Genomic DNA, 115,047 nt, shown 5'->3' with positions numbered 1-115,047 from the left:
AGAAGGAAATCAGAAGAGTTAACCACCATTTAGAAAGAAAAAGGAAGTGGAAAGGAAAGGCAAATAAAATGATTTTTGCTTCCGTCTAAAAGAAGCTGAAGTAGGTGATTAGGAGATGGTTAGCTGAAATAGGGGATTAGGATGCCTGGACAGAAGGCCTAAGGTTTGAGGAGCTTCCACACCCCAAAACTCTGGTCCTGCCTACATCTGTCCTAGGTCTCTCGTGAAACTGTTCTCTCCTGGCAGAACAGGTGATTCCCATGTAAGCGGGGCTCCTTCTCCATTCCTGCTTCTATTCTGAGCTTCATAGGAGCAAGCCTTGGTGCTTCAAGGCAGCAAACGTATTTTGAGTTTGGAGCTCAATGCCATGGATAGCTCCTATGAAGCTCAGAACAGAAGCAGCAGAAAGTTAAGGAGTCCCACTGATGCAGGAGGCAGAAACTTTCTAGTCTTTTCCACAGTGTCCTGATGAACACTAGGCATGTTTTCTGGAAGCTGTCATTTCAGTACCCCACCTTGGACCTTAGCTTGGCTAAGATGAAATTCCAGAAGAGGGGCTATCTCCAAGGCAGACTTATATTTTTAAATATACGTAATGACATATAATCAGATGGTGGTGGTGGTGGAGGTCCTTTAGATATTATGGATTGTATCCAAGGTTAGGCTTACTCTCAGTGGCCCCATTAAAATGAGTAGTATGTAAGGCAGACCACTCCCAGATCATGCTGAGATTGATCCAGACATTGTCTCTATATTCAGTGGTATTGCTGGGAAATAAAACAAGCTTTGAAAAGGAAATTGCTTCTCCAGAGTGCTCCTGTGCAAATGGAATAGAACTGTTGCAAAATCCCACAAAATTTGGTGCACACATCCCAGAAAATAAAGGATAAATTTTTAAAGTGGAGGGCATCGTTCAATATATTGGATCCATCTGCCATCATGCCTTGTCATTGACTGGATTAGTCAAGTCAGATGAGGACTGTAGGTCAACAATCTGGAGAATCAAAGGATGTTCATATCTTCTGGGAAGAACATGCAGAGTGTGCCAGTCGCTGCCCTGAAATCATTGCCTGCACAAGCGCTCAGCCCACCTGTCCGCGATCAGGCAGCCGGTGCCTGTAAGCTGCCCCTAAGACTGCTGCGCTTTCCTCTCCACTGCAGCCTTTTTCTCTCATCCCTAGTAGCTTCTTCTCGGGAGTTCCGGGAGTTGCTGTGCAGGCAGCCTCTCCAAGCACACACAGCCTGCACTGAGAGTGCACACCAGGACACACTCTGGGAGAGGAGCTGCCAGGTGACACGCCTCGGGGATTATTAATGCGGACACCGGGGCATGATTTATTCTGCTGCAGCAAGCCTGGGGACCACCGCATCATCTGCTCTGCCGATGCCACTTCCGCGGAACCCACCCCCCGTGAGCGAGAGAATGAGAGAGAGAGAGAGAGAGAGAGAGAGAGAGAGAGAGAGAGAGAGAGAGAGAGAGAGAGAGAGAGAGAGAGAGAGAGAGAGAATAAGAAATGCTCCGACAAATAATGAGTGCATCTAGCGGAAATGGACACCTACAGATGGCTTGCAACAGTCTGAAGATGCTTTGCTCTGTCACTGAGAGAACAAGGCTCACAGTCTGGTGTCCACATCCAAGTTCTGTACCCAAACCACGGGGGTGGGAAGGACAGAGGAGGATCAGAAGACGAGCACCATGACCTTGCGATGACAGAATTTTAATATGTGGCTGGTGCGACTGGAGCGATGCCATGGCCTGCCAGTCCCACTCCCCCCCCCCCCCGGCCCCCAGTGTGTGCCTTGGAGTGTTTCTACGTACATCAGACATTTATATAACTCTGCTTCTCAGCATTCATGCTTGTCCTTACCTGGGGTCAAGAAGCAACTAACCCAAGATTAATTTCCCAGACTGTCAGATCTGCTTACATCCGGGGCACGTGGCCTCTGTTTTAGATCGCTGGCGGCAAAGGAGTTAAAATGGCAGTGACTTTCAGGAGCAAAACAAGGCAGATGCTCAAAATGGGCATGGGGACTTGCTGACAGCAATATTGTCTTCCACATCCATGGTCCCTCCCCAGTTGAGCCAGCAGGGCATGGGGATGCAGATGATGCATCCTGGCGCTCATTTGGTCCCCATTAAACTGGATGGATGCCTCTCATCCAGATGGATATGAAGAACTTTAGGTGGAACCAGTGGTGCCCTAGAAGAAAGTAGAGCTGGAGGTGGATCAGGAATAGCAGATATTCAGATATGATTTATTGATACCTCTTTCTGCTCTTGCCTGTTTGGAGTTAGTATCTCTCACTAGGAATGTATATTTTAATCTGTGCTGCACTTTTATCTGTTGTAATCCATGTTTTTCCATCTTCTTCTGTCTTTAAATCTGCTATTTAGAACTGTTATTCAATATTCCTAGAATTAAGACTGTGATATCAATTCTGACATGGATAATTCAGAATATTATTGTGTATTATTAGGTATATTGGTGAATAATTCATCAATAATACACATGCTGATGAATCTGTTTAATTCTTTAAAAGAATGACAAAAAAGACCATGCTTCTGGTCCTCATGGTTCCAGAGAATAGTATACATTTATTTGGATATCAAATGCAGAAACTATCTTGGAGCTGAAACTTTAATATTCATTTGTTATCTTTCTTCACTTCCTGTCTTCCTAGCTGTACATGTCAAATGCCACATTTTTGATTAAGATAAATCCTGCAGCACAAATAAATGCATGGAAATGTTTAGAATTTTTATACTCTGGGGGATTTTTGGCAGACAGTTCAAGTTGCCATGCAGTGTGCACAGCTAGAAAAACCAGTGTCCATCCAGCTGACCCCCATTCATGTGAAGAAATCATCCTTCCTCATAGATGGGTGCTTTCTTGGTTAGTTGGTGATTTTATGGACTCTCTGGGTAGGTCCCTGGACCCCTCCTTTCACAGATCATGTAACCCCCCAGACCTGGCCGTCACCATCTGTGACCCAGCAAGCTGAGAAGGTGCAACGCGGGGGGGGGGGGGTCCTGGGCCTCCAGGGCTCAAACGAGCTGAAAGCTGCAACAAGAGAATGTCCATGTGTTGACACTTGTTATTTTGTGGGCTACTTTCAGTTACGGAGAGGCATGCAATGTGTGGGTTTCCTCTTTGTCTGCTTGTTTCTCTCTATTTGGAATACTAGCAAGTGGACTTGGCTTTGCACAAACACTTGTCTGATACACTGAAGCTTCAAGCAAATGGTGGGCATGTCGTGAGCGGAGTCGGCTGGAGTCGGGGGTCAGACTAGATGGCCTGGGAGACCCCTTCTGACTCACGCTATTTCTATGTTTCTAAATGCTCGATGCTGTCAGAATTAGACACACTGTGCTATGTGTCCATGTAAGTGATGCCATGTCCATTGGCAACCCTAGGTTTGGCCCCCGTCATGATGTGCCCCTATGGGGTCACTGGCTCACAGCCTCACCTGGCATGGAGAAATGCATCCGTGGCGTATTGCCATCATATCAGCAAAAGTCGCCTGGTGCCTTCAGCCGGCAGCTGAAGGTTAGTGAGCATGGAGATAAGATGGAGATCTGGAAGCACAACTGGCAGGGGCTGAAGCAGAAATCCCCCAGTGGTGTTGCTGGTAAGAGAGGAACTGTGGTATGACCACGGCCCCTATACCCAACCCACTACACCAGTCTGGCCTGAAGCCATAATAAAGGTAAAGGTGAAGGTTTCCCCTTGACGTTAAGTCCAGGCATGCCTGACTCTAGGGGGCGCTGCTCATCTCCGTTTCCTAGCCGAGGGAGCCAGCATTTGTTCGCAGACAGTCTCCGTGGTCATGTGGCCGGCATGACTAAACACCGAAGTGCACGGAACGCTGTTACCTGCCCACCGAAGTGGTACCTTTTTATCTACTTGCATTTGCATGCTTTCGAACTGCAAGGTTGGCAGGAGCTGGGATGGAGTAACGGGAACTCACCCCATCGTGTGGATTCGAACCTGCGACCTTTCGATCTACCAGCCCAGCAGCACAGCGGTTTAAACCACTGCACCACCTGCAGTCCTGATGCCATAACACATGGCACCAAAAGCCACGCAAAGGTCAACAGGACCACCACCACCCATCTTTCTCCCAACAGAGGCCAACCATCATGGCAGCCAAAGTCCTTTCAGTGCCAAACTCAGGGCTGAAGCCAGGCCAAGCTGGGTGTGGAGCCTGGCCTGTCCAGATGGAATTCCCCACAGCTGGCTTGGGAAGCGACTGGGCTGGCTGTCCAACTTCCTCCACCTCCTCTGAGGAAAATGATAGTGTGAGGCCTGCAGAAGCAGTCAAGGTGAAATTCCTCCCTTTCAGGGTTTGCCACTCTGAGAAGGGAGGGAAGCAGAGGAAAATGAGGAGGCAGGAGCAGAATGTCCCTCCCCTTTTTTGCCCCTCCACCAGGCTCCTTGCTCAACTGTTGCCACCAATAACCACTCCAGCAGGTGGCAGCAGAGACAAGGAAACAAGATGGGACACAGGGCAATTCCACCAGCTCTTGAACATCCTCAATCTTTATTCACTTCTCTTCCTTCCTCATTTCCATTCCTGTCATGTCTTTTAGATGTTGGGCAGAGGCAGGCTTCTTTTTATGGATTGTATGTCAACTGCTCTGGGAACCTTTTTCTTTTCCTGAGAAGCAGGATCAAAATGGCGTTTGTTTTTTAAAGGCCTGTTCCTTGTCCTTTAGGAACTGCAGGGCCAGGGGAAAGCAGGGCAGAACAAGGGACAGGTGCAGAACAGAACTGTCCGGGCTGAAACTACTCAAGCCAGGAACTCTCCACCCAAATCATTGACTACCATGTTCAAAGAGCATCCTTCTTCCACTGTATTTATAGCCCCTTTTCTGAATCAGATATCCAACATGGTTGATATAACCCTCTCTTCCTCTCCACTTTATCCTCACAACAACCCTGCGAGGTAGGTTAGGCTGAGTGTCGGTGCCTGGCCAAAGTCACCTAGCAGGCTTCATGGCCAAGCGGGGACTAGAAGCCAGATTTCCCAGGCCCCAGTCCAACACTCTCTCCGCCACACCATACTGGCTCTCTAACCTTTGCATTTCTGACAGAAGTACACTTGCTAAATCAGGAGAAACCCCGTCCTTCTGTTTCAACTTCAATAGATCCGTAAATATTTAACATCTTCCCCTACGTGTCTGATGTCTCTGAGTTCTTTTGTGTCTCCCTTGGCCATTTGATGAATTTGTTATGACATTATTTACTTGAAGCTCTAAGACCTTTCGGCAGCTTCTCTCCCCTGCAGGAATAATCCTAATCACCAGGCAAAAGGTGTAGATTTAAGGCTTGAGACGGGCAGTTTTGTGACAGCAGGGGAACGAGAATATGATTATACTTGCTTTTTTTCCTTTCCTTTCCCCATTGCTGAACTCTATGACTTTTTTAACTGTTCTTGTTCTGAGCGCTCCCTGCCTATTGCCTCACTGGCTCAGCTGGTCTTCTCATCATGATATCACATTGTACATCTCCAGCAATTCTGTCTCCATGCTGCAAAATAAAATGAGCTAATGGTGACAGGGAGGGTTCAGGGGTGTAGAACCCTCCCCAAAGGTTGCTGTTTAAAAGTCATTTAAACTCCTGTGCTTCCATCCAGCCAGATAAGAATTAGAAGAGATTGGATGACAGGGCCAAACCTTTGTCCTGGAAAACCTGAAGCTGGGGCCTGGGGAGGTTACCCCACTCTTCATCAAAATAACATTTAAAAAGATAAAAGGTGGTTTATGTAACAGAGCTCCATTTGGGCTCACTTTTGGCTGTGCCCCAGCTGCAGTGGAGCATCCTTTGCAATTGCATCCCCTGCTAGCCAAGGGGCAGGTTGGAAACTCACTGCCTGCAGCTTCCATATGGCTGTCCAGGTCCCTTGGCGCACTTCTCCTGTACCTGCCGCCGCTAGTGCAGAGACCGCGGTTGCCATCAGAGGCAGTGCCTAAGCCAAGGGACATTTTCCATGGATTGCACCATGTGTAACTGAGATGTGCTCCTGTTGTTTGGCCATGGCAGAATTGTGGCCGTCAGCTGCCTCCTGCACATGCTTGCAACAGCCTCGAGTTGTGTGGCCATAACACGGTGGCCCTATTCGATGGAAGACTTGCCTCTCCTGACTCTGGGTGAGGGTATGACTGTGGGGTAGGAGGCCCAGGGTGCATTGGGATGGAAGGCCATGACTTTCTGTCTGGCAGGAATGAGCTGCGGCACCTGCCCCTCCATGCACTGTGTTTAGCTATGATCCTCATGATAGTTGGGGAGGAATGGATTTCCTCAGGGGCAGTGCACTTGGGAGCCATTCCCTGTTGTAATGGAAAGCATTTTGAGGTGGGTTGTTTGAACAAGGAATGACCTCCCTACTAGCTGGGCACCATCTGATAAATTCCTCAGCATCCTCTGCTCCCTGTGAATTTAACCGCCCTGCTCATGGTTTGCTATTGTTACATGCCATCGTGCCCAATTCAGGGCGACCTTATGAATGAACACCCTCAAAAATGCCCTGTCCTTGGCTGTCCTGCTCTGCTCTTGCAAACCCTTTTGGAGTCAATTCAGCCCATAGCTGATCTTCCCCTTCTTCGGCGCTGGACTTTCCCTAGTATGACCACCTTCTCCAATGACTCTTGTCTTCCCATGAAGTACCCATAGTAGAACAGCCTCAGGTTTGTCATTTTAGCTTCCATCTTCCCACAGTAATGGAGGCAAAATGAATTCCCAATATACTGTTTCCTGTTGTGACATAAAGTACTTAGGCGCAACTTGGTCTTGAATGAGCAATTGAAACCCATCCATTGTATTTTTAAAGAAAGACCTGATCCCTGGAAGAAGGTTTGAACTGCTTTGTTGATATGGATCAACACAGTGGCTTCAGCATTTGTAAGACCAACCTTAACCAGCACACCACTGGGCACAGCCCATTCCCCCCCCCCCCCCCCCCCGCTTGGGCATGTAGAAACAAATGGCGCAAGGTAATCCCCCAAAGATACAGCAAAAGCTTTCTCCACTAGTATTAATTTTGCAACAGTTTTCTTCAAAGCCTCTCCATTTCAAAGCTTCCTCCTTTATTTTATTTTATTTTTTTGGTGGGGGGGAAGCGCAACACTTGACTTCCAATGTATTTTCCCCTTTTGACTCCCATCAATCAACCTAATCTCGATTCAGCCAGTGATGCCATTTTCTGGGTCTGATGCCCTTAGGTGGAGATCATTCAAGCATTCCATGGATTGATCATAAACTTACGCATATAACAAACTCTATACATTTCTGCTAATTCACGCACTGCAAAGACAAAGAGGAGGCCCATAAGATATTTTGGCTTTTCTGTCTATTCAGCTAGAGTGCATTTCACTTTATTTCTCTGCTTCCTAAAGTTTTAAATATTTATAAATTATGAGAGAGAGAGGGAGAGAGAGGGAAGGAGGGAGGGAGAGAGGGGTGGGGGAGAGACAGACAGAGACTTTGCTATTCTTTGGTAAAAGCTGTTGAGCGAATGCAGCTGATGCTGAAGTCTTTTTAATTGCACACAGGTGGTCTTCCAAACAGTCCTTTCAACATCCCAGAGGCTTTTAGCTGAAGGATTCCTTATTGTATTCAAACCTGGTCCCATAGGGATTGCTGCTGTTGCTCAGCTTATGAAGGGCTTTGGAGATTTCATTGGGCCCACAGCAAAAAACACCAACAGTCTTCCTGTGGAGAAAGAAAGCAGTGTGGCATAGTGATTAGAGCGTCAGCCTGGGACTTGAAGGACTGAGATTCTAGTTCCCACTTAGCCATGAGGTTTCGGCAATGTTATAATAATAATGATGATGATGATGATGATGATGATGATGCTCACTAGACTTTGGCCCAAGTCACGGACTCTCAGGCTAACCTACATCATAGCATTGTTATGATAAGGAAATGGAGAAAGTGAGAAGGATGATATAAATTGCTTTTTCCTTGCTTGCAGACAAAACGTGGATATAAATAGAATACATATATAAGACAATAGACAGTTTGCTGCCTAAAGCAGAGCTCGTGTGGCGACTTCTCCTCATATCTTGCTAGGCCCAACATACCTGACTGAGGACGATAGGAACTTTGGTCCAACATATCTGGCAGGTACCAGGTTCGGAAGACTGTTTTGGGAAGTCTTGCTGGACTGTTCAGACACCCAAAGGGCTGCCTTCAGATATCTCCCTGCTCAGCTCCTGCCACTGCCTGAAGTTGCTTTCCTCACCCAGAACCTCATGAGCAAACCTCATGGGCCAAAATTTACCAATATTTAGCTGGCCTAGGAAGCTCCTTATTTTGTGTCACTGAGAGCAACTTTCAAGAATCCCCTTGGCATCATCATGAAGAACATGTCATTCAGCGCTGTGAAAATGGACAGCATCTTCCCTGGCTTTTCCCATGCTGACAAGGTATGAACTGGAGGGAACTCAGGTTGGGGATCGCCAAGGTAGAGGGGGGTGAGGCAGACGCTCCACTTGCAACCTCCATGGAAACTTATTTGTACAGCATCTTTAACTATCCAGATTTTTATATCATTTTATTATTTTATTTTATTTTATTAAAACATTTTTATGCCGCCCCATTCGCCGAAGCCTCGGGGCGGCTTACAACAAAAAATTTAAAATAACATTTTAAAATATATACAATAAAATACAAATATACACTATAAAACAAGCCGCCCTGGCCAAATAAAATTCAATAATATTAACATTTAAAATACTGCTTAAATAAAAAGGTCTTCGCCTGGCGCCGAAAAACAAATAACGACGGCGCCAGGCGGACCTCTCTGGGGAGCGCATTCCATAACTTAGGCGCCACCGCTGAGAAAGCCCTCCTCCGAGTAACCACCCTCCTAACTTCTTCCATGGAGGGCTCCCGGAGAAGGGCCTCTCCCGCCGATCTCAGGGGGCGGCTGGGCATATAAGGATCATGTGTATATATATAAAATTTATTTTATATTATTAATTTTAATTTTATATTGTTATTTTTGTATTGTATTGTATTTATTGTGTTGTAAGCCGCCCCGAGGCTTCGGCAAGGGGCAGCATAGAAATGTTCTAATAATAATAATAATAATAATAATAATAATAATAATAATAATAATAATAAAAAGATAACATGGTCAAGGCAGGAGGCTGGCTGGACAAGCAGTGGTATATTTACTGCAAGTAAGATATAGGGATATCCGAGAGTGTCATTTTTGCCTGCAAAATGAGTGAGCATGCTCAATTCAAAGCTCTGAAGTGAACACATGACGACCACAACGATGCACAAATTGTCAAATATGAGCTCATGTTCCTCTCATTCCAGATTCCTACTTTGATTTGTGCAAATTTTCTTAGTGGACTCAACCACTTGACTCTATGGGGGGAAATTGCACAAATGGGGGAAGTTAGGAAGATTCCCCTTTGTTTGATGCCCAAGTTGCTTAAATTTCCTGTTCACACAAGCCATGAAGAAGTCACACAGGCAAAGAGGAATCAGGCAGGAGACAACTGGCCTGAACACAGATCATCCCCAGCATAGCTTATTTGCCCATCCCTAAGGAAACACAGAAGTAGTCTAGGCAGGATGTGGGTTTTGGTAACAAAGACTAAGAATTCACTCTCCCCCCATCCCCATGCCCTCCTGCCAAAACTTGTCCAGCTGTGACCATACGGCATGCTGCTAGTAACCTTGTAAATGATTAATGGGATTATTAGTTTTGTATGCTTGTGTTTTAAAGCCATTGCAGGAAAGGTTTTTCGGAACAATAATCCTGCCAATTTATTATGCTTAAAACTTATGCTCAGTGGTAAGTCTAAGAACAGAATGCCTGTTAAATATATAAAAGTGGGCATTTTCTTCCTAACAAGATAGGACCCAGGTTCTCTGAGAGAGTGATTGCTGGGATATTAGATATGGCGGGAAAGGAACCACTGGGCCAGATAACCAATTAGGTGCTCTCAACTCTGTGGGAGTGAGGTACATCCCACTGCTGGTCTTTAGACTGCTTTATAGAATTGGAAAGGAGATGTATATGACTATAAGAGCGGCAGAAGAAGAGTTCTGATGTTAAGATGAGGCGCCTATCTAGGCCAACATCCTGTTTCTCACACTAGACAACCAGGTGGCTCTGGGAAGCCTATGTGGATCCAGAGGACCACTGATTCTTAACAAGTGGTATTCAGACGACTCTGATGCAGAAACACAATAAGTAGCCAATGACTGTCTTCCCCTACACAAGTTTGCCTAACCCCCTTTTAAAGTATCAACATTTCGGAACATCACTGCATATTCTGATAGTGAATTCCAGGTCAGTCAACACTTCCCCCATCCCTCCTTCCTCACCAGCTTAAAGACTCCAGCTTTTATGAAGAACTAGATGGCTGCACACTTCATAAAACTGGTCCAGAGAGACCGCTTTTCAACCAAAGGCATGATGCAGGAATTAGATGGCATCTGCCCATCTTTATAAGCTACTAGGTTCCTTTGGGTGACTGTGATTAATGTAGTTGGTTGGTGATGATCCTGGACTGACAGGGCCCACTACCAGGTCTCACACTCATAATCTCTTGTGGGAAAGTCACAATTAACACACCTTTCAATGTGTCAGCACTGTTTCACGGGTGACGGCCCAGATGTCTATGATGCCAGATGTTCTCATCACTACCCAATCTTGACTGTCATTTTGAAAGACTTTTTCAGAACACAGACAGACACCAGCTATTTTGTAAATTATCTCTAAGCAGAGGTGGTACTTGGTACTGAGAAGATCTGAGGCTTAGATCCACAGGACCAAAAAGAAAGGGAGAGAGAAAGCAAGAGCACAAATATGCATGGGGTAATTGCAATGCTGTAAAGTCTTTCTGTGTCTTTGAAGGATGCTGTCTCCTAAAGGCATTCGTATTTGCAAACAGAATATATGGACAAGGGAGAAGAGGCAAGAACAAAAACAATGAGATGCAAAGAGAGCCACGCCCTTTATTTCAGCAAGTGCCCATGGAGCGCAGGGTGGTGGGGCAGACGACCTTCCAGAGACGTGGAGTCCCAAATAAAAGTTTTGGGATTCCAGGCCCAGTGGCCCACCCCCAGGACCACCTCTGGTTCTAACCAAGGCAGGCCCATTCTGAATCAGCACCAGAACCTGCAATACATAGAAAGCCAGGCTCAGGCAGGGCTGCTCATTTTGGTGACCTTCAGTAAAAGTTTGGTCTGTACCGTTTGGCAGGTGATAATGTGAAACTGTGAGGCTTGTTAGAGAAGCAAGGCAGAAGAGGAGATGCAGCATCAGGGGGCCAAAATCAAGTCTCCACTCATCCATGAAATGAAAAGGGTGATCACAAGCCAATCCACATTTATCAACCCAACCTACCGCACAGGGCTGTTGCAAAGTGGGCGAAGAGCAGAACGACTCATACTTTTCCGGGAACGGCAGGATGAACCACTCATCAAACAACTAGAAGTCCCATTCACTCATTTTTATAGTTTAAATCTGCAAAAGTGAGAAGGCTGGGCCAGCATTTGCTCCCGTGGCCAATTTGCCAATCCTAAGGCAGGAGAATCCTATATCTAAGAGTGAGGGATGGCCCCACTTCTTGAGTGATTTGTTTTGAAACAGAGGGGCAGAACTGCAGAACTGGAGGCTTAATGGGCCTCCCACATTCCTCATATGGCCATGCCTCATTGCTACGGATCTGCCCGCTTTTGTTTGGTGGAGTTCTGGCTTTCTTGCACTCCCTTCCCCCTCCATATTTTCAAAGGCTGAAACTCCCCTCCAATGACAGTAGACGTTTTAAGCTAAAGTATGTGGCTTTCAGCTCTGCCTCTTTTGCCTTCAGTCATGTTCATCACTGGAATGTTGCTAGCTTCTGGGCTGGACCTGCCTAATTTGTATATGCTTCCATTTTCCATTTTAAATTTTAAATTCCTTGTTTTATATGTCCCAATATAGTATGTTTTATAACACACCACATTTAAATGCGATGCTTCTGACACGAATAAAGAAAGAAAGACTGCTGGAATGCCCATTTCCTGCAAAGTTTCTCCAAAATGGAAGTCAGCCTTTGGACAGAAAGAGGCTCAAGATCCCAGTGCTGCTGTGGGCACCCAAGCACTGCAGCTGCTTGTTCCTTGAAACTTGGCCCATGCAATGCAGCTGCTGCAGAGGAGCACGGCTCTGTACTTGGCATAGTTCTTAGGAAAGAAGATTCCCTGGGAGAATTGTGCATATTAGGCAATGCATGCAAATCGAACTGGGGACTAGGAATAAGACAAGCATGAGCACATGCTCAATAATTTGCTAACAGTTTTGGCAGAGCTATGCTTGTAACTTCAAGCAAGGCAGGTTTGCATGTTTTGCAAGGTCAAATGAAATCCTCATGCATGCCTAGCTGGCAGGGCAGACCTCTGGGTGATGGTGCCTTGGTCATTCCTTCCCCCAGGAAACAATGCTCTCCTTCACCCCCAGTGTGTTCAATTTTCTAACAGAGTCAGCAAAAAGACTTGACAATGGGATGCAAAGCCAAAGAGGGATTACCACCACCATTACCACCTTGAATGGAAGGTGCACATGACCTTCTTGCCAGTAGATCGCACACTTCTGCTCGGCATAGATCAAGTGAAAGAATAGGAAAGGGAAGCTGGGTGAAAGGAGCAAAGCTGGGATGAAATGGGCTTTGTTTGGAAAAGTTCATTAACATCTGCAGACCTTGGAGAATCCATGGACTCCATGAAGTTAGACTCCATGAAGTTCTGGAATCTAACTGCTCTAGAACAGGCAGGTGGTGGTGGTGGTTGTTTTAGCTCTGGCCTAATAGATACCTGTTCATCTGTTCACAAGGGAGTTAAACCATGTGACTTGGAGAGGAGACAACTAGTTTCCATCAACTTCCAAGGCACAGGAGATACATAAAGCTACTTCACAACAAGGCAGGGGATGGGAATGAGGGTGGCAGTTCTTCTTGGTGAATACTCATGGGTCAAGCTGATCTGGACTCCAAGTCAGAGGATGAAGCAGGGAAGGTGGCGGGAGCTTGGGAAGGTGGGGCTCCAGACTTTGGGGGTGAAAGAAGCTTACCTCAAGCTTACCTCAAGGCCACTCTGCCCAAGTGTGCCTTTGGGAATACCCAAAATTCAAAGGTGTTCGGTGGGGTCAAGGGAAAGGAGTCAGAGGAACCTGGTATGAACCTGGAGCCATGGTGTCAGGAAGGAGGGCCAGCCAAATAAAGGACAGGCATTTAGAAAGGAGGCAGACTCACTTCCAAACAGCTCCTTTGGAAGGGATCAGGCCCAGACATATTCAGAAGGAGGGCTTACAGAAGTACTTGTTTTGACTTGATTCAACAAACTGTTCTGTGCATGTTCAGAGATATATTCTGTGGAAATTGCATTTAAAGGATATCTTTGGTGAATAAAGAGCTTGTTTTGCAAAGAGAAAGTCTGTTGCCTTGAATGTGCAAAGGTGCATGACAATGGGTTCACCTAAAGCCATGAGTCAGCTGTTTGAACTGGACAACTAGCTGGATTTTTAAAGGTATTTTGAGGGCCCCACTGTTGCTTGCCTGAACAGTGTCAGCAGGGAAGCTAACACAAATAAAAATCCTTGTGTTCTAATGGATCTAGAGCTGGAATGGGTGGATCTGACAAGCTCACTGTCCTTGAGATTCACAGTTCTGCATTACAAAGATTGTTCCATCTCAAGTCCAAACAACCCTTTTTTCCTCCCTTTTTCCTGTGCAGAAATCTGCATATCCTTTTTGTGCAGATTTCAGATGTACGCACAAACCACTGATGAAAGCATGCATGGGTTCATGCATGGGTTCAAGGATAGGCTGGATGTGCACACGGTGGGCATGTCGTGAGCGGAGCCGGCTGGTGCCGGAGGTCAGACTAGATGGCCCGGGAGGCCCCTTCTGACTCGCTCTGTTTCTATGTTTCATATTGCCGTTGTACGTCATTTTCTTTGAGCATTTTAAAAACATGCATGCATTGTGGAATGCATGATTCTTTCTTTGGGGAATGTATCACAAGCTGAGAATTGTATGGTTTTCAGAAGACAAATTGAATTTGATTCTCTGTTCAGTCCTGGGAGGTATAGGTTTGGTAAATCCAAAGTTGTGGGTTTAAAGCTGTCAGAGGCCATCAGCCAAATGGTTCAGAGGAAGAATAGCCTTGAATACTGGTTGGCAGGTGGCAACAACAAGAAATGGCTATCATCTTCTTATGTCCTACTTGTGGGAGTGCTTCTCAGAGACTTCTGCTTGGCCTCTGCTGGGAAGAGGATGGTGAACCTACCATCACCTACCACCTTCAGTAAACACAGAAACAGAGTGAGTCAGAATGGGTCTCCCAGGCCATCTAGTCTGGCCCCCGGCTCCAGCCGGCTCCGCTCACGACATGCCCACCATGTGCACGTCCAGCTATCTTTAAGCATCCACACCGATGGGGACTCAACGACCTCTCGTGGAAGCCCATGCCACACCCTCGGGATCCTGACTGTCAGGAAGTGCTTCCTGGCATCCAAATGGAGCCTTGGCTCCCTGAGCTTTGCTCCGTTGGAGCGTGTCCTGCCTTCCTCTACAGGGGGGAACAGGTCTCTACCCATCTCCGTGTGACATCCCCTCACATACCTGTATGTCGCCAACAGGCTGAAGAGACCCAGTTGAAGTCCAGGTCCAATTCGAGGTCTTAAGACATCCATTTAAAGCCCTAAATGGCTTTGGACCAGCTATTTAAAGGAGCTCCTCTTCCCATATGAACCTACCCAGTCCCATCAGGGGCCCTTCTGAAGAATCTGCCTCCTCAGGAAATAAGGAGGGGGGCTACAAGGAGGGCTTTCTTGGGAGTGGCACCCTGACTTTGGAAATCAGCTCCCCACAGAGATTTGCCTGGTGCCCTCATTATATTCCTTTAGGCACCAGGCAAAGACTTTTTTTATTTTCCTGGTATTTAAACTGTTTGTATAATAGTTTCACTTTTTATATCTGACTATAGACTGTGGTTATGCCTTTTATGTCAACATGGTTTCTGTAAAGTGTAACATTTTGGTTTGGTTTTAATTGTTTGGCTACTAGTTTTTAATTACTGTTATAGTGATGTTTTATTATATATTGCTATTTTATTTCACTTTATACTTTTACCTGTAACCCACCCAAGGAGCTTAATGGCTAATGGGGAGTGATAAAAGTCAAACAAATCTATCAATAATGAATATATGTGCACTTGCGGCCAATGTCTCTAGAATCCTTAATGTTGTTTCATATTGCAAAAATCTTGCTTTAAAACCAGTGGATGACCACTGTCGGATTATGGAAGCTGACAGTGGCCAGGAGTAACTGCTGGCCACCCTCCAATACATTTCTATGGGATGTGTACAAGGTTGCACCCAGAAAGTTTTGCTCACTCTTCTAGCTTTCCTACATTGCCTTTTTCCAACCATTTAGGAATGATGCATATAGATGAAACATCCCTTGGCACAAAACCAACAGATATTGCAAGCAGAAGAAGGAATGGAAGAAGGTACCATTTTTCTATCCTTATTAGGAAAACCTACAATACTCCACCTTTCTCTCTGCCCACCCCATCCCTAGCAGCTGAGTTGTCTGGAAGATGAAATGTCCTGATTATGGAATCTGACAGTTCTTTGGTTAAAGCCCCATTTCTCAGATGCAACTTATCAGTTAACACCCAACCATCAGGTGCGTTTGGCATTAAATGACAGCATTAAGCCCTAAGTCATTTATATACAAATGCAGTTTATTAAATTCACCCCGTTCCCATTTCTCCAGCTGCTGCCCAAGCTGGGCTGGGCATCTTACTTACTGCCTGTTACACTTGGCGATTTCATTAAATAGAAGTTTCCAGCGAGGCCGTCCAATGAAAAGCCGGCGGTTCAGTACTTGGTACTTCTCTCCAATGATTTTCTGCAAGAAAGCAAGGCGTTCCCTTTGGTGCAGCTGGCACACTGTGGCTGAGTGATCACTGGCCACTTGCATGTCAGTCTCAGGTAGGTCTTACGGGCAGCTTGATCTGCTGCACAGAGGGATTCACCTGGGTGTGCCTGAGACTGTCAGGGGGGTGGTAGGGAAGGTCCCTGTAGGGGCACCACCTTCCGGCATGCCTGGGCATTGGCCAAGGCTCCAATGATCTGGTTGGGCCATTGCAGATATTTGGCCTGGGCCCCTGTGAGAATAAACAAACCCTGGCCTTGTATTCCCAGCAGTGCCAGGGCATGGGTCTCATGTTGCGCCACTGCAACTTTCCAGGACAGGTACATTTGGAATTCCATATCCATAAAGGAATAAGCTATGTGGTCCAAAAGCGACAAAGAATGACCCAGAGCTAGCAGTATGCTGAAAAGTTGCAAAACCCCCTAGATATTCCATGGCTACACAGCAGTGGCTGTGGAATGGAGTTTCCAACATTTTTCACGGAGCTGGGCAATGCTGGAAAATCCATTTTCCAGGCTCCCCTGTGAAAGCAGAGTATCAACACTGTTTTAAAGCTGCTGCATTGTACAGACAGCTCTAGGTCAGAATTCCCTTCCCTTGTGTTTATGCCACAGTCATTTCCTGTAGACTGCAGCTACAGTCTGCATTTCATCACATACCTGTATCCCATCCGTTTGACTGAGGTATAGCTGGATATTTACAAAGTCTGGCCGGTTTTCTTGCCAGAGCTGATCCAATGGAGCATGAAAGAGAGAGAGAGAGAGAATGAATTAGCACATTCTAAGTCTGAAGCAAAAAACAACAACTCTCTCAACAGATTAAAACAATTAAACCTTCATATCTCTGTGCCAGATATTATATGCAAATATGTGTACTAAAACCCTGATGACTATCTTCTAAGCCAAGGAATTTGATTTGCAATAGGGAAAAGGTGGGGTAGAGGTGCCCAGTCCTTCCCTTTGGCTTCTTATATTTCTTATACTTCTTACATTTCAATTCATCTCCCCCTTTGTCTTTGGAAAGACTGCACCATAGGCACCAGTCAGACTGGAGCTAGAAGTCAGGTGCCAGGAATAGTGTCAGAGGGTTAGAACTGAGCAACCAAGCCAAAAACGAAAGCCAAAGAGCACACCAAAACTCACCATAGCAAAGAAGACATCTTTATGTTATGAAGTCTTTCTTAATTAGCAGCCACTTTTTATTGGCACTTTGTTTTTAAAAATTCTTCATATACTAATTTATTCTTTATTTTAATATGGGAGTTTTATTCTTTTGGGGGGGGTCACTGCTCTGGAATCTGCTTAGATGCAGAGTGAATGTAAATATTGCTATTCTAAATAAATAATAATGAAGCTGCTGCTTTTTTCTTCTTCTTGCAAATAGGTTAGGCTGAAAGTTGATGTCTGGCCCAAAGCTAGCCAGTAAGTTTCATGGGCAAGTGGAAACCGCAACCCCAGTCTCCCAAGTCCCCACCAGACACTCCAACCACTCTACCACCCTACCTCCAGGATATGCATATGTAAAACACATTCTTCTGTATAAGCAGGATTGAATGAATGAATACAATGAGATGGGTAAATAAATAGTCAAAAAGGGATTAGCAGAAATGGAACAATGACATGAAACAAGCAAATTTCGCGGGGTCACAAGAGATTGCAACATCACCACAAGTAGACTTGCTCAGTGGCTATCTTGGGGTCCGGCCAGAAATTAGGCTCCCGGTTAAATGAAATTAGAAGTAATATTCTTCAGTGATGGAGTAGCATCACCATTCAGCAGCTTTCTTGTGATCTGGATCTGAGCCTATGCATGCAGTGGTGGCTGCAACTGAGACAGGTGGCTTATTAAAGACAGGTATGTGGGTGGAGATGTAATCAGCACTGCCCAAGAATTTGCTTGGAGAAATAGTGCATCTTCTTAGGAAGAGAAGGGATAGACGGTTACTAAGGAAAATCGTTCATTGATCTGCACTTACTAAATACACGGAGTATGCATTTTATCAGGCCAGCGGTTTGTAAACTGAGTACTGATAGTGTGCTGTCTGTCTTAGAGTCTGGTGGTGAGAATCTAACAGGTATCAGAAATGTTCAAGACACCTGCAATCAGTCTGCTGCTAGCATCCAGGTTGGGACAATTAGTTAGATCACCTGGTGATCTTGTTCTTTGTGAAGACCCTGCACTGAAAGGAAGATGAACAAAATGGTCCTATATCAAATTGATCCAGAACTTGCCCTGGAAGCTGCTGGACATTGGACACTTTTTGAGAAAGCAGGACTCACTGGAGAAGACAATTATGTTGGGAAAGTTGAAGGCTGAAGAAAAAGAGGAAGACAAGCTATAAAATAGATCACTTCCAATAATGAAGCCACAGTTGTGTGTTTACAAGAGCTGAGCTGTGGTGTCAAGGACACTACATCTTGGAGGGTATTTGTATAGGGTTTCCATAAGCTGGATATGATATTTGGAAGATAAAGACTGGAAAAGAGTAGATGGGTCAAGTTGCTTCTATGTCTAGGCAAGAAAGATATTTTTCCTTGGGAACTCCAGACAAGTGGGATGCTATTTTCATTCCCACTTGAAGATCAATGTTGGTGAAGGAATAGCAAGTGATTCAGAAATTCCTGAGTCGTTATTGATTGTATGAAGCCTTTTTCTATCCCTACCATGCAAGATGTGCTAATGTAATGCAGCACACAAATGTTCCAAAGGCAGTATCCTAACCTTAACCTTTTAATGTCAATGTAGTGGTAAATTAATGTTAAAAAGCAGATATGCATTTATTTATTTATTTAGTCAGTTATTTGTTTTGCCTTTTCTCCTGCATGGAAGTCAAAGCAGCTTATATAATGCTCCCCGTTTTCTTTCTCTACTCTATTTTATCCTCCCAACAGCCTTGCCAAGTAGATTTGGCTGAGAGGGAATGACTGGCTCAGAATCACCCAGTGCACTTGATGAGTGGATTGGGACTTGAAGCAAGGTACTCTGAGTCCAGCACTCCTGTGCTCAGGTGTACAGTTCATGAACTACCTGCTTTTCTTTCTGTTAATGAATTACCACAAGGGTGAACAAGCAACATTAGAAAATGACAGTGTCAGCGCACATAGGCATTACCTGTCTGTTTCTTTTTTCCTTTGATTCAACTGAAATATGAAGGGGGAAAAAACACTGATGGGCAAAATCCAATGTCCCATCAACAGAATTCCATTGCCATGATGGGACTTTCTGTGTCGTCCCCCTGTACCTCTCTGGCTATTCACAATAAATTTGTTTCGGATAGTTTGCCAGTTCTCCTGAGCAGATTTTGAGGGCATGGGTGTTCCCAGTTACAATGCATGGCTGTGAAAGTTGGACCTTAAGGAAGACTGAGCGCCGAAGGACTGAGGCCTTTGAATTGTGGTGCTGGAGGAGACTCCAGAGAGTCCCTTAGACTGCAAGGTGATTAAACTGGTCAGTCCTAGAGGAGATCAACCCTGACTGCTCTTCAGAAGGCCAGATCCTGAAGATGAAACTCAAATACTTTGGCCACCTAATGAGAAGGAAGGACTCCCTGGAGAAGAGCCTAATGCTGGGAACAATAGATGGCAAAAGAAGAAGGGGACAGCAGAGAATGAGGTGGCTGGATGGAGTCACTGAAGCAGTTGGTGTGAGCTTAAGTGTACTCCGGGGGATGGTGGAGGACAGGAAGGCCTGGAGGAATGTTGTCCATGGGGTCGCTATGGGTCGGACACAACTTCACAACTAGCAACAACAAAGAGAGCTGCAGAGGAAGGACTTCAATAGACAGAATTCCTTTGTCAGGGCTCCCTTTGCTGCTTCCATGGTTAGCATTGTTTCTGTAGCAGAATGACAGCATTAGATCCAGGCCAGTGGGTGTGAAATGGAGTGTAATCACCAGCCCAAAATTATGCCCCAGGCTGAACTTGCATATTCTTCACTAAATGCAGGGTGGGCTGTCCAAACAAGGACTCTATTACGTAGGGTGCAGTTGAGAGTTGCGGGGCATTTTCCTTGCCTAAGCATGCATAGGATTGCACCTTTAAGTGCTTGGAATGTTTCAGGCACAGCCTGTAATATTTAAAGCCTTTGAAAACCATGATCTGATAACAGGAGATGTTCCTCTGCCTGTGGGTAAATGCAGCCTCCGCTTAACAAATTGTTTATGGCAGCAGTTATTGCAACAGGAATAACATGGGCAGCTCCACTTCCCTCGGAATTGCCCCATGGGATGCTGTCATGATGGGACAATGGCAGTGTAACAACTGCTTTCTTCCCAGGGGATTCCTGAAGTATATTAGCTAAACCAACTGTGTATCTGTGTGCATTTTATAAGTCTTGTATGCACAGAAGTGCATTTCTATGTGCAAACGGCAGTGCAAACACACACAGAACAACTGCAGATCTCCAAGATCCATGTCAGTTTGTTAGAGGAGCTCAAATTCCTCCCTCTTGCTTCATTCCAATTGTCAGTCGCATTTTATACTGAGCCAAGCGAAGCTTCCTTCTAAATAGACATGGATGGCCTTGTAATACCTCTCGCTCGAGAGAGATATTACTGCCACTCCATACGACTCTGGTGTGCCCACAACTGGAGTATTGTGCTCAGTTCTGGGCCCCTCATTACAGGAAGGATGTAGCCAGGTTGGAGTCAGTGCAGCGTAGGGCCACAAGGTTGGTGGCCAGTTTGCAGGGGATGGGGGATGGGGCGAGACTGAGGGAACTGGGTCTCTTCAGCCTGGAGAAGAGGAGACTCTGAGGGGATCTGTTGGCGACAGGTATGTGAGGGGGAGTCACACAGAGGTGGGTAGAGACCTGTTCTCCCCTGCAGAGGAGGGCAGGACGTGCTCCAACGGAGCAAAGCTCAGGGAGCCAAGGTTCCATTTGGATGCCAGGAAGCATTTCCTGACAGTCAGGACCCTGAGGGTGTGGAATGGGCTTCCACGAGAGGTCGTTGAGGCCCCATCGGTGCGGGTGTTCAAGGATAGGCTGGACGTCCACATGGTGGGCATGTCATGAGCGGAGCCGGCTGGAGCCGGAGGTCATACTAGATGGCCCGGGAGGCCCCTTCTGACTTGCTCTGATTCTATGTTTCTATGTAATATGAGCGTGCTTTTAAAGGGGGGGGGGCTGATTAGTCTTCCACAAGACAACATCTCTCCCGCTTACCTTGTTATGCAATCTGCAGATCAGATCAGCGAACCAGCAGAATGACTGGATGTCTCGGCACACCCAAATTAGGTAAAGTCTCCTGAGTTTATAGCATTCCCAGTCATCGCTTTACACCAAAGCCACAGAGGGGTGGGTGGATGGGGAGGAAGAAGTGAAAAAACAAAACAATTTGATTATGTTGCCCTCACAAGTTGAGGGTCACTGGTTCCCCCCAGCTCCCATTCTGTTGTATATTTTTTCTTTTGATTTTTATACACATTTTTTATTTTTTATTTTGCATAAAACAAGTAGGCCTACCTAGGACTACCATTGTTAAAGTCAGGGTAGTAAAAAATACCTTCAAATTTCAACCTCCTGTGTTTAATAGTTTCCTTTTGATATACCAAATCGTACCTGAGGTAGCAAAATGTCCCTTAATTGCATTACTTTTATACCTCAAGCAAAAGTGCAAAAAAAGAGGTTAGCTAAGGTCATTTCCATCTCTTTTCAAAACCAAGAGTGCAAGCTAAGCCCTTCAGGAAACAGAATGAAAATCCATTGTGAGAATGGATTGCTAGTTTTAGGTTTGAAGGTCAATCCATGATTTTGGAAGGTGAAGGTCAACAGGCAAAACACTGTTATGCAGATTTTATTTCTATTAATAGTCTCCAGAAAGAGTAAATCTTAAATTACCTGTATTTGCTGAAAGCTGAAATTCATTCTTGTGTTGACTGAAACCTCCTGGAGGAAACATTCAGCCAATAAAATGCATTTCATATGCAAAACTTGCCTTTGTCTAAGGTCAAAGATTAGTCCATTTGTGACCTGTCCTAGGTTTCATACTGATGATTATGGCACAGGAGTATACCCAGGTAATTTTGTTGTCCAGGTGAAGTTTGGGCAACCACATTTTGGGGATTACAAAAGATTGGACAACCACATGTTAGGGATTACATGAGCAAAGCCAGCTGGAGCTGGGGGTCAGACTAGATGGCTCGGGAGGCCCCTTCTGACTCACTTTGTTTCTATGCTTCTATATAACGCTTAAGCATCCTAGACTGTGGATCATTCCAGAATGGGTCCTCTTCACATGGTGCACTCAAGAGATGCTGGACTGCAACTCTCATCATTCTGAGCTGCCATGCTCCACATCCTAAAAATGATCAAGCTTCCTACAGTGTAAAGAAGCAAGTCTTATCTAGACATGGGGAAGGAACCCATGGAGGCCAATTTTGCTGCCAAGAAAGGGAAGGCATGGGAGCGTTATGCAAGCCAGTCTTCTGCAGAGGCAAGGCTGGCCCTATCATTACCCAGAGTGAGGCAGGGCCTCAGCCAGCAGGTGCTGGAAGGTGGCTCAAGGATCTGAAGAAGAAAGCACAACCTGCCCTGTATCCTCAAAGCTAGCCCCCCATCTTATGAGGGGAAGGGTGCTTTGCCATTGGCAGAGTTGGAGAAAGATTCAACTGCTGGTCCACTGCTGGAAAGGAAGAGGGGCTATTTTATCTCTTGCCTCAGGCCAGTCCTGTTTACAAGTCCAAGTGCAAGTACCAAGAAGGCAGCTCTCTAGCATGTTCTACGAGGTGCAGATGAGATCACAGAGGAAGGACAAGAAAGATGCTGATGGCATTGTCACCTCCTCCCCTCCACTCTCAGCCCACAAGCCAAGGGGCACAGGTCCCTTCCAGAATGCCAAACGCAGTTCATATCCACCCATTCCATTTCCCAGGGGCCTGTCACATGATAGCCCCACACGAAACATGAAATAAGGGTGGAGCTGTGCAGATACCCATGGCAGAGCTGGGCAAACAGGCCTGGCGCTCTGCTTTCAGGCGAAAGAGAGCCCACGGATATCCAACTGCATCTCTGCATGGTTGTTGCTGTTAAATGCCCATACCGATCAATGGCCAAAGCTCTCTGGGCAGTTCCCACATGTCCACCCTCTTCTCCCCTTGCCTCCACTTCTTTCCTTTTATTTCCCTCATGTGGCCTGTTGACGTTTAGACTCTAAACCACTTGGAACAAAGGGCTGTTCTTTATTGCAGAGGTCCATGTTAACCTGTTTTTTGTTTAGTTGCTAAGTTGTGTCCAACCCTTCACAACCCCATGGACAACATTCCTCCAGGCTCTCCCATCCTCCACCATCCTTCAGAGTCCACCCAAGCCCACAGCAAGCACCCCAGTGATCCCACCTAACCACCTCAACCCCTGCCGTCCCCTTCTCTTTTTGCCTTCAATCGTTCCCGGCATTAGGCTCTTCTCCAATGAGTCCTTCCTTCTCAATAGCTGGCAGAGTATTGAGTTTCATCATCACTATCTGACTTTCTAAAGAACAGTCAGGATGGATTTCCTTTAAGATATCTGTTTTGATTTCTTTACAGTCCAAGGGACTCGCAGGAGTCTTCTCCAGCACCACAATTCAAAGGCATCAATTTTTTGATGCTCATTTTTCCGTACGGTCCAACTCTTCCAGCCATACATTAGCGGTCACCATCTGCGGTGATCTTGTTGCTCAGGAAAATAAAATCTGTCATTACCTCCATTTCTTCCCCATCTATTTGCCAGGAAGTGATAGAACTGGATGCCATGATCTTAGTTTTCTTAATATTGAGTTTCAAGGCAACTTTTGCACTCTCCTCTTTTATCCTCATCAAGAGGCTGTTTAGTTCCTCTTCACTTTCTGCCATTAGAGTGGTATTGTCTGCATATCTGAGGTTGTTGATATTTCTTCTGGCAATCTTAATTCGTATTTGTGATTCATCTAGCACAGCCTTTTGCATGATGTACTCTGCGTATAAGTTAAATAGGCAGAGTAACAATATGCAGCCTTGCCATACTGCTTTCAAAATTTTGAACTAATCAGTAGTTTCATGTCCAGTTCTCACTGTTGCTTCTTGGCCCACATAGAGGTTTCTCAAGAGACAAATAAGATGGTCTTGTACTCCCATCTCTTTAAGAACTTTCTGCAATTGGGTCCTTTTAACTAGGGATTATAGGCCCTGAACCAGGAACCTGCTGCCCTGAGCTAAAGTACTCCTCCAAAAGCTGCGTTTTATAAAAGTACGGCATTGCATTTCTAGAACCAATCACATTCCAGCAGGGACACTTTGGTACAAGGACATCAGTAAATCCCCAGGCAGTGGTGGGGCAGGAAAGCTTGGCCGTGCTGACGGTTACTTACAGCAAGGTGTTGAGGATGGATGCAAACGGAGTCACGCCGATGCCTCCGGCCACACAGAGACTGATTTCATAGTTGAAGGATTCTTCAAAGGGGCTCCCGAAGGGACCATCTACATACACCCTATAGGAAAACAAGGAGCAAACGCTTTTGCAAAGATAACATAGGTTTTAAAAAATTGGGATGATGTCAAAACAATATGGTGCATTCGAATTAAAATGCCTTTAGATGAAATGGGTGAAATGGTCTCATCTGTGAGGAATGGCAGGGGTGGAGAACAACCATTCTGGTAGCCCTGAGTATACCTGGGCCTGCAGATTTACCACCAGTGGTGTTTCCACCAGCTACAAGCTGCAAAAGAGAGCATTCCTAGGGCAGGCCTGGAAAAGTCAGAGACGGTCTTAGATCAGCCAGACACCAGTGTTGCCACTCTTTCTTTTGATAGGAGTGCAAGAGACTTCTGCCCCTCAAGTGGCCAAATAGTGACCTGCTGAAACTCATGGAATCTCCAGAATCCACTATCAGAATATAGTAGCTCTCCTCCTTCTCTCCCTCAGAATGGCCACTGCCTCACCTGGATTAGATGAGAAAAAGAGGAGGAACTAAGTGCTGTCTGCATGTTGTTGGCACTTACATGCATGCTGGAGCCCGTACCTCCAGATAACCTGCCCCCGTGGTTTCGTGGATATTCAATAGCATGGGAGATAAAATAAAACCCTGCAGTAAGTACCATATGGCTTAACTGCTATTGCTCAGAGCAATAATCCCCCAGCACCACCTTCTGGAGTTGGCCAGTCCGGTAGCAGCAGAGCCACTGCAAAGCAGTGCAACCAGCTCCCAGCCCAGCCATCCCCTCTAGAAGGATAACATGGGCAATGGTACTGAAAACTCTGAGAGGTCCAGAAGAACCAATATTGCATTTTTCAAAAATACACAGTAGTCGAACATGACTGCTAGTTCAGGGATTTGTAAATATTTCTGTAGCATGTGCTGGTACATTTGGCATTTCCAAGTGATTTGCAAAGTGAAATGAAACTGTCTTACACTGCTAGCTGAATTACATTGCTTCAGCTCTGGGGGCAAGACAGCACCCTTCACATCACCTGTGGGCAGCCTGCTAGTGGAGGGGGTGCATGGCAGCTCTGCAGAGCAAACTAGACTGGAATGACCGTGCGGGCGCCGTGTCAGCGCCCTCCAAACCATGGAGCATCTGCTGTGGAGGGTGGGTCAGTCTCTTGCTCACAGCAAGCTGTGCAGCAGACGTCCCTGTCAGGTGCCGCAGTGGAGGAGAAGGATGACTGGAAGGGCAGGAGCAAGTGGGGGCTGCAGCTTCGGCGCTCCTCCAGGGGCGCCTAGTGCAGTTTCTCCCACTGAGCACGAGAGTTTTCAGGAGGGGAGGGGGAGCAGATCCAGAAGCCAGTCCTTGATCCCAAAGGAGGTGTCGGGGGAGGTGAGCCTCTCAGCTGGAGGGGCTCCATGGCCCTCAACATCTAGCCTTTCAGGGACAAGAGCCCCCCAAGGGCTGAGACAGCCTTGGTCTTTCCTGAAAGGGAAAGACCTGGGACCAGTTTGGGTTCAGCTCCTTCCAGGTGTAGAGGCCTCTCCTTCCAGCTTTCGTGGAAGGGTATTTAGAGTTTACATTAACTGTACAGTTTCATGAAAAGAACTGCGTTTTTATTTTATTCGTTGGCCAGGGCGACTTATTTTATACTGTTAACTTGTTTTATATTGTTAATTTATAGTATTTTAATTGATTTATTTGTAAGCCACCCCGAGGCTTCGGCGAATGGGGCGGCATAGAAATTTTCCAAATAAAATAAAAATAAATAAAATTTGGAACTGGAGGGGAGGGACTGGCTTATGACATTTACTGCCTGAGCCAAGTTCCTCTTCTTTCTAAAGGAAGGACTAGCCATGCCTGAGCAGGCAACATACTGGCAGACTCTCGCCACCCCTCTCCGAAGCAGAGTGGGAGACCAAATATGCCGTTGGCCTAACTTCCTTGTGCTGCTGAAGATTACAGTCTGAGTTCAAGGCCCCATTAGACCGGGCAAGCCTTGGTCCCATACATCTCCTTCTCTAACAAACAGAGGTCAGTCCACAGGCGAGCTTGTAATGATTACCGCCGGTGAACAATGCCTCCTCTGTCTTTCTATTACTTTGGCTTGGAAGTATTATAGGGCATGACCTAAGGTTCAGGTCAGCTGCTCCCCCGCAACAAGACAAGCCCTGCTCTCTGCTTGGAGGCAAAAGTTTGTGCCACTGAAAGCCATTTGATTTATCTCTTTGCAGAATAAGGAACTTGGGTCAGCAAACCAATGTAGCATTTAGGCCAGCCTGTCTCAGAAAAATGTAGCAAGAGCTGGGCAAGGCATTGAGAAAGCCAACATTAAGCAATTCCAATTAGAAAATGCCTACCCAAGGGCCAAACTAGACCTCCTGCTTACATTTTCTGGCTTGATTAGAGGAAGGGGACTCTACTTCAGTGAGCAGGGAGGGGAGGCCCTTTCCTCCACAGCTGTCATTACGGTGTCCTCTATGTCTCCTGAGCTGGCTACATGGCTCAGTAAAAGAAAAGTTCCCCTCGCTGCGACATGGCCCCTTCTGCAGACCTGACTTAAAAGCAGGCTTTGCATGTTACAGGATGAATTACACAAGCGGTGGCTGGCTGAGGATGTCCCCTTGCAATGCTTCCACGTAAGATGTGTTGGGGGAGGGACCATAGCTTGGTGCTGAACACATGCTTGGCATGCAAGACGTCTCAAAGTCAGTGCTGCGCATCTCCCAGGAGGACTGAAAAAACTGCCTGGAAGCCTGAAGAGCCATGGCCAGTCTGTGTTGACAGCACTCGATCAGACCAGTGCTCCAACTCAGCCTCCATTGGAAACACAGTTCATTTATTTGTTACTTGTCTATACCACACAATAGCTGCTTAGTGGCTGGAGCTTTCTTTGTTTCTAACGTTGCAAAAGGGTTGTGGATTCCCTGGAAAGATACCTGTGATGGTCATATGGGCCAGAGGTCCTCAAGCTTTATGGGCCCATTTGGGATTTTGAGAGACCACATCATGTGCTCTCACAAAATGTCTGCCATGGGGGGACTTACCCAGTCAGAAAATGACACCCATGCTGGACATGGTTGCCCATATCCCAGGGCAAACTGGTGAGATTAAAAGAAAAGTCAAAAACTTGAGCACACAGTAGAGAGGAGGCCTGAATTCCAAAACACAAAATCTCTTTTAGTACCCCATTTTCAGCGACAGCTAACTTGGCCAGGGCTGCCACATAGGACCTAGAGGCATTCATGGAGACAAAGTTTGCTGAAGGGCGACAATCTATTCTACAAGATTAATAGCCCGACCTGTTGTCAGACACCCAGGGGGACTGGGAGCCTCATGCCAGCGGGGACTCCTCATCCACTGCAGCTTTTCTTTTGAACTTTGTAGGAGCTTGTCAGGGCATGCTATGGTGGTGAACCTAATTAGGGGGTGGAGATCAGCACCATGGATAGCTCAAACACTGCCATGGAGGAGGACTGACACAGGAGTCACCATCCTCTCCTGCTGATACCTCACCCTGCTTACCGGTACTTGCTCAACTAAAAACCTCTCACTCTGCCAGCGTGTGCATCTCCAGTCTATTTACGCTGGTCTGGACACAAGGCAGCCCCAGCTCGTTAGCTAGTCCGCTTGGAATAGCCTTGGCACCTAATTTCCTTGGCTGCTGTTGCTCTTCTGCAGCTGCAAACTGCATTCCCCAGCTGTTCGCTCTCCAGCAATTTTACAGTGCCTTCGATGTGCATGCGAGTGAAGTTGTGTTTCAGGACGGCACAGTCAGAGGACTGGTCCATGCAATCCATGCAAAAGCTCCAGGGTGACTGGAAAAGGGGGAGGGCAAAGGACCTGTCTTGCTTTTTCACAGGTGTGCAAGTTCACCTGACGCACGCCTTATTGGCTTCGGCTTGCCTTCCATACCGATTCATTTCCTACTGTGGCACTTCACTGACAGAAATCTCTCAGCCTAAATATCCACACAGCTTCATCTTTATTGCTTTGAAACCATAATTGCCTTAAAATGAAAAAATATTTCTCTCCAGCCTTTTATAACTGAAGCATTTCCTTCACCACTTCTTGGGTCAGCTCTTTTTTTGATTCTCGTTTTCCCTCTCAAAACTAATTGAGATTACAAGCCTGCAGGGCAGATGAGGCTGACTTGCTTATCCTGTGTACGGTGCCTAGCTGTTGTAGGTTTCTAAAATCCTTCAAAACTCCCTAATGGCCTGTCGGGCCTGACGGATGGTGTGGAAGACGGGATCAGCTCCATTCCCTTTTCCCAGCCCTTCCCCATCCATATCTCTTCCACAGCTGGGAAGGCCCAAACTTTGCTCAATCCATTGTCAGAAATCTTTCATTCTATCATCTGCTCACTGATGGAATTGGATTTTTTGCAGGAGAATCTCATTCTGCTTGTGTTAATTTGCATGTGCATTAATGTGCACTAGAGAAAATCTGTATTTAAAGAATGTGCTAGAACTAATCTGCATTAACAGTGAATGAGTTCTAAATGTACATTAACTAATGTACATTAGATATTGGGAGTTCATGTGTATCTTCCCCCAAACCGGAAAACTTATGGAAAATGTACAGATCTTCATTTTCACATGCAGTCTTTGTGACCTGGAAAACTGGTCTGGTGTGGAACTGGAATTGGTCTGCTGTGGTGTCAGATTAATAGAAATCAGAATCATTTTCTCCTTTGCAGGTTTCTCCCTAATCACATCCCTAATCACAGCCATAAGTTCACCAAAGGGCAGGCACTATCTCAGATAGTGGTGAGCCAAGTCTTTATCACCCTGCCCTTCAACCTCCCCTCACCCCAATGCTCATAGAATCCATGAGGAACCCGTGAGAAAACTGGGAATATTGGGCTGGAAAGGTTAAGGGTAGAAGCTGCTGGTGGAGCAAGCGATGGGTTTCTTTCCGCAACCTCCTTCTCAGGGCATGGCAAAGAAACGCAGTGAACCTGCAATTCAGCCTCAGTTCTCTGTTTTTGCTCCCTTCCCTTGGCCTAGGCAAAAGCCAGTGTCAGAAACAGCATTAAGACAGTCTCGCTATGGAGTTCTGCAGAACCTTGTAAATAAATTGATTATGTTACTAGCACTGTTATTCATTTTTACTTTTATATATTGGCCGATTCCATAGGCTCAGGGTGGAAATTGACTAAAAAACAACATATGAAATGAAACGGATATGCAAACTAATCTGGAAAGACCTGTTGGAAGGGCTACATATTTAACTCCCTCTTAAAGGTTGCAATCTGGGCTATCAGACACATCTCTCCTGGCAGGCCATTCCACAGTGAAGGGGAGAGCAGAGAGAAAGTCGTCCGGGTAGCTGGCATTAACCTTACAGAAGATTGTCCCCAGAGGACCTTAGTGGGTGAAGCGGAATGTAAGGGCACAGGTACCCTTGAAGGTATTATGGATCCAAGCCATGAAAGGTTTTAAGGGTAATTGAAAACACCTTGTACTGTTTCTGGAAACATTTGGCAACCAGTGCAAAGACTCTAAAATAGGTGATCTGTGGTCTGTTCATGAAGTCCAGGAGACCAGACCAGCTGCCACATTTTGTACTGGTTACAGTTGCTACAATAGGCACAAGGATAGGCCTAAGTAGAGCGCATTGCAGAAACTGAGCCTAGAGGTTACCAATGCCTGTTTTCAGGTCATTCTCTTCCAGTAAGGGATGCTGTTGGCTAATCAGCTGAAGAAGGAGCAGACATTCCTGATCACAGCTTCAGTCTAAGCTGACATCTGAAGGGCTGGGTCAAGCAGAACCTCCAAACTGCAAACACAGTCCTTCAAGGGAAGCGTGGCCCCATCTGAACCAGTTGACACTCCTCTGATCCTGGGTTTGGACTCTTACCAGAAAGTACCACTGTTTTGTCTGGATTCAAGTCCAGTTTGTTTTTCTCATCCATCCCATTACAGTTTCAAGCAAACATTCAGAGAGGAGACACTGTCTCTAGAAACAGCAGCAGATGATGGTAAGAGAGAAGTAGAACTGAGTGTCATCAGCATAGTGAAAAGATCTATTCTCACTTCTCCAGATGATCTCTCCCAGTGACTTCATTGGAGATGTTAAACACCACTGGAGTCAGAATAGAGCTCCGTGGGACTCTGCAAGTCAGCTCCTTCTAAGAATCTCAAAACATCACCATCTGGAACCACCCAAGCGGTAGGAATGAAACCACTGCAAAGCAGAATGCCTCCAATTCCCAGCTCCCTTGGATGATCCAGAAGGATATTACAGTCCATAGTATCAAAAGGCACTCAGAGTTCCAACAGAACCAACAGGGATACATTTCCCTTGTCTATTCCAAGTCACAGATAATTCAGCAGACCAAAGCAGTCTCCACTCCATGTCCTGCTTGAAGCCAGCTTGAAATGGATCCAGAAAATCAGAATCACTCAGGACTTCATGGAAATAGGCAGGTTGTCAAGATGCAGGGGAATGCCAGCTTTGCTGAAGATACCCAGTGCTCCTCTCCTCTATTACTGCAATGTCACTGCCACCTTCACTCCATGTGAAAAGGGTGGCAAAACTGGGAGAAGGCATCTTGGCTCAGCCCTGTCTAAGGTCTTCTTCATAGCCTGAAATGGTCCCACACTTGGGAAATCCCCCCTTCTTCTCCTTGGGAACCATTTCATGCTTCTACTTTCCACATTCCTTTCCATTCCAATTTTAGAGAAACATTATTGCAAAGCTTCAGCCTCGAAAGTGCAACATGGCCCGCTTAATTTCAGATCAGCCTACCGGGCAATCCCTTTTCAACAGAGGCACAAATGAAATTGAGCACTGAGGAAGTCAATATCCTGTTGGCTCCAGGCACAGATCAGATCCAGGGTGTGGGGAACGGAATAGGGAGGAATCTTTCTGATGCAAAGTGATGAATGAAATGGCAAAATGTCAGAGAATACCAAATGAGCCTCCCAGGGACAGGAACTTTGGGGACCAGCGTGAAAGTCATTTATTTAAAGGCTCCTTGGAGAGGCAGTAACAGATTCTCGTCTCTTACCAACTCTGCAGCATTGTTTGGAAAAGGATGAAACAGAGCATGAAAAATAAGTCAGCAGTGATGCGCCATGTGGAGAAAGGTGCAGGGGGGGGGGATGATTCCTCATGCCCTCCTACCCCACAGCACTAATCAGATGGAGCTGAAGCCATCCAAGACATGTTTTACAAATCTCATCTCCTGACCCTTGCTGAAGCAGGATCCCCGGTTTGTGCTAGCAGCTCCCCTGCCGTGGAAATTGCTGGAGTGCATCACTTGTGCAGTTCTATTATTCCCCCATTTTCATCTCCACAACAGCCTGGCAAGAAAGAACTTTCGAAAGATGCTTGGACAGTCACAGAAGGAAGGCTACTGCCTGGTCACATAGGAGGCCCCAAGGTTCAGTTCAGTTCCAGGGGCACAGGGACATTCCAAGTTGGATGGATGGCTCATCTAACTCAGAACTGTCTTGAGATGCTGGGGATTTGAACCCTGGACCTTCTGCAAGCAAAGCATCCACTTGCTGCCAATTAGTTCACTGCGTGCAATTAACTCACAGAACTTACAAGACATGGTGTGGCTCCCGGAGCATGCTCGGCACCAGCAATTGGCACAGGCCAGGCCCCGCGGGCCCCTGCGACTGTTGCCGGCTACTGGCATTCCAATCCTTATTCCTTGCCTTCCTTTCTCTTAAGAAACAGTGATTATGGGGAGGCATGCAGGCTAGGAAGTGGCCAAGGCACCCAGCATTTCTTCTTCCAAGAATGCCCCAGGGTCCCAATGCAGGGGGCATTCTGGGAAAAGAAGAGGGCAGGTGGTTCAGCCTCAGCTGCAGTGTGTGTTGTCCGAATCATCATTAGAAAGAAAACGGGCACAAAAACTGTCCCCTGCCCAAAGTCATTTGGTAAGCATACCATGGTGTACATCAGGGAGTCAGGAGAGGCATACGGGAAGCATAGGCAGGCAGCCCAGAAAGCACCTTGCCTGGGTCCCCGTCAAACTTCATCTCAGCCCTACCCTAACCCTAACCCTAAACCTACCCGAGAGCTTAGAAGAGCCTGTAAATCTTGAACCCTTGACGGAAGGCACAACACAGTAGAGGCCTCTTTGCACCCTGCATACGGGCTTCTCGGACGCAGCTTGCGGTTGAGGCCCCATGGCAAGTGGCCCTCCGTGAACTGCCGAACAGCTCTGCTCACTTTCTACAAGCAAACCTGGGTCAGGAGTCACAGCACACTTCAAGCTGGCATGCTGCCTAATTATGTACAACCCACAGACTGGTTTTCTGTCTGGGAGTCTCTCTCCACGGCTCAGTTCTGCTCAACACAAGCTGCGGCACCGACACTGTGCACAACCTGCTGGAATCAGGCTGCAGAGTGAGCAGCAAAGGAAAATCCATTTTGCCAGAGCATCTTCTGCGGTTGTTCATGGACCAACAGTGGATGTGTAAGAAATCTGTTTCACTACATAATTTTAACAGATTTAGAAACATAGAAAATAAGCAAGTCAGAAAGGGTCTCCTGGGCCATCTAGTCTGACTCCTGGCTCCAGCTTGCGGGGGTCCCAGATTTTCCTGATTGGCATCTCCCAGACCCAAATGCAATTTGTTGCTGTAAAAACACGCATTTCAGAGGCCACGATGCATCACACACACATGCTCAGCAGCACAGCCACATTTGAAAAACGCACAAAACACAGGGCCCCACCTCCATTTGTGCCGCCCGGAGTCCGCCGCTGCTGCCTGCTGCTGCCGCTGCTGCACCAAGCCCAGGAGCACCAGCCCAGGCCCCTGCTCTGGCCTGCTTCCCCGGGTGTGTGTGAGAGACGCGCCAGGGCAGGGTGGGGCACGGGGAGGGGCCCTGCGGCCTACAAAGTGCTGGCAGCGTCCGGGGGCCGGTGGTCTTGGGCCGGCAGCTGAAGGGCGATGGCCTAAGGGCGGTGACGCCGCCGTTTGGGGGGCATTTGGGGGCCGGGGGGGCTGGGCTGGCCGGGGGCTTTGGTGGATTATTATTATTATTATTATTATTATTATTATTATTATTATTATTATTATAACATTTCTATGCCGCCCCTTGCCAAAACCTCGGGGCGGCTTACAACATGATAAAATACATTGAAATACAATAGTACATAATAAATTACCATGGCCTTGGTTTTGTTCATCTGTGGGCTAGCGGTGGTTTTAAGTAGGATATTTTCAGTAATTTTAACTTTCGGTTTTAGGTTGCTTTTAATTGGTGCATCTCGTGCTTTACTATGATGTTGCCTGGGGAGCGCGTGGGCACCACCATTGGGGTGGTGATGGGCAATGGGTGTTATGGCATTGGGGGTCTAACGGGTCTGCATAGAAGAAGGAGGGACAGATGGTTAACACCTGTCCCTCTTTCTGGTTATTCCCCCAACCAGCGGGTTTCAGAAAGATTTGTCAGCTGCCCCCCGGGCCTGTCAGTGCTGTTGCTTAATGCCAGGTCGGTCCAAACTAAGGCAACACTCATCCATGATTTGATCATGGATGAGAGGTCCGACCTGGCTTGTATCACAGAGACCTGGGCAGGTGAGGGGGTGGGATGTTGCCCTCTCACAATTGTGCCCGCCCGGGTACCTGGTCCAGCACCGACCACGCCCGGAGGTGAGGGGGGGGGGGTCGCTCTGGTTTATTGAGCTTCTATCTCCCTTGTGGGGCTTCCTGTCCTCTCGAGGCTGAGGCTGAAGTGCCTCCACTTGGTGTTGGGCAACCGAGACAGATTGGGGATTCTGTTGGTGTACCGTGCACCCTTCTGCCCAACAGAATCCCTGCCTGAGCTGATGGAGATCGTCTCGGACCTGGTGTTGAGGACTCCCAGGATGTTGGTCCTAGGGGACTTCAATCTCCATGCCGAGACGGTTCTAATCGGGGCGGCTCAGGACTTCATGGCCTCCATGGCGGCCATGGGGCTGTCTCAACATGTCAGTGGCCTGACCCATGAACGTGGACACACTCTGGACCTGGTTTTCTCGACGGGGCAGGAAGAGGGTGATCTGAGGGTGAGGAATTTAAGTTTGATGCCCTTGTCATGGTCAGATCATTTCCTCATAAGGTTTGAACTCGAGAGCGGCCTTTCCCTCTGTAAGGGTGCGGACCAGATTGTATTGGCCCGCCCCCAGAGCCAGATGGATCCTGATGGATTCCTGAAAGCTCTGGGAGATTTTCCGGTTGACAAGGCTGGTGATCCTGTCGATGCCCTGGCTGAACTGTGGAACGGGGAGATGACCAGGGCTATTGACATGATCGCTCCCAAGCGTCCTCTCCCACCTGACAGAGCCCATTCATCTCCCTGGTATACACCTGAATTACGGGCAATGAAGCAGGTTGGGAGACATCTAGAGCATAGGTGGAGGAGATCACGGGGTGAATCTGACTGAACACAAGAGCCCATTATCGGGCCTATGCTGTGGCAGTGACGATGGCGAAGAAGAAATTCTTCTTCGCTTCCATTGCCTCCTCACAATGCCGTCCAGCGGAGCTCTTTCGGGTGGTGCAAGGGCTGATACATCCAGGCCCAAAGAAAGATCTCATACCACCCTCAAAGGCCCGCTGTGACGACTTTGCCAGGCATTTCAGGGAGAAAATCGCTCAGATTCGTCACGAGCTGGACTCTACTATTGAACCAGATTCTACTGAGGAGATGCCAATGACGCCATCGAGTCCACAATTAATGGATGAATTTCAGTTGTTGTGGCCTGATGATGTGGACAAGGTGCTTGGACAAGTACACCCTACCACCTGCTTACTAGACCCATGCCCATCCTGGCTACTTAAGAAAGCCAAGGATGGGATTGGCACCTGGATCCTGGAGGTGGTCAATGCCTCTTTAAGAGACGGTCGGGTACCATCCTCTTTAAAAGAGGCGGTAGTCCGACCAGTCCTAAAGAAGGCAGCCCTGGATCCAGAGGTGGCTGCCAATTATAGACTGGTGGCCAACATCCCATTCCTGGGCAAGGTACTAGAGCAGGTGGTGGCGGGACAACTCCAAGCATTCTTGGATGAAACTGATTATCTGGACCCATTTCAGTCCGGCTTCATACTTGGGTATGGTACTGAATCTGCTTTGGTCGCCCTGTATGATGACCTGTGCAGGGAGAGAGATGGGGGAGTGTGTCCCTGTTAGTTCTCCTGGACCTCTCAGCAGCTTTCGATACCATCAACCATGGTATCCTTCTGAATAGGCCGGCGGGATTGGGAGTTGGAGGCACCATGTGGCGGTGGTTCTGCTCCTATCTCAACGGCCGATTTCAGAAGGTGGTGCTGGGGGACTATGGCTCTGCGCCATGGCAGTTATGCCATGGAGTTCCACAGGGGTCCACTTTGTCCCCCTTGCTATTCAACACCTACATGAAACCGCTGGGAGAGGTCATCCAGAGGTGTGGGCTGCGGAATCATCAGTATGCTGATGATACCCAGCTCTACCTCTCATTTTCCACCAATCCAGGTGAGGCAGTGGCTGTGCTGAACCGGTGCCTGGCCGAGGTAATGGGCTGGATGAGGGCCAATAAACTGAAGCTCAATCCAGACAAGACAGAGGTCCTGTTGGTGGGTGGTTTGGGACTCGGGATAAGGGACTTGGGCCTTGGCCTAAATGGGGTTGCACTCCCTCTGAGGGACAGGGTTCGCAGCTTAGGAGTGCTCCTCGACCCTGAGCTGTCTTTAGAAGCCCAGGTGATGGTGGTGGCGAGGAGCGCTTTCCTTCAGCTTCGGCTGATCCATCAGCTGTGTCCCCTCCTGGAGAACGATTGCCTGGCGACAGTGACACACACATTGGTAACTTCTCGATTAGATTTCTGCAACGCGCTCTACGTGGGGCTACCCTTGAAGACAGTCCGGATACTTCAATTGGTGAAGAATAGAGCTGCCAGGCTGCTGACGGGGACTGGGTGTTGTTCTCATATAACCCCAGTTCTCCGTCAGCTCCACTGGCTCCCGATTGAAGTCCGGGCCCAATTCAAGGTGTTGGTTATGACCTATAAAGCCCTTAACAGCTTGGGATCTGGTTACCTTAAGGAGTGCCTACGTCCATACATGCCCACCTGCCCCTTGAGATCAGCAACAGATGCCCTTCTCCAGAAACCCTCTGTGAATGATATTAGGAGGGTGAGTACCCGGAGGAGGGCTTTCTCTGTGGTGGCACCCCATCTATGGAATGTGCTCCCCAGAGCAGTCCGCCTGGTGCCGTCGTTATTTGTTTTTCGGCGCCAGGCTAAGACCTTTTTATTTAAAACTTATTTTAATTGTTAATTTATTATGTAGGTTTTTTAACAAAAAAAATTAAGCCGAGATGCACCAGGTTTTAATATTTTTATTGTATAATTTTTATATGCGTTTGTTTGTCTTTGTTGTGAGCCACCCCGAGGGTTTGTTGCGATGGGGGTGGCATAGAAATGTTTTAAATAAATAACTGTACACACTCCCCATATGGGAACAGAAGCATGCACGTAAACAAACAAAAAGGGTATGGAGTTTGTGAAGATTTTTTTTCTAAACCACAAGCCAATATTGGACGTCAGACAAAAGGAGTCTGACCTCCAAAACCCCCCTGACCATCTTGAAAAGTCTGAGGTGGACAGAGCTCTCCATGCCTAACTCTGCTCTGATTTTTGCAGGTGTGAGTCACTGGGGGCAGATGCCACCCCTGGGTCCTTTTACCCACTCCTCCATATGGAAGAACGGCTCTATTACAAATGAATTGTCAACCAGACTAGCCCTTGCTTATTTGGAAATAGTGGTGTTGAACTTGGATCAGACCATGGGGAATCAGAATGTATAACTGCTTGGATATAATCACTCACAGGGAGGGTACACAGCACCCTCCGGTTCAAACCAAAACTGGTTCCTCTGCACAAATTGCCGCACATCACAGTCCGACAGCTTGATGAATGGTCCCCTTCATTTCTTTCTAGAAACTTTAAAGTACTCAGTTGTTTGGGGAGGGGATTGTATACTTGCTTAAAGGAAGTTGTCTTGTATATGAGAAATGATACTGAATTATGTCAGATCTGATTTGCAGTCTCTGTTCTTAGTTTTGCTTGTCAATGAAGAATTAGACAAGGTAAAATGTAAGTCTTTTTCGGACTGAAGGCCCATGAAACTTTTGAAAGGTGTGATGGAAGTGGTCTTCACTACACATCCACTTTGTATCAACACTTTGCCTTCAGAATAGCTAAAGCAGGTCGAAATAACTTCCAGTGACCTTAAAGTGCTCTGCTGCAGGTTCACGCTATTTTTACATTTTTGGTTGGGTTGCACCATTGTGTAGATAAAGCTTTGAGGGCTGAATGTAATTCTAAGAAATTTCAGGGCTTGTAGTATATGCACACAGAGAAAGACTCTTCCAAGCAGTCCAGCAATGGGAAGTGGGTGGTTTTGAAGGGGAGAGTCAAATAAAAATGTTAAACCCTCATCTGCCTCAAATGCAATCCAGGACCACCATCTCTTAGAATATCACCCATTCCCTTTCAGTTCTCAAATATCCCACCCACAACTTTTATAGGAGATTGGACCCATGGAAATGGGGAGACAGTATAATCATCCTGGCTTTAATTCGAATAGATAAACAAACCTATTTATGAAGCTGCTGTTTTGCATGAATTGCATATCCTGCCTTCTGGAAACTCAGATGAGCTGGGTGTCCACTCTGTAGTGCAATTGCCGTGATTGGCTGTGAATGCAACACAGAACCTGAATCTATTGGGTCCTCACCCAGCACTCCAGCCACTACTCCACAATGGCTTTCCCCACCTGGGAGAATTCTATTCCTACTCTCCTCCTTTCCAGAAATATTATTGGACCAACCCTGCATTCATCTCTCAAACCCTCTCTCCTATCCCTCCTGCCTTATTTATAGAGATGGGAAAGCAAGGGATGGGAGATACTGTGAAAGATGGGAGGTCCACACTGGGTAAATCTGGGGGAAAGGAAAGGAAAGGAAAGGAAAGGAAAGGAAAGGAAAGGAAAGGACAGGAAGCCTTGTGATGGAGTGAGATCCTAGGGAGTTGAGGAGATAGCAGTTCAGTTGTCACTCATTTCTGTGCCAACAAACGACTATGGATGTTACATCTGAAGCTGTCTGAAGGTCACTCTCAAAGAACAGTCAATGCCTCCCCCAATATGAACCACCTATTTAAGAATTTCTCTGAGGTTTTCCTTCCAGGAAAGTTTGGGGAGCATGAGCGTGGCCCCTGATTGTGGAATGCTCTCCCCAGTCTTATCTGCCTTGCATCAACATTGCCATCTTTTGGGGAGCAGGTGAAACTTGCTTTTCTGTATTCTCACCCACTTGATGGCACGGGATGGCCTGTTTAATACATCACTTGTGTTGTTTACAGTCATCATAACTCTTTATATGTTTTATAGGCTGGATGCATTTTAATGGATAATTGTTCTAGTGATTTTAAACAGTGCACATTTTTGTTAACAACAAATTAATTAGAAGAAGATGAGGGGGGGGGAGGAGGAGATTATGATTTGGAACACTGATGGGGGAAATAATGGTGCCTCCAGATGGTATTATGATCAATATCACTGCTAGAATTGTTAAATACCATTTCATTCTTTTGTATAATTTTATACTGTTTTTAATTTGTTCATTGAAATATTATATTGTGGTTGAATTGTTTATGTATCTGTATTGTGTTGTATTGTACTTTTTTTGCATTTTGAGAATGTTTTGTTAGTTGCCCAGAGGGCTTTGGCTACTGGGGAATATAGAAACATCACCATCATCATCTTCATCATCATCATCATCATTATTGAAAAGGCAACGACAGTTAATAGAGGTAAGCTGGGAGATAGATCACAAAACATTTGCTCCCAATTTTAAATCTAAACATTTCTGAGGAGGACATTCAGCTCAGCTCTCCTTCAGAATCCAGAATTCCATGTTCCTGCACTAGCATCATACATGCCCAACTGTAGCAGAATTTCCTAGGAGAAATCAAGACATAACAATAGTTCTCAGCTTGTTGTTAATGAGCTGTGGGCCAATGACTCATTTCTTGTAATGAGCAAACATATTCTTTTTTCTTTACAAAAGATTAATTATGTTATAAACGGCAGTCAACGGCTCAGAAAACATACGTAATGATTTCTCTTTTAATTAGCTGCCAAAGTGTGGCTGATTTCCCCTGCATGGCGCAAGTCTATAAGCATGTCTGCACATGCACACAACAGTCAGTCCGTCGCTCTCCTCACGGATGGGACAGCTTCAGCTTTTTGCTGCACTGTAAATAGGGACCGTTATCATTTCAAGTTCTGCTACAGCTCCATCATCCAAGCAGCATGAGATTGAGGTTCAAAGAGTTCGTGGTTTGCAGCAAGGGAGAGCGACCACTAATTCTGCAGCACTGTAGAAGGAGCTGAAAATGTTTTTCAGATCTAGCCATTAAAAGCCAGGAGACACCAAAGGCCAAGCAGCAACTGCAGAAAAACTGTTCTCTGCATGTAATTATATTGTAGAAAATCTGGGGGGGGGGTGTTTTTTAAACACAACAAGTGCAACAGGATCGATTGGGAGGCTTGATTTGCCATTGCAAGTCACCGCTAAATGAGACACCTGCCTTCAAATCCTTCCACAGTGACATTTTGCAAAGTGAGCCAAGAAATGTCTGTGTTTGTACAAGAAAAGTACATTTCCCTGCTTTTTTTTTTTAATCTCTGTTCCATAGACAAGTCGATGTCTATTGGCTTTTTAATGAGTTTTGAGAGAGAGAGAGAGAGAGAGAGAGAGAGAGAGAGAGAGAGAGAGAGGGATCCCAATGAATTGGAATGAAATTCTCTTCTGCCTTCACCAGCGAAATTCAATAGGTGTAGCAATTCACAGCACAGGAAAGACCATGGACCTGCCTGCTATACAACTGGTGAAGATGAGGAACCACTCAGAAGAAAAAAAAGCGTAACCCTAATTCAGCAATAACATGGTTGAGGATTAAAAGCTAAGCACTCAAAGTTCTAGGTCTCATCTCTCTGTCTGGATTTCCTCCACATTAGATTTTTTTTTTAAATCTCAAGTTATTATTTGTGCCAAAAATTGAAAGCTTTAAGAATTTTGGTAAATCTGTTCTAAAAATCCAGCTGAAAGAAAATTCTCACCCATCTCTAGTTTGAACATATTGAACTGGTCTGGTGCTTACATAAATATATGTCTGAACTTTGGAGCAATACGTAAGAGTTTTGGGATTTTAATTTTCTTTTTCTTTTGGAGATCCTCCTGTCCCGAGACCAGAAAGCCATTGTCTGCATTGCATCTGAACCATCAACTAAATTACCAAAATTGATCAACATGAGCAAATCCAATGCTGTTGACTTTCATCAAAGAAATGCCACTTATTCAGGATCAGGTACACAGCTACGAATACTGTTGTGTCTAGTGTTCTTCCTGTTGGCAGGAAAAGTTCATCTGCTCCGCTTCAGAGAGGCCTCCAACCACGTATCTCCCTGAGGAAGGAGGATATGGCCACACCTTATTCGTCTTGCATTTGTATTCCTGCAGTGTACTCTGTTTTCGCTCTCCTTGAAAAGGATCTGGAAATGACAGCTACTGCAAAACACAGTGGCCAGAGAGTTGTCTTCCATGTGCGTTTTAGACCACATCATTCTCAGATCAGCTCCACTGGCTTCCTATTTGTCTCCAAGCCCAACTGGAGATCCCAGTTCTTACCTATGAAGCTTTGCATGAGGCCAGGATATCTGAGAGACCACCTTCTCATGCACGAGCCTACTCAGGGCCTCCTCTGTGGCCCCATTATCTGCCCGCCATCCCTCTGGAGAGATGAGACCGGTGGGGACCTGAGTTCCTCAGCAGCAGAGGTTCCAATGTCATGGGGCAGAGTAATCACTCCAGGCTTCAGCCTGAACTTTCAAGAGGCTGTCCGTGGTGCTGAACCTATTTTGGAGCTGGACTTCGGCATCATGGCTAGCTCCTGAAAACTTTAGACTACAGCTCAGATGGATACAGCAGCCCAGTGGCATTGGCACCATGCACTTCCACAGCTCCGCAGGTGCAGAATCCTTTTCTTGGGGAGTTGGGCACACTCATTATTGGCCTTCAGGTGTCTGCTCTGCCAATGTTTAACCATCAAAGGCTGCCCTTTGAGTTTAGAAGATGCCTGTTTATGGTTATGTATTTTACCTGCCTGAACTACAAAGCTGCCCAGCTTGTTCTGTGTGGGCACATTAGGAATTCAACCGTGTTTTCCAGCACTGACCTTTTTGCTTGCAATTCAGAACCTCTGCCCCGGGACCCAACCTGCAACCTGCATACTTTTTAAGCTCAGGAACATGCTTTGCATCATCCCAGGCATGGGTGAGAGGCGGATGGGATGCTGCCCGAGCAGCATGGGGTGCAGGATGCATGGTAGAGAGGAAGGCACTCAGTTTATATTCCAGGCTAGTGAAGCATTTTGTGGGGAAGTGACGCTCAGTCGATAAAGTGGTTGTACATTGTGAGCTGGGTGATTTCCAAGGCAGGACATGTTCCCTGTTTTACTGTGTGTACTGATACTGCACTGTTTATGGTACTTGGGAGGCAGGGTGAGAAAGCAAAATCGATGCTTATCCGAGAGTCCCTAGTGAGATCCTGTGTGGATCCTTCCACCAGGCAAACGGGAAAGGAAGGTGGTGGTAGTGATGTTGCGCATAACGCACAATGGCTGAGCGTGCTTATCAGCCCTTTTTGCTTGTTTCAAGTCATACTACATATTCTTTGTTTAACAAAGCCTCTCCACTTCATATCTATGACCAATAAAACCCATAATATGCCACAATGTTGGCCTACATGCAGTCGTTAACAATAATGAACCAATATAATATGCATGGGTAAAATAATATCTTATATATATATTATATAATTGCATTTTGGGTTCATTATTGATACTTCCTGCTTATGGTTCATTGCAGCACATTCTGGTAATGTATTCATGTATTTTGTTCCTTTATATTAAAGGCTACACCTTATTTCAGATTGAAATCCTACATGAGGGTTGTGCAAGGAAATATTTGGGAAGGAGAAAATCCAATGGATTTGCCTAACTGGCACCACAAATACAAACATCCCAGTGTTGCACATTTTTTAGAACTCTCCAATCACGTCCCCCTCCCAAAAGAGAAATGTAATGCTCCATTTCCAATCCCCATATTGGAAATGTTGCAGAAAGCTGCTGGCTTCAAATGCCAAGTCCTGCCCAAATGCCTTGCTGCACTCAGTAGAAGTTATCTCTGAGTAGGGACATGTAGGAATGCACCATTAGAATTATTTCCTTAACTTCTATGTTTGCTCTGCTTGGTATGCTTTGTTTTAATTTTGGTTAGGGTTATTTCTTTGTGAATCTTTCTGAAGATACAACTTAGCACATCCATGCAAAGATTTAATTGATAACCAAATAATCCCTTCTAATCTTTGGTGCCTTTCATTCTTCCCTAATCTATTGAATTTTATTTTATTACCCTTTTTTCAAAATATTCATATAAAATAGAATAAAAATAATATAAACTAGACTCAATACTCCAGATGAATCCGAACTCATAACAGAGTGATAGGGATTTGCATCAGAAGGAGGTGAAGTCTAATGGTCCAGAAGAACTGGGACAGTTCGGGCTCGTTCTGTTGGTTCCAATAGCAAGCGAGCATCTTCCAAAGCCAACAGAATAGAAGCTGCTTTAGAACAAGGCTTGGCCACCAAGTTGTTTTTACATGATATACACTGGCAGAATTTTGTCTCCAAATGGTGACTCACAATTAGACCCAGCAGAAGCAGCCCGAAGTTCCAAATTGGAGTCTGAATCAAAGCAGGGCTGGAGGGATCCAAACACATCTCTGCTGGGTCCTATTTGTGTCCACATTTGGACACTGTACTCCGAACATTAGCTTTTATGTTCAGGGTTCTATGACACAAGCCAAGATCATCATCCAGGATTTCCTTAAATAAAACTTGCTTCAACTCTTGGGGTGCCTCGTTCCTACAGTTCTCCTCCCTTTTGCTTAACGAACAAGTTCAAAGGCTGCCAAGTTTCCTTTGCAGAGCTGAGAGTCTTGCTATTTTTGCCACTGCTTCTGGAACCAGTTCCAGACACCAGACACCCTATTGGCTCCCAAAGCTTCGACTGGAAGTTGCCCAGTGGCTTTAATGAAATATCCCTTTCCTCTGCCCATTCCCAGGTTTCCTATGGACAACACTTGCTGGCTTCCCCCTACCCTGATCCTCCACACAATTTGACCCAGCTTAGTACAGAAGAACCTTCTTTCCTTCAGCTTGTGCCATCTGGAGCAACATCCCTGCATCTTTCCACTTCACTGGTTCTCTCAAATCTTGGGCGAAAATGCCTTCCTACTTTCCCAGGCAACTTAAGTGGGGTGGGGAGAACCATTCCACGGTTAATGATGCTACTTAAGCTGCAATTCCATGCTCACGTACCTGGGACTAAGGCAGGCCTTACTTAGGACTTACTTTTGAGTAGACATGTGTAGGACCATGTTGCTAATTAAGGCCAAGATTTTAAAATCCATGCCTGAGCAGTCGAAGAGGGAGAATAAAATTTGTTGGAAGGTGGAAGCAATGAACTTGACAAAGCACCGTACTGCTCCTGGAGGTTGGACACCATCACAGTTGGCCTGTTTCCGTATAGCCGTGGTGACCACACCTGGGGAAATGCAATACGGTGCTCTTCTCCTTCGCCTTCCACATTGCGGCACTACGGCGGATCGCAGTGGCCACCATCCTGACCCTTGCTTCCCGTGCCAAAGCCCCACCGGCATTCCCTGCCTTGTTCTCTGATTAGCACAGAGAATCAGAGGCCCGAGGTCCAGTGGAATTTAGGCATGATTCAACTCCTCGAGGACTCCACAAGCCCCCTGGCCATGCTCTGTAACTTTCTCCAAGGGTCAGGGTGGTAGCATGAAGAAATAATAACAACAGCAGTAACAACAATGATGAAGTGATGAGGATGAAAACGCAAAAGTGTCCTAAGTGAACTAGCTTGGACTTCAGGGACTTACCCACAAGTGTTCCTAGGATTACTCCCATAAGTATTTTGGTAAATGCATGTCAAAACTGTATATAAAACTGGGGGGGGAGGGTCAAATCTATAACATCATATATTATTATTTATAACAAAATATCATATATCTAACATAGGTTATAATATATAACATAATCCACATTTTGCACCAGGAAAAGTTGGATTATTTGACCATGTGGGCTATGCAAACAAAAGGATATGTTTGCTTTTGGCTTTTCTTTATCATGGGGAGGGGGAACGGGCTAAGAAGGGCAAGGAGGGATCCTCAGCCAACAGACCATTCAGCATCTTCCTATGCCCAGTCCTAATTCTCAAGAGTTCACCATGCAGATATTCCTTCAAGCCTGTATTTCCCATCATAAGATTTCATACCAAAATTCTACACTTATATGAACTGATTACTGACTGTGCATAACTCTGAGTCTGCATTAACATTCATGCTTTGCTCTTGTTCATGCTGTCCCTCATCATAGAATCATAGAATAGTAGATTTGAAAGAGCCCAGGGGACCACTGGGCCCAACCCCCTGCTCAGCGCAGGACTCCCAAGTTAAACCTGCCCTCTCAGATGGCTGTCCAGTTGCACCTTGGATGCCTCTGGTGTGGGAGAGCCCACAAGCTCCCTAGATCACTGGTTCTATTGTCATTTTGCTCAAACAGTCAGGAACTGCTTCTTGACGTACAGTCAAAATCTGGCTTCCTGTAACATGATATCATTATTCCATGCCCTGCACTCTGGGATAATCCAGGACAGATCCTGTCCTTGCTCTTTGTGACAACCTTTTAAGTCCTTGCAGAGTGCTAGACTATCTCCCCTCAGTCTCCTCTTCCCCAGGCTAAACATGCCCAGTTCTTTCAAGCTCTCCTCTCAGGGCTTTGTTTTTCATCCTTGGATCATCCTTGTTGCTCTCCTCTGAACCCATTCCAGCTTGTCTGCATCTTTCTTAAACAGTGAGGCCCAGAACTGGACACAGGACTCCAGGTGAGGTCTGACTAGTGCTGAGTAAAGAGGAACTAGTACTTCCATTAATTCAAAATGGGCTTGTTGGTTAACACACTGAATCTCCTGAGAAGTCATAACAGAAACAATCAAATTCAACCTGGAGAACAATGACTAATCAAGAAAATCCTTGAAGGAGAAGTCATACCTTGGGGTAAGGACCATGGTTTGCAGGTAGAGAGACACAGGCTTTACCTTTGGCATCCGCCATGGCCGGGGAGGGGAGAGAAAGTGAAGACAAGCATCCGTCTCTTCCTGAAACTACAGAAAGCTGCTCCCAGTAAGAGTATGCAGTACTGGGTTCAACAGGCACAAGAGCCCAAGGGTGTTCTAAGGTTTTTAGCTGTTGATGGTTCTAAGGAAATGGCATATGATCTCTAGTCAAAGTCTTAAGAGACGAGATGTTATAGGAATCAACAGAATTTGGGCTTTGCCACCTCACAAGACTTTTCTATATTCATTTAATGCTTCTATGAATTGCTTTTCCACTTAGCAAATATCCATTGTGGTATACAGTAAACTACCATGAAGAACTAAAAGTGAAAATGTGAACTCCAGAAGAAGCAATAAGCACAGGAATAAAAATAACAGCAGTGCAATAAAATCGAAGAGCAGCATAAAACTTAACCGCCATTAAAAGCCTGATGGAAAAGAACATTCTTTGTTGGCTTCCTGAAGCTTAATAGGGAGGAAGCCAACTGAACCTCTCCACAAGTTCTGTGATTGAAGGGCTGCCACAGAAAAGACTCTGTCTTGGCTACCCTCCAATCTAGCTTCAGGGGTACAGAGCATAAATAACAGTGATAAAGATCATGGATAGAGATGATCTTCCAAATCAGCCAGCCCTAAACAATTCAGGACTTTGCAGGTCAAACACACTGGCAACACCTTCAGATAAAACACATGTTCCATTCCCTATATGGCCCCGGAATATTGACTGCCTTGGATCTCCAACATTATTGGAGGACTTGGCTAGCTCTTCAGAGACAACCAAGCCAACAATACATATTCACAAATGACTCTTAGCATACAACCAGCTTGCTGTCCAGCCACTCAGAGAAGACTGGTATGGAAAATAGAATGCCACAGACAACTAAACCAGTGGAAAATAGCTACATCCTCTGTACAGTTCATCTCCCCTGACCTGAAACTACGCCTTATATAGCAAAAGCTGCCCCTTTGTGCATATTGGACCCCTTATAATAACTGCTGGCAATGCAGGATCACAGAAGCATCATTGCTAGTACACATGATGTGTAAACACCCAGTGGAGGCCCCTTTTTGGTTAGAAGTTGTCAGACACACAATCTTTATCCTAAGTTCATCAGTTTTGTGCAAATATGTCACTGTATTGCTGAATTACATTTCCGCATCCTGGAAGCTCTTCTGTGGCCGCCACAAGCGGACTATACAAAGCCTTAGGGTGTCTAAGAGACTCATGGTATGAAGCAAATCACATCCTTCCATCACACAATGGACTGAAGACCTCACAACACTGGAGTCCTGTGAGGGAGCAGACCACCGACAACAACTTTGTCTCGACACTCATCCCAACTTTTGGTTCACCTACCTCAACCTGCATTAATCACGGGAAGCAGGAACTTTGAATATCTGTGTGCTTATATGTGAGCATATATCTATGCATATATATTACCAGTAACAATTTTAAGAACAACAACAACAAACGGCACCTTGAATTGTGCCCAGAAAAAAGTTGGAAGGTGAATCTAGGCCAATACTGTTGTAATCCATAAATTGTACTCCCAGGAAGACTATACAGAAGTAATGGTGAGATGTACTGTATTTCAATTTAAATTATAACAGTGATTTCAAAAACTGCATCTAAAGACCAAGTATGAGATGGATAGGCACCATAAAGGATGCCACAGCCTTGAATTTACAAGAGCTAAGCAGGGCTATCAAGGACAGGGCATTCTGGAAGGAAATCATTTGTAGGGTCGTAAGTTAGAGATGACTTGATGGCATATAATGTCACCAGCAACAATAATCATAATATATATGCATGCATAGATTACGCAGATGTAGCCACGATCCCAGCCCCCTTCATAATCTAGCAAAGAAGACTCTCCCAGCCAGGGGTCCTGCAGATGAAGGGATCTGCAGAAGAGGCAATTTTGCTTTCAGAAAGCTAGCAGTCACCAGGGAAAACAGACAGATTTCACCAACAACTCCAGTAGGGTGCAGTGCTTTATTTCCTCACATATAGGTGAAAGATGTGCTCCTGTGGGACAAAACCAAGTGCTGAGTGCTGAGATCAAAACCTTGCCCCCATCACTGTCAGCATATCCAGACTGACCGTTCTCAGGCACACGTTTGCACTACAGGAAGAAAAAAGGAACTTTTTGCAAAGGACTGTCTCCTCCTTGTCACATCATAATTTATTTATTTTTATTGTATTTAGTAAAACATTCCTATGCCGCCCCTTGCCAAAGCCTCGGGGCAGCTCACAGCACAAAATAAAATACAATAAAATACAAAATAACCATATAAAATAAATAACAATATAAAAGAAGTCGCCCTGGCCAGATAAATAAGCAAATATTGTTAACAATTAAAATGACGTTTAAATAAAAAGGTCTTCGCCTGGCGCCGAAAAACAAATAATGACGCTTTGCCAATCCAGGCAACAAGGAAGGGAACAAACCAACCTAATGGCTGCACTCTGCCCCCCCCCCGCCCCCGCTGGTCTTTCTTCTAAGAGTGAGCCACCATTATGGCTCGGTTGCCACCAAACAGGGCTGCTAGTCTGGCTGGCTCGCATGCCTCAGCAGCAGCTGCGTGTAGCTTCGCCACCCACCCGTCTCCCTCAGACGCCTCGTTAAAAATCCACACGAACCCATCCATCAGGCACAAGTGACAGAATCCCATGAGACACAAAGAGGGATTAGCCTGACAGGACACCCGCACGCTTCAATGCACAGTGTCAAGTGAAGTGTGACACTGCCAGATGCCGATCCGCGAAGCTCCTCCATCAGGCTGCAAATGCAGGTTCCCTTCCTCTGCTCTTTTGCACCCTGCTCATCTAGACAACAACCAGCAAACCCACTCTTGTTTTAAAGTTATTCTTCCCAAGAAGAAGGTAACATTTACTTACTTAGGATAATGCCTTTGCTGAAAGATGGGCAGAATGTCGGCATCCCAGTCGGAATGAAGCAGCAACAGATCCCGAAATCTCTCTGTCAGAATGACGACGATGAGGATGATGAGGGTCATGTTGGTGGTGGAAGTGGGGAAGAAGGGGGAGGAGAAGGAGGTTTACTAAAGTCTGTCAAATTGCACAATTCTTGAACATCCACAAGGCAGTTAGACTGAAAGATGGTAAGCAAAGGAAACCCACATTTATGGGGGAATTAAACCCTTTTACTGAGTACTGGGAAAGCCATTTTGGGGCAGAAATTATTGTGTTAAGAACTGGTTTGTTACTTCTTGAATTATTGGTGGGAAGAGAGTTAACATTTGATGTTATGGACTACTTATTCTATTTGATATTTTATTGCACGATAGATGTATATATGGTGTTAGGCAAGGTGTTTTGGTTGGGTAACTGATATACTTGAATCTGTACATTAAAAAATTGCAATCTTTTGCCACAGAAGGCCAGGTCTGATCACACATGCAACAAATCTAAACAGCAATAACAAGGTTTAAACCATGCCTGCACTAGTAGCAGGTATTCCCTAAACAGAAATGGGGCTGCACACTGGTTAGAGCATTAGCCCATGAGTGAGGAGACCAGTGTTGAAATTCCCACTCATTTGTAAGACTCACTGGCTAAGTTTGTACAATCATCATGCTAGGTGTGCATCACACAATTTGCCGAATTACCCTTGCTATGTGCAGCTTGGCAATCCATCCTAGCCTGGCATGATGAACGGTGGTGGGTGGTTTTAAAGCCATCCCATAACCCTACAAGACGCCATGTGTTCTGGGGCAGTTTCAAAGCCACCCTGCAGCACAGCTTACTGGGTTCAGTCCACACAGCAAGCTGTCCACGGCAAAAGTACTCCGGCATTGCGACTTCATTTCCTGATGATTGTGCAAACCCAGCTACGGTGTGATCAGCCACTGTCTCTCAGCTAGAGAAATCCCCATTCCTAGTTGAGTAAGATTAGTTCAGAGGTTAGCTGAGTTATACCTTCACCCCATGCCAAATAAAGAAATAAAAAGTGGAGGGAATAGCTCGTTTGATTGCTTCACAAATAAAGATTTGCTCTTTTTTCCTGATGGAAGCAGTGTAAATTCATCCCTTCGGAAACAGATGGAGATGGTATTTTTTACAGGGAGGCTAATCGCCAAGGTGGTACCCTGAAATTGCTGTTAGTGGGTGGTAAAAGTCCATCACTGTGTGAACTCGTACCCACAACTAGGCATCCACACAATTCCTGGAATGACAGAACACCATGATGCAGGACATCAAGACAGACCATATATTTCAGGCACCTGATGAAAATGCATAAGTACTAGAAAAATGACACTGAGCGTGCATTATACAAAGTGGGATATTAGTGTGGGAAATCAGGAAGGCAGAACACAAATGTAAATGGCAGCTTAGTGCTATGACTCTGGTATTTTTTTCCTCCATGAGAATATTAAACATTCTTGAAATCCTTCTGGAAAAACGGTATATAACATTTGCACTGGGTTTATTGCAAAGTGATACTCTGGAACTAAACTAAATTGCTTTGTCTGGATTATCCTACTTAGCCATATATGCAAAATAATCAAGATTTCTTTTTTTTTTAAGTTGAAAAGTACAAACAGAGTATGATGGGCCAAACCATGACCTTCTTCAACACTCTGAAAACCACCACTATCAAGGGAAAGAAAGGCACTGAGATTTCCAAGCACGGAAACAAAATAAGTAATCAAACCAAGAAAAAGAAAGGCAAAGCTAAGTGGGTTCTGAAGAATAAAAAGTGTGTGTGTGTGTGTGTGTGTGTGTGTGTGTGAAACAAAGCACATCCTTTTATTTCGTGGGTCCAGCTGTGAATTGTATTGCTTATATAGTCAAAATGCACTTGGAAAGTGTGCTATGCTGTAGTTGGTTTCAGCTTTCCCACTTCTTTGCAGCAGTGGCAAAGTGGTGAACCAAATTCCCAGACTTCTTAGTTCACTGGGATAAACCCATGGAATCCATGCACCTGAAGTATAGCATTGCATGGTACTAATACAAGGAAGAGCCAGTCCTCGTATAGTGGGAAAACACTCCTGTCTCCTTGGTAACCATAAAGCCATAATATCATTATGTGCCATCAACTCAACTTTGGCTTATGGAAACCTTGTGACTCAATTCCTTCCAAAACCTCTTGTCCTGGTGATATTCACACTATTCCCCCTCCTGTCCTGTGGATACAACTTCATCAACTTCAGATGCCAAAATAGGGCAAAAATGTACTTTCTTCTTCTTTTCTTTTCAAAGCTTTAAAAAACCCCACCCTAACCTTCTTCTAAGACAGAACATACACAACTTACTGAAATGACAAATTGTTTTGCAAAAGCTGTTGCATAAAGAGATAAATGCTACTCCAATGTAAACCTCATGTTAAGTCTTTTGGGAAAACAGTGACAGACAATACTGTTCAAACTGTTGGTGAGGACTCAGCCAAATTTAAATTCCTAGATATATATGCCATCTTTTGGCCTTTGGCACAAACCATTCTCAACCTCACTTTTCCTATCCTGCCAAGTTTGAGATTAATCTGTTGAGTTGTTTTCCACATATAAGGCAAAGAACCCCCACACAAATTTCTGGTTAGAAGGGCAGCATGCAATTCAACTGTGTTACCCTTACCGTGTGGTCACTACAACGGCCCTATAATAATTAAACAGGAGTGGGAAGACCTATCCTTTGTCTTCACATTATTCTGACTAGATAGATGATAGTTAAGTAGAAAGAGAATGAGTGACTGAAAAAAGCAACACATAAAGAATTGCTTGAGACAGAAGAAAGCTTTATGGGATAAGGAAAGCCGGACATTGCCACTATTTATCTGTTTGTATTCTCAGAACACCCTAAGCCTTGCTGTAATTTTACTTTCCAATCGCACCACTGGAGCAAACAAGGCAGCGTTCACCAATCAGACCCAGCTGGATTCTAATTAAACTTCCTGCTAACATAAACTTGGGTAGTCTGCCAGGATGGTCATGGAAAAACCCAACACATTTTCCCAAGATCGAGTCTTTGCTTCCTGTTAACATCCCAAGACTGAAACATTATGCAATGAGAATTGTTTGTGACTTAGGAAACCTATCTTTGAAACAAAATAAAACAACCCCCCCATGCAAAAGAAAGAAAGAAAGAAAGAAAGAAAGAAAGAAAGAAAGAAAGAAAGAAATGAAAAGAGAACTCCTTGGAGCAGGAGTTAGAGAAGCAGCAAATGTTCTTTAGAAAGAGAAGTGTGGATGGGCAAATCGCATGCCCCAACTACAGAACAAATAGAACCAAATATGGCTAGCACTGTTATCAGTCCAACATTGTGTCTGATGCCTTCTGTTCACACAGCAGAACTGCTCCTTGCTCAGTTCCCCATTTGCTCCCCAAATTTGCTTTGGAGGGTCCCCCAACTCTCCAGAGCACTATTTGAGGAGACACACGGGGCTTGTAGGTGGGAAGATCCATTCCACCAGGAGAGTTTGCTCTGCTGCTGGACAGCCAACGTTGAATCGAACCCTATGCGTAAGCAAGCAATTTACCTACGTGTTCAGTGATTCAGGGAGGGTAAGGGTTGTTCCCACCAATGGTACTTGCTGCCCATGGCCTGATAGAAGCAAGAAAGATCAGCAATGCATGAACAGTTGGGTGAGCTGACCTTTGCAGAAATGGGACTCCTGTATCTTAGGGCAAATAATATTTAAAACATTTCAAAATGTATTTTGAAAACTGCTCAGAAAAAGTGTGTATTAGGCAAAATTGCATAGAAAAATGGATGCATTAGGAGAATAGCACAGAAACTATGAATATCTACGTAGCCAGCCAGTATTGACATGACTCGGCTGCCTTAGCTCTATGGTCTAACTCAGGAACTCCCCAAAACAGTTGAAATCCCCCTCCCCAGCCTTGCAGCCTGGAGGTTGTGGGGGATTTTCCAGCTCAGCCCTCTAACATGCACGGAAGTTGGGACAGGCTTTGTTCTTTCAGGCTGGTCCTAGTTTACAACCAGTTACCAACCAGTTGAGGTGTCCAGGAAGCAGTGACCTGGGCTGAATGTGACTAGACCTGGGTGACTGTGGCAAAATAGAGCTGCCCTGGGAGGGATGCACTTGGCATGATGACCAACATTTGGGGACACCAAATGGGAGACCGTGGGGTGCATTGCTCACACACACTGAGCTGCTTGAAGGCAGGACTGCAGAACCTCGGGCCAAATCCAGAGCGACCAGGGGTCAAGTGCAACCCACCAGGGTTCCCCCACATAACCACCCCTTCCCCTGCTCGCACCCCTTTTCCCTTGCTAGTGCTTTCCTGGCTTTTCAGTAACGAAATGACTCTCTTAACAGTTACTGGCCATGCGGGCGCAATTCCATGCAAGGTTATAAGGGACAGGCCTGCAACTGCCAGCATGCCCCGTGGCTGGCAGGGGCATGCTGGGAGTTGCAAGGTATTTTCTGTCTAAATGTGCATAGCATTGCATCCTCAGGCTGACATTTGCTGTGCTTTGCCCTGCCGTGCAGTTCTCATGAGCTTCATGTACCTGGATTCCAACCCTTGCTTGAAAGAGTCTCCATGCCCCTGTTTTAAATAATGTCACTTGTTCAATGTTTTTCATATTTTGGGGCTCACTCTGGCTAAGTTTCACGTTGAAAGGAAGTGGAATCCTAGCAGAAGGGAGTTTGAGGGAGGTATGGAGGGGCTCTTTGCTTGCTTTTGACTTGTTTGCCACCATTCATTAGATTTATTTAAAAAAAAAAACCCTTCACCAGCAATTAACTGAGGTTTGCTAATTAGTGGGCATTGTCACTCAGAAGCCACAACTGTATTTTATTCCCCCCTTCAGCTCCCCAGTGGCCTGGATCAAACGCCGTCAAACTGTGGTTGCTGTGGATTATGTGCTCCAGCTCTTCAGCCCCTCTAATCACATCCCTCGGGCTCGTCAGAATGATGCATGGCTCTGGGGTCCTTCTTTTACCACTAAATGACTGCAGGCTGCGAAGGACCACGTGAGGGAGCCATGTGCTTCCAGGCCTAATCCTGCACATCAGAACCTTCCCTGAAAGCCACTGCAAAAACGATCTTGTGGCAGCTGCCAGAGTGCTCTGCACCCACAATGCACCAGAGCACCGGACATTTCCATTCTCTCTGCATTTCGGGGAATCTCAACTGGAAGACAGTACCTTTTGGTTCCTGCCATCTCCAGTGGAAGGAGGTCAGGTACCAAGCCATTGGAGGAGTCCGGGAGAGCCTGCGAGATCTTTTTGTGGTCAAGATAAGGGCCTGGCCCACCTTTGGAACTTGCTCCCCAGAGAAGTACACCTGGTGCTGGCCCATTATTCATTTCAGCACCAAGCCAAAACCTATTTATTTTCTCATTATTTTCTGGGTTTTATTTGTAATTTGATTGATGCTGTGCTTTGTGTTATTTGATTGATGAAACACTTCCTGACAGTTAGGACCCCGAGGGTATGGAATGGGCTTCCACAGGAGGTGGTTGAGGCCCCATCGGTGTGGGTGTTCAAAGATAGGCTGGACATACACATGGTGGGCATGTCGTGAGCGGAGCCGGCTGGACCCGGGGGTCAGACTAGATGGCCCGGGAGACCCCTTCTGACTTGCTCTGTTTCTATGTTTATTCTTGTGTTGCCATCCTGAGAAGGTGAAGGATGGGATAGGAATGCTTTTAATAATAAATAATAATTATCTTCTCTGCAGGATACCCTAGCAGCTAATTCAGTATGAGGCAGAAATCAGGAAATGGGTGGGATCAGGGTCTCTTTCCCATGGAAGAAAGAATGCATGTATAAAACTGACCTCTTTCATCAACACTGTTGTGTTCTACAGCAAGGCAAGAAAGAACAAGTGATTGTCAAGCTCCAGTGATAGTCGAACAAGTGATAGACAAGCTCAATGCTCATGTTGCTCTGTTTTCCCTTCCAAACATTAACATCTCTCCCCACAGCCCCCCCCCGCCCATTTTTTAACCTGAAAAATGCACCTTTTTCCCAATGCACCTTTTTTTCCAATGCGCACTCTGCATTTCTACCCACAGGCTAAAGCATGAAGGTGTGGCTTCTGCATGGCAATGCAGACTTGCGGAAGTGCATGCTCGCCAGGTGAACACTTGTGAATGCAAATGCAAGCTTGGAAAATTCAGAAGGTTTCCAAGAATGGCACACTTGCTCATGATCACATTCACAAGCCTCCATAGTATCACAATTAGGATGTCAGGCTCAGGACCTGGGAGGTTCGATTCATCCATGAAGCTCACCGAGTGATTTTGGGCCAGTATTCCCTTTCAGCCCAACCTACCTCACAGGGTTATTGTGAGGATAAAATAGGGCTATGTAACTCACCTTGGGCTGCTCACAAGAAGAAAAAGGCCGGATATAAAGGCAATATAATTCTAGTACTAATAATCAGGGCTTGCAGAGGGGACACAGGCATGAATTGCCTGCAGCAATGAGCTTGTGCATCCTTACTTTTAATGTCTAGAACTTTCGAGAGCACCAAATTGCACTCCTGTTTGTAATGCCATCCACACTTCTAGCAGAACTGACTTACTATTTAATAAAAGCATGGCATATATTTGGAAGGAGAGAAAGGGGAAGGAGATGCTATGGTTCACTGCTGCGATGTTGATGTTACTGGTTTGTTTTCCTTGCTGCTTTATTCTTGGAAAGCAGAGATGCGCCCTCTGCTCTCTGCTCTCTTCCAATCAGGCTGCCTGGAATGACAGCCTGAAAGCAAACATGCCACAGTGCCGAAGGGAGCGGCAAAGGGAAGCAGAACAAATGAAGACACAGAATCGGAAATCAAGGCAGCCTTCGTGGCAAAGCCTACAGAGCCACATTGCAGCTCAAACTATCCAGCTAGGCATGGGGAAGCAGGGGCACCTGATGCACAGGAAGACCTCATGAATGCCTAGCAAACTTTAGCCCAAACGTGACGCTAACCAGAGCACATGAAAATATATCCGATACCATTCAGCTGCTAATTCCAGGATGCTAAAGCATGTTATGAGGATGCTTGCAGTGCACCCAGTGAGCTTGATCATTACTCTACAAAAACACACATCATATTATTTATTTATTTATTTATTTACAAGATTTTTATGCCAATCTACATCTAAGCAGATACCAGGGTATCTTTTACCAGAGAGGTAAAAAAGATAAGAGAATAAATCAGTAAGTAAAACATAGCACACCAATAAAACCATGGCTGGTCAAGTCAAGGACATCTTCTTGAAATTAAGATGACTTCAGGAGGCATTGAAACCAACACATTGTTGGTACCTGCCTGGACTCCAGAGGCAGAGAGCTTTATAGAAATTGGGCTGCTACACTGAGGTTGCTTGGTTGCATCCCTCGGGCTGCCCTGACCTACCTGAAGGAGGATTCAACTGATGAAGAAAAGACTCGGGGACTCAGAGCCGGGCAGTCTGGGTGCACAAGCTGGCCCCTCCTGGACTTCCCCAGGTGCATGGTGGGCATGTCGTGAGCAGAGCTGGCTGGAGCCAGGGGTCAGACTAGATGGCCTGGGAGACCCCTTCTGACTCACTCTGTTTCTGTGTTTCATTGCTGCACTTGCATATCAATGTTAGCCCCACAAAGACAGGCTCCTGGGCCGTGGGCCATGTTGGCTAAGCTTCAGCTCAGGAGCAGAGAAACCTGCTATCCTGGGCTACCCAGTGTGAACGACATAAGAAGCAGGATAACGAGCATGTCCAATTATCTGCTGAGAGTCAGCCTGGAGTAGTGGTTAACAGTGCAGGGCTGGGACCCCAGAGATCTGGGTTCGAGTCCCCCCTTGGCCATGGAGCCCACTGGGTGGCTTTGGGCCAGTCCCAGGCTCTCAGGGCAACCTACCTCACAGGGTTGTTGTGAGGATGAAACTGAGAGAAGGCGAAGGATGTGAGCTGCTCTGAGCTACTAGGGTGGTATATAAATGCAAATAATAAATAATAAATACTTGAAAGGGAAAAGACAGCATATAAATGTAATAAATACACATTTCTGTGGAATTCTCCATGGGTTGTCCATATGACGACTAAGCCGCCATGGCTTACTGGCAGCATGGATTAGCAGAACGTGTGAACGTGCCCAGTGAGGGAGGAGGCTCGTATTATTATTATTACATCCCATTTATATCCCACCTTTTTCCCTCTTGTGAAGAATCCAAGGCAGATGCCATGTGGTCCTCAAAACAGGAACCCCATGAGATAGGTTGGCTTGAGAGCCTGTGACTGGCTAAAGTCACCCGGTGAGCTTTGAGGCTGAGCGGCAAGTTAAATCCAGATCTCCCGGGTTCCCAGTGCAACACTCAAACCTCCACAGCTCACAGGAAAGAGCTGTCCAAGAACCCTCAGAAACAAATTCTGGGTCATGAAATTTGTTTTCCCTCAGCCTGTATGGGTGCATTTATTAAAATGTTTCAGTGAGATATGGGTTGAGACTATCACTACATACATTAGACACTGTCAATATAATCCAGCAATCATTAAAACAAAGCAAACCAACAAAACAGTGATCACAAACAAACACACACGGTCACAACCAGCCAGTCATGTTGTTTAACTTCCAATTATTTGTGCTTTCAGTATACTTCTCTTCCAACCCCTGCCCAAATTTTAAGCTGGTTTTAGTCAATGCTTTCTTCAATACTGAGCCCATGCCAAAAATAAAATTAGAAGTCTCTTCTCGGTGGAATCCCAGAGGACCTCGGTCGGCTGTAGGGATGCTCTCACAGTCCAGGAGAAGCATATCAGAACATGAAAGCGCTCCGAAATCTCAGAGTGACATAGGTGTTAACTAACCTGGAAGCCGACCAAATGGCTGCTATTAAATTCCCCTTATCTAACAACTGCACATTTTCAGCATTTCTGCCACAGCCGCCACGTGTGGCCCGAAGGTAAGTAGGTTACTGCGCAGAAAATTATGCACACATGCAACACATTCACCGTTTTTAAAAAGCCAGCACATGGACACATTGCTCATAATTAATGGCCAGTGCAGGCTCTCTGGATTAAAAATAATGTGTTCGCTGAGAGCATGACCCAATCAAGTAATGAGCACAGCCATAGAAGAGTAAAAATGGCAGGGGAGGGGGGATCGGAACTGTGGTTTGGACAAGATTTGACTTTAAACTGAATTTAGATCAGGAATGAAACACCTTCTCCAGTTCAAGGACTGAATTCTGTTTCTGGGAAGGTTCTTGAGGCCATGACCCACTGTTGGTGTGGGGGCAAGGGAAAAGGGAATACCAGGAGACCACGCATTGAACCAACTAGAGGGGAAGAGGCGCATGGCCTCCTGGGAAGCCCAGCAAGCCAGACTGCACTCTGGTGTAGGCTGATGCCACCAAGTGAAAGTGATTTCAAAGCCAAGTTCTGAGTAGAAACAAATAAGTGTTGTTTTCACCTACCTGTCCAATCTCCTACAACTTTAATATGAACGCCAAATGTTGCTTTGGTAGTCGTTGGGCACTGAAAAGCATGTTAAGAAGCACTTGTGAACAAGGAGAGGAAGAGGCCATGAAGTCAACAGATGGGAAAATCATTGATTTCATAATTATTTATTATTTGTAACCCAGCTTTCCAGCAGAAATGGCAGTGAAGGGGCTATGTCTAATGTTAGAATTGCTTAAAATTAAAGCGATGAATAAATGAGACTTAAGTTGGACTAACTCTGGAGAGAACCCAATGTTTGTCCGGAGTGATGGACCAGAGCAGTGATGGCAACAATTCTTCATCTAGCTCAGCCTCACCCAACCTGGTGTTGTCAGAGGTACAACCATACACCTATTACCTCCCCAGAAAGTACATCCGTGCTTACCGAGTGTGCTTTTGCTTTTAAACTCATGCTTTTCTGTCAGTCAAATGCATGCAAATGTAATGCATTGATTAACCAATTGGCACTGATACATGATTCAAGTAAGACTGCTGTAAGGTGAATGAAGCTGCATACGGGAGTCTTATGGCTAATAGGGCAGGATAAAATCTAATAAATAATGTTCATATACCGCACTCCAAAATTTCAAAGAATTTTACACCCATGACATCAGGAAAGCTTACATCAGCCCTCCAAGCTAGTTCTGTATACTAATCCTCATAATGACAATGTACAGGTGGAGCTTGGGGAAAGACTAAGGCTAAAAAAGCAGCTTGCCTAAAGCTATCAAATAGTATATTTTCAAATGCTTTCTTTTCTTCTAGCAAGCTACTGATTTACAAGGATAAGAGTAGGACAATGGAGCCACACCCTCCAGCTGCAACTGGGTGTCTATAGGGTTCTCCCAATTAGCGTTCGGATGAAACTCACTGGAATCCATCCCTCTAGCATTCAGGGATCTTCTTCCATGCTCGGCCCAGTCTTGGAAAGCCAGGTAAGCAAAGAAGAAGTCCACGAATGCTCGTGTCCACGAAGTCCACAAATGCTCGTGGAAACGAGGTTGCACAACCACGTTCTTTCATGTCCGGTGCAGCAGCAGAAACAGAGGTTGCTGCATGTGGCACGGAAGAGCTTGCACAGAGCAGGGGGCTTGATTTCTAGCAAGGACCCTGCAAATGCCAGGCACACTCATCAGAAACTCAGACTCAGGGCTGCGACAAACAGACCAAAGTCTGGGGAGCTGAGCCCACAGAATCTGAGAGATCCCCCCCTTCAGAACAGACCCTGTGCACATTCCCGCTCCTGGCACACCTCCAGAGCTGTCTCCCACACAAGGTTCATCTGGCTTTCAGGCTGTTTTCTTCTGAAATCAGTGGAAAAGGAAAAAGTTGGCAGAACCTCTTTGCCTGATTCCCATGGATGCTCTGGTGACATTACCTTAATAAATCACCCATAAAAAAACAAGCATTCCCCCTCTCTTCAGAGTGTAGGAAGTATATTTCAGCACTGTGTACAGATCTTAAGGGTTCCTTTGAGGATTCCTGAAAGTCTTATTCTGCACTAAATCTTGGGAAACAATCTCTCTCGACTAGGACTTTGACAGGGAGAGCCCAAATAAATTAGTTCCAGGCTTTGATTAATGCAGTGGCCTTCACACACACTTTGCATATCTGCCCCCCTCAATTCTCTCAAAGCATAAATAGCCCATATCCATGAATGTTTGTACCTCACAACAGGCCTAAACAACTTGAATCTCATCAAGAAAAACACTGATTACCAGCGATTTAATGTGCAGCCTCAACAGACCCTCCACATTCTTGGGGCTATGCAGCAGTCCTTGTGGTTATGGGCCATCAAGTCATCTCCAGTTTATGGTGATGCTATGAATATGTGACCTCCAAAATGTACTATCCATGACAGCCCCGCTTAGCTCTGCTAAACAAATGAGAAGGACTGATACTTCCTTCTTGCATTCAGTCCTTCTCATGTCTGGTCATCCTTTTCTTCTTCTCCCTTTGACTTTCCTTAGCAACCCTTCACATGGGCCTACAAAACCATGGACATTCTGAGAAGCCTACAACTGTAGTGGTTGGAGTTACATTCAGCTTAGCTGGTCACAAATCACCTGGATAACAATATTACATTCTGTAACACTGAACAACTCTAAGACTTAGATGACATTTATGGAAAGTGGGAAAGCCCCACTTCCTTCTGAGTTCCGGGTCTCTTGTGATTATTCATTTAAAAGCATCAATGGTCCTTATTGGATATCTATCAGAAAAGTGTGGTCGTTCTGTGACATTTGATGCAGTTCAGACTTCACAAGAAATCCTGTTTTATTGGCTTGAGGACAAACAGGCACAAACTTTGGTTTCATGTGTTTCCTCTCCCCTCCTTTCTCCTTTGGCCATACCAGGAGGAAATATAAAACTTCCAGCTATGGCTGTGAGCAAACCATGGTTCCCCATTACATCCTAAAATGGAAGTTGCTGTTCTAACACTGGAAATATGGCTTGATCCTGGTTTGTTAGAATCAATTGTCTTTGGAATTAATGCAGATGTTATAATAAACCATGGTTTGGTCAAATGCCCTGACGGGAAGATTTAAAGTTTCTCTCTGTGGCAAGAAGTTTGTAAGTACTTGATATCATGACCAAGGAACTGTATTTTGTCGTGATGCAAATTGGATCCAAATTGGATTGGATCCAAATGTCACAGTTTAGACACTTCCCCATTACATCTGTGGATCTAACACTATTATATCTGAAGTCATAGTTTCATCCTGGCTTGTTTCAACACTCTTGTGTTTGGAACAAACCCGTTTCCTGTATTCAGATGTAAGAGGAAACCAAGATGGTGGTTGTTGTTTCCCCCTCTACTCTTAGTGGAAGTACTGCACTTTCTTCTTTTGTGTAGGAAGGAGGGGAAGGAAGAGCGATTTCCTCACAGTGGGATGTATCCATGACTATGAAGTCCTGTACAGGTTGTACAAATTTTAGCCTACCTCCTGTCCTCCGAATCCTCATCCAAAGCTCCCAACAAGGCCTAGCCACTTATAGCTTGTAAATGTAAAGGCTTCCTCTCAGAGACCCTGGATTGTGAAGGGAAGCACATTTCACCATATTGCTCCTGCCAGGCCTATAAATATTTCTATATGGAATATCTGTGTTTATGGAGAGCTAGATTGCCAGATTTTCAAGGAAATTATTACAATCTACACAAGCCAAGAGATCTTTTTAAAAAGGAATTATTCGTAATCATTTCACATATTACACAGACGGCTTGCCACAGAGTAAACTTGCAACTGGCTAGGGGAAAAAATGACCATGGTTTACTCTTAGACAGCAGATCAGTGCATACAAATCAGTTAACAGAGAAAAGAGAGAGAGAGAGATTTTACCAAGAATCAGGAGCACAAACAACGGATGATGACAAACCCAGCTTTGTTAAATAATAATATTAAAACAAAACAGACACTCAAAAGACCAGCTAGTCCTTCATCTGACTCATAGGAAGTACATTATTTTAAACTGGGTCATCCACCTTTTAGCTAATAAATCAGACAAAATGTAAAAGACAGATGTCTGAAAAGAAACCCTGTGTGTCATCTCCTACTGTGTTTTATTTCATTTTTAAAGTGCTGGTTTTAAATAATGAGGGATACCCAAGAAGATAATGCAGGATGTTTCCTTTCAAAGTTGTGTATGTTGCATGTGTTGTGTGCATCATGTGTATTGCACTTTGTCTGACTGGAACAGCTTTGGATTGAAAGAGGATGGTTCATAAAAGAGTCCATGGACAAGACTGTAGATGTTTTCAAGTGTCTGTTTTAGTTGTTGGTTCTGAGAACTGCTCCAGGTTCCCCCTGAAGACCCCAGTACTAGCCATTTGTGAAGCCCTGGCTTCTGCCACCACTGCCACAACTTTGCCATTTTCTGGGTGGCATCAGTTATTTTCTCATATGCTAAGCACCATTCAGAAGGCTGATTTTCACCATCAAAGCTATAACTGTTTAAGACCCATGTGTTAAAGACCACCTTTGCCATCCAAGTCAGCTCAAGATTGAGGTTTTTTGTCCGAAGCTCTCTTCAGCCACTCTCCCCCTCCTCAGAGACAGTAAAGAAGACAGGGCCTTTTTTAGAGTGGCACCTCTCTCTCACACCTAGCATTGAGTTGTCATTCTTGTTTGCACTAGAGAAGCCTTTTGGGGAAAAGTAATGCACATTGGAACAAAAAGCCCCTGCTTCAAGTATAATCTATTGGGATATGAGCTGGTGGTAACTGGCCGAGAAAGAGATCTTGGAGCTGTAGCAAACAGCTCGGTGCAAACGTGCCTGCTGTAAAAAAGGGCTAACCCTCTGTTGAGCATAATTTTATTGGTTTGGTTTTTATTTATTTGATTTATATTTCCCCCTTTTCTTCTGAAAGAGCTCAAAGCGGCTGACATAATTCTCCTCCTGCTCTCAGTCTCATCTCCACAGCAACAACCCCGTGAGGTTAGCTGGGCTGAGAGTCTGTAACTGGCCCAGAATCACCCAGTTGGCTCCATGGCTGTGCGGAGATTAGAACCCAGATCACCAGTCCTGAACTGAAAATTCAGACTGCCAAGATAATTCTGCCCTCACACGAATTCATGTTGCAACTGCCCTTAAAACACCATGTACAGGTTTGCCCACCACACCCAAACAAGTTTATTGTAAAGTTGGAGCAAGTGTAGAAAGGGGCAACTAAAAGGATCACGGAGCTGAAGAAACTCCCTGATAAGAAAAGGTTAAACAGCTAAGATCATTCAGTGTAGCAAAAGAGTGAGGAAGGAGAGAGATGTACAAGGTGCACAAAATTATGCATGGTATACAGAAAGTAGATGTGGAGACATTTTTTTCCTTCTGCCATAATACTAGAATCTAAATAAGTCATCCCTTGTTACTGATTGGTGGGAGATTCAGAACAGATCAAAGGAAGGACTTCTTCACACAGCATGAGGTTAAACTACCAAATTCTTTTCCACAAGATGTTGCGACAGCCACTGCTTTGGATGACTCTTAAAGGGGATTGAACCAATGGACCAAGGATATCAGTGGACATTAATCCTGAAGGCTCTGTGATACCTCCCGCATCAGAAGCTGTGTGTCTATGTACACCAGCTGCTGAGGAACATGGGTGGGAAGGTCCTGCTGCACTCATGTCCTGCTGGGGGGATCTTATAGGTAGCAGGTTAGCCAATGCATTTTAAAAAATAATGCTGGATGGACTTTGGCTTGACTTGGCATAGCTTTTTTTAATTTGTTCAGACCTTTCAGCTCTTTTCAGGATTCATTTACTTCAACACTAGTTTTTTGTTTACTTGCTGCTATTTGTTGCAATGCTTTAGGTGGCCTTCACTGCATACTGTATTTTAAGAAAACAGTATTTTCTCCAAGCCATTCTGGGAACCTCATCAGCTGCAGAGAAGAATAATAAATTTTCATGGCTTTCTTTTTTCCAGAAAGCCAAGTATGCCAGAGCTTTACAAATTGTGGAAGCTGCTGCTGCTGAGATCCAAAGGCTTCAGGATTACATGTTAACATGACTCCTGGAAATAAATCTCTCCCATGAGGGAGGCAAGCAGTCAAAACTAATATGTAAGTCAGTCCCAAAGCTGCATCACAGCAACTAAACATTTCAGTGAGATCACCAGGTGTCTTTTATTGTAAAGCCCTCTGCTGTTTTCAAAAAGATTCTAATTACATCACCAAACATCCTTTTTTTAAAATCTTACAACATCATCCAAACCAATAGCCATCAAAGAATAAAGAGTCCTTATTTGTGCCTTTCCAAGCTATGGGCGTAAGATAATATACTGCACCCCATTAAATGCAATCGACGCAACTAAATGCATGGAGGCAAGTGCTTGGATCATCCCTACACAACTCTGCAGAGCGAAGGTATACAGTATCCAGAAAGAAGAGGCAAAGGCAGAAGGAAAGAAGGCATGCCACAAATAGGGACCAGGCATCTTTACCGTGACCACATCCATCTCTTTGAGTACCAAGAGTTACTGTGTGATAACAGAAATTGGATTCATCCTCTTTCTGTTGTTGCAGCTGTCTGGGCATGAGTATGGGTGGATTTCCAGATTTCCAATTTATTTATTCATTACAGACTGTATAAAATGACCCTCATCAGGAGATATAAGTGAAATCAATGTAGAAGAAATTAAACTTAATTATTAAAAAAGACAGTAAAAACGAAACATCCATTGCAGTGGGTGGAATTCACCTTGAGCCAATCTTTTCCTTTCAGCCTCACCCACAACACAGGTTATGGGTCAGTAAAAGAAAGATGAAGTCTGCCCTGAGAAATTTGGATGGGATTTTCAAAAAATGAACTAGATAAATCTCCAAGAGTAGATCAAAAAAGGAGAGACATTGCCATCTAATTTATAAATTAAGTGGACCATTTAATAAGAGTAACTTAAAAATGCAAAACTCTCCATAAAATTAGAATGGCCTAGTGAATTATTATACGCCAACTACACTTGAGCAATTGTGCCTGCAAGTAGTGAAAGTGAGTACATCAAATGGCCGACTGAAGTTTAAAATCCTCTTGCTGGTATTTCCACAGATTGATTCCTCAAACTAAGCTTACCGCACAGAATTAAATGCATGTAATTTAAAACCGGACCTCTCTGGTAAAATCCAGTATGGTCTAGCTAAGCAGCTTGATGCTCTTTTGAATGCTCTGGATAGCTTAACTCACATATCTCTGCAGGGTTCTGAATGCCTTAGTAGAAACATAGAAACAGAGCGAGTCAGAAGGGGCCTCCTGGGCCATCTAGTCTAACCTCCGGCTCCAGCCAGCTCTGCTCACGACATGCCCACCATGTGCTCGTCCAGCCTATCCTTGAACACCCGCACCGATGGGGCCTCAACCACCTCTCGTGGAAGCCCATTCCACGCCCTCAGGGTCTTGGATGTCAGGAAATGCTTCCTGGCATCCAAACGGAGCCTTGGCTCCCTGAGCTTTGCTCTGTTGGAGCGCGTCCTGCCTTCCTCTGCAGGGGAGAACAGATCTCTATCCATCTCCATGTGACACCCCCTCACATACCTGTATGTCGCCAACAGATCCCCTCTGAGTGTCCTCTTCTCCAGGCTGAAGAGACCCAGTTCCCACAGTCTCGCCTCATACCCCATCCCCTGCAAACCAGTCACCAATGTATAGAAATCCTGTACATTCTAAGATCTAACAAAAGTGGAAGATGAGAACACATAAAAATAATCCCTGTGACCAGACGCCACAATGCAATGTAGGCTTCTAACCCTTCCAGGATGCTACTACATCGCCCATCTTTTTAAAAAATCCTGGCGTTCACTGATAAACCTTGCTTGTCAAATAGTCAGTCCCATGGAGTTGGGTTTTGAGTGTGTGTGCACTGCAGGGTCACCTAAGGGAACTTTCCCCCCAAAGTTCTTTCTGCAACTCACACCTGCTGATATGTCTCCGCTGTGCACAGAGGGTGCTTTTTCAGTTATACCCATGCACAGTCAGAGAATGAGTTCACTGCTGGTATATCAGATTCAAGCCCACTATAAAAATTCAGTATTGAATCATCCAAGTTGCATGGAAATAGTTCAGCAAGCAGACATCAAGGCGGCTCAAAACCAGACCCCTGTAGACCACAGGGGTCAGGAATGGACAACTCCTGAAGGCCAATTTCCTATAACTCTCAGAACTTCCAGGGGGTTGCATCATGAACCCCAATGGAAAATTCCCCACTGAGATTTTGCAGAACTTTAGCTGGACTGCTGAATTTATGTGCTATTCAAGTCATGAGCTGCGTACTGCTCACCCCTATGTCATTCAAGCCAGTTTGAATATAGGGATGGGCAGACCTGACAAGCTTTCTCTGAGTTTATCCAATTTTGAGGATTAGGCTCATTCTGTCCTATTGCTGCAGAAGTCTTTGATGGCTTGCACATGTCTCCTTAGAAATTCATGCCTTTGGTACACATTTTTCTAAATGTATGCGGCTTTAATGCACATGCTTTCCTAAACTACATATTTTTGAAGTACTTTTCAGTGACAAAACTGTTATTTTGTCCTCTTGTTCTCAAAAGCATGCATGGTGTGTGCAATTATCTATCTATCTATTTATTTAATTAGGGCATTTATAGGTCGTCCATCACTGTCGTCTCTGGATGGCTTACAATGTAAGTCCTAAACAAAATAACTTGGCTATACCACGACTGAATATAAAAATGGCATAGTTAAAATTAAATAAATAAATAAATAAATATGCAATTAAAATCGATTAACAATATATTGGTCAAATAAAAAGGTCTTGACCTGGCGCTGAAAAGCATATAATGATGGCACCAGGCAGACCTCTCTAGGGAGCACATTCCATAGTCGGGGCGCCACCACAGAGAAGGCCCTCCTCCAGGTGCTCTGTCTCCTGACCTTTTTCAAAGAGGGTCCCCCCAGAAGGGCCTCTGCTGCTAATCTTAAGGGGTGGGAGGGCATATAGGGAAAAAGATGTTCCTTTAGGTATCCTGGTCCCAAGCCATTTAGGGCTTTATAGGTAATAACCAGCACCTTAAATTGAGCCTGGACTTCAACGGGAAGCCAATGGAGCTGATAGAGGACTGGAATTATGTGAGAATTATCAATACTATGCATATTTTGTGCCCATTCCATCTCCCTGCCCGGGAAGTGCTGTGTCACCAAGCTTGGGAAAAGTGCAGATTTCGGGGACACAGCTCTGCCACTGGTCGCAAGTTGGCTCAGGAAAAGCAAATTTGCTAAATTCACAATAAAAACATGACAAAATTATGAAAAGAAGTCACAAAGGAACTCCAAAGACTGTTGTATAAAATGCTCAGAAAGCCTTAATGGTACAAATAAGGACTACTCTGTGAAGTCAGGAAAATCAGGCCAACATCACCAAAAAATGGGAAGTTTCATCACTCCTATTTCAGACTGTGTAATTTGTATCAATAAGCATCAAAAATAGGCATTGCAATGACAGAAAAGTCAGAAATAAATGAGAAATAACAAAGCATGTGGCATCTTGCTACACTGTCTTATCCAACAGAGACAATCTTGCCAGACACAATGAAGTTGCCAGAAGAATAAGGATAATAACAATCTTTCGCTGCCAGTTGGAAATGCCGTACCAAGTACGCAGGGCTAGGACTGTCTTCTTCCTATAAATATCATCCTGACGCACTTCTTGGTAATCCTAGCCAGGATCAAGGGGACCTGAAAGCAGGGCTTTCAGAAAGAAACTTTGGAACGTCTTCCCATGGCCTCTTCACACGGCCCAGTGAAAGTTAGTCTTGGGGAGCATACTGGAGCTCAGGACAGCAAAATCCCGACCCTTGAATATCCATAGCTATCAAAAGGAAGGGGATGTTGTCAGAGAGGAAAAGAGGCTCAGGCTGAAGGATCTGGCATTCTCAGAGGAGAAGAAGTATCTTTGAAAATGATCTGGCTGTAAGGACATGTAATGCTTAACAACTCTTAGGTTGAATCCAAACATAACACTAAACAATGACGCAGAGTAACCGTGTGGCATGATATCTCATCCTGGGTCCCAGATTCACACATCCGTATGGTTTCTATGCATGCATGGTTTCCACACCTTCTTGGCTGGTCTCCCATGAGCCTCCACGGCTCGGAATCAATCACAGGACAGTCATTCATAGGGTCACCATAAGTCAGAGAGGACTTGCCAGCACATAGCAGCAGAGGCATGGTAGGGTCCTCTCCATGCTGGGAATGCTGTACCTATGGAATTCATCTGGGGCAAACAGGCAAGAAATTCATTTAGCTTTGATGAGAAGTGACCCAATTCCTTGGAGAGAAACAAGTCAAGATCTGAAAACTCTGAATGCAGAAGCAAGCAAGACTGACTGGGACTGCATGAGAGGAAGGGTAGCCAAAGTAAATGCTGTAATTGACAGATCTATAAATATTAGGCATGGGGAAGGAATTAATTCCGTTTGCCTTTTTTTAAAGTTAGCAAATGACAAATGAGCCTATCCATGCAAACTATAGCAGTACAATATCCACAGTTTTTGGAGGTCTGCAATCAAACTTTGCACATTAAAAAGGCATATATCACTAGAAAGGGACACATAAAAATCCAGATCTTACAGAAAAATGTGCACAAGGATGCTATATTTTAGAGGAAATTGCCTGCAAAAATGCACATAATTTGAAAGATATGTGCGGAATGCATATGTTTTGAGAAATGTGCATTAAAATGCATATGTCTTTCCATGCAGAAGGGATTTTTTTCACTGCTGCTACTGCCTTTAAATCAGTGTGGAAATAGGATTAAAAAAAACTTGACTTTAGAAAAAATGAGAAAGTGACTGAGCTTGATGGATTTGATCATAATAGACATTCTCATACACACAAACAAAGGTAGAGTTGCATCCGTAGTGGGACTGGACAGATGACATTAGCAGAGGCCATGGAGATGAGCCAAATAAAGAAGATTTTGCTAAGGGGATAGAAATAGCTTGAGACGTTGCTTGAGTTCTAAATATAATCACAGTCATGGGACATGTTGCTGAACCTTCGTGAACCTTCGATCAGTTTTCATGCATTTCTCTGCTGAACTTATTTTATTGCTTTGCTGGCACTCATGGACTGCCTGCATTTCAGGATGTCCCAGGATGCGGCTTGCCCTTTGTATACAGGTTTTATGGAAAAAGCTTCACTGGGCCAGTGAGCGAGCAGACGTGTCGAAGTGAAATCTTAGAAAAGTGGGGTGTAAGAGTCGGAAGGACATAAGAGCCATGCGAGACCAGAGCAAAGGTCCGTCTAAGTCAACGAGAGCGGCCAACGAGATGCCTCTGGGAAGTGCACAGGCAGGATTTGAAGCTGACTGCCTTTGCCTACCCTTGTCGCCCAGCGATTGGGATTCAGACCCATTCACATGTCAAGCAAGGCTTGGGGGGAACCCATTCTTTAGGGGTTCTGCCTTCCACCCCGACTTACATCTCTGCTATGTAACAATTGTGTCCCAGCCCAGCTAGATGAGCTTCTCTCTCCAAGATTACCGAGCACATGGAGGCCTTTTCTGGCAGCCAGAGCTGCGCATTCGCAGATGCACAATGGGGAGAACCAGCATAGTTAGCATCATGCTCGAGAGGAGGAGAAGTGCCAGAGGAGTGCTGCGAACCCTCACGGAGCCTGATTTGAAACCACAGAGGGGCCCAGGCTAGATGAAATGCCGTTCACAGAACAAGCCGTGGCATTTCTTTAAAGGAAAGCCACAGAGGCAGGCAATCCAGACTGGGACCATGGTGCAGAGAGAAGGGGAATCCACCTGCTTGCCCCTGCCGCAGCCCTAGCCTAGATCAGCCACACCGCTTCAGCGGGACGGTGGCAAGTTCCCAATGGCAGCTCAGTTCTCTGTGACGGATCCTGGCCACATATTAGCAGGGCCCCAGAGAAGCATGGGGAAGAAAGAATGAAGGAAAGAAGGGTTGGGGATCATTTATTTTGGTTGATGTGTGCAGTGATAATGGCCTTCACCACTTCTGCCACCTTGGTGTGGCCTTTCTTATTGTGGATTTTCACACGTCAAACCAAAGGCAAATGAAAAATAGGAATAGTAAAATGAAAGAAAGTATTCCAGTTTTCTAGCATAAGGTCTGAATATATCCACTGCAATAGGTGCACACGCAACTTGTACTACCACATAGTTTATGCATGATAAGATAGGTCGCTATTCTTGGGCATAATTGTGCATAGATTTCAACAAAGATGCATCGAAGTCCATAGGACAATCCTTGATTGGCAGGACTGGGGGAATATTGCTCACTGTTTAGAAGGTTTTCTTCTTTATCTTGCGTCCAATGCAAGCTGGGTCGAAAGTTAAGGAACCATCTGAAGGAAGAGCTTTGAAGCTGCCCATCAAAAGAACATGGGCAGCAGACAGAGCAAGGTGCACAGGTCACAGTATTTCCAGGTATGGTAAGATGCACATATTTCTATTCAAATTGTGATAAATTTGCACCCATGAACACCAATTAGCAGATGCAAAAATATACAAATACTGTCCCTTTATTGGATGATGCATGTACCCTTTCTTGGCCATTCACTGCAGGGCTGTCTTACGATCTGACATTCAGGTAGTGATCTCCATTCTCTGAGATCTTCTGCAGCCAAAAGGGCAAACATCCATCCACAAGAGAGCAAGGCATCTACAGGTTAGGGGAAACCCAAAGTTTTGCAGAAGTACAAGAATAATTGTGGGTGTGGGTGTGGGGGGACAGTGAGGCCTGAGCATGTTGAATTTATTTATTTATTTATTTATTTATTTATTTATTTATTTATTTAAACATTTCTATGAGTGTGCCATGAACACTGCCTGGGAAGCTTTCTGGTGAGGGGACAGGTGACAGCAGTACCTGGGAAAAGCTCCTGCAATGTTTTTTACAGGCCCCAATTATTCAAAGACTAGATGGAGTGACAGATATTAGCACTGGCCTCAAACATCAGATACATTCACAGAATGAACCACAGAACTTCCATATTCAGAAGCAGCAACTCACAGAAGGTTTTTGATATTTATAAAAGTAGAACATCATGTAAAGGTTGGTGGGGAACATTTCCACCATGTCCTGCTTAACCTACTTTTGGAAGTAGATGTTTTACTTCTTGGAAATAGGAAGATGTGGACATGCATGAGGGCTAGAAAAGAACATAAAGCTATGTAAATATAAGGGTTTATTCTGCATATCCATATAAAAGAGGAAGAGCTCTTTCTTGTGGAACATAGTGAGGCTGAGCCGAGTCAGGAAGACCACAGTTCCGTCCTCACCTCTCCCAAGATCACCTTTTGAGCTCATAGTGTGTGTAGACACATACACACAAGCTCCCTCTCTCTCTCTCGCTCTCGCTCTCTCTCTCTCACACACACACACACACAGAGTCAACCCCTTCACAGCATCACCAGAATCTATAGGACTGCACGAAAAATGGTACTCAGTGTGACTAACGCTAATAAAACTGAGATAAAACTAAACATAATTAAAAAGAAACATCTGAACAAACAAAATGTTACAGGAAATAAAGCATGTCCACACCACTGAAACCCCTTTCAGAAATAACAACAAAACAAAACAGTCTTGGCCTGTTGGTGGTAGGGCAACGGTGGAGAACCTACCCTAAGCAGCCTCCTCAGCAGGAATGCTAGAGCCAAAAAGATCCTCTCTCGCTGGCCCTCCAACTGTCCCTGTGATGGTTCTTGCAACCGTGCCCATGAAGTTCTTGCAACCCAGAGGAAAGGAGGTCTTTCAAGTAGCCCGATCCCAAGGGGAGCCACTGCGGTGTAGGGCAGCCTTCCCCAATCTGGTGGCCTTCAGAGGCACATGGACCACAACTCCCAGTATTCCCATTCAGCAGGGCCGTTGACTGGGAATTCTGGGTGTTGCAGGCCAAACATGCCTGCAAGGTATAAGGTTGGAGAAGACTGGTGTAGTGGTTAAGAGCATGGGACTGGGAGTCAGGCGATCTGGGTTCTAGTCCCCGCTCAGCCATGGAGCCCACTGGGTGACTTTGGGCCAGTCACAGGCTCTCAGCCCAACCTTCCTCACAGGGTTGTTGTTGTGGAGATAGGACTGAGAACAGGAGAAGAATGATGTAAGACACTCTGAGTTACTCGCAAAAAAAAAGAAAAGAAAGCAGGATATAAATCAAATAAATAGATAGCATAAATAATCAGTACTCTGAAGTCTTTGCCTGCAATAGGCCAGCAGCTGGTGAAGCCACGGGAGTCAGGTGTTTGCTGCAAGCAGCCACAGTCTGGCTGCAGCATTTTGGACCAGCTGGAGTTCCAAACAGTTTTGGAAAGCAGCCCCAGGCAGCATCCACTGCAGTAGCTAAACTGAATGCAGCTGATCCATGCATCACCAGGACCAAATCCCGGCCCACAACAGCTTTGCAAATGCACTCCTGCCTGCCACTGAAACTGGGCCAGCCCGTTTCAGGACTGAACCCAGGAATCTGCCCGAAGTGTGAACCCAAATCTTCAAGGAACATGGAAAATATTCAGACCAGGCTGAATTCCTACTCCTGGTCTGTCTTTGACTAACCAGGAACACCGCTCCCTCTCCTTCATCTGGACTAAGTTTCGGTTTCTTTGCTCTCATCCAATCTAGTGCTAATATCAGATGCTGACGTGGAACCTAAAACACTGCCTTGGATTTGAAGGAACGGTGTGACCCTCACATTCCAGATAACCTTTTCCAGTGGTTTCACGTCTATGTTAAATAGCATGAGGGATAATAAGAGGATGATGCCAACCAACCCGATTTCATTTATTATATTTAAGATCTTAAATAATCTGTGTAAGGATTACCCAACAGAATGTGTGTGAATTGCTTTGGACACACATACACACAATGCCAATGTATAATACCATTCTTATTCATGACTGGCTACCTGAATGAATCTATGCCTTCCCACCTCCTTGGGAAAGGAAGGAATGTCCATTTATGGAAATGGAAACTAAAACATTATGAACAATTAAAAGGTTTCCTTACCAGTGTTAGGGTAAAGGGATGGCTTTCAACAGATGAGACGCTGGGACAGTGTAGAATGACATACTGAAACAGATCAGCCACAAAAAGGAGATGTTAAGGAAGAAGTTTTGTATCAGTGCAAATTCTAATTTTGGAATTGTTCAGACAATCTAACTTCCCCCTTCCAACCCCTTGCGGCAAGTTCAAGGCACAGACTCTTCTTGGAAATCAAACTATGCTTTATTTGAATTGTGAAGCAGAAGTTGATCTTTTATTTTGTCCCACGTGCCCCAAATAAAAATCTTTAATATTGCAGCCCAATTCAGTTCAGACCACCATGCCTCAACAGGGGAGGAGTAATTCCCTACCCTGCCCCAAGAATAAAAAAAAATTAAAAAAAATGTCTGTGTTGACATGAAAGGCTGCTTCTTATCTTTTACTGTCCCCCTCTCACTCCACACACTAAATGGGAATTCCAGGCAGAAGCACTGAATTTTATCCTACCCTCTCCATCTCATTCCAAATCAGTGGCAGCCACATTTGCTCCCCAAATGCCCCTTGAGAGGGAGTACTGCAGGGAAATCAAAATGGCACCTGGCAACACAACAGAGCTTCAGGTACTATAGAAACCTGATGCACACACCCCAAACACACACACACACACACACACACACAGAAGTACCCCAGTTCAAATAATGGAAGGTTTGCTGCCCACTTTCATGGATGTAAACCCTGAACATCCAGAAGGAATGTCTTCTGCTGAGATCTTCTAGGCCAGCCCCAGTTTGGGAAGAATCATGCCCAGGTCAAACTGGACTTCACACTCTTCACAGTGAGTGATGTGTCCTTGAAGAAGGCTGGCATTTACCTGCTGCTGGACATGAACATGGAAGAAAGAAATTGCCCCAGTGCTCTGCTTCGTTCTCCCAGCAACATCTGGTAGGTACTATGTGAAACAACCGGTTGCTGGGTTTGAGGTACCCTTGGCCTGATCCAGCAGCACTCTTCTTATGGGTCGTCTGGTTTCAGCGCCATTCTGCACTGTCCCTGAGCACCAGCCTTGCCTGTGGTTCACTCGGGATGTCTATTCCCCAGTCCTGTCCATCTCCTTCCCTCCTGCTTCTCCCAACATATTCAACTGGTAACTAACATGTTTAGGTTTCAGTGTGGAACATCATCCAATTATTAACTCACCTGCCCAGATCAGGGTTCAGAATATCATCCAATGGTTAACTCACCTGCCCGGGCCGTGCTTTGAAATCCTCCTTCACCATCCTTATCTCAAGGACATCACAGGGATGGCTGATTGCCGCGGTGATCGTGACGGGTCTGTTGCTGCTACGCATGTAGCGGTAGAGTCTCTCTGCGCAATACAAGCACAATGGGCCGGAGATCCACAGCCACGTCTGCAGGGGATGGCAAGAACATTCTGACTGCAAACAGTCCATCGCTAATGAACTGGTAACTTACTGGCTGGTAAGTTCAAATCATGCTGTGAAACCCAGTTGCACTTGCAAAATTTCTAACTCCCGGTCCCGTTTGCTGCTGCAGAGGCACTGCAATCCTGCCTGGAGCTAGGCTCCAGATCTCGCTCCTCCTAGGCTGTACATGTTCACCAAGAGCACAGCTGTAAGCAATTACACCCTCATGGCTTGAAAGACCCCAAATGCAGAGGCTCAGGAGCATCCAGTGCGGAAGTGCAATTCCCCATTTCCCCACTCTACATTTTAGCTAGGCAGGCATTTGGAGGAACGGAGGAGTCCAGAGAACCAATACCTTATGACTTGGCCTCTTCGGTCTTCGCCATCTGCCCAGGATGCCCTCTTTACCCTGTTTTCCCACCTCAGAGGGGCTGAGTGGTTCTTTTTTGCATCAATGGTGAGGAGGGGATGGGGATTGGAGTGCAGACTCCTGGCTCTGAGGTCGAAGCTCTGACTCCAGCCTCAGATCTGGGAATCCAAATTATTCTATGCCCCCTTTGCAATGGATCAGAGGATCACTTTCTTAATTAGAAAGAAACCAATCCAGAGGAAATCCAAACCAAAAGGAAAAGCAGCAGCACTGCCAAAAACAACCTTCTGTCTGATCTGACATAGCCAATAAGGATAAATTATTCTGCTTCTCTTCTGTATTAATTGTATGTACATTTCCAACCCATTTCCAATACGCAGAGAGCCAGTGGGGTGGACTGGCTGGAGAATGCTGGACTGGTCAGGTCTGTCGTTGTGAGGATAAACATGGAGTGGAAGAGAGGTTCGCAAGCCACCTTGGGTTCCTCGCAAGAGGAACAAAGGCAGAACATGAATGCAGTGTGATGAAGATGATGATGTCACGCACTGTGGACTCACCTATCTCTGTGTTGTCCAAACAGCCAGCCCGCCAAGTACTGAAGGAACCCCCCGTTCTTCAAATAACTAGCCCGTAACATTGCAGCAAGCTTTGCCAGTAATGTTGTAATGTTGGCCCAGAACTTGGGATAACCGAACTCTAGTCCCTGCTTAGAGCACTGAGTGACTTTCGGCCAGTTCCTGTCAATCTGCCTGACCTACCTCACTGGGTTGTTGTGAGGATAAAATGAAAGGGGGGGGATTACGCAAGCTGCCTTGCAGGCAAAAAGACAGGGTGAAAATAGCATAATAAACAGCAATAGCAATAACGGCATAGCCAGCAAGTGTCTGGATGGTGATGGGACTTTTTTCCAGCTACCCGTTAGCCTACCCTTTCCTCCCACCGTACAGCTGGTGCAGAAAGACCAGTGCCGGCCCCCCGCCAGACCACCCTTTCCTCCCACCGTACAGCTGGTGCAGAAAGACCAGTGCCGGCCCCCCGCCAGACTACCCTTTCCTCCCACCGTACAGCTGGTGCAGACACACCAGTGCCGGCCCCCCGCCAGACTACCCTTTCCTCCCACCGTACAGCTGGTGCAGAAAGACCAGTGCCGGCCCCCCGCCAGACTACCCTTTCCTCCCACCGTACAGCTGGTGCAGAAAGACCAGTGCCGGCCCCCCGCCAGACCACCCTTTCCTCCCACCGTACAGCTGGTGCAGAAAGACCAGTGCCGGTGCCTTCCTTGAGGCTGAAATGGAGTGGAGGAGTCCAGTGCTGCCAAGATAAGAGGAATGCTGGGGAGACCTTGGCCCCCTTCCCTTATGCTCCGAGGTGCCAGGCCTGGCCAAACTGGGTATCTGAGCGCTCTGCAGGGTGGGCATGGTGTGGATGTGACTTTTGCCCCAGCGCTCTTCCCACCCTCCATAAGGTGTCCATCCTCCTCAAATCTGGAGGGCTTCAGACAACCCCATGGCAGTGCACTTTAAAACCAAAAATGCCTGGAAATATAAAACGCTCTTCACCTAGCACTGAAAAGACTGCCGTGTGGGTGCCGTGTGAGTCCTTCATCTCCCTTTGCTTTGGTTTCTTTTTTATTTCTCAGTCAATTCACTTGTTAATCTTTTGTCTGTTCTGCACTAAAGAAGCCTGAGTTGTGTCAATTGTATGAATTTCAGGCAGTCGATCAAGTAATAAATTAAATTTGCATGCACGTGTATATGGGTAAACAGAAGCATGTTGAAGCAAGATGCGACCTTCATGTTTTGATTTGGATGCCTATCTCTCCTTTTTTGCAAGGAATTAAAGATTGTGTACATTGTTATCCTCACAGCAACCCTGTGGAATAGGTTAGTTTGAAATAGAGAGAATAGCAAACACTCTTACTGTTAAGCCACACTCAGATATCAACAGATGGACCTTTTAGACCATCAAAAGCTATTTTCATAAATTGAGGTAGCAAATTACTTACTTGAACACCACAGCCATATTGTCCCCCTTCTCACTCTCCTGACCTTCCGAGATGTCCTTCCGGACATCTGCCTGGACCACAAAGATACTTGCATGTAAAAGTGAAATCACAGCTCAACAACTTCTCTTTTTCACATAGAAGCTTCACTGCAAACATCGTAAAGGCTTTACTGCCTGTGTTCACGAGTGTTTATGCGTTCCGTGCCTTCACAAGAGCAAAGCCAATGGGTGTCAGAGGTATCACTATTGTGAGCAGAGTAAAACGTAGACATTCATACAAACCTCCGGGAAATGGGCTTGGAATTTTGGTTCCTCCGTACAAACAAAGCTGCTTCTGAGAAGAGGTTCCAGCTTGCCCAACCCTCCTGGGAAAGCCTCCGGGGCAATTGCAGGGAGAGACTTTTCAAAACCATCTGCAAACCGGCTGTTCTCTTGAATTGTCTCGTTGGGATTAAAACACCCGGGCGGATGCTCCTTCAAGTTAGTTTGATATTTTAGAACTCCTCTACAGGAATAGAAACAAACAAGCAAGCAAGAAAACCATCATTTTTAAAAGCCTTGCATTTTCTGCATTGAAAAAGATCTTGATGAGCAATATGCTACTGAACAAAATGTATCTTTTAAATCAACACAAGTGCAATTCATTTAGCAGCTTCTGTTCACTGGCTCTCCAAGCACTCCCTTCCCATCATCCCCCGTGGTCCTAGGTTTGCTTGGACCAAGCTAAATAATTGGTCAAAACAATTCTGCTTGTTTGGATTAAGTTAAACATTACTTTGAAGGCGTATTTTCAAGGGTCTATGAAAGCCAGTACGGTGTGGTGGTTAGACTACAGGACTGGAATTTCATCAGACGGAATTCTAGTTCCATGAAGCTCACGGGGTGACTTTAGGCAGTCATTCACTCTCAGCCTAACCTACCTCACAGGGTTGTTGTGAGGATGAAATGGAGTGGAAGATGACTATGTATGCTACCCTGGGGTTCTCACAAGAGGAAAAACGCAAGATAAAAATCTGTCACAACGGATCTACATAAATCACACAGATGCAAAGTTGAGGTAGAATACTACTAAATCTCTCAGGGGAGAAAAGCCAAGGGATAAGTGGGAACTACAGATACATAGTTTTGGCTAGGGATGAATGAGAAATGTGCCTCAGCCCTGCTGGACCAGGCCGAGGGATCATCCAGCTGGCTGCAGAAGTCTTTTGCTGTTGTTCCCTGAGAGTTGCAGTCAGTGGCATTCTGACTCTGGAACTGCCAAATAGCAGCCAGGTGCCATCATGGACCACCTTGCACGTTTATCTACCCCCCTTTTAAAGGCATTTAAAGTAAGCTAAAGCCTAGTTCTGCAGGGTGCAGGATTCCATGAATCAGTGTGGTATTACAGTACTACAAACACAAGGGAAGGAACCAAACCCTTTCCAATAAAGGAAAAGGAAAAGAAGGAGGAGGAGGAGGAGGAGGAGGAGGAGGAGAGAAGAGAAGAGAGGGATTGTGCAGGGCTGCCTTGGAGTGCTTTGCAACAGTTATAATGAGACACAGAAAGTCCCTGCAATGGAATGCTCTTAAAATATAGTGATTTACTCCCAATGCTGCCACCACTGCAATTTCAATGGAAATATATATGCAAATGCTTTGAAGCTCACTATGAATCTCAAATCTCTTTGTGTGCCTTCTATACCCATTTCAAAATGCTTCTGTACCATGGAGATTTGTGTAGTCCTGTAGTTTGAGAATAGTAATCATCATTCCCCTATTCTTCCCATGCTCTGTAAAACCATAGAGTAGGGGCAGCTAATGTGGTGCACTCCAGATGTTTTGCCCCATTGGTTATGTGGAGCCCTCCAGATGTTTTGTGCTACTTGCCCTACTATACCACCGGCTGATGAGGCATGTAGGTCAAAATATCTCCAAGGCCACAAGCTGCCCAACTGTGCCTTAGAGAATAATGGGAAATAAACTATATTGTCTTGCTAAACCATAAGGACTAATGAGAATTTCAGTTCAGATTATTTTTAGGAAGAATTTACCAAAATCTGCACATTTCTTTCAAGCTGGCACAGAAGAGGTCAAGATGTATATATGCAAATACATGAGAAATCACAATGAACAAATTCACCCATCCAGAGTTTTGAAAGTCTGGGTTTGCATCCTTGTGTATTCAGCCATGTTTGTGGCGCTGAACGAGAGTTGCTATGCTGGAAATAGCATTATGTATTGAATTTGTCTACTGCAGATGCATGAGAATTTCAGTTCAGTTCATTGTTTAGTATTGACCAATATTCACAAATGCCTTCAACACTCAGGATGGAAATAACTTGAGATTTTAAAAATTCAGTTCTGGGAGAAGCCGAAACTGAGCTTCACATATCCCTGCTAACCCACTGCCAGGATAACAACCCATTTCCTATTCCCTGAGTATGAGCCTCTGAACCTGCTTATAAAAGACAAAATGAGAGAAGGAAACGGGATAGAGGTAAAATTAATGGCTCTTTTCCTGTGATGCCTTTTCAAACGTCGCTTCCTGCACAACCTCGGCCCTCAATCCTATATGTCAGCTGTCTGCATCTGATGTTGCAGAGCACCACAGCATTATAAAAGCAGTGAATACTCCCAACATTTGATTAATTTTGGGGTTAGCAGGGAAGGACAGAAAGGAAAGGATGTATTCATCTTCCACTAGAACAAGGAGGCGGATATTGGTCTTTGCAAAAATATTATTGCTGCACTGCTTTCTTGTTTTCAAAGTTGCTTCTATATTAAAATAAAGGGACAAAAATTTAGGAGAAACAGTTAGAAATCTAAAGGGATGGAACACTGCAACAAAAGCTAATCTTGCCCTCAAGACATTTTTAACATGAATAGTTAAAAATAGTGAAGTGCCATTTGAGTATTGAAGGAAACCCAACAGAAGGGGAAACAAACCAGAAAGAATGATACTCTTAAAGAGTCATTCCCCTGACATTCTCATTTTCTGTGTGCAGTAAGTTCGTTCCACCCACACTCCGACCCACGGATGGTTTTGAAATATGCGGAACGACATAATCCAGGATGAAATTATATACGTGAGATACTGCGACCTGTAGAAATCAGCTGATCCACCAGGAACATAACTAGCTCTTTTCACAATGGTTACATTTTTAACCATTAAGCATGGATTCAGAAGTCAGGATAATCTGTTGAGTGTGTGCAGTTGTTGAATTGTGGGTTGTTATGTCATCTGAACCCAGCCAAGACAACACACCGTGGTGAACAAACTAACCCAATAACAAACCACAGATTCTCTTCATCGGTTATATGCGGTTCACAAGCCACAGCTTGCTAGTGCTGGTATGCTAGTGCTTGCTAGTGCAACACAATAGCCCACATTTTAGCAATAACTCAGGTTTCACCAACAACCCATGATTTATTGACAACCCACACTCAACCCATTCCCAACCTTTAACATAGGATATCACGTTCTCTGAATGCAGCCACTGTCTGCTCAGATCAGCAGCAGCCCTCCAAGGTCTCGAGCAGAGAGGGATCTTTCACATCACCGGCCACCTGATCTTTCTTTAACTGGAGGTGCCAGAGACTGAACCTGCAACCCTTGAATGCAAGGCAGATGCTCTACTCTGGATTATTAACATTTTCATTACACTGCACATATTCTCCTCTTGTAAGGAACTGAAAGAGATCTCCATCACTCCATTTTATTCTCACAACAACCCTGTGAGGTAGGTTGGTCTGAGAGTGAGTGACTGGCCCAAAGTCACTCCATGAGCTTCATGGCCACATAGAAACAGAGTGAGTCAGAGGGGATCTCCTGGGCCATCTAGTCTGACCCTTGGCTCCAGCTGGCTCCACTCCTGACATGCCCACCATAGGACTAGCACCTTAGTCCAAGGCTCCCCAGTACAAGGCTCCAGCCACCCGTGAAGCATGTCCTTTGCAATTTCAGCTACACTTCCCACACTACGTGTCACACGAAATGTGTTATTTCAGAGACTCCTGCAATCCTGGATCACCCATCCACAGAGGAGGCAGTTGGGTGTCTCTGCATGATTCACTGGCCCGGCCTTGCTGCCTTCCAAGCAGATTCAGCTGGCAGTCTGCTGCATCCCAACACAAGGTGCAAGTGTGTCACACACTCACCAGTGATGACAAGCGGCAATGGAAGTAGCCACCTAAAGTGGGAGAAACTATTTCTGTTCTAAGCTGTGCACAGGCTACTGATCAGAGCTTGCCTTTTGATCAGGAGGCATACTCTGGTGCACAACCCCTTTGCCCAGATCAGAGTCTCATTTTCTACATGGACAAACTGGCACATGTCCAGAGAAGGGTGACTAGAAGGGTGAGTGGGGGCAGCCCTGCTATTAAGCAAAGTGGAGTAACTGCCTCAGGCAGCAGATGCTGGGATACATGCAGCCCGGGGAAGTCGTGGTATCAGTCTTATCTGCAGGGCTGCCATGAAGAAGGTGCAGCTGGCTTCTTCTCTGCTGCTCAGTGAGGGAACTGCAAAGAAAGGATTTTGACTAGCCATTAGGAGAAACCAAAGGGACAAGCTGCTAGACGATGAAGCAATGTGCTTCATGAGATGACACGCTCTCCTTCCCCGGAGGATTAAGGAGAGGCAGGACTGCCATCTGTCAAGGATGCTGCAGCTGCATCTGGCACTTTACAACCTGCCTCAAGCCAGAGGTTGGACTAGATAAACTCCAAAGTCCCTTTCCAAGTCTAAAATTATGCAATTTCTCTGAGAGTAGATGATCCTCACTCTTCCATGCTTTGAAAAGAACACCTTTTGCAGCTTTAAGGACGAGGTATTTACAGGACAATGTCTCCTGAAAGGGAGACATTGCAGTGAATCATTCTATCAGCACCTTGAACCGTTGCCAAGATATACAATCCATTATTGCAAAGCTAGAAAGTCACAAAGCACTTGACAGCCTCAGCACGGCCACATTACTCACTTCTGTCATTTGGGTTGCCTTGAGAGGCTATGCCTCAAAAAATGCCAAGAAACAGTGCCGTTATTTAGGGACAGGAAGAAAGCTCTTCCCCAAATTCAGGAGCCCATTCCCAGGTCACAAGAAAGGGAGTAGAGGCTCCAGTGATTTGGGCAGTGGGAGGAATATGGAGGCTAAAACGCACTGGGGCTTCTCCCACTCTTTGGCAGGAGGCTGCCATTTTGTTTCCTCCACTGGAATGCTGAGATGGATATGCTTTATCTCTGGGGTCCATGTTTTTCCAATGATGGAGTACTTGGGTCAAGTTGAACAGAGGGGAACTGGTCCAGGAAGGATTCTGCTCAAGGGCAGGGCTCTAGGCAAGTTTGGGATTTGATACCTTCCAATGGTGATGCATTCCTGGCCATGCGAGTGATTCAATGTGCAACATGGGATAACTCACATTAAAGGTCATGGCTGTTGGTACCTGCAAAGCAGTGAATCACTTAGTTTGTTCCTCTGGAATGAGAGATTTGCTCCCAGTGAGCAGACTGGAGCCAGTTTTCATAATGAAAAAGCTGAGCCTTATTTTTTCAGTAACTGGATACCCCCCTAAATGGATAACACTGTTAGGCTAGGCTAGAAAAAATGTTTGTGGCCTGCTCCAATATCACCTTTCCTGATCTTCATGATCTTCAGAAAAGTTTCTCCAGGTACAAAGGTTAGAAAGAGACAACCAAGAATAGGTTTGTTTGGCGGGGGGGCGGGGGGGGGGGTTGGGAAGTACTTTCTCCTTGGGCGGCACCTAAGACAAATTTATTACCCCAAGATTTTCACTGATAATACCTTTATTAGCTCTTTTGTGATAGTTCTTACGCATTATATTTGGAGAGAAAGATGCAGTTGTTATTGGCTAGTATCTGATGTTAGCCATACACAGAGTAAGACTGAGAGGAGGAAGAAAATTATGTGAGCTGCTTTGAGTTCCTAGAAAGGAAAAAATGGTGGGATACAAATATAATGAATAAATAAATAAAATGAGTGACACTTACGGTAGTCAAGATGATTGGGGAATTAATTCACTGACTGTATTAACTATGCCTAGTTATGGATCCTGTCCATTGTTAGCTGCCTTGGACATTTTTATCTGATATTTGTTTTCATTTATTTTAATAGCCAAAATAAATGAAAAACTGAAAATAATGTGAACATTGACTGAGAAATGGGAACATATGAAAATGCAATGAAAGACATGCAAAGTTCATTGAAAAATGCCAAAGCATTCCAAATGTAGCTTGATTTGTGACCTTAAAAAATGAAATTTAAAAAAACCCTCTTGTTTTTAGGGGAAAATATTGTTATGAATTTGCCCTGTGTACAATTTTTATGGGATCCATTAAATGCTCTCCTCCCTCCCCTTGATGTCCAAACAATTTTCCTGTTGCATTTCTGGACTTGATCAAAGCCGAAGGAGACACAGTCATAGAAACGGTTTTTACCCATCTGGCTCCTATTACAGCCATGACCCAAATGCCGTCATTGTATAGACTGTTTCTCCAGGCAGAGCATGCTGGAAAAACTCCACCAAAGCTGAGAGAGCAAGGGTGATTAACACCAGCTGAGGACATGGCCCCAAAGGCTCCCATAAACCCAACTTCTGCTGGGTCAGCCACTGGGGAACATGTGCTTGGGGCTTTGCCAGGTAGTCTGATGCGGCTGAAGCTCTGACAAGAAGCCAGTTTAGATCTTGTACCAAACATTAGTCACCATTACACTTTCCTTTTCTAAAATCTGAAACTGCAGAAGGGTGAGGACTTCCTACACTAGGGGCCACTATAGCTTACATTCCAGGCTTGAGAGACCCAGAGGCACCGGGAAGGGCAGGAATGCCATGACCTGGGCAGGCCAGCTTTCAAACAGCCAAGAAGATGTCAAGAAGAAAAATGGAGAGAAGAGAAGGAGTCAGCTAGAAGCCTGGCAGATTCAAGCTAGATACCCAGGGCAGACTTATACATGCCATATGAAAAAAGTGGGCAGGTGCAGGAGAAAACCCGATATTTAGCACATGACAAAGTACACAAATTCGCATGCATATGCTTCTCTATGAAATACTAATTCCACTCTCATTAGCCACGGGAGGGGCAAAGAGCTACACAAAGGGCTAAAGCACCATCCTTGGAAAATAATGCTTTTACTTGGAGACTTCATCAAGTACTGATCACCCATTTCTGGGATAGTGTTCAACATCTTAAGGTCTCGAAACTCGCCTTCTGGAATTCGTATTACTAGGAATATTTGGGGTGGAAACCAGACAGATAAAAAGAGAAAGTTCCTCCTATGGTTGTATATCAAGAAGCATTCCTTAGCCAGGGCATGGCTTTCTGCAGGTCACATCAGCTCCCCTACTTTCTTTGACTTCCAGTGGCCTTTGCAAAAGGGAGCAGAAAGAGGCTGCTGGCAGGCTGGTCAATGGCTCCCGCTTAGAGCTTTCCACCTGCACTTTGAAGCATTGCCTTTTGTTTTATCCTGTTAGCCTCTCCTTGAATCTTATCCAGCCTGCATGTTTCTTCACCCTTACTTGCCTGTCTTCTTCCTAAGGCTCCCATGTTGTGCCATTCCTCCTAACACTACAAGAGAAGGATGGAAAGTAGACCTACTGGTAGATTTCCTCTCTGAGCAATGAGAAAAGCAATCTCATTGTCAGAGCCTGGGAAGAATTTCTGGATCCCACTTGTTTAACAACAGCAGCAATAAAACAGATCCTTTCCAGTCAGGATCATCACTATGTACTTGATAGGGACTTAAATGATCTGGCCCCATATATAAAAAGCTGCATAACATTTGCATGTCAATGTACATTCAAATTTTCAAATGGCTTGCATGGACATTTTGCAAAGGGAAAATCCATTCATTTCTCATTCAAGTAACTCCAAATAAGCTTTTCAGTATATTTACACCCAACCTCTAGAATACCCCAATAAGCTCAATGCACTGACCCATTATCCTAAATTCAGTTCTCACTCAGGTAATCCAAATCCTGTGCCAATATTACTCCTCTTCATTAAGCAACATATCATCACTTCTCTGAATTCAATTCACTTCAAAAAAGCAAGCAATCCAAAAAAGACTGTCCCAGCATAGGTGTTACTGCGGCGCATGATAGCACAATTCAGAAATCTGTACCATCACTTAAGAGTTCAAAAAAATGAAGAAGAGGCATCTGTGCACACAGTCTCCTTGGTGTGATAACTTCCAGCAGATCCAGGGCTGCAGACAAGCATCCAGGGCTCTGGCCAACACACCCAGCCCAAAACCATACCTAAATTGTACTGATGAACACAAATCCTAAAGTATCATGATAAAGTGAAAAAAAGCTTGGTGCACGGCAGCAGAGTGAAAGGTGAAAAGCTCACAATCCTTTCAGCAGCAGGGTGAAAGATGTATATTCTTTATTGAACTAGGTTGGCCAGTCAGGGCAGACTTTGCATTACAGAGAGAGTACTAAGAAAGTAGTTAAGAAGTAGCAGCTATCCGACTAGCTGTTGGATAATTCTGTCCAACTAGAGATTTGTCTGACTGGTGGAACTAGCACTTGCCCATGTCAGGAGTTGATTCCAAACTGAATCTTCTCCAAAAGGATTTGGTTTCACCCTCAGGGAGGTTTATACTGCTTGTAAGCCAGATGGTGGGAATGCCAGACATCATTTAATTGGTCCACTCATTTGGCTCAATAATGAACCACTGGGTTGATGAGTCGATATTCTTCCACCTCTGGCCAGCCTTGTTGTACAGTATCTCCCTTCAAAATAAATTGATCTAGTTCTCACCAGCTGTTTGGCCGATCTTACTCTTTAGCTCTGGCATTTCAGTAAAACAGTCCAATCCCTCCTCTTCTTCAGCTAGCTCACCTCTAGAGTCTGAGCTTTCTAGCTTGGAATATCGCATTTTGAGAGAAGAGGGCTCAGTCCCTACATCTACCAGAAGACTTACAAGGAGTTTATTAGGGTTCAGAACAGTGTAGTGAACTCTCACAGCATCCAGAAACCAGGATGGATTCTTGGAATCACACCAGGAACTGACACACAACTTCAGTTCATACTAGTTAGAATGGCAATTGCCTTGAAACTATCTCCTCCAATTACACTTTATAAAGAACAGCTGCTTTTGCTGTGAGAAACAAAACTGTTTACTTTATTGCGGCAGCTTCAGAACCACCTTGCCTTGTCTCCCAGGAAAAGAAATTAGCCTGTGGCTTCCTGACAGCTGCTTGAACTAGGGAAGACAGAGACTGCTATGCAAACCTTTAGCTTATTTATTTGCCCTTTGGCTTTCAACTTAGCATAAGCAGCATACAAGTGGCTGAGCAATTCACACCCCAGAAACAACATCTGTCATATTAGGGTGCCCTGCAACTGAAGGGACATCGGTAAGCTGTTGCTTTGCTTGTTTATTGATCATCTGCATCCATATTTCATCACTATATTCATTAAGCCATATGTTATTCTGCACACAAGTGGTTTTGCTTCTTCCTGATTAGGCTCAAGTGGGTTGCTTCCTGGGCTGATAAACTTGGGATGGCCAGGACTGAGTTCTTGTGTGGAGGAGCTATGAGTCCCATTTGGTTCTCGTATCCCAAACAATTGTCAGGGCTCAGAATTCTACACGCACTGCCTTTTGCATCAGGTTCTGGTTAGTGTTTCTCAAGAGTTCTAATTAAAAGATTAAATGAAGATGCTTCTAGATGCTCCAAATGTGCTTATCCCTGCCATAGCAACCACAAAAGTTTCTGGCATTTTGGACACTTCCATGGGCCATGACTACGGATGTATTAAATTTTCATTTTTGCTTTCCAGGTATGCCCCATTCAAAGTCCCAAACACCATATGACCACTGAAAATACAAATTGTCAAACACATGCTTACATCCAGCTTGTTCCCGATTTCTAGTTTGATTGGTACAAATTTCTTCAATAGTTTGAATCAGCCCCACTTTCCTGCATGGAGTAAATTTGTACAAATTTGGGGAGATTTGAACAGATCTTCAAAAAGAGGGGATATGTGAAATTACAGGCCATTAACCTCATGTCAATTCTGGGAAAGACTATGGAAAGGGTCATAATATGAAAAGCCCTAGATAGGGAAGGTAGGTTAGCAGACATGCAGCATGGATTCCATATAAACAGATCCTGCTGGATGAACCTTATGGAATTCTATGATAAGTTCTCAAGGTGGCTAGAAAGAGGGGATGTCATAGATGTGATTTACCTGGATCTCAGAAAGGCCTTTGACAAAGTGTCACATGATATCCTGGTTGTGAAATTGTTGAGCCTTGAGATAGATCAATGCACTGTCTGATGGATTAGGGCATGGTTCATGGACCTCAAGCAGAGGATGGCTATCAGTAGGCGGCCAGTGATGAATGGGGTGCCCCAGGGCTCAGTTCTGGGACCAATTCTGTCCAGCCTTTTTATTAATGACATGGAGGAGGGGATAACCTGTCTGCTGTATAAATTTGTGGATGATCCCAAAATGGAGGTGGTAGCCACAACTGAGGAGCAGGTGATCCAGATCCAGAAGATCTGGACAGGCTGTGGAAGTGGGAAGGGGACTGCAGAATGGGTTTCAATGTGGATAAGTGCAAAGATTCACACGTAGGACACAGGAATAGGTGTCACAGGTACAGGATGGGGGACAAGTGGCTGGAGAGCAGCACTTGTGAAAGGGGTCTCAGGGTACTTGTCAACAGCAAGCTGAACAGGAGCCAGCAGTGTGACGTGGTGGTTAAGAAGGCATACACCACCTTTGGATGTATAGCCAGAAGTGTGGCTTCCAGATCTAGGGAGGTGTTGATACTGCTCTACATGATTCTAATGCATCCACAACTGGAGTTCTGGATTCCACATTATAGGAGACACATGGCCAGCTTACAATCAGTTCAGTGCAGGGTCACAAGAATGGTAGGTGGGTTGGGAGGTATGACATTTGAGGAGAGATTGAGGGAACTGGATCTTTTCAGCCTGGAGAAGAGGGCACTCCAAGGGGATCTTTTAACAACTTATAGGAATGTGAGGGGATGTCATGTGGAGGAGGGCCATGGCCTGTTCTACCCTGCAGTGGAGGGCAGGATGCGTTCCAATGGGGCAAAGCTCAAGGAACCAGGCTTCAGGTTGGCTGTCAGGAAGTACTTCCTGATAGTTAGGACCCCTAGGATATGGAATGGGCTTCCAAGGGAGGTGGCTGAGGCCCCATCAGTGAGGGTGTTCAAGGAAAGATTGGCCAGCCACATGTTGGGGATTACACAAGCGGAGCCTGCTAGAGCCAGGGGTCAGACTAGATGGCCTCGGAGGCCTCTTCTAACTCATTTTTTTCCTATGTTTCTAACTCTCCCATTTGATCACTGCTTGATACGCATGAATGTCCCATTGCACAAAGCAAGCCGTGACTGCAAATGGGAATCAGATATGAAACCAGTGGTGAGATGGTGTTCAGAGATGCTCCGCAACCTCCAAAGTTGTTTGTCTGCCCATCACAGCCACAGCTATACATTTTTACCTCTTAACACTGTAATAAGCAAAAGTCAAAGCTCACACGCCAGTGGCAAGGGAACAACTGCTCACCATGCAACTAATAAAAATTGTTCAGTAGACACAATCAGCAAATTGTTGCCTAGAAGGCATGCTATAAACTTGGTGGGTGGTTGAGAATGCTTTATGGTTAGGGATGTCCTTTCCATTAAAGGCAACAGACCATCTGGCAGATGTGTGCTACACCACAAAGTTTGGAAGTGTGAGATATATAATTGATCTGATCAGTAAGTCAGAGTTTGGCTGGATTGGAAATTCCATGCATTCTAAGTGGATGAAGTGTAAGAGTCATGGTGCTCTGAAGTTGAATCATAGATTTCGATATTTCCCTTCAGTTCCCATTGGCATGACTACCACTTGCTTTCAATGCAAGTTTAATAAAGTTCCCCTTAGCTGCAGAGGCTAGGCAAGAAATTTCCAACTGCTGTCTTTTTGCATGCAACTAGGCAAGATAACTGATGGGCATAGAACTGATGGCCTTGTCCAAAATCCAAGCACAGAGGCTCATTAAAACTGATCTTCCTATCTTATCTCATGACCATAAAGCCGTTTGCCCCATTATGGATGAAGCTGTCAGTTCTGGGTTTTCTCCTTTTCTCATTTTTCCAGTCTAGTGTCAAAATTTGAGACTGCTTTGAATCTTAGGTGTAGCTCATCATGAACTTTGACTTTTTAAAAAGTTCTCATGAAAATCTGTACACATTACAAGCAAACACAAGCCATGTGACTATTGTGACAGTATACAAAAGTGTTAAATAAATAAACATGCATTTTATATCTAGTTTTCCTGAAACAACGCTTTCCCCTCAATTTCCTTCATATGCTGCTTTTAAAAATGTTTCTTTTAGTACTCATTTTAAATGCATATTTCCATAACACGCACTTATTTTTAAAAATTAAAAGTGCGCACTTCAAAGGATGACTGGGTTTCAGTCCATTTGGTTCAAAAGTGCAAAACAATATAAGTTGGTATTAAAATGCAAACTCAAGTGCTGTTCGTCTGTCCTGCTTGAATGATTGTGCTTAATTACGAGCGGCCATGACTTACCCAGAAACATGCAACATCAGCAGTAGGTAGAAGACGAAAAAGAGGTTGTGGGTGTACCAGAAAATGTCATAATTAGACACCCTGCAAAGAAGAAAGTGCAATTAAATACCAGACAATCAGGGGAGAAAATTTAAGTGACTGCTGCTAAATAAGCCATATTTTGAATAACTGCCTAATGAGAGAAGAATTCATTCTATTGTTTATTGTTTTTCATTATATTTAACACAGATCTAAGGAATTAAATGGTTTGGCTCTTCCCATATGAGATGGCGCAAAAAGCAAGCACAATCTGGGCCATCCACAGAATGAAACGAAAGAAAGGACATAAAAAAGACAGAAAGACAAGCTCACTTATTCATCGGATCATTGTTTATAGTAGAGTTGAGCTGAGAATTCTCAGAAAACATTTCTTTCCTGAGAAAAGTTATGCTTTTTAAAAATTTTATTCACTCCATTCCAGAAAAATTTCTGCAAAGTTTCAGTGTTTTGATGACAGCTGCCAATTCCATCCTGAAGGATCCAAAATGGCGGCCTGGCGGCCAGCGCTGCTGTTGCGGCTTGCAAAGGTGGCCAAAGGGAAATCATTCGCAAAGAGGCAATGCTACTGAGACTGCTAGCAGCACATCCCACAGTTGAGAAACTGTTGGAGAATTTCTCCTCCACCAAAGAAAGCTGGATTTTTAACTTTCTTATGTATGGATAGATTTATTTAGATGTATGGACTGATTTATGGGATTATTTTGAATTATTTATTTATTTCTATGCCACCCAACGCCTGAGCCTCTCTGGGCAGTGTACTGCCATTTATAAAAACATGAACCTCAATACAAGAAAAGGGGGGGGTGTCCCCCAATATACAACATCTCAAGCAAATTAACAGCCAACGGGTAGTACAACACTGCACCCGCTCAATGCCATTAAATACTTGAGAGAAGAGGGCAGTCTTAACCTGGCACTGAAAAGATGGCAGCGCTAGTGTCAGGTGGGCCTCAGTGAAGGGATGATTCCATAGTCAGGGGGCCACCAAGGAGAAGACCTTCCTTCTGCCTGCCCTCTTCTGAGCCTCCCTTGAGTTTAGCACCTGGAGGATGTCTGCAGATGTTGAATTACCACTGCCATGACCTGCGACTGCTGAAATGCCGTGAGAGCACCACTGTCGTCTGGCACAGAGACGAGGGCGCAGGCTTCCCTGCAGACCCCCTTGAGGGGCAGGCCAGCTTGGAGCTCCATGCGGACCCCCGGAGGTGGTGAGGCTTTGCACTCAACACTTTCTTTTCTCCATTTAAACTTCACAACAACCTCATCAGGTATGTTAGGCTGGGAGTCCATGCCTGGCTCCAGATCACCCAGAGAGATTCAAGACTATGTGAGGGTTAGGTTCTGGATCTCCCCACGCCTAGTCCAGCATTAACCACTACACCACACCATCTCCACGGTAGTATTCTTCAGCCAGGTGTTCTCCAGGTGTGACAGACGATGCCTCCCATCAGCCCCCAGAACCATTTGCCTGGTGTGCTGGACTGGGGGAATGAGAGCTGTAGCCCAACACATCTGTGGGGTTTCAAGTTGGACTACCGGACTGGGTCTTCACACACACAGGACCATGTGTGACACGTCTTGCTCACTTACACCATTCGCACACAATGGGGAGACACATACAGTCTTGCTCTACTCATTATGGAATGGCTCTCCTCAGTCCAGAGACCAAAAGGTATTCCCCCAAAATTTGGGAGAGATCAGAGAGAGAGAGAATGACCCAAAGACTAAACTCCACTATGAGGATGACTTCCAGAATCAGTCTGGAAAATGTTTAAAAAATCAGCAATAAAGTTATATGAAAACCACATACTGCAGCAATTCTAAACCAGCTATGCTGCTATACATGTGAACTGGGTTGTATACTTCTGTACAGCACTGTATGTTAGCAGGCTGTTTTAAAATGGATTCCATTTAAGGAGGCTGTATAATTCTTTGACACTGAATTTCACTGTTTCATATGTTAAGTCAGCTTCGGAAGATGGTGATCTTGAAAGGCAGCTAAGACATACTAAAAAAGAAGACAAAGAAGCAGAAGAAGCAGAGGAAGCAGAAGAAGGGGGAGGGGAGGGGGAGGAGATCCTGCTTTTTGCTGCATACCTTAATTCCTTTTCAAACAATGCAATACTTCAAAAGGCATGGATATTAGTATTTTCATTTGCTGTATTTTATATTGGCTGTTATTGTTCTGGAGCAATTGACATTTGTCTATTGGGTTGAACACAAATTTTGATAAACAAGTAACAACCAAATATACCATTATCCCACCATTCACCTCTCTGTCTGTCTATCTGTCTCTTTCTCTCTTGCTTTTTCAAAATAGCCCATATTTACCTGCTTTGGGGGCAAGGAATATGTTAACTCTGCCCATAGAAAGATATTACTTGCTTGGAGAGTGCTTAGGCAGCCCAAGTACTCCTGGGACACACATTTTGATCAAATGCTTTTTCTGCATAGTATCAAGTTGGAAGGCACCTTGCATGTCATTTTGCCCATCAGCTGTCCAAATCTAGAACAGGAAATCCAAAGCTAGAATATGTCCAACTTTTGGCTGCCTAGTCTCAACTTAAAGACCTCCAGTAAGGAAGACTTTAAATAAGTGGTTCTATGGTTCTAGTTATGAAGCAGTTTCTTTTAAAGTTTAACCAAACTATACATTCCTGCAATTGAAATCCATTACATCTAGCCTTGCCCTCTGAGGCAGCAGAAAAGAATAAAATTGGAATGTCCTATCTGAGCAGTGCTATCAGTACTCCCCGAGTCTACTTCTGCTGAGTAAAACTCGTCAAATTCTTTCCATCTTTTATCATAGAATGGGCTTTTCATGCTGCTAACTATCTTTGTCCTCCCCTTGTGATTTGTTTGCATCCTTCTTAAAGTGTATCACCCAGAAATAGACATGGCACTCCAGATTTTACTACAAAATAGGCAGAAACGGGTAGTTCCATAAACTAGAAGGAAATTGTAATTGTGTTCTCAGAAACCTCCAGGACGCACAGCATTAAGAAGCTTGTGGATGTCTGAGCCAACTCTCTGATTCATTGGGCACAACGGGCAGGTTAAATCTTACCTAATAGCATAAGTAGAAGCTGTAGACATTAGGAAGAGCACCAGGACCATAAGAACCCCAGTTAATCCAGGAACTGAAACAGAAATGAGCACACGGAGTGTAAATTGTGTGACAAGAAAGTATGCCTGTCTTCGTGCTACTAAACCACCATTCCCCATATCGTCGTCCCCATCCCCATCCCCACAGAATGGGCAGGATCTAGAATTAGCTATAAAGTGGACCCACTGCAATTAAAGAGGCAATTTAGTCATGATTGAAGTCCCATCAGTTTCAATTGATCCAAACAAACGGATGGAACCCAGTTGTTATCATGCTCCCATCGGTAGGAATATGAGCGAGGCAGGGAGGTCCTATTCCAGGGAAAACTGGCTGCTCTGAAGTCCCATCGGATCATTAGGAATACTGTGGTCAACCGACATGATTGATTTAATTGGGGTTTAAGGTAAATAACTATTGTAGATCAGAGCCATTGAAATCAATGGGTCTTAAGAGTGTTCAACTTGAAGAATGTTAAACAAGGTCCATCACAAGCTATTTTGAGTCATTGACAGCCTTCAAATAAATGATTAAACAAGTCAACATGCCTCCCACAGATGCTTCCAGACATCCAAGCTAACTTTATTTTAGCTCTGAAATGACTCCATGCATTTTTCCTTTCTGGTATACTAATCCCTTTATGTCAACAGGGGACAGGAGATAGCTCTCCAGATGTCAGCATGGCCAGTAGTCAGGAATGTGGGGCTCTGAAGTCCAAAACATCTGGAGATCCATTTTCTTCCCACCCTACTTATGAAATCAGCACCTGAGAGCTGCAGAAGAGCCTGATCAAAAAGCCTCCAGATTGTTGATGCTTCCTGACACATACATCTAATTCATACTTGAACTACTGCTAAGTCACCAAGAAAAACAGCCACCGTTTTGGGTCCTGCCATGTGCCCAGCAATCTTCTCTGTTTTTGAAGTCCATGGCAGGCAACAAAAAATGACATGGTGGACTACCCTGCATGGCTGAGAAGCTGCATTTGGCTTGGCAGGCAAGTAATTAAGATGCAGGGAATAGTCACCACATCTTTGCTACAGCAAAGCAATCTGAGTTTGGGCATAGTTTGCATGGAAGATCACCCAGATACTGTTGCTAGACAGCCATATTTTTAGTTTTTAAAGCTTGTTTGGAAGAGGTTGACTGAGAAGTGGCAGGGCAGAGAGTGTCTCTTCCTCCCCTCCAGCCATTTCCTTTATCTTTATTACAAATGCACTTGAAAACTGTGTGTGGAATCCATGTCCACCTTCTCTCCCTTCTGCTCTCAATTGCCCCATTCCAAAGCAGTGTATTGAGTTAAAAAATAAATAATTTAGAAGCATTTCCACGTAACATTGTGTGTGTTATGCCCATCCTGAAAATGGGAAGAGGGAAGGTTGCATCTCAAAGAATGTGATTTCCCCAAAGCTATCTAGTGAGTTTGTGGCAAAGGCACAAACACAGAATTTGCAAGCTCATCATAATCACATGTTTAACCAATGCAGCTTTCAAGCAATGAATCATGAAAACATTTTGCTTAGAATCACTACCTTGGGAATTCACAAAAAGAAATTGTTAGGGAGAAAAAAACATTTCTGGAAAAATGTAACTAAACACTCTGTTCAGGGGAAATGAAATTCAAACATTCCAAATGCGATTTACCTGCATTACATAGCAACATGGCTCAAAATTTGCTGTCAAGCCACTGAAATCTACAAGGAAGGACTGGAATCCATATCCAAGGGTGATCCAATGGGGGCTTGGAACAATGATTGGCATTTTGCTATCAAAGTCGGCAGCCCAAGAAATGGAGAAAAAATCAGAGAAGGGAAACCAAAGCAACAGCACGTGACTAGTGAATTTTCAACATCTGGCTGAACACAGTTTAACTCCCAGCTTTCAGCATGAAGGATCTTTGCCTTGGGAAAATCACAAAATGCCTATGGAGTGGATTCATCGCATGGAGACGTTAAGAGAATATTAACTCAAGTACTATACTTGCATTCTGTCTTTTCTTCAAGGAGCTCAGTTATGTGCTAGGGATAATTAGGAAATGAATCCAAAAAGCAATAAAACTGCCAGTATCATAATGCTTTTATAACCATATAGAGTGCAATCACACTTATATACTTTTGGTCACTGCATTCCAAAAAGGGTATTGCAGAACTCAAGAAGGGACAGAAAAAGTTGGCCAAAATGATCAAGTGGCTGGAGCAATTATAAGGAAAAGTTACAACACTGTGGCGTTTTAGCAGAACTATGATAGAGGTTTATCACAGTCTGCTATGCGTGGAAAAAATGCAAACTTCTCCTTCTTTCATAATGCTAGAACTTGACAGCATTCCATGAAGTCAAATGCTAGGAAATCAGGATGGATAAAAGGGAATCTTTCCTCATGCAGCAAAGAACTCACTGTGATGTGTCATGGTGATGACCACCAACTTTGGAAGCATTAAAGGAACTTAAAGAGGATCAAGGTTCACTCACTGGAATGACTATAGACTCTCTTCGCTATCTGTGACAGTATTCTATGCCTCTGAACACGGACTGTGGAGGGAAACATGCTGAAAGGTGGAGCTCATGGGCTTCCCATGCATTTCTGCCTGGCCACTGTGGAAACAGAATGCTAAGCCAGTGAGGACTTGTGTAGATACAGTGCCTGTGATTGTGGATGTGAGAAAAGTTCTCTCAGAACCACAGGAATATCCATGGACAGTAGCCATGTGTCATGGAAGCAATGCTTAGTTAGCCCTCTTAAATTTTCTGAAAGTAGAAAAGAGCTTATCAAGGCAGCGAGAATGCTGGCATCCAGAGCATGGACAGAACAGAGAAGAATAGTTCTGGTTTTGCAGTCTTCTCCATGCAGATCCACTCATTTCCATTCTTCACTTCAAAAGGATTTCACTCCAGTCAAATTAATTATTGTATTAACAATATTGATGCACATTATTTAGATTTTATCCCATTTAGATGTTCTAGCCAAATGTTATTAAACTAAGAGTGCAATCCTGTGCCCCCTAAGCTACATTCAGCCAAGTGGGACGCATGCCCAGGCAATGATCTGCAGGAGAGATCTTGCAAGTGGGGACAGGCCTTTGTTTCATTTTGCTGATGGAAACATAGGAATGTAAGAACAGAAGAAAAGTCATGCTGGATCAAACCAATGGTATATCTATTCCAGCATTCTGATCACACAGTGGCAAGTCAGCTGTACACAGGAACTCTCAAGCAGGATGGGTGCAAGAGTCATGGACGCTCAGCAACAGATGCATCCAGGCATGCCACCCCTGGTAAAGGAGGTAATGCATGCTTGGTCTCCCACCTAGCCCAATGAAGAGTCCTACAAGGCTCAGACATGTGCACATTCTTTTGTGCTGATGTGGCTGGTTCTAATAAAGGTACTGCTTGGATGTGCATTTTCAGATATTTTTATCCTCTGGATTCTGGGGGGCTCTTTAGCTCATGATCTAGCATGGCCACATCTTTCTTCAGTTTCTCCCATAGGTTACAGTTCTGAAAAGGAACAAAAGTAAGAACATTCCCCCACTTAAATCTGGGAAAGCCAATGAGGAGAGAGAAATAAAAACAAACCAAGAAGGAAAAAAGTTGTCACTGCCAGTTTTGGCATACAGCAATATCCTTTGTTCTGGGGAAGAATGCAGCTGTCACTGGAATTGTTATTGATAATAGTCCATTTCCGGTTTTTTGAAGCAGAGCCTGGAAATCACATTGATTCAGCACAACCCAACCGAACCCTTTGCTGGCTTACCTGTGGCAAACAGGAGTTTTCTGGGATCCTAGAAAGCAAGCAGAAGTAGTATGAATTATTCAGAAACCTCACCAGGGATCACCTCATCTGTATTCTTCGCCAGAGCAGGGCTCCTGAAGAAGTGTTGAGCATGGCATTACATCATCTGCCTCAAGCAGCACATCATGTCCCAACCCTTTCAGAGTGACACATGATGGACACAAGCAACCTTGGACTGTTCAGAGAGTCCATTAGAGAAGACAGGGGTATGACTGAGAATGAGAGGACAAGGAAGAGGCAGACACAGACTTGTTGGGTATTTATCATCTGCTTGGTTTCCACTTGTTCCTCCCATGTTTGAGGAGTTATTGCTTAATTATCTGTTTATTTGTTTTCCATCTGTTTATTCGTTTTGCAGTAATTATTTACAAGTAGGGACGGTTTGTTGTAACTTGCTGTCAAGTCATCCTCCGACTTATGGCGACCCCATGTGTGAGTGCTCTCCTCTTCTTGACAGCCTTGTAAACACAAGTCAAGACTAGGGATTGGCAAATCTGCCTGTTTCTGTTCTGTGTCACAGGTTTTTTTCACCACAATTATGTTCTGTTTTTGCATCACCTTGGTGATGGCATTGTTGCTGCCACTCCTGTACTTCAAGACCGTGTCAAAATGTGCACCTTCTCTCAAAAGATGCATACAAATGTGTACAGCAATCATTTTAAGCCAGGTGTGACCAACGTGAAGCCCTTGGGCTCTACGTGTCCCTTCCACCTCAGTCCAGAATTAAAACTTTACAGGTACAAATATATGTATGTTTAGACAAAGAAAAGGCCTGCAAGTTCCAGAAGTCTCATGGTTGGCTGGGGCATGCTTGGATTTGCAATCCTTTAGTCTCTCTAAAATGCATCAGGATGCATCCTAAAGGAACAATCCTATGGCCCCTAGACAGAGTCTAAAGGGCCATGGGAGCTTTCAGACTCCCATACTGAGGCCAGAGGTAGCACTGCAACCACAGAGACAGGAATCTGTTGGGAAACCCATCACAGAAATGGGGCATTCTGGTGGGTAGGGAAGCAAGTAAACTGGAAAGGCTGCAACGTGAGGCCTTCCCAGGCTCCTTCTCTTTCTAGATAGACAAGGAAGCTTGTTTAGCAATGCTTGCTCTGATGACATGGAGCTGAGGGGCACTTCCACTGTTCTTCCTGCTCTGCGTAAGATGAGTTCAGAGGCTTACAGTCCTCATAACAGGATTGTCCTTGGGATTGTTTACAAGCTATATTTGTGGCTATAATAAACACAGTGTCCCTAGACTAAACTAAACCCTGAACCTCCCATGGTAGCCCACTCTAGCTTTGAATAGATGAGAAGGTCATGATTTTTGGAGAAGAGCAAAATCCTGTGGGTCAGAATTTAGACCAGGTCATCATATCCAAAAGTTTGCAAAAGCTGAATTCCTCAAATATCCCAAATATCAATGCATGAGCACCAAATACTGGCAGAGGACCTGCAAACACTCACATCGCTCACTGCTGTGATTTTACCCTGCAAGTAGGCCCAGGATACCCCCTTGAGGCAGGGGGAGGCAGATGTGGTGCCCACCCCCAGGTGGCAACCTACTGAGGGTGTCTGGGAGGGATTTGCAAAGAGGGGAGTCATGGCACTTCCAATCCAGTGTGATACTGAGAGCCAGTCTAGTTAGAGTCATGTCTGGGATTCAGGAGATCCAGGTTCTGGTCCCCAGTCTGGCCAGGAAGTTCACTGGGTGACTTTGGTCTAGTCACTCATCTCAGTGTAACCTACCTCACAGGGTTGTTGTGAAGACAAAACAGAGGGAAAGAGGACCATGTAAGCCACGCTGGGTTTCTTGCAGGAAAAAGGGCAGGAATGAACACCAAATCAATTTTAACATTCGGACAGGATTGTTTCCCCTTTCTGACAAGGAAAAAAGATGGAGGAAGTAGATGGAAAACAGAAGAGGGTTAAAATGGAAGACTTTGTCTAGAACCTTTGCAAAAGACCAGGTTGAGTCAAGGAGAATGCAAGCTAAAGGCCTCACCTGGATGCACTCAGGTATCCCCAGTGAGAAGGACTCCCCAGTGAGAAAGTGACACTCTGCATAACCAACACATACTGAAATAACAGAAGTGCTGCAAGCTGTGGAAGAAGCATCAACATTTGCAGGCAAAACCTGCCCATCTGCAGAGGCAATCTGGGCAGTACATTTGAGCATACAGAGCCTTGGGTAGGATGACTGATTTATTCATTGCACTACCCAAGCCTGCTCTGTTTCCCCACAAAGACAAGCCCCCCAGGCTCCCAAGTGCATCCCTGAAAAAAGGTCACCCAAGGACAAAGTGAGAGGCAGCAATTTTATGGAAAACTGACAAAATGCACCCCACTCACCTCCCCTTGGTAGCTGGCTACATTGAGCTCCCGAAACTCTTCGTTGTAGTGCACAGAGAAGTTCAAAGCATTCACCAGGTGGGCAGCAACATGGATCACTAAAACAGAGAGGAGAGCTCAGTCTGCCAGAAGGCATTCTGAAAACTTTGCCCCCAGAGCGCGGGTCCCTGGGCTTTCCCATTTGTACACAAACTGGACCAACAAGAAAACGTTGTCGTGTACAGAGATTCCAGCCCCTTCACTCCATTTCGTCTCCCCATCCTGCTTTCCATATTCTCCCCACACTGGTTCCTTCTTGTGGCTTCTAAAAGCCAAACATACCAGGCTGAAATACCACAACAGGGTTCAGATGATGCAACAGATCACCCTGTGCAAGAAACCTCCATGGCTTGTTGTGTCTTGAAATACTGTCCAATCTGTTGTCCCAGTTCTCGTTATGCTCCTTGGAGTATTCAGCCCACACACACATGTGCACACACGTATGTGATTTTTATTCCACATAACTTTTTACTGCTCTTCTGCAAACCTTACAGTTCCCTCACTCCAGCAACTGTTATCTCTTGTCTGTGTGCAGTGATGCCTTGGCTGCATAAAGGAAGATGCTCATGGCCGCAATGTTGGAAATAGAAGGGATGCTTTTCCAACTGAGAATACTGGGATAAGCACATTTCAATTGCATGGAATCAACTTTGCTTTTAAAAGCTGCACTGGAATGGAACCCAATGTGGTTTGTAGGGACAGATAAAAATTAAGGAAGAAGGGACCATGGGAACTTTCACAGTTTGGGGTATGAGGCAGGCTAATTTCCATAGGATCTGCACATGGGTGGAAAATTAATCCCCCTCTCTCCATTTCTGGAGGCACCAACCACAGACAGTGGTATCACCCTCTTGACTTGATTATTCTTTACTAGAGATACCTGAAATGAAAGAAACCTTCTGGCATACACTTTCGGGGACCACTTTGCCAAGTACACTAAAGCCTTTCCTCAATGGATAGCAATGCACCTGCACCACTGTTGGAACCCTGGCATCTGCAAGCTCTGGCCAGCTCCAGGATGTAAGCAGCAGGGATGTACGACGGGAGCACCAGGACCAGAGAGGATGGCGGTGGATGGAGATCTTGGCATGATGCAGTAGGACCAAAGACAAAGACCAGGCCAGGAGCAGGCAAAGGTATGGCAGGACCAGCCGCGTGGTGGAAGAAGGAACAGGCAGGAATCACGGCACAGATGAAGACACTGTGTGACTGCAGCCGAAGCCCAATCAGGGCCACAAAGCAGCAGGGCAGAGAATCCTTTTGCAGAGCCTGCCAGAGCTCCCGGCTGTGTGTTATGATGGTGCAGGCCCCCATCCTTGTAAGGACCTGCAGGTCTGATCCTGGCCTGGCAGGAGCTTCCAGGGTGACCCATGCTGGTCTTCACCATCACTGTCATCACTTCAGATCCCAGCATCTCTGTTGCATACGAACAGCATTTTACAGCCATCATGGGGAAACTCATCATGGAGGCATATCCCATTGGCATTGTGCCAGAGGTCATTTATGGCAACACTGCACTGGTGTCGTACGCAGAGCAGCAGAGCTGGATGCTGCCCACATTGCTTAAGGACAGCACTTGAGATGCTGCATGCATACCCATGGTGGAGGGTATGCAGAAGGGGAGGAAAGAGGCATATAGTGAAACATGACAGCTCATCAAAGAAGCCTGAGAACTATAGCCGAAGATCAGTGTACCAGATCACCAAGAGAGGGAGACCATCTGTAGACATGTCCCTGCCAATGCTAGAAGGCTTGAAACCAAGATGGGAGAGTTGGAGTACCTCATTTCAATGATGAACCTAGATATGGTGGGCATTATGGTGAAAATGGACAGGAATGGAGGGAACCAGTGCAATGCAGCCATTTCTGGACAGGAAAGAGGAGCCACTGCTCTGTACAGAACGCTAGACTAGGTAAACTCTGATCCAATCAGGTCTGATCTAATCCAGCGCTTCTTAGATTCTTCTAAAGACTTTATCTTCCTATCTATGCCAAATGAATTTATCATCTGCCAGGCAAGAGAACCCCATGGACCTGAGTAAGACCAAAAATTGAAAGGAATCAAATCTACCAATTTGAAATGGAGCTTCCATAATAGCAGAAAGCAGCACAAAGGACAGATAGCAGAGGTGGTCTTCAAGAATTTTTAACTAGAAACAAGAATCTGTGATGTTCCACATTCATTCTGGTCCACTCCATGATGAGTTTGCCAGTTTGCTGAATTTTTTTCCAGCTGGGGGGAAAATTAATCATTTGAATGGTAATTATAAAACTGGTTTCTTTTAATTTTTTCCCCAGCTGGAAAAAAATTCCGTAATCAGCAAACTCTTTAGGCCTGGAGCTGCCAAGGGCCAAGAATTGCAGGTGACAAGACATTCCAGGGCCCTGTCCTGACATCTATGAGTGCAGGGCAGTTGCCTTTATGCTGGTCTTAACACCCCAGAGCAATGCCACTTGGCTTCAGGGCACTGTGGGCAACACTGGGGAGCTGGCCAACATTCAACAGAGGAGCATCAGCAATGCCTATCATGTATACACCTACCTGCCCCTCCAGAACAGCTCAGAAGGCCCTTCTTTGGGAGCCGTCCCTCAGGGAAATAAGACGGGTGGAAAATAGGCAAAGGACATATTTTCCACTGCTGCCCCACATCTTTGGAACTCCTTCCCTGGGGAAATTCACCTGGCACTGTCTTTGCTTTCTTTCGCTTTCGGTGCCAGGCGAAGACATACCTTTTAACTTTTTTTTTTTAAGTATCTAAGCCATTCTGTGAGTGCTGATGGGCCTTTTATTTTGGTCCTATTTTTTAAAGTTTAAAGTTTTAAAGTTTCTTAATGTATACAAATGCATTAAAAGAATATAAAACAGAATGAACTGAAATAAACACAGCAAACTGAAATAAGCAAAATAAGCAAAGTTGCCAAGGGAATTTTAAACTAATGCAACCTATACATCCGATCTCCCAAAACTATCAATCTTCCATCTTTCATATTTTGGTTATATTGTAATTGCACTATTTTCATGTTTTATGATTTTCTTTTAACTGTTTTAATGTAATGTGTTGTTTATTGTATGAGCCGCTAGGGAGGTCTTTTTGGCAGCGTATAAATACGTGAACGAATAAAAAAATAAATACTGTCACAACCTCCACCACTGCCTTCATTTAGTCCATCCTCCAGTGAACCTCGCCTAGCAACCCTCTCCTTGCATCTGGCAGAAATACATTGAAGAAGAGGAAGGGAGAACAGAGCTGGCCTCGCTAGCTGCCCATTTTGGGCAGGCCCACCAGAGGCCCACTAAAATGTGGAGCTGCCCCAATTCTGTCAGGCAGGCAAGCATGGAATCCATTGTCTGATCGCCTATGGCTAGTACAGCATCACCTCTGGCGAACAGCCAAAGAAGTTACACAAAAGTGAATTCCTTGGGCAGACGTGCTCATTAAAGAAAAGTAGGCAAGGAGCTTATGCAGATTTAATTAAGTAGAGTGTTGCGCTTTTAAATTATTATTATTATTATTATTATTATTATTATTATTATTATTATTATAGCATTTCTATGCCGCCCCTTGCCGAAACCTTGCCGAAACCTAAATAGAGGCAGAGGGGTAAAATGGACATGAGAGTCCTTGGCAAAGGTGCCCACAACATCTGGCGGAGATCAGCCCGACAGGACAATTGCTATACTGCACAGACCTTGCTGCAGCAGCCTTGGTCCAGCTTTGTTTAAATTGGCGGAGCTTGATCCAGCATCGCTTCTATGCCAGCAAATTTTCAGCAGGGTTTTAGATGCAAAATAAAAGAAAGCTCTTCAGACCGTGGGCTTTCATGCATCGAAATGTAGACCCGCTCTCTCCTAAGCTCGAAAAACATCTAAGAAAGCACTCAAAGCTTTTTAAGGAAGAAACACAGAACAAGACTACCCCCTCATGTACTGCAGAAGAAAGAGCACAGAGCACTTGAAAAGTTGGAGTACTTCACGGAGAAGGCCAACATTTCTGGCCCCCAAGGAACACACCTGAAAAGATGCATATGGTGGCACCACATGTGACATGGAACATTTTGCTTTTATCTAGCAATCTCCTCGTTTTTCGGCTGGGCACCTGGGGAAAAAAGAACACAAATCCATCGAGAAGGAATGCAGCAGTATATCAAAGGGCAACAGAGTGACGGTGCCAAACAGAGCAGGGGACAGAAGTCTGTATTGCTATAGGTGAGGGGTGGGCTGCTATGTACCTAAATGTTACACCTGTGTCACACGTTCCTGGTCCATAACAGGTCAGCATGTCAGTGGGAAAGAATTCTAGCCTGTCCACTAACATGCTATATTTATTTCTACACCCAGGATGGGAAGGGGCTGACATGGGGAAACCTCATTCAAACCTCTGCTTTCCATCTGGAATGGCACCATCTCAGAAACACCTATGATATGCACGTCTTCTGTACGTACAGAATCCTTTACGCCGAGCTTCTTCTAGAGTGTTTCTATGCACTGTACAAGAATAGCCATCTGTGCAACAGTTTTCTCATGCAAACACACACACACAAACACATACACACTATGGAATCATGCCAGGGGTTTCAAAAGTAAGGCTTGGGGTCGGGGGGGGGGGGAGGCTTGAGACTTGTAAAAATACGAGTGAGAAAAGAATTCCCAACCATTTCTGCAGTGCTTTGGCAAACAGCATTTCCCATGGGCCCCTGGGGCCTTTCATCCCAGTGCGGTGCACAACTGCTGGTCAAGCCAATAAAATGAGTTCAAAGGGGGATGGGTTGAGGATCTGAGGCTAGGTGGGTAGAAGAGAGGGGTGAATTTGCTGTGGCTCAGATGTTGCCCAGATGTTCTGGGGAAATAGCTACACTTACTTCTGTTCTAAAGCTAAAGCAAAACGCGAGGGCAATTGCCCGTCTCTACTTGGGATGCTTAAGCTGGCAATGAGGGCCAATGATATGAAATGCAAACTGATTTCAGAAAGCAAGCAGTGATGGGTGGGTAGGAATGAAACAAGGGTGTGACAGCTCAGGTTTGGGGGCTGAATGGAGCCCTCCATGGATCCCCAGAAAGCCATGCCCCTTCCTTCAACCCCCAATCCTCCCCAGGGATTTAGCAATTGGTGGCTTCCTGGCTTTTGAGCAGTCTCCTAACAGTTCTAAAACTCCGAAATGCCTGTCTTAAGGATTGGTTCCTAGCAGTGATCAGAAACGGGGCGGGGGGGGGGATTTGGGGGCCTGTCCCACTTTCCTTCTGCCCAATTCACCATTGGAATAGAGTCCCCAAGATCTTCTCCGAAACAGGAATCCAGCCCCCAGGCTGCAAGCATTCAGAGCCCCTGAGATAAATGAATAAAATATTCAATGGTAGAGGCATACATTGGTGTGAAATAACCTTTCCCGGCATAACATTTCACCGATTTTCTGTATCACATCCCATCGGCCGGCTACAGAGCAACATTTACTATGTAGCTACTGCTCATATTCTACACAAGGAGTGCATGAAGCCCAGTCTCCAGTATCAATAGAACTGCCCTGTGGAATTGTGGGTGCTGTATTGTTTAACCGTGTAAAAGCACCATGAACAGCTCCTGTAAAACTCAAAGGAAAAGCTGCAATGGAGCCTCACGGACGCAGGAGTCACCAAACTTCTCTGAGTCCACCTCTTCAGTCTGAATTACATGGAGGAAGAGGAGCTGAGAAGAGCATCCTAGAGATGCAGAGAGGCCATCTGCAGAATGGATATTCTGTTGAGCTTCATGGGGGCAAATGAGTGATTTGGCATTTGTAGCTCAGCGCTCATCTCTACCTAGTATTCAGTTTCTTTACCAAACTATCTCAGGGCGTCAATTGTTTGTCTTCTATGAAATCGATTTCTTTGCCCAAATAAGAGCAGTTCAAACGCAAAGTTTTGTTCTCAGTCTCAGCCCCCATTTGCTTATTTATTAATTTCTCCATGCATCCAAATTGCATCTTTTTTTCCTGCAAAGAATGAAGGAACTTTTGTCGTGCATTTGGGTTCTTGGGCAAGTTTCTTTTAGCCTCATCCATTTGCCTTTTCGGACATCTGGGGAATGGTGGACCAACCTGTGAGAGCAGCCCTGACACACGCTAGGCATTTTAAACGTGCCTACTAGTCCAAAAAGTGTGGGGAACTCTTGGTGTACTTGGCAGTACACAGTCTTGGGGTTCAAATCCTTCTTCAGCCCATTGTTGAGGATAAAGATAGACAAAGTCTTTCCATTTCCCTTAGAAGTATATTGTTTTTATGACAGCTTTGTTCAACCTCCTGGCCACCAAATGTTCTGGACTATTATTCTAATCATTCCTGCCCGTTGGCAATGTTACCTGGGGCTGAGTTGGTCCAAAATATCAGGAAGACATGAGGTTGGAGAAGGCAGTGCTAGAGCAGGCAATTTGGTGTTCTTCAAATGCTTTGGACTAAAGCTCCCAGCCAGAAGAGCCAGTGACCAAGGATAATGGGAGCTGCAGTCCAAAATATCAAGTATTTGTCTCTAATTTTAGCCCACACATCAATTTTTCTTCTGTGAACAGAGAGACCTCATTATTTGCTCCTTCAGGCAGGGGTGGGATAGGATTGCAACCAGCTAATTCATTGACATCTGGGAAAGTGGCTTTGTGGTAAGATGGGCCACCTCCCACAACCCACAATGCACTGCAAATTAAGGCCACGTCAAGAGCTCCATCTACAGCCACCCATTCACTCCAGGTGAAGTAACCACACTTGAACTGTCCTCTTTTACCTTCTGAGACCCGCGGAGGGAGGCCAAGAGAATCCGGCACATGGGCAACAGGGCCAGGCTGCAGTTGAGGTTGAGGACAGATGCCGAAGCTCTGCTGAGGCACAACCCTAGCTGAACAAACACAGCGAGGATTAGAATCCAAACAGCAAGGCTTGGAATGCAAACCAAACAGAACGAGGTCCACAGGTTCTGGCCTGGGAAGAGATCATGGTTCTGCAACAACGAACCAGCCCATCATGCATTGCACACTGAAGGTCCCAGATTCAGTCTTTGACATCTCCCATTAAAAGGAGCTCAGGCAGCGGAGGAACTGGAAGATCACTGTCAAGCTGCCCAGAGACTTGGCTAGATGGACCAATACAGACCGCCTTCTCTCCTGTAGAGCCAACTGGCCTTCAAGACAGAGCAGGCCAAGCTGGTCATTCCAGCCATGTCATTTTGCAGTACCTTGATGGCAGGCCTTCTTCCTTGTGCAGAAGATTTGGCATCTTGCAAATGCCTCTTGAAAATCCACTTGCTCACCTAACTTTCCTTGGTTCACAATTAATCAGGGTGTTCCATTTTTCTGGCCCATGCTGCTCTGTATGATTATCATTAGCATTGTGATAGGAATTGCTTTTTTAATTGTGTTTTAAATGGGAGAGGGGAGTAGAGCAACAATTCCAGCCCTGAGGCCAGAATATTGTCTCACAGCTATTGTCTCCTCTAAGGACCAAAATATCTATTGCTCCATTTCACATATATTTCAAAACTGAAGGTGAAAAATTGTGAATGACCTTCAAATTTGAGTAAATATATGTTACACAGAATGTATTATGATATGAAAGGTTCATAGAGACAAGTCGGTGCAAAAGAACCTCATGGGCAGAAGCAGATTGTGAAACATGTAATGATGATGAACGAAATGCATTTGTACTCATGGACCATGAAAGTCATGTGACTATTCCATGCCAAGATTATAATGTTCAAAGTAAACTACAGTTGAACTATTGATGAGTTCTATTAAAACAGTATCAGGGGAATTGTATGAGGACACCACATGAAATAGCTACGACATAAAATCTTAGCCTTAGTCATTATAAGACTAATTATAGAAATGTTTTAATAAATAAAATAAATAAATAAGATTTTATGTCATAGGCCTTACTTAAGCCTAACTTGCAGCCACTTGAATGGTTACTTAGCTCCAGCTGAACTATTACTAGTCTAAACTAGTAAAATGCAATCCTCAATGGCTCTAGGATGCAATCCAAGATACACGCACACAAAAAAGAGCTTTGTCTTCCATTTTTTGGAGCCATTCTGGTGTAGGAGTTAAGAACGTGGGGCTGGGACTCAGGTGACCTTGCTTCTTGTTCCCATTCAGCCATGGAACCAATTGAGTGACTTCAGGCAACAAAGCTGCATCCTTGAACACTACACCTTGGCTCCCTGCACCTGTGTGTACACACACAAAGACAACATTCGCACCTGCCTCCCTTTGCTTAACAGTAGGGCTGCAAATTAACAAGAGCAAATTTCCAAAGGAGGACAGCAAAGATTCCGCATAGGAGAATTTGTGCCTTGCAAGCAAGTCCCTATTTTCATTTATAAAATGCCAGGGCTGCAACTCGGGCCAGTTTGGAAAGCCAGACTTGCCAGAACACAAATCTTGGAGAAACAAAGCTTTTCCGTTTCTTCCTACCCAGAGGTGGGGGTGCAGGGAAGAGAAAGGTTGCACTAATGTCAGAGAAGAGGATGTACAGAGACCTCATTATTATCTATTTTATCAAGGGAAACCAAATAGTGGAACATCTGGTACATATTCCGAGCAAGAAATAAAGAGGGTGTAATTATCCAGCAATATGAAGCATTCTCTGAAGTGGTAACAAGTAAGCGTGTGAAGAAAGGGACCCTTTTAATTCACTGTCCTATATCCGTAGATGACATCGTTTCTCAAAGGTCCTTCTTGTAGGGTGCAGGAAGTCCATTCCGGACTATCTAAGGGGCCGTCTGTCTCCTTCCAAACCTGTCCAGTTACTAAGAGCTCTGCCTGTCAGGCACGCATGAAGAAGCTTTCTCACGCTTCATGCCCAAACTGTGCAGTGTCTCCCTTCACAAACTACAAGTGATGCCCAGTCTGTTGGCTTTTAGAAAGGGCATGGGGTCACATATTCTTTTTCAATGATGTTTTTATATTGTGCACGTTTAAGGTTTTACTATTTTTAATATTCTCACATGGGTTGGTTTGTTTCTGCATTAAGGTTTTCATCTTGTAAATTGTGGCACACCACATTAGTGACTTTTTAGAAGACAAAATAAATAAATATTGGGTTAATTTGCCATACAATGCTGTCTGTGTCTACTCAGAAGTAAATCCCATTGGGATCAATGGGACTTAACTTCAGGTATAGAATAGCAGCCTTCAACTAGGATTATTATGGTCTACGGTTCAGCAGCAAAAAGACTTTCCCCATCCCTAGGGAGGCCTTTCCAGATGCAGCTGGATAGCTGTCGGTTAAGGCTGCTTCTATGTGAAGTCCTGCACAGAGCAGGGAGTTGGACCTGATAGACTTACGGGCCTCTTCCAGCTCTATAGTTCTATGATTCTATAGTTCATGGATTCTTTTGTATACTGACAGATCAACCCACAGCAGAATCCAGAGCAGAGTGCAGCATAATCCAACAGAATACAGGCCGGCACAATGGATCCTGATGCCCGAAGTGTGACAACATTTGGCATCTCACACACATGCCCCAGTCAACGTACTTAACATTAGTGCTGTGCCAAAATATCCTCCACATTTTGACAGCTTTCATTCAGATGGACAGAAAAGAAATGACTTTCAAAACTGAATTCAAAGAAAAATAAACAGGGGAGATCTCCTCATGGGGTTTTGAGTTTACCTTTCAGATCAGGAAGAGGAGGCATCCCAGAAGGCTGCAGCCCAATGGAGAGAGATGTAAATAGAAGACAAAATACACGTGGCATCTCAGCCACCTTCCAGTCATTAGGTAAGCTCAAAGACACCACCAGAACATTTCAGATCCATTATATGATGCCCTGAGAATGAGTTGGAAAGATGGGAACTGTTTTCCACCGGGAGAGAAAGAGGATAGACACTGGCACAGCACTAACTCACCCTTGCAGCTACAAACAAGACTGCCCTTTTCACATGTGCATTGTGGATGATGGAAAATGCTGCCAAGTATGGACGGCAGAGAACTCTACAATAGTTTGAATTTCTAAGAATCTGAACCCCAGATTCCACAAACAGAATCGGTTTTCCAAGTCACAAGGATCGCACGGATGTGCAGACCATTTTCGGTCATTTTCTGTAATATGATGCATATTTCATCATAGAAAAATACAAACAATTAAAAAACACTGACCTAAAATGTGCATTTCCCTCATAGGCTAAAGGGTGAAAACATTTTCTGGGAATTTGCCTGTTTGGAGGAATTCGCACCTTTTCAGGAGTGTGAAATTCAGTAAGTACAAATTTGTGCAAAGGTATATGAACCATTTGTGCAAATTCCAATCCCATCAATGTGGAGATGATAAAAATCTGCATAACATGGGCTGAATAACTTTTGCACCATCCGTATGTCCTTACTGCCAACGTAATTGATACTATTTCCGCTTGCATCAGCAACACGGAGAAGCAGGATCCCCCAGGAAGGAAAGAGAGGTGCTCTGCTGAAGCCCTGAAAATGGTGAGAAACTTGGAGGATTTCTTCTTGCCCAGGAGAAATGTGAAATTATCTCTGCCCACAGGCAAAGCAGAGAATTTCAAGAGACTGTTTGTGCTTGGTAGAGCACCCAAGCATGGCCTGAGGCAGAAAATCTCACAAGTGCCTCTCCTGGAAGAAAACATACACTAAAAAAAAAATTAAATCACTGATGTTCATTCCAGCTGAGCTGCCTATTGCCCTCTGAAGTCAGATGATTAAAGCATCCCATGCAGGGTCAACACTGCACTCATCCTGACTTTCTGAGAAGTTAGGTGGCTGATTTCTGTTATCTCAGTGATGCACCAGAGCCGGGAGGGAAGGGAACTGAGGATGGAGGCCTGACCTCCTGCCTCCCCACCACCCAGAATGTGTCCAAAGGCCTTCTTATGAGGATGCTCTTAAGATCCAAGAGGCACCACTTGGCAGGTCTTTCCACACCAGCTGCAAGGGGTGCCGGAGGAGGATCTGAATGCTGAGCCTCTGTTTCCAGGTTGGAGCGATTTTCCAACCTCAGAGCTGAAGGCCTGAGTACTCTTATGGCCATCTAGATGCTGTAGGAATGCTCTGCCCCATCCCTTAGTTTTTAGACTCCGGTTCAAAATGGTCGAGAATTTAAATACTGAAAATGTACAGTGCATGTGTGTTTCAAGGCATGAGTTGTCCTACAAAACAGACAGAAGGCAGAGTTAGGAAAGCTTTTGCCTTAAGACATATAGCTGTCTTTGAGTCTTGGTTCCTGAACTGCAGAATGGGAATAACCACAATATTGGGACAACTTCTGTAGGACAATTTCTATCTAACCATGCATAGGTAAGCACTGTAATAGGAACAGTGTCTGGTGTGGGGTGCATGTGGAAAACTAGGGTGGGTGAGTGGTATAAAAGTCATGTTGTGAAAAAAGGCATGGCTGGCTTGTTGGCACACTGATAGGAGCAGTCGATGCTGCAACGTTTTCTTGCAGCCTCAGCTTAAATACCTGGCAAGTAAAGGGAAGATGTAATGACCCAATATAAGACACTGCCTGAAGAGTTAGACCAGCATTCCCCACCCTCATTTCCCCCAGATGTTTTGGACCACAATAACCAGTTTTCCTGGCTGATGGTGGCTGATGAGTGCTGGATTCCAAAGCATTTGGAGGGCACCAGGTTGGGGAAAGCTAGCTTATAGTCATCCCCTGCAAAACTAAGCACTCAAGATATGTTATTTTTGCTGAAGTTCCCCTTTTTGCTTTTTCCTTTTGTTTGGCTGGCAGGACTTCCTGAGCTAACCACACCAGGACTCATGAGAACGAGATGGAGAGGATGTGAATTTTCAAGTAAGAAGCAAAACAGCCACGCACCCTCCCTTGAGAAAAAGCTACATCGGGAGAGCTGGCCATGCGAGCATGCGGCAGGACAGACCCACGAGGCTGATGAATGTTACCATGAGGAAACACGCAAGTTCATATGCCAGATCTGAGAATTCACGCCTGCAGCTGGAGGCAGCATGGGGGAAGGGGAAGGGGAGGGGGAGGGAGTTTCGGCTTTCCCAGACCTTTGACAACATCCTTTCCTTCATTCACATGCAGAAAATAGTCCTTTTGTTTCCCCCTTCCCACTCCCACCGAATCCCTCTCTTTCCCAACCAAATGTCCACCACCTTCCACCTTTCCCTGGGTCACAAGGAAGTGCCATATCAAACCTCTATTAGCCAGCAGCTTCTGCTTTCCCGTTCCCATAGTCCCAAGAAAAGAGAGATGGAGAAGAGGTGGGGGAGAACTACTTACCCCCAACATCTGATGCAAATAGTAATACTGAGGCTCATGATAATATCGCCGGAATGTTTTCCAAAACAGTCCCACGTTGAGACACAGCCAGAGCAGCTGAAGGGAACATAAGAGGAATGGGGAGGAAGCAATATATTTTTTAAATGCTATCAACAGTAAGTAGAAGCCGCATGTGCAAATCCCAAAGCTTCATTGAACAGAAGATGCAGACAACACATGACCAGGTCCCCAGAGGTGGAGGGGAAGGCCAGGCAACCAAAAGGCTTTGCAAAAAGACAATACGGCAGATGTGCAGGGGGAGGGGGCAGCCAGGCCGTGGTTCAGTGTGACTTCCAACCATTTGCATTAACAATCCACTGGAATGCAGGTAAGGATTCAGAAGGAGCCACAACTTGAATGGCTTGCAAATGCTGCACAATGAGAATAAGTTAAGAACCCCAAGAGGAGGGCTTCTCGAATTAACACTTGAACTTGGTTTGCCCAGCCATCAGCCTTGCTTTCTTCAAATCCCTCCCTGAATCCAGGCAGGGATGGAAAGGGGCAGGGGGCAGGCAGGGAAAATATTGCAGAGCCGGGAAAACTGCAGAAAAGGGCAGTGCAAATTACCAAAGGGCTGTCGCAACTCCAGAATGAGAAAACTAAAAAGGCAACTGAGGGGGGGCACAATAGAGGTCCACAAAGCTACACATGGTGCGGAGAAAGTAGGTAAGGAAATATTTATAATATTTTACCTAACATCTGTAGTGCCCAATAGCTAAAGCTCCCTGGGCAGCTTGCAATGGTTCCAAATAGGCCCATAAAATAGTAAGAAAGAGCCACTGTTGCTCCCATAATACAAATTTTTAAACAATTTAGCAGAGATAACAGTATTTCATACAAAACTGAACTGTTAAAACCCCTGAGGTGGGTACCTCATCGTGCCCACTCTTACTCTTAAATATCTTACTCTTACTCTATAACTCTTAAATATCCTTAAATGCCTCGGACAGCACCGAGCTCTGGCTTAACCTGGCTCTAAGTCGAGGTCTCGTAATTCTAGGACTTTGGGTCACCCTCTGAAGCTGATGGGTGGGAGCCTCGGAGCAGATAAAAGGAAGGGCTTCTCCACACAGTGCACCATTCACTATGGAATTCACCTTCATAATGGACATCAGTTTGGCAGCTTTACAGGGGGATTGGGAAAATTCATAGAAGAAAAGGTGATCAATGGATTCAGGGTCAGAGACAGCGTACAGCACTTGCGGAGGAAACGGAGTGAGTCAGGAGGGGTCTCCTGGGCCATTTAGTCTGACCCCTGGATCCAGCTGGCTCCACTCATGACATGCCTACCATATGCATGTCAAACTAGGAACTAGGGTTGAAGGGTGCTATTGCATCAATGGCCTCCTGGTGGCTTCCCATGGGCAGCTGGCTGGCACTGTGTGAACTCAGTGTTGGACCAAATGGACCCTTGGCCTGATCCAGCATAGCTCTTAGGTTCTTCAGTCGCCATTTCGCTGAAGCCATGGCTCTGTCTTTTAAGGTACAATCCTATGCATGTTTAAACAGAAGAGAGTCCAACAGCTCCCAGCAATCCCTGACCAGCAAGGCTGTCTGGGAAATGTTGAGAGCTGTAGGCCCTTTTTCTCCCTAAACATGCACCACCTCGTGCTTATTTGAGTGCACACCTTATTGCACTCAAACCTAACTGCTTGCATAGCTGAGAGAAACTCCTTTCCAGCACATTGCTCAGTGCCAATATTTTCCTCAAATGTCTCCACCTAATGGGAACAGGGCCTTATTACTTGTGGGCCCCCAGTGTGGAGTTCTCTTCCCAGAGAGATTCTCTTAGCTCCAACCCTCCTGTCATTCATATGTCCCGTTACAAGAACAACATTTTATATGTGCTTTGGTTTGTGGCAGAAAGAACGGCATAAAAGCAGGATCAATGCCATCTTCATGGGTGGTAGTGGGGTGACAGGGGAAATGAAAAATCAGAACCATCCACAGCTCCTTTGAAGATCAAAACCAAAACAAAACCACTAGGAAATCTTATTGCATCCACATAAACTCTGTTTGGACTATGATTGTTTTAACTGCATGGATTTTATCTGACATTCGGTGGAAAGCAGTTTGAAGCACATGGCTGTAAAAGTATATAAGAATTAAAAGGAAATGTGTTTTAAAAAATAGCCAGGTGCCCATGACTAGCAAAAATTGCATTGGGGTGTCCCCACGACCAATTCTTATCTTTTTCTCTCTTTGTCCTTCACTTCCAAGGTGTCCATATAGCACTTTTTTTTTCAACAGGGATGTCTGTGCAGCAAGGTTGGTAAAAACATTTCTGGGCTAGCCATTCTCGTGAATTCCTTCACAAGGCGGACTTAAATGGCCACAAATCTCTTCAGGTAGCTTACAGAGATTTACAACAAAAATTGCCTCCAGGGAAATAAGGGAAGGCAGAACAGAACCCGTTTTCTGTTTCTTTTACTACGAGGGAGATACAAGGTGGGTGTCAGAGCAGAGTGAGTAAGCGATTGTGTGTTACACACATTCTGCCCGCCCCAGATGACTGCAGCAAGGCTAAAAACGCATGGCTCAGGGGAAACTGGGGTCCAATTAATGGCAATGGATCTGCACAGAAATTTAGGCCAGCAAAACTCAGAGTTGGTTTGACTCTACATTTGCCCTGTTTGGCTGGGGAGGAACGGACAGCCTTTGTGGGACCTGCAATCTTCTCTTTCCAAGACCCACATCCTAATCTAGGGAGAAGAACCTGAATATTATTTCTGATATTCCCCAATAGGAGAAAGGTTGGAAGGGCCACCCCTTTATTATCTCTGAGCAGAGATGTAAGAGACCAAGGGGATTTCCATGCCCTTGACCCTGACCTGCAGAACCCAATCCTGCATGCCCCAGCTGTCTTTCCTATGCCACCCACAGTCCAGTTGACGTGTGAACAGTACACAGAGGCTAACACTTGCAAGGACTGGCTGAGTCGCTTTCCCTCTGCTGTTACGCACCATCAAGTCATCTCCAGCTTATGGCAAACCTGTGGCTGAATGTCTTCCAAAGTCTCCTGGCCTTGGCAGCCCTGCTCAGCTCATGTAGCTTTAAGGGTTTGGCTTCTTTTGTGGAATCCAAGCATCTCTTAGTCAGTCTTTGTCTTCTCCTTCTTCTGCCTTTGACTTTCCCTGGCATGGTTGTCTTCTCCACGAAGTTTACCTTCTCATGATGTGCCCAAAGTATGTCAGCTTCAGTTTCGTCATTTTTTTTAATTTTCAGGGCAAGTTTGGCCTTGATTGGATCTAGGATGTCTTGTTTATTTATTCATTTAAAACATTTTTATGCCACCCTCATCGCAACAAAGCCTCGGGGCGACTTACAACAAAAACAAAGTTATACAAAATTATACAATAAAAATATTAAAACCCAGTGCATCTCAGCTTAAAAACTTTTAAAATCCTACACAATAAATTAACACTTAAAATAAGTTTTAAATAAAAAGGTCTTAGCCTGGCACCGAAAAACAAATAACGACAGCGCCAGGCGGACCTCTCTGGGGAGCGCATTCCATAGGTGGGGCGCCACCGCAGAGAAGTTCACCTTGCTGTCAGCCCAGAGTATTCACAAAGCTCTGCCACAGCACCGTTTTAAGTAAAAGTGTCTTGGGTGGCTTTGGTGGACAGGTGTTCCCCAAGGTGAGACTCTACCCCTCGGACATCTGGCCTGCTGCTTGGCCCAAGGTCAGTCAGTCCAGCTCACAGACCAAACAAGGTTGTTGACCCTTAAAGCATCACTGTGCTCTCTCAGTGACCCCTTAAACTAGCCTCCTCTAACCTGGTGGTGTCCAGTTGTGTTAGACCAGAACTCAGGCTAATGGGAGTTGTAATCCAACACATCTGGTGGGAACCAGGTTTGGGAAGGCTGCCTTAGCCTACAAATTGAATCTAGAAATGAGTCACCAGGGGAAAAACATTGATTGATGCATGGTAAGCAGAAGCTGAGTACAGAGAGAACCTTGCTTTCTCCACTGTCCCTGAAGACTAGAATATAGGATCACCCAATCAAAGTGATCAGCAGTAGATTCCAGGAAAGCAAATCGTTCTGTGTGGTTTATTTATTCATTTATTGCATGCATTCCCCATCTTTTTGCTTTCAAGGTACCCAGGAACAGTCTGTATCATTCCCTTCTTCTCCATTTCATCCTCACAGAACCCTGTGAGATAGCTTATGCTGAGACTCAGTGAATGGCTCACAGTTGTCCAGTGAGTTTGCCATGGGTTTATAGTAGCCTGGGATGAAATGGCTTTAAAGAAAGTTTCGACAAATTCGTAGTAGATTAATCTATCAAGAACAGAGATTCACAGTAACTTCATTTCCATTCCCCACCACATTTGCAAAGGGTGCACTTCCAAGCATGTGCACTTTTAAAAACAGCAATATTTGAAATGCCCAATCTAAAGCATGCATGTAAAGCGCATTGTTTAAAAATTCATGTAATGAGGGAAACTGCATGCTTGAAAAATGCATGCTCTTCGCATTCAAATGAACTGCAAAAACAAAACAAAACAGGTCACAACTGAGGATGGAAACAAGCCAAACCTGAGCTCTGAAGTAATGTCTAATAATTAAAAGAGCTCTTAGTGCAGAACACTTAATAAAATGCCCATGTATGGAGATAACCTCTCACAGTGGTTACCAGCTGTTTTCGAACGAAG

At 45.1% G+C, this 115,047-nt stretch overlaps 1 protein-coding gene across 2 annotated transcripts; it reads right to left on the bottom strand.

The window, feature by feature from the left end:
• Positions 1-7,591: 7,591 nt before the first annotated feature.
• On the bottom strand, positions 7,592-110,443 carry NOX4 (NADPH oxidase 4). 2 transcript variants are annotated; one of them, XM_044442173.1, is made up of 17 exons: positions 110,348-110,443; positions 104,869-104,979; positions 102,132-102,216; positions 98,081-98,178; positions 95,699-95,726; positions 91,912-91,984; positions 88,806-88,886; positions 76,526-76,748; positions 73,687-73,854; positions 72,470-72,532; positions 57,961-58,021; positions 48,481-48,562; positions 24,273-24,392; positions 21,113-21,221; positions 16,609-16,677; positions 15,822-15,922; positions 7,592-7,712 (listed from the first exon to the last, which is right to left on the bottom strand). In XM_044442173.1, exons 1-17 carry the CDS (start codon positions 110,354-110,356, stop codon positions 7,592-7,594), a joined length of 1,602 nt encoding a protein of 533 aa, XP_044298108.1. In that variant the 5' UTR covers positions 110,357-110,443. The 2 variants fall into 2 exon arrangements, with proteins under 2 accessions (XP_044298108.1, XP_044298109.1); XM_044442174.1 differs by lacking the exon at positions 24,273-24,392 and having other exon boundaries at positions 110,348-110,434.
• Positions 110,444-115,047: the final 4,604 nt, after the last annotated feature.

Source organism: Varanus komodoensis, unplaced genomic scaffold, assembly GCF_004798865.1.
Source record: "Varanus komodoensis strain SLA01 unplaced genomic scaffold, ASM479886v1 scaffold4, whole genome shotgun sequence".
Lineage (NCBI taxonomy): Eukaryota > Metazoa > Chordata > Lepidosauria > Squamata > Varanidae > Varanus > Varanus komodoensis.
The sequence above is the reverse complement of the archived record's forward strand: the minus strand, read 5'-3'. Positions and strand labels throughout refer to the sequence as shown.

What these genes read in the sequence shown, in the direction of transcription:
- NOX4 (XM_044442173.1), bottom strand. An exon ending in CTGATGTTGCATGTTTCTGG is followed by an intron (nt 76,749 to 88,805) that starts GTAAGTCATGGC and finishes CTATTCCTGTAG; the next exon opens with AGGAGTTCTAAAATATCAAA. An exon ending in TCCATCCTCAACACCTTGCT is followed by an intron (nt 21,222 to 24,272) that starts GTAAGTAACCGT and finishes TTTGGTGTAAAG; the next exon opens with CGATGACTGGGAATGCTATA.